Source organism: Pecten maximus, chromosome 6 (assembly GCF_902652985.1).
Source record: "Pecten maximus chromosome 6, xPecMax1.1, whole genome shotgun sequence".
NCBI classification, from domain to species: domain Eukaryota; kingdom Metazoa; phylum Mollusca; class Bivalvia; order Pectinida; family Pectinidae; genus Pecten; species Pecten maximus.
Window position 1 is genome coordinate 32,879,613 of NC_047020.1, and position 144,179 is coordinate 33,023,791.

The 144,179-nt window shown below is 34.2% G+C and overlaps 2 protein-coding genes across 10 annotated transcripts; one reads left to right on the top strand and one right to left on the bottom strand.

The window, feature by feature from the left end:
- Positions 1-1,844: 1,844 nt before the first annotated feature.
- On the bottom strand, positions 1,845-73,678 carry LOC117329569 (H(+)/Cl(-) exchange transporter 3-like). Of its 9 annotated transcripts, none has more exons than XM_033887568.1 (23): positions 73,553-73,678; positions 63,711-64,090; positions 39,977-40,195; positions 38,629-38,774; positions 37,017-37,184; positions 34,384-34,590; positions 33,842-33,922; positions 33,334-33,516; positions 32,711-32,800; positions 31,947-32,002; positions 30,933-31,001; positions 29,796-29,952; positions 29,177-29,262; positions 28,779-28,903; positions 27,312-27,426; positions 25,354-25,449; positions 21,808-21,891; positions 17,286-17,344; positions 16,691-16,798; positions 16,100-16,218; positions 15,467-15,561; positions 10,307-10,369; positions 1,845-7,443 (listed from the first exon to the last, which is right to left on the bottom strand). In XM_033887568.1, exons 2-23 carry the CDS (start codon positions 63,988-63,990, stop codon positions 7,353-7,355), a joined length of 2,697 nt encoding a protein of 898 aa, XP_033743459.1. In that variant the 5' UTR covers positions 63,991-64,090; positions 73,553-73,678; the 3' UTR covers positions 1,845-7,352. The 9 variants fall into 9 exon arrangements, with proteins under 9 accessions (XP_033743459.1, XP_033743462.1, XP_033743461.1 ...); XM_033887571.1 differs by lacking the exon at positions 21,808-21,891 and adding an exon at positions 23,549-23,572; XM_033887570.1 differs by lacking the exon at positions 21,808-21,891 and adding an exon at positions 24,891-24,917.
- On the top strand, positions 66,984-88,497 carry LOC117329571. The gene is made up of 4 exons (XM_033887577.1): positions 66,984-68,581; positions 86,825-87,330; positions 87,546-87,602; positions 87,752-88,497. Exons 1-4 carry the CDS (start codon positions 68,548-68,550, stop codon positions 88,073-88,075), a joined length of 921 nt encoding a protein of 306 aa, XP_033743468.1. The 5' UTR covers positions 66,984-68,547; the 3' UTR covers positions 88,076-88,497.
- Positions 88,498-144,179: the final 55,682 nt, after the last annotated feature.

Sequence of the window (144,179 nt, forward strand, 5' to 3'; positions counted from 1 at the left end):
GATCTACATCAATGTTATTTCATGAAATTTTTTTTCTGTATTTAAGATCGTTATTCATTTCAAGAATTCATGGGTAAAAAGAGGATTCTAGCTCTTGCAGACATGCAGTGATATATAAAAACATTTTTTTTCTGTATTGAAGATCGTTATTTATTTCAAGAATTCATGGGTAAAAAGAGGATTCTAGCTCTTGCACACATGCAGAGTTATAGAAAAATATTTTTTTTTCTGTATTTAAGATCGTTATTTATTTCAAGAATTCATGGGTAAAAAGAGGATTCTAGCTCTTGGAGACATGCAGTGTTATATGTTGAATGAAGTTTCTCATTGAGAATCTAGATTTGCCGCCCAACTGGATCACGGGTCTGCTGTCAGTTATATCAAATATAATACCTGTTATTAAACTTGAGCCCTGATGCAATTTTAGAAAATAATTCCACTTTTTAAACAATAAAGATACATCTTCTGCCAACAGTATTAAATGTTTACTAATAAGAGTGTAATAAATCCAGCATAATTATCTTTAGTTATCAAATCATAGATAGTATGAAGTTTAGCTGTAGAGTAATTACCCATAGGTTACAAATAGAGAGTGGATACACATCTGTTAATAGGATTCAGGACCTTTTATCACATTTCATTTCATAAGTTACAAATTAATTAAGTTTTATTTCGAATTTTTCCATTCAATAAATGATGTTATTATAATTAAGTTTTATTTCGAATTTTTCCATTCAATAAATGATGTTATTATTATAATAATTAAATTTTATTTAGAATTGTTTCTATTCAATAAATGATGTTATTAATGTTGGTACATACGTTTACATAGTAACATTGTGGACTAATACTAACACGTTTGTTGTACCAAATCCTTTTACATAATCTGGTCTTAACGGGTAAAGTGTGAAGTTGAATTCGTTCTGCTTTTAACAAGATAATTTCAGTTTATCTTTTCATATTATATTTTTTTATTTCAAATCATGAATATAAAATGATTTTAACGAATCAAGAAAATATAAGCAGTTGGTATATCTCTAAATGTAATTTATGCAAAAATTAAATGTGTCTGAAGGTAACATTAATATGGAAATCGTTGAGAAATCGGATCATAAATGTTTAGCCAAATTCCTTATGATTTGTGATAATTGATTCTGGTGTATGTTGGCAGACCACTCTGTGTAACAATTATCATGGTTTTGGTTAGACTTGTACACTGTATCATTAACGTTTCATTTTAAACACTCTTAACTAAATAAATCAATGACATTTTCAAATTAACTGTGTCTGTCTTATCGTTGGGTGATCCTATCTTTTCAGTTAAATGACTTGTCTTTTTGTTCAGTAATGCCATCTCTTCAAAGCAGCTGGATAACTGAACTTTAAAATGAAACCCAAGGCTAACTCGATTTGCACTCTTCTCGGAAGGGAAGCCTTCTCAGAAGATCCCATTCAGTTATATGTAAATCGGGTAAACTGGAAGAACATAACCCAAACCAAGTTTTTTAAGTTTTCTCAAACACTGTGACACAAACCTGTGCATGTATGTGCCATAAATCCTTCTCTAGTGAAACTCATCACTCGCACACTTAAACAGGGTCGCCAGAAGAGCTACAAATCAAGTGACGTAAGTTATATTCTAGAAAAGAGTGCAAATCAAGTTGGCCTCCGCCTTTCCGAAACTCCAGGTAAACAAAAATTGTAATCCATAAAAAAAAAAAATAAAAAAAAAAATGAACCTATGAGGATGTTGTCAATTTCAGGTGTTAGTAATTTAACATAGATTCCACTCAAAGTCAAGGACAATAGATTCCACTCAAAGTCAAGGACAACAAGAACCCAAATCATGTTCCAAATGGCTGCATTTATTGTTTCATCACGGCACAACATAAATTCATGATAAAATTTACATGTTACATCAATGTTATCACATTCTCAGTGTTTTACGCATCAGCTGACACCCCAAACCTGTCTACATAGTAGCCGACTTGGGCGGACACACACGAGCATCACTCTCCAGTTATATTGTACTAATAACATTACCTATGCACTTATTCCAGACGTCGCTGGAAAACGGCTCCTAAGTTTGAATGTACAGTCTATGTTAATTCTAAAATCAGACGATACACATACATCATGCCTAACAAGAATGACCTTAACCTATCATGCCACTGAGAAAAGGCTTTTTAACTTGGATTTTATTTACCATTAAGGGAATTAATTCTAAAATAAGCATGTATGATACATAACACTTTAAAAATATGTGATTTTAGGGACATGTTGTTTGGGACATTCTTTTAATTAACGAGGTTAAGCAGGAACTTTTTTGATAGAAGTGTGTATTATAGAGAGTGACAGTGGAGCTAATGCCTAGTATAGCTAGAAGAATACCTCATACACATGATCTCTCGTATCTCTCAGACAAAATCAAAACTCTACCGATACAGATATTCAATAAGATCATAAACCTCCAAAAACACAACCTATATCACATGATTAATGTCAGTGAAATTATCAGAAACATACGTTTGTCCACCTTTTGGACAAACTAAATGTGAATGTGGCAGTGTTTGGTACAGAACTCTTTGTCAAGAGACATTCCTGGTTAGTGGCACAAATGATTTTTGACAAGAAATTTTTAATGAAAGGATGTAAAACTTCTTATAAATGTAAAAGTTGGAAATGACTTATGAAGGAAATGTGTTGAGAATCATATTGAAGTTTAACTGAATTTAGATCTCTGTAAAAATGGTTGTTTGATTTGATCATTCTAGAGATTATAAGTGTATATCACAAGGGTTCATGCCATATCATTCCTGGTATAAATGATACAGATCCCTGCGTAGGTCATATAGAAAACAATACAGATCCCTGTGCTGTGAACACGTAATTGATGGAAAGAGAGAAGGAATGAGAGGAAGGATATCTGTCTTCATGTGAGTTGATGACGAAACCAGACTGACGAAAAACATCTGGATGAAAGTGGCGATAGGAACCCGTTTCTATTGGGAATACAAGTAAACAACAACAAAAGGAAGATAAGACAGGAAAAGGAATATAGGCCTGTGTTTTTCACAGCAGGAGTCAAATTTTTAAGTGGATAATTATTAATCAATGATTATCAATTAATTTTGCGCCATAATTGGTTCAAAGGTAAAATTGGCCGTTAAATGACAGATTACTATTTTAAAATTAACTCAAAATGATTCTAAATTAACTTTCTATAATTATTCAAAAGATTAAAATAGTAGAAAATTAAATCAACAGCCATCAAAATTTCTCCTCTGTACAAGCATCCATTATGAAATTCAATTAATGGTGATTTTAATGACATGGTTTTAATTGCATGTTAAGGACAGATTGTGAAATTGAGAAATTCAGATCTGGAGAAAATACACAGTAACAAAAAACCTTAGTTGAAATACACAAAAACAAAAACAATAACAACGGAGTCTCCGGAATGTTACGCCAGCTTTGAAATAGACATCCACTTGGTTTGTAAAACATTGCATGTATCAGCATGTTTAAGTCGAGTAACATATATTCAATATTCCCGCATTTAATTCTACTTTGAATTACCTCTCATACATTCAATAGAGAAGTCACTATTCAAAGTTGTAAATATATACTGGATAAATAGTTAACAACCATAAATAAGCCACCTTAAAGCTGTTTGAACTTCAGGAAACAAGTCTTGGACTAAGAACATATTAATATCATTCAAATAGACTTTGGCAAGTTTTAAATTTAACTTGTTGAGTCATTGACCAATGGAAATTTTGCTATGTCATAATTACAGTGACGACGTACAGAAAATATCTCATTTACTGGTTTCATGAAACGGGGTTGTAAATGTATAAGCTTGTGAATCACTCTGTTATTGGGCAATCTTTATCAGTATGAGTTTTTAAAAGAAAGCAAAATATTCTAGTTTTCAGAAATTTTTTCAAGTTTACAACAGTATAGTCAATGACATTCAAGTAACAAGTTGTCGTTCATGCATATATTTACAACATCATAACTTGCAACTTGATTATCTAAAAATTCAACTCATGAACAATTTCTAACAACCAATTATAATCTACAAGTAAATCTTAAATATATCACAGAAAAAAACTTAATAGCTGTACCATTAAGATACATAATCTTTCATTAAGTACAAAAATAAAACAAATTTAGAAATAATGATAAAATTGGTATAACATCCATCTTCACAGAAAGCTATCATCAGCTCTCGTTCTTTTACATCATACACAGTTATATTATACTATCAAACATTTCAGTCACCCGGATTCAAACAACTAAATCACTAGCACTTCATAACAAAAAGCGCATGTACACCCAACAGTTTCAGTCCTGGTTGGTTTCATACTTAAGACAGCCAAACATGAATTTACTGTATTTATCCTCAAATAACCCCCTATCCCAGGGTAAAAGATTAGTTTGGGGAGAGTTTATTCGAGAATCACTTTTAACTTACTATTTCAAATTGGTGATTCTGTAAAAATGAAGAAGGCTTTTTTGTGAGCAGGGGCTTATTTGTGGATGAATACAGTACTTTTGAACTCTTTGGCTCCATTCCATTATGGGGAGAATTCTCTACCTGGTTTTGATGTTACTTTCATCAGCGAAACAGCATAGCAATTTTCAAAAATACAAACAGGTACATTTTTCAATTGAGACCTACACTTGCTGACATAGACCTTTCCCCAAGCTCAGACAGCATTTTATAAACTGTCAGAAATATTTGTCTCTCCGTTCGTCTAAAAACATATAATAGAGGTCAAATTTTATTAGGAAAAAATGAAGAAATCAAATCATTTCAAAACCAGATCATATACACTAATTTGCCTTAGTTATGGTACGATTCAATATTTAACCCAATATTAGTCCCTTTGCCTACCATTAAGCTTGAAAAACAGTAAAAGGGCCTGATAATTAAATGTTGTCAAATTCATTGACAATGGTAAAAAACTGAAAGTTTTTGGGTTTTCTGTCTAATTGAAATTATTGCCTAATTGGTGTAATTTACAACATGTTACTCCTTTGGAAAAAAAAAGATGTTTTTGGAATACTATATTTTAAAACTATATACAATGTATTATGCTACATGTTCTTATGACAATGTTGTGTAGATGTATATGTGAAAATAACTATTGGTTTTTACACCTGGCTCAACTAATTTGATAAATTATTAAATTTTGTATTAATATATTAAGTATATACAATTAATTAATATGAAATATTCCTATAAGTCAATGTACATAGTACAGACATATATAAATATACATGTATATAGATAATGTTTATGTTATTGTTTCCAGCAAAGATGAAAGCGAAACCATTTCATTGAGCATGCAAACCCGTAGCTGATTATATAGCCGATTATATGCTTATAATAACAGTAGTCATTATTTAAATATCATTAATAAATTCACGACTTGCGTAAATATACAAAATTTTAATCCCCCTAAATTTCTTCCTCTTCTATATTAAAACTGACACTGAAGAATGAAACTCTTTCTTTGTTCGACTATTTAGTACAAAGATAATACCTGTAGTTGTAAATGGAAAATACCGATGGCTGCTGGGTAGTTAGATGATTAAGCATACAGTAGATTAAATTATTGTGATGGATTATCAATTAAAGCCAAGTTTATCAATCACACCTGTATCCTAATCATCAAAATCTTCTCACATGCTACACAGACTGCCATTTACTGGCAACGTTTCGCAAACTTCCCTTGCTTATCTCTAACAGATATAAAGGTAGCTCATTTTCAAAATAATATTGTTTTTCCATTAGATTCAAAAATTTGTACATGTGAAGTAAACATTAACATATTTACTGATGTTAAAAACTGTTGTTATGTCGCTGAGAACTTAATTTTGTTGGGCTGAAATTTCCCGGCCATAATTTCACAATTCCTAAAAGTGACATATATTGTAAGATTTACTTTTGCCATCAAAGTGTTTTCTTTATTAATGGAATGATCGTTAATTGTGCCATTTATTGAAAAATAATTTCTAACCGCATACTGAATGAAAACTTCATAAATTTTATGAAAATAAAATATTTTTATATATACATGTATTTTTTTTTATTATGTAACTATCATCCACACAAATTTTCATAAAGAACAAATCTGAACTTAAATTGTCTCCCTTTACTTTTGAATGAAAATTGAGGCTGTGACATGAATAACGAGCACCATTAACTATCACATGTCATTTTTTTTTGTTACTAAAAGTATCTTTCATTATATGCAGTCTTCACTTAGGTTGACCTAGTATGACAACATGATATGCATTCATTCAGTTGTAAGATGGCTTTTACAAATACTCGAAATGTATAGTTATGAAAATTATAACAAATAATATTAAAGTTTATTGCATCGTAACATAATCTAAATATAACTTTGTGTATGCCTTTCATTTCACATTCACTTTTCACACTTTTTTAAAACATAAAAACGTCAACACTTTGGCTAGTTTTAACATCGATCTCAACCTCGCAGTATCTTCCCTCTCAGTGAATCCCTAGTACAGAAATTTCTGTTAAGGTCTATTTTCATTCTCTACATAATACATTTTTCAGCTTTATTGAATGTGTGGTTTTACAAAAACTAGGTTGGTAGAAAACTGAACTGATTGAACCTCTGGTGAAGGATTTGATCCCAAACAGGGGCCGCAGTTAACGTTGTTTTACGGGAAGCCTGAGATCACGGCCGATCCTCTGCTGTTTATTTATGTCCTGGGGGAACATAATTTCAATTTCTCTAGAAATATGTCCACTGATTTGTCAGTTTTCATCTATGTAGTAGTCAGTCTCAAAATGACCCTGGTTGTTCACGGTCGGATAATCTTGTAAAAAAAAATCTTTTTGACCGAAAGTAAATGACTTGGCACTGTATAAGAATGGCCCATGATCTGTACTTTTGGCAGTAGCACTTTATGATACAGATCCTTCATTACTTACAGAACTGATCTGTACGAGTCCTTGAAGATCCTATGAAGATATATGTCTTTTCGGCTTTTTGCAGCATGTTCATAGCAACATTAGAAGGTATATACCTCATGATCCTAAATCCTTAAGTTGGATGTGGACTGTGGAGTATGAAATCGGCAGACGTAGAGGCTAAATCCACAAGTCAAAGACACACGACAAACCTCTACAGTAAAGTCACACATGTGCGGACGTCAGTATTTTACTCTTGGCTCACGGTGTCTAGTAACGAGTATACGTCATACAAATCTAACAACAAGTTTGTTATCTAAAAGATGATTGGCTAACGAAGATATGAATAATTTGATTGAGGAACACCACCATGTTGTTTGAGATAGACTTGGGTCTAATTGAACAAAATCGACTCTGGGTCTTGGTTCTGTAGCTGTGCAACATGACGAAGAACATCTTTTTTGGTGATAATTCCTAAGAGACGACTGTAAAACAAAAATAGTAAAAATTCATGAAAATAAGGAAAATATATCATCTATTAAATTTTTTTTGAGTAAATGAAATATTGATACAGGCAATACTGCACAGCTAATTTCATCAGACTTTGAATTTTATATCTATGAGGAATGATACACATTATTCATGCAGTGACAGATCTGTGGCTGAGAAAGTTATGTCTGAACAGTTATTTGTTTAGAATCATTAATTTTTTTAACCATTGCTAATTTGCTGCCAACTTGAATACTGTGAATGAACATATTTTAGTTATTTTCTGCAAAAAACATTCGTTAAATTATTGTCATTGTTTTTGACAGGTTCTGTCGTGTTTGCATCGATTCATCATCACGCTAAAATAAAAATTGATAGTGTCATCAATTTAGTTAAATTCGACCGAGAATCACAAGATATATTTCCCTTGTTACATTTATGACTTCAGGGCTATCTTTTTTTCCCCAGACATGACGATCCCAGATCCACAGTATTGACAGTGTTTACCTCCACATTGTACATGGTTTTTATCATCAACACATGCCATTACAATTAACCTTCTCAATACTTTCAAGGTCACATGCATCAACCCTATAAACAGCTTTATATTTGATAGTACAATCAGTTACCGAGGATTAGATTCACACACTGATCACGAGAAAATTTCTCCGGTGAAAGTATTAGTCAGGAAATCATCATCACACTGTTATATATCAAACTAGAGAAAAAATCGGTAAAGATAAAAAAAAAAGAAGGAATATCTGGTTATGAAAGGTTATGGTATAATAAATTTACCAGCCGAGGCCTTGTCAATGAGTAAAACACATTTATTAATGCAATGTTATGAGAAAAACATACATTTTCACCTAAATATATATTATATATATATACACACTATTTCAATGTGCTCTTCAAATTATGCTATCTCAATAAATGTTCTAAACTTCTTGCTTGACCACCCAATTTTGTTCGAGAGCAAGAAATCCTGTTAAATTTAGGACTGAATGTAACAGTCCCACAACTTAAGATGAGCAAAGATCAGTGTACACAAATACCCAGCCCATTTCTTGTTTTAGAATATATAATTATGGATCATTGCAAATTTCATCTTAACTTTAAAGTTGTCTGATGCAATAACCATGATCCAAATTTTATCTTAAGTTTAAAGTTGTCTTATGCAATAATGGTTATTGTACAATTAAAGAGACTGTCAATACCTGGTGCCTAGCGCCACTCTCGACTATCTATATATATATCTAGCACTAGTACTGAAGACTACCCCTTCACCTGATTCTATGACTTACAAATACAAATCAAGCGAACATATCACACAATAGATACATTGTCAATCTAATCTGTCCATCACACTTGTCATGTGGACTTCCATTCCGATAATTACAAATAAGTATTCTATACATCTTATCAAAAAAGTCAAAAAGTCATGTCCCAATTTTTCTAAAAACCCTGACTTTGCTCCACTAACTATAACAGAATATGTCAATATTTTTTTATCAACAATTCTTTTTTTAGTTATTTCCGCAAACCAAATCATCAAACTGTAATCATGTTAATTTTTCAGATTTTCAACTGATTTTTTTAATATATAAAATATTATAACATTTAGTTGTGTTTTACTGGGGTAACTTGGTAAGACAGGTACCCCTCATTAAAACTCAGACAGTTCAAAAATCTATTGGGTGACTGCTGAAATACGACTTATACTGACAAGTGAGATATATACAAAGTGGTACACGTTTTTAATTCACAACTAGCAAAACCACACGCCTGGGTCACAGCATTACTGCCTGATACAATATAGAGGGTTGAACTTCTCAATTGTGATATAAATTGTGATAAATGATCCTTAAAAATTGCTTTTATGAAAATATATAGGTATATTTTATTAACAAAAATTTTGAAAGAAGAGGAAAAAATCAAAATATATTAATGTTATTAATTATTAACACATAGGTAGAAAATAACAAAATAAACTAAATTCACAAAAAAATCTGCTTTCTGAATACTTGTAATGTTATTCCTTGAAAATATGGAAAGCAGGAAGCGGTGGTAGACTAACAATTATCTGGCAGGAAAGGTTATTAGTTTATTGATTCCAATGAATCTATCAATGTCCTTGTTTCCTGTGTATGTGTATGATGTTTTGTTACAGAACTCTAACTGTTTTTGGTATCTTTTAGGTTATCGCCCCCTTAATTGACCCCCCCCCCCCCCCCCCCCCCCCCCGAAAAAAAAAAAAATCACAAGGTGTCTTTCGATTATATAGGTGGGAGGTGAAGGCAAGTTGTCAATCGATTATAATCAAATCTTATAAATTAAAGTACCTTATTACGTCCATTATTCCAAATAAAATGAAAACATCAAAGATTTGATGATGCTAATTAATTTATGTGAATTTCAGAAAGTGATATGATGCAAATCCTCAGCCTATCATGTATAGCTCATCTAAATTACACATCAGTTCAACACTGACATGTCACTGACCTATCCTTCCTCTTTTACATATTAAGTTTTAACATTTCACAGTAAAATATTTAAAAGGTGATGACACAATGTTGACGAGACTGCATGCATTGATGACACTGAGAACAATATCAGTTAATCTGTTAAAAAGTGTATAAAGGGAGATAATTTAACACAATTTACTTGTCCAATGCATACAGTGAAGGTTGCATATAGCCTTAACCTTATGTCATTACAAAAATAATATCAATCGGAATTTTAGCTTCAACACAAAAAGTCAGGTGATTCAAATCAGTTAATTTTTTTTTATCGTTAATTTAAAAAAAAGCACACCATTTTAAATGCACACAATACATAATAGAAGCAATGATATGTTACCCGGGCAACTCATGCGTGGGTTGATCTGTATCCCTGTCACCTCTCTTAACTTTTTTCAACTGTCTGATGGATAATAATATACAGAATTGTTCATACAGGGACATACACAATCCTACAGGGGACAAACAATCAAACCAGGGAGAACACAATTATACAACAAAGAAACATCAAAGTAATTAATATCTGATATACCTGTAATTGTTTTGTACAGTTTTTTTTTCTGCTGCATATATAAAGTAATGTCTGACCTATTTCAGAAAATTCCTGTCTTACTGTAGAATGTTTTATGGTCTTAACTTCTGTAGTTTAACTTTAAATCATAATACATGTAAACAAATGGATATTTACAGTAAATAGCTTTCTGTATTAATTTACATGATATTTGTATGAAAGGGTAAGATTCTTAAAATACTGATTAACTAACTGTTTGCTTTCTTTTCTTTTTTTTTTAAATTCAGATATGCATAATTAGGGGATATTTTTACAGGACTACTAACAGTTTCTATATTTATTCATTGAAAACTGATAATTTTAACTCATGATAATAGCTAGGAACAGGAGCCCTTGAAAAAAACAACTGTACAGATTACAGCATTAATTCATGGTGGTTGTCAAATAGTTCTCATTAATGAAAATTGATAATTGTTTTTTCTGTTCAATACTGACATTTGACTTTCATAACAAGAGATCCCAGAGGGATCTTGGCACCCACCATTGAATGATCTTTATAGGTTCCATGTCAGATTGATCTTTTCTCTACTTTTCCCTTCCTCTAAGTCTTACTAATCTGTGTAAATTCAGAAACAGCCCTCTAGTACTTTTCAAACAAGGGGAACCTATATATAAAATTTAAGATTTAGCGATAATGGCTGTCTGTCGGCCATGTTGTTTTCGGATTGGTCCCAAAATGCAACACCAAGGACCAAGGGGAACCTACATATGAAATTTGAGAAAGATCCCTTCAGTACTTTCTGTAAAATAGCGATAACAAACTTCAATTGTCAAAATCCAAGATGGCTGCCTGTCAGCCAGGTTGTTTTCTGACTGGTCTCAAAATCCAATATGCATAACAACAGACCAAGGGGAACTTACAAAAAAGTTTGAGAAAGATCCCTTCATTGCTTTCTCAGAAATAGCGATAACAAACTTCAATTGTCAAAATCCAAGATGGCTGCCTGTCGGCCATGTTGTTTTGCTATTGGTCTCAAAATGCGATATGCATAACTAGGCACCAAGGGGAGCCTACATATGAAATTTGAGAAAGATCCCTTCGGCACTTTCTCAGAAATAGCGATAACAAACTTCAATTGTCAAAATCCAAGATGGCTGCCTGTCAGCCATGTTTGTTTTCCGATTGGTCTCAATATGTAATATGCATAACTAGGCATCGAGGGGAACCTACATATGAAATTTGAGAAAGATCCCTTCATTGTTTTCTCAGAAATAGCGATAACAAGCTACAATTGTCAAAATTCAAGATGGCTGCCTGTCGGCCATGTTGTTTTGCTATTGGTCTCAAAATGCTATATATGCATAACTAGGCACCAAGGGGAGCCTACATATGACATTTGAGAAAGATCCCTTCAGTACTTTCTGTGAAATAGCGATAACAAACTTCAATTGTCAAAATCCAAGATGGTTGCCTGTCGGCCATGTTGTTTTCAGATTGGTCTCAAAATGCGATATGCATAACAAGGCACCAAGGGGAACCTACATATGAAATTTGAGAAAGATCCCTTCAGTACTTTCTCAGAAATAGCGATAACAAACTTCAATGATCAAAATCCAAGATGGCTGCCTGTCGGCCATGTTGTTTTTCGATTGGTCCCAAAATGCAATATGCAAAACTAAGCACCAAGGGGAACCTACATATGAAATTTGAGAAAGATCCCTTCAGTACTTTCTCAGAAATAGCGATAACAAACTTCAATTGTCAAAATCCAAGATGGCTGCCTGTCAGCCATGTTTGTTTTCCGATTGGTCTCAATATGTAATATGCATAACTAGGCATCGAGGGGAACCTACATATGAAATTTGAGAAAGATCCCTTCAGTACTTTCTGTGAAATAGCGATAACAAACTTCAATTGTCAAAATCCAAGATGGCTGCCTGTCGGCCATGTTGTTTTCCGATAGGTCTCAAAATGCTTTGTGCATAACTAGGCACCAAGGGGAACCTATATATGAAATTTCAGAAAGATCCCTTCAGTACTTTCTGAGAAATAGCGATAACAAGAATTGTTTACGGACGGACAAACGGACGGACGGACCACGGACCACGGACGCAGGGCGATTTGAATAGCCCACCATCTGATGATGGTGGGCTAAAAATGTTTTTTATCCGTGTTTTAAAGTAAAATTTGGGATTATCACCATTGTAATGCAAGATATAATACTGATTCTGAATTTTACCAAATATTTGACTTTTTAAAACAAAGTCTTCTATCTGACTGAATTATTTTTGGTTTCTCTAAATAATAAAATTATATTTTTCTTATTGAAGATGCAACATTTTCCTCAAATTTCACAATAAAAAAGTTCCTGTGACTATTTCATTTCAGTAGTAGATTGCAATAACTTTAAATTTACAGATTTGTCTAATTGTAATTGAGACTTGGATTCTGGCAGAGAAGCCAACAAAGAAATCGGTTTTGAAGAAACTGAGACACAAAACTCAGAGCACCAGAAAAATTATAAGGTGTAATAATTCTTCAAGTGTAGAAAGTTGTGAACCACAACCAAGTCACCAAAATATCTGAGGGCAGACCATACCCACTGGGTTATCTCTGAGGGCAGACCATACCCACTGGCTTATCTGTGAGGGCAGACCATACCCACTGGGTTATCTCTGAGGGACAGACAATTCCCACTGGGTTATCTCTGAGGGCAGACCATACCCACTGGGTTATCTCTGAGGACAGACCATACCCACTGGGTTATCTCTGAGGACAGACCATACCCACTGGGTTATCTCTGAGGGCAGATAATTCCCACTGGGCTATCTGTGAGGGCCGACCATACCCACTGGGTTATCATTGAAGGCAGACCCTACCCACTGGGTTATCTCCGAGGGCAGACCCTATACCCACTGGGTTATCATTGAAGGCAGACCATACCCACTGGGTTATCTCTGAGGGCAGACCCTACCCACTGGGTTATCTGTGAGGGCAGACTTTACCCACTGGGTTATCTCTGAGGGCAGACAATTCCCACTGGGTTATCTGTGAGGGCAGACCATACCCACTGGGTTATCTCCGAGGACAGACCATACCACCTGGGTTATCTCTGAGGGCACACCATACCCACTTGGTTATCTGTGAGGACAGACCATACCCACTGGGTTATCCCCGAGGGCAGACCATACCCACTGGGTTATCTCCGAGGGCAGACCATACCCATTGGGTTATCTCCGAGGACAGACCATACCCACTGGGTTATCTGTGAGGGCAGACCATACCCACTGGGTTATCTCCGAGGACAGACCATACCCACTGGGTTATCTGTGAGGGCACACCATACCCACTGGGTTATCTGTGAGGGCACACCATACCCACTGGGTTATCTCTGAGGGCAGACCATACCCACTGGGTTATCTCCGAGGACAGACCATACCCACTGGGTTATCTGTGAGGGCACACCATACCCACTGGGTCATCTGTGAGGGCACACCATACCCACTGGGTTATCTCTGAGGGCACACCATACCCACTGGGTTATCTCTGAGGGCAGACCATACCCACTTGGTTATCCCTGAGGGCAGACCATACCCACTGGGTTATCTTTGAGGGTAGACCATACCCACTGGGTTATCTCTGAGGGCAGACTATACCCACTGGGTTAACTGATAGGGTTACACCCAAGCCCATAAACAAGTGACTAGGATCGACAGGCTGTGAATTTCCCCAGAACCCATACTTAAGCCTTGATAGGACACCCCTACCCCACTGACCCTGGAGTGTCTACCTCTCCCACAAGATGAAACTCCCAGGTTCATGGGTTGTCTAATCACTATAGCTGTCGGGATGTTGAACTGCACCAAATCAACCACAGGTTGTTTGGATAGCTTTGGTATGGCTCTCTGGAGGTATCCATGAAACCGAAGCCTAGGGAAAGAGCCTGTCTGGAGCTGTCTGGTTCTCTAGCCAAGCATTACCAAACATATGTGGAAACAGATCATGAAGGACTACCTGATTCAGATCGGGATTAGACCCAAGACTCCAGGCCAAATATCCTTAAATCTGTGAGGGATGGGAGGCAAGATTATTTCTTATGAGGACACAAAGATGGTTGCTGGAATTCGTAAAGTTATGGTTATGTATTACTGAAATGAAATGCAGGCTTTATTGAACTTTATATTGAGTAAGTTTTAGGGCAATTTTAATTTAGAAAATAATTCAAAGAGGTTCTAAAGGCGAACTGCATATTTGTACATTGTATACTTAAAACACTTAAGCACAATTTACATGTTAATTTCTATAGATTAAATCATATTTATCTTTTATTCCTCTATTCTTAAGACACCTGACTTTACCAACACATGACTTGATAAGCATCTCAAAGTAGCACTTTCAATTTTATACCGAAGTCTGGATTCTCGGGATCAATGTAATCTCACCAAATGATTCATTCCTCCATGATGCAAAGACAGGATTATTGACATGCTGCTACCTTGAAGTAGGTAAAGACAGGTTTAATATTGTCATGCCATCCTCTTGAGGTCGGTAAAGACAGGAATTAATATGGCCACAATGCCCTCTTGAGATAAGGAAAGGCAAGTTTAATATTGCCATACTACCCTCTTCAAGTCAGACAGGCTTTGATATTGCCATACTGCCCTCTTCAAGTCAGACAGGCTTTAATATTGCCATGCTACCCTCTTGAGGTCAGTAAATACAGGCTTTGATATTGCCATACTGCCCTCTTGAGGTAGGTACAGACAGTCTTTAATATTGCCATGCTGCCCTCTTGAGGTAGGTACAGACAGGCTTTAATATTGCCATGCTGCCCTCTTGAGGTAGGTACAGACAGTCTTTAATATTGCCATGCTGTCCTCTTGAGGTCAGTAAAGACAGGCTTTAATATTGCCATTCTGACCTACTGAGGTCGGTAAAGACAGGTTTCTCTATAGAGGAATACATGTGTTATTCTATATGATACTAACCCGTTATGTGTAACCAGAGTCTGTCGCAGGCCGAGTTTACGGAACATCTCCACGACTGTCTCCATCGGTGTCTGGTCTGTGATGGTTACAGGTGCCTATAAACACAGGGTAGAAAAGTCCATATGGGACATATACGGTAAATAATGGTTAAATACAGTCACAATGGCAGAAGTAACTACAGGTTGAATTAACATATTTATCCTACAATAAGCCCAGGGGACCAACACATTACCTTTGAGTCAATGCAGAAAGTGAGCTTACACCAGGACAATGGATTACATTCTGGAAGCTTTTATACTGAACTTCTTTAGACATCATTTGGATAATTACCACCAGTAAGCTTACCATTTTTCTTAAAAGTTGCTACAAACATAACAAGAATCATGGCATTTTATGTTTAAGGTGTAATATTCTTAGACACTAGTTACAATAATTAATATCTTTGTACTATAAATGCCCAGGATTTGATAGACTAATAGATGCCATCAATGAATTGAAAAGTATTTAATTGCTCATTACATATTGATGCCCAATATTTCAAGGACAGATAGACACCATTAATGTATTAAACTGATTTGTACTTATCAATGCCTGACAATTTCAGGACAGATATGTGCTAGATTGCTGTCTCACCATATCAAGGATTTTCCTTAGTTTGAGAGGGGCAGGATCATTTGGATTGCTAGGTACATGACTGGTGAAATAAACAATGGAGCTGGAGACAATTCCTTCCAGGTTCTTCCTGGAGTTCTCTGTAATCAAAAGAAAGGGAGATAATTAAACAAAATGGAGGTAATCACACAAAAAGGGAGATAATTATACACAAAGGGAGGTAATCACACAAAAGGGAGATAATTAAACAAAAGGGAGATAATCACACAAAAAGGGAGATAATTATATACAAAGGGAGGTAATTACACAAAAAGGGAGATAATTATACACAAAGAGAGGTATTCACATTAATTAACAAATCACAGAGGTATAATAAGCAAGATAATCATTCATAATAACAGAAAAGGTTCCATTTTTATATTATTGGACAACACAATGACTTTTTGTTGATAATTGTTACAGATTACTTTCAGATCAATCAACATTTGTTTTGAACTTTATTCAATGAGATCCTGCTGTTCTAGGCCTAAACTGTACAGATTAATCTCAATATTTTGACATTCATCTATTGATTCTATTTCATTATATGAAAGATTTAAAAACAAAATTTACCTATAGCCAGATTGACATCTCTGCGGAGGACGAACCCTACAAGGTACTGGGACTCTCGGGACACAACTACAGGGAATCCATTGTGGTCTGAGGATTTCAGCGTAGATTCTGGAACAGAATTTCACAAATGCATGTAATGTTTATAAATGATTTTCATTTTATTGTTTGGTGTAAATGAAACATTTAGAGAAAAAAAAGTAAAATCCAAAATTACTATGAAATTAAATGACATCAAATGGATTTTTACATTTAATGCATACTAAAGGTGCTTAAAACATAATGAAGATAACAGAGGTTTTATATTTGGGGTCAAATTTTTAATCTCAATATACTGTAAATATATATATTTCAGCAGTTATCTTATCTAGTGCTTTCTGTGCTGAAACATGCTAATATATAACTTTACTAATTAATTACGCTTTCTTTACATTGCTTTCCAAAACAAACATTTGGGTGTGCTAATTCACTATTACGATAATCTATATAAAGGTTATGTCCAAAAATTTGAGAATCCCAAAATGAATATGTTTACAGTATACATTTGATGGCGGGGCATAAAAATACCATTCCCAATAAATGACAGGGCAATACCAACCTAACTCCTCTAGTGTCATCGTGTCTTGCGTGATTACACATAAAGGAGGATCATTCCGCCTGCAACACAAAGCAAGCCATATACAATAAAAATAATACACATAATCAAAGTAACTTTAAACCTAAAATTTGTCACTGGACTATATCTGTATAACAAAATTATGAAATAAACTTAAAACTGATTCTATTTCAGCATTTAAAATGGTCACAAGGTATCATTTAATTAGAGTTCATTCAAAATGGTGGATAAATATTAAAAACTTTTTAATTATAGGATTACATTTTTGGTTGAAGAAATTCTTTCAGTTGCTATTATCTGGTCCTAAATTATGTTTTTAAGAAATTGTTTACAAAAATAGAAAATGCAGTTTACCCCTGACCAAAATTCTGTTACAGTTAAAGAATTTCTTTAAACAGAAATACATCTTGAACATATGTGAACATATTATGTTGGTATATATATTATACATTGTAAAATCTCTCCAGCTGAAATGTCAGAGTATTCCTGGTAAAATCGTTGAAGCATGACATGCATGTGGAAACAAAAAGATAACAATGGAAAAACATGTGTGGACGTTATGTAGAACTCATAACAAAGCAAATGTCAAAGCAACATTCAAATCTAATCATTTAGCAAAAAAGTAACACAGAGCTTCTCTTAGTCTCTAAATGTGTATGAGATCCCTCCTGCTGTTTTTTTAACATTCAGACTACATTCATCTGCGAAAAGACATCTTTTATTCATGTCTTTCAAAATATTTATGATACATTTTTTTATTGTACATAGTTTATCAAAAAAATTGAAATTAAAATTCTTTAACAAGGGGAAATTCAGATTTTATTTCTTGTGCTTTTTTCAGGGAATTTTATGTTATTTTTTTTATCAAGATGACCCTCCACTTAATCAAGGCTGAAAAGATGAAGGGGAGCATAGGTACATATTATCTGTTAAATGTAACATTGATTTATTTTTATTCAATTGGTCAAAAATTTTAAATGAAGACCTTATCAGCTCATTATAAACTGAATCAAGATTGTCACGGAATTCTAATAAACCCAAAACATAACATCTGATCAAGCTGTCAGATATATTTCAAATTAAATTAGAATTAAAAACAATAAAGATATCTTAGTCTAAGAGATACATGTAGCCATACTTTAATTTGAAATTACCATAAAAATTAAAATCATTATTAGAATTAAAGTATTAATTTCCAAAAATACTTTAAAAATCAGACATAAAAATCTAGATGAACAGTTGGTAACCTGACCGTGACCTTGACTTTGGCCTGAGAATCATGAAATAGTTCTGTGTAACAAACTGTCTAAGGGGGTACACAGTATGTGTGTAAAGTTTTGTTTAATGTTAAAGAAGTGAAGTCCGAGACAAAAAGTCACGTGTTGTTACTTGAACTCAACAAATGACCTTGACCCAAGACAGGGTCAAACAATTTAAACAAAGAGTAAACTTTTGCAAATAACTTTAAACAGAAACTGCATGCTGCTCAAAAACACATTCAAAGTTATGATATACGTGTAAGCATTTATAAACAAGAGGGCCAGAAGGGCCTGTATGGCTCACCTAATTCCTGCTGTCTTAATTAAATGTACTAAGGGGAGATACACTGGTCCATTAGATATCTCATTCGTAGTGTAATAGGTTACAGGGTGGACATCTAAATCATTCCCCAGAGTTAGTTGGACCTGTGTCACCATGGTTACAGGGTGGACATCTAAATCACCCCCAGAGTTACAGTTGGACCTGTGTCCCCATGGTTACAGGGTGGACATCTAAATCATCCCCCACAGTTACAGTTGGACCTGTGTCACCATGGTTACAGGGTGGACATCTAAATCACCCCCAGAGTTACAGTTGGACCTGTGTCCCCATGGTTACAGGGTGGACATCTAAAGCATCCCCCACAGTTACAGTTGGACCTGTGTCACCATGGTTACAGGGTGGACATCTAAATCACCCCCAGAGTTACAGTTGGACCTGTGTCACCATGGTTACAGGGTGGACATCTAAATCATTCCCCACAGTTACAGTTGGACCTGGGTCACCATGGTTACAGCGTGGACATCTGAATCATCCCACACAGTTATAGTTGGACCTGTGTACCCATGGTTACAGGGTGGACATCTAAATCACCCCCAGAGTTACAGTTGGACCTGTGTACCCATGGTTACAGGGTGGACATCTAAATCACCCCCACAGTTACAAAAGTTGGACCTGTGTCACCATGGTTACAGGGTGGACATCTAAATCACCCCCACAGTTACAGTTGGACCTGTGTCACCATGGTTACAGGGTGGACATCTAAATCATCCCACACAGTTACAGTTGGACCTGTGTCACCATGGTTACAGGGTGGACATCTAAATCATCCCCCACAGTTACAGTTGGACCTGTGTCACCATGGTTACAGGGTGGACATCTAAATCACCCCCAGAGTTACAGTTGGACCTGTGTCACCATGGTTACAGGGTGGACATCTAAATCATCCCACACAGTTACAGTTGGACCTGTGTCCCCATGGTTACAGGGTGGACATCTGAATCACCCCCAGAGTTACAGTAGGACCTGTGTCACCATGGTTACAGGGTGGACATCTGAATCACCCCCAGAGTTACAGTTAGACGTGTGTCCCCATGGTTACAGGGTGGACATCTAAATCACCCCCAGAGTTACAGTTGGACCAGAGTCCCCATGGTTACAGGGTGGACATCTGAATCATCCCCCAGAGTTCCAGAAGTGCAAAATTAATGCATATTTCTTGATGCTTGGATATTGCATATGCATGTACCTACATTGATATGCATTGAAAGCATGAGGTTATCAACTCCTTAAGTTCATCCAAGAAATTTACCATTTGGGAAGGGCTGGACCCTTGGGAGTTGATCCTGGTAGCTTATATATGTATTTGTGAGATCCCCTGGTTCCAATGATTGATCTTTGCAAATTTTTGTGAGATTCAATCAATGGTTCAGTGATTTTTTAACTAAATGATTGGCAGACAAAGGACGACTGATGTTGTGCCAAAGCATATAAACTTAACACTATCTTTGATATGATATATAAATGTATATATATATACATATGTGGTACATGTATATAAATGATTCGTGAAAACTGAGTATTAACTTAATGATCTTCAAAAACATTAAAGAATTTTTTATAAATCTATAAAAAGCTGCTTACATCATAACTTTATAAAACTCGTTGTTTTCCATCATTGTTACATACCAGTATTTCTATGATATATAAACATTTATTCACAGGAACCAATGAATACGTGGGATTAATATTAATTACCAGTTATTGTGGGCAACAATACAAACAAGTTCCTCAAAATAATGATATTTTAATATTAAGCTACAGAATACCAGGGAATGATACAATTATGCCATGTTCATTTGTTTGAGTTTAACTTTTTCATTTTTGTCATTTGTAATAAATATGAATTAATTAAAACATGAATTTATACAAATATTGAATAATAGTAAAAAAAGTCTTAGTATCTTAAATAGTACCGTGATCATGAAATGTGAATTGTGAAATTAACATGGGGCCAACATGCATATGGATTTTAACAGTGAAGTGTGAACAAAATTTAGTAATAATTCAAACTTATTTGAATTTAATGATCTAGGAACACAGAAGTTTGTTATTGGTTAGTGGGGTTCGGTAGCCTATCGTATACCCTATGAGATACTTTTACTTTCTGTATAAATCATATATACATGTAATATATTATATACTAATTTCTGTGACTTCGACCTAAGATTATGCCAATACTGGCCATTTTTCATAAATTCATCAGGAGATTGTGTACTTTACAATTTCAATGTAATTTTATGTACTTCTTTTGATTTGTTTAACTAAATAAATAGATTAAAACAAATATTTATATAAATATACACGTATTTTGAAGATAAGCTGCTTTTTGACAAGAATGAATGCTTTGAAAATATAAAAAGTGCAGAGACTTTAATTAAACAATCAGCTTCTCCTTCCGAAAAAAAAGAAATGGCAAGTATAGATTTTTTTTTCAGGTTTTGTCAGTCAAAAACACAAACTAAAACAAACTTGTTTACTGTTTAAAACATAAAACGTGTCAATAACTCAACAAAATGTTGGTTTTATATGTGGAAGATTCAAAATCACCACCGATATGTCTGAATATTAAATACAGCATTTTCTTTCTTGTGTTTCTGTTAAAAATTGATTAAGTAATTATAAAGTAATTTTTCTTATCAAAAATCTCATCAATTTAGTTCTTATCTAAATATGGCTCATGTATTAGAGAAAAGATGAAAATGGCAGACTTGATAACAAAACCTGAAAAAAACTTTTAAAATCATTTTAGGCCCTTCTTTGATAGTAATATAAAATATTTGATGTCTTTTACTTACATCACTGACACAGTGCATAACTGAACTTCCATTTTCTGACATTAAAAGCGGTATACAAAGCTAGAGGCATGTAACTGTATGAATAAGTGGGTGTGGCAGGAGTATACCTGCTAGTAGTCTGTAGCGGGTCACTGACAAGTCGAGTCTCCGCGTCACTCCTCTGCTTCCTGTTATACCTGGGACGTTGGTCCCTTTACATGCAAATAGGTATTTTTTACTCAATTCGTACTGACATGTGTATCGGTACAGAAATTTACTGAACTTTATGATACTAAGCATATTAAACAGTACAGCTTTATTATGATTAATTCAAAGAGTTATAATTCGTCCAATTAATAAATCTATACTTAGAGCTAGTGATTAATCATTAGATCGTAATTTTACTAAAATATGCTTGAATTATTGTCACCAATTGACGTAACTTACAAGTAGCTATTGTTTTCAAAGGTTGATATGTTTTCCAAATTTCTTAAGGTAAAAATTTTGAAAAAGACATGAACATCTGAAAAACATCTATGCATTTAAAGATCAACATCTAGGTATTTATAGAACAGCTTTGTATTTATAGAACAACAATGATGTATTTATAGATCAACAGCTAAGTATTTATGGAACAATTAAATAAATAGCTAGGTATTTATAGATCAACGTCTGGGTATTTATAGATCAACGGCTGGGTATTTATAGATCAACAGCTGGGTATTTATAGATCAACGGCTGGGTATTTATAGATCAACAGCTGGGTATTTATAGATCAACAGCTAGTCTTTTATATATCAACAGCTGTTTTTTTTATAGATCAACAGTTTAAGGTTTTTATAGATCAATATCTACATTCCTTTCTGATTGGATACTGGCTTGACTTAATTAGGAGATTAACCGGCTAGGAATCAGGTGCAATGATAACACAACAAACTTTTTTCACAAAATCTGAGGAATAAAGCAACACAAAAATACATATATCTCTATCTAATATTACTGAAAACGTGGCTAAATCAAGGAAAACAGTTACTAGTACTTAAACCACAGAAGCAATACTAACTATATATGATAGACTAATGTCTACACTTTGATCATGTACTCAACTGAATCACTGACGGAATGACCATGAGATCAGATCATAAAATTTGCTTTTATAGAAACTTGGTCTGGTGCAAGGGTGACAACTTAAGCTTAATCTGAGGACATTTTTATAAATTAATAAATAAATAAACAGAAAAATGAATTAGGCATCATAAGCTATACAACTTCCCTCGTGTGCCAAGTATACCAACCAAAATATCCTGTAATAAGCCCTGAGGTAAACTCCCTCACAGTATTCTTATACATGTACTTGACCAAAATATGAAGTTTCATTAAAATCAATTATTGAAGTGGCTTGCAGAACTGAGTTATGATAAAAGATTTTCTTTAATAGTACAAATAGATGTTATATCCCTTTCCAACTTCATTTCCATGGTATAATGATAAATACTATTGGAGAGGTTGGCAACCTACATATATACATTCGACATAATATTAGTAGCGATATGCAGACAGCATGTTGGTGTTCATTGCAAAAATGTGACTGGTAGTGGACGGACAGAACAAAAGAATACATAATACAGCTGTACTAGCTGAACACTGAACACACTGTTTGCTGAAACCCTAGCAGCTATAATACAGTAACTGCAGTCATTCTAATAATAATAAAAAAATAATCAAAAGACACAAATAATTCTGCAAACAACATTTCCATCAATCAAAACAAAATCAGTCAACAAGTTAATAATAAAAAGTGCATCACGGTAACACTAAAAATAACTGTAGAGTAGCGCATCACATCTGTCAATATACTGTGTAACTTACACTCCTATGCCATATCGCCAGTATCTTTTGTGGAACAGAAATAAAAGATACATGAAAACATACCTTACATATTAAATCACCTCTGTTAAAAACCTAAACTAACGGAGATAATTCTATCAATACTGTACACAAAGGGAAAATACTCTACAAATACAATATGCAAAGGGAGAATACTCTTTAGATACAATATACCTGGTATACAATCATTTGGATTAGTTTTAAAATATTTCATTTTTTTTAAATCGATTTTCATATGGCTCTTAGAATTTTTTTTTTTTTGCAAGTTTTTGAAGGCGATTTGAATGTGAAGGTCGAAATGTGTCTATACTGTTCTGAAGAGTTTGCGTTATCAGGACCTGTATTATATATACATGTATACGGTACATGGTATAGATTACATTTTCAATTTTAAGAAATAAAATTTTGGAAGTTTTAGTTCTATGTCCTATTTCATTTTGGTGATATTCTAAACACAAAATGCACTTTAATTTAAAGGTTTACATATAACCTCCACTATACATGTAATTCTACTTATAAATACAAAATATCCAATCCTACCATTTAGGAAATGTGTATTTTATACTAATTTCTTAATATTTTCTGTATCAACTAAATTAGATTCAGTCGGAGTTATAAAATGTAGATATTTGGTGGCGGTGACAAAATGATACTACACAACTAACATAGACCTGCATGGTTACATATATCAGGTAATGAATTAAACGCTCTGACATGAGATAGCGGTATAAATACATAATATCCGTCTATTTAGATAATTATTTATCTAAGATAATAATCTATTTAATGTACTAATTAGAGGATAGATGCCTATTAATATCAGTATCATAAATATAATAAGGGAGGCTTCCTAACATATAATTGTCTCTTTATAACATATTTATAAAATATGAAGAATATCAGCCGATAAGTTTTTTGATGCATTATTTCTATTCGAAAAGTCTTTCACCAGAGGAAATCCGTACACCAATACCTATAAATTCTCACATAATGGAAGGGCTAAAGTAGATAATTAAAGTAACAAAATGATGGAGAAGCCTTCAGACAAATGCATAATGATGAAATAGTGACAGAAATAGATAGAAAAGTCAGAAGAAGTCTAGTTATGGTTTAACTTAATATTAAGTGCATGTTTTGGTGGTTAATGAAATGCACTGTTAAAACAAATCTCAACCAAAGTTGGAATTTCATTCCCTATTACAATTGTGCCAAGCAAAACGATTATATTAATTCAACGAAACAACTGCAATCGGTATAATCTCAAACTATACACAATATTAACTCGCAACACTCAGAAATGAACCGTTAACACTGGATTACCTACCCAGAATCTCCGATCGAGGTCTGGGCTCTAGGAATTTAGATAATACATTGAGATGTAAGAAGTAACATCTAGATATGGTACAAGTTCAGAAATTATCATTCCACTCTTAACATAAATCGAACTTTTCACAAAAATTTGTAAAATTAAGTTTTCCTCCTTAAAAAAAACATTGATAAAAATCTTTATAGTGAAGTATGAGTAAATTCTTTGTCACTTTAAGTTGATTTTAAGTGTCTATGATTGATGTCCTTAGTTAAATACTTAAAAAAAAAATATTTTGGTATGGATTCATTTTTTAAATTAAAAATATCGATTTATCTACAAAACCTGGTACATACAAAAATGCTGTATGACAGATGTGTAATTGTAATCCAATATTTGACCCTACAGAAACATGTAAAAGAGACCAACTAGGGCTAGATACCAATACTACAAACAATAGAGATGTATTGAGTGTACATACCGAGGTCGCATCACATCAGCGGCGATGGTCGTGTGGGTGAACTCCTCTTTGCTATCCAGGTAGGGGTAGCCATTCAGATGTATATGGGCATCGTAACTGTATAGCTAAGGATACAATCTCACACAAAAGTGCATTGTTGTCTTGTTGATATTTATCATGATAAAAGTCTACACAAATAAACACTTTGCGATACGGAATTTTACATGGGTTTCCATTTCATACAAGATCTATGTATTGTTAATTACATTTTACCACAGAATCAAAAACTAATAAAAACTCCATTAAAATCCTCAAACCCCTTTTAAATTAAAACCCCATTAATTTTCATTTTAACGAGATGCTGGTTCAGATGAGTTTCATATATGAAAAGTCAACAAATTGAAGCTCATCGCATCACTACATATTTTTGCAAACGTTTGTTAAAACAGCATTTTATCAGACTGATATTAAACCTGAAGAGGTGATACTTTCACTCCATTTCTTTGATAATGTCCCACATCATGTGATGTTGAGAAGTTATGATGTTTGATGACAATAGAAACAATGGGAGCCTTAAACCAATCACAGCTATTTTAGATGTTATGATCACTGGCCAATCAGAACATTCTTAACATTTGTTGACCAATCAGGGCAGTTTAAGTACAGTCAAACTTCGATGTTTCGAAGTTCAAGGGACTAACAGAAAAACTTCGAAACAGCGGGACTTCGAATTATTCATGGTTGACAATAGATCGATGTTTTCTTGATAATGACCATATCTGTTAAGGTAACATGTCATCGGTGTCTTCGTGTTGATCGTCGCCTGTCAGGCTCACATCGAAAAGTTTAGTTAATTTATACCTCAAACACAACAAAATAAAAATACTTTTCATTAATTATACCTAAGCATTTTATTAATTAAACAAACTATGTATCGGTTACAAAACACTAATATCGCGTTTAACAGATAAAGCAAAAGAAGTACAATGCACACTTACGTATGTCGTTAGGTGTTTCTGCTAAAGACACGTGCGTTTACATTATATATGTTCATATATAAATACGGAATGCCGATCGGTTGGAGAATGCATGATGGAATGACAAATAATCGATTTACTTGGATATTTATGAATAAGTTTGAAACGTGACACTTTGAATATGAGTGAAGACATCACTAATTGTTTGTGTTTAAAATTGGTCCGCTTGTTTTACAGTTCCGTAAAATTTACTCGCCGACCGCTGATTTCAATCAGGTGGTGGAGTTTATCAGAGACGACTACCGGAATGTTTTACCGGAGTGATTAAATGTCATGGCTTCTAAATACACCTTTTATCTATCAATTTAGTCTGATTATTAATTAGCCCAATGATCGGGAATGACAACACACGCTATCGTTATCCCTATTGTCAGTCAGGGCATTTGGGGGAGAGCTGTGAAATCCTGCCGCGGGGGTCACGACAAACACCTGTCCAGTGGTCAGTACAGGTATATTTTTGTTCGAATCATGAGATGTCAATTACATATAACATCATAGTTAAAGGGCCATGAAAAAAGTTCGATACACCGAAAACTTCGATTTGTAAAAATTCGAATCATGCATAGGTTCGTTAGTAGCGTTATATAGTTAGGAAATTCGGGACCAAGCAAAAAGTTCGATACAGCGAGAAATTCGAATCAACGAAGTTCGAATCATCGAGGTTTGACTGTATTGTTATTACTGACCAATCAGACCATTCTTACCATTTGTTGACAAAACAGGTCAGTTTAAGAATTGTTATTACTGACCAATCAGAACCATTACATGTGAAAAATATGAAATAGATGCAGTTAAACAAGTCAAACTTAAGTCTAGGGTTGAATAAAAATAGTTATTGGCATGTTAGAGGTATCCTTAGTTATAGAATTTTACTAATCATTCATTCTGTAAAAGTAGAGTAGCAGATGAAACACCTTGTAGATCGCTAGTTATAAAAGATACATTCCTTCTCTCCCTAAGGAGTCGCCTACCCACTTACTGGTGAGGACAGCAGCCATCAGTGGCACAATATACTGTAACCCTCCGGTCAGCTCAAACATGATCACCACCAGGGACACTGAAATAACAATAAACAAAGGTTAATAGTGGTCAGTCAGGGAGCTGTAGTGGTGAGTTAGAGAACAGTATGGGATAGTCAGGGAACTGTATGGGATAGTCAGGGAACTGTATGGGATAGTCAGGGAACTGTATGGGATAGTCAGGGAACTGTAGTGGTGAGTTAGGGAACTGTATGGGATAGTTAGGGAACTATATGGGATAGTCAGGAACTGTAGTGGTGAGTTAGGGAACTGTATGGGATAGTTAGGGAACTGTATGGGATAGTCAGGGAACTGTATGGGATAGTCAGGGAACTGTAGTGGTGAGTTAGGGAACTGTATGGGATAGTTAGGGAACTGTATAGGATAGTCAGGGAACAATATGGGATAGTCAGGGAACTGTAGTGGTGAGTTAGGGAACTGTATGGGATAGTCAGGGAACTATATGGGATAGTCAGGGAACTGTAGTGGTGAGTTAGGGAACTGTATGGGATAGTTAGGGAACTGTATGGGATAGTCAGGGAACTGTATGGGATAGTCAGGGAACTGTAGTGGTGAGTTAGGGAACTGTATGGGATAGTTAGGGAACTGTATGTGATAGTCACGGAACTGTATGGGATAGTCAGAGGGAACAGTATGGGATGGTCAGGGAACTGTATGGGATAGTCAGGGAATTGTATGTAATATAGTCAGGGAATTGTATGGATAATGAGGGAACTGTATGGGATAGTCAGGGAAATGTATGGGTAGTGAGGGAACTGTATGGGATAGTCAGGGAACTGTATGGGATAGTCAGGGAATTGTATGGGATAGTCAGGGAACTGTATGGGATAGTCAGGGAACTGTATGGGATAGTCAGGGAACTGTAGTAGTGAGTTAGGGAACTGTATGGGATAGTCAGGGAACTGTATGGGATAGTCAGGGAACTGTACGGGATAGTCAGGGAACTGTAGTAGTGAGTTAGGGAACTGTATGGGATAGTTAGGGAACTGTATATGATAGACAACAATTCCACTGTATTTCATGTTGTCACACCCGTTCAAATAGTTTTTATCATGATATTTATCCAAGCATATGACAGAGAATGTTATTACCGTGATTAACTCGGTTAAGTCCTAGCCGTATGATGTAGAATGTTATTACTGTCACACATTAATTAACTAAGCTGAAGTCTAGCCGTACAACAGCAAATATTACTTCCGTAATTGACTAAGCTAAAGTCTAGCTGTACGACAGAAAATGTTATTTCCGTAATTGACTAAGCTAAAGTCTAGCCGTATGATGGAGACTGTTATTTCTGTGATTAATAAAGTGAAGGAGGTTTCAAAGGAGAATGATATTACCATAATTAGATAAGTGAAAAACTACAAACCTGTCATCCTGGTTACACCCCCAAGCACAGCCGCAGCCCCGACCATAGCGTACAATCCAGGAGTGATCGTACAGAAATTGTCAGACACACACATATTATGGAAAAATGGATTAGAATGATATCTCCTGGAAAAGAGAAGATATGTAGCTATAGAAAAAAGTACATAATGGAGATTTGTATAGGTCAGGTTCTTAATATAATCTTAAACATTATATTTCAAGTTTGAATTTTGTTTCATTCAAGCTTTAGGGTCAGCATATCCATTACTTGATCTTTTGTGTTGTTAAATTAATTATTCAGAAATATAATGTGTAAAAATCACCTGTCTGATTTTAAAGATGAATTTTTATTTCTTTTCCAAGAAAAAAGGACTTTTAAACAAATCTGCAACAACTCACACAACCAGTTGTTCCACTCCAATTCCTACGATTCGGCCAACAATAGCTCCAACTGCCATACTTGGAATGAACAGACCAGCAGGTATCTACAGTGAACACAGAACATGATTAGTTTGTAAGTATATACTCAATACAATAATATTATATTGTTCCAGTCGCATCTTTTTCAGTGAATATTTGTCGAATGTTATCAATATTTGTCCAATGTTATCAAATATTTTCATAATTTAGTTCTTCTTGTACAATATAATTTTTAATATTGAACAAATGTATACAATGTACAAGATCATGTTTCGTAATGATGATATAATTATGTAGTGTTTATTATGATTGACTATTGTTTACATGTTGTTATACTTGTATCATTATGAGACATAAGGCTTCAAGTGAAATAAGCATAAATAATCATTTATCCAATGTTATCAACCAATTCAAGCTAAGCATACTTAATGTAAGGCCATTTTATTATCGTTGAATGAAGTTTTAAGTCAAGCACTCTGACTATTGTGTACTCTGGTTTCCTCACACATAAAGACAAAGTAAGACAGCTTTCATCTGGGTCAACAAGAATTATTAAATAACATATCAAATTGTATATAAAATCAAACATTGTGCTGACCTTGATGCCAAATGTAAAGATGGTGATGATTCCTTTAAAAATGAGAGCAATGGATAACATCCATAAAGCCTTATACACTCCGTCTCCAGCCTCCGTACTCGAGGAGTAAAAGGTCGGAGATGCTGCATTCAATGATGAGTAATTTCTTTTGTAATCACTGAAAAAAAGATAATAAATATGCAAAAACTCAAACAAAATCACCTTTCAAATTAAAATAACATCCCTCGATACAAAAATGAATGGTAACAAAAAGATCAATTCTAAACTTATCAATTTCCTATTTATGTGTGGACCTAGGTGTATTTAAGGATGTTCCAAGGATGTGCATGTCATTTTCACAAGTGATGGGCAAAATTATTATAGTGAACTGAAACCAAATCGTGCAATATACATGTATACACAATTTCATATATGCATTTCTTTTTGTACTTGAGAGAGAATTGCCTGTTGTGAAAACATGGACTTTTAACTGAAATGTATTACAGTTTGTATTAAACAACCCATACATGAATTATTATAATGAAAATATTCAGTAGGAATTTAGACACAGCCTTTGTTACTTAAACAACTGGAGTAGGCAGGACAAGAGGACATAATAAGAAACTGGCAAAACCACACACAAGGCTAAGCATCAGAAAAAATTCATTCCCAGCCAGAGTTGTTGATGACTGGAACAGTTTACCATCGTCAGTTGTCAATTCATCATCAATCAACTCATTTAAAAGCGACCTCAACAAGCACTGGACTAACAAGGAGATCAAGTTCCACCCATCCTGCTACGTGTACTAGTTAAACAACGACCCGCCAAATATTCTGTATAACACCTACTACCTATACAGTCTATACATGTATATAAAGATAGTGACCCTAGATACAGATGGTGTGTTAATAGTCTAAATATGAAACTGAGCACCAATTCGTCTTTTATGAATGATATTTGATGACCGTATTGAGGAAATTTGAACTACCATATTTTAAATGAGGAATATACTATACTTGATACATGATTGAACATGCGTACTGTAAATAGAAAGATAAAAACAGGTGGTCAAGAAGCGGACACGCTTATATGAAGACCGATGACTGCTATTGCTATTGCTAAACACTGTTTGTCTCCAGCTGCTGAAGTGACCTTACCACAATTCTGTATTGTCCTCTGGCCCACACCTGCTGAACAACTGACGGATCAGTTCACTCGTGTTCTTTCTATCAAAAAATATAGATATTGCTTTTATTTAAAACTAAATACAATTTCAGTTTTTATAGTAAAATGAATTATAATTCTCATCTACCCAACTATTATTAAGCTAAAACTTAAGAGGTCCAGAGAAATCCCAATTTATATATATGCAGTACTGATAAAACGTTTTTCGAATTATTTCTGTTAGAGACTTCACTTACAGAATCTTTACCTCAACTTACAGGTAAGAGCGATAAGTGTTACTTATCTAGTATACATGTTAGGGTAAAATATCGCAGTTACATCTAAGGGAGATAACTGTGGCATACCTTTCATATTCATTAGGGAAACATATTTATTATAACAGAGATGAAGTAGGGAGATAATATTACTCAACTAGTGCATTGCAGTTAAGGGGAGATAATTTATATTCCCCTAGCATATTACAGGTGAGCGGAGATAATTTTACTTACCTAGCGTTTTACATGTAATGGGAGATAATTTTACTTGTCTAGTGTGTTACATATAAGGGGAGATAATTTTATTCATACACGAGCCCCACTCGATTTGCACTCTTCTCCTTCTAGAATATATCTTCCGGTCACTCGATTTGTAGCTCTTCTGCTTCTGGAAGATCTTCTACCTCTTCCGTCTCGAAGCTGGAAGATTCCTCTTCCAAGATGGCGGCGACCATGTTTTAAGTGTGCGAGTGATGAGTTTCACTAGAGAAGGATATATGACACATACATGCATGTGTTTGTATCATAGTGCTTGAGAAAACTTAAAAACTTGTTTATTTTGGGTTATTTTCTCCCGGTTTACTTGATTTACATCTAACGGAATGCGATCTTCTTAGAAAGCTTCTCTTCTGAGAAGAGTGCAAATCGAGTGGGGCTCTGGAATGTTACAGGAAAGGGGAGATAACTTTAATTGCTTACAGTGTTAAGGTAGAAGGAGATAAGTTTACTTACCTAGTATACTCATTAGGGTAACTCAGTAAAGCTGTGATAAAAGCAACACCAAGTACCTGTAAAATAAACATGACTATTATTTTTTCATTCAATTCCTAATTACCTCGGAGAAGACTGAGTTATCTTCCTTAGATAATGTGAAATATATCATAGAACAGTGTGGTAATGCATCTTATTTCAAAATCAAATATGACATTATGGTATTTAGTTTTTAAATCATATGTCAAACCCCTACTGGATGTATATAAATCATTCAGATATGTGATTTTTCATATGTATGTATATATGGAACAAGTGCATTCACACTTAGAAGAGATATATTTTCCCCAATTTCTGTATAAGATTCACAGGTACATTTAAGAACACCATACTTTTTATACTTGTCTTCATTCCTTATTTAGGAGATTCTTGATTATGGACTCTAAATTATCATTAAACAAACTTATCTGTAAACTTTATTTATTGTTGATGATTTTGTTTTAATCGAACAAGTAAAACAGAATAAGCTGGTAAAAACAAAATCATGCTGTAGTTTTATGATTTTAAAGTTTGTGAATATGAGGTCTGTATATTTCATTTTTTCTTCCCAATGGATATTCCAAGCAGCTAGCAAGCATGGAACATTATTATGTGTGACAACAGATGCCAAATGCACCACACAAATATGAGATCACAATGTTCAGTCCAGTTCCAGACTAGTACATATTTTACATACTTTACATACCATAATCAATCCATGAGGTATATACCATGATAACACTTACCTCCACAATGGGGTATTTTCCTAATATTGATGATTTCCTGAATTTACACCATCTTATATTCAACTTGATGAAAAAGCTCCCAAACACACCCTGGAAAATATATAATACACAATAAGATGTAACTGAGATAATACATTAATTTATAGATAATTTGTTCACTAATTGATGTTAGATATTATCCATATACAGTTGATGGTTGCATCTAATTTACTTATATCATATAGAAGAGAGGATATTCATATACTTTTGCGTTGATATTGTTTTACAATCAAAAGACAGATTTAAATTTTTTTGAGAACACTTGTAAATAAAGTCATTTTACAGTGTAAAACTTGTTTGTAACGAATCCAACAGGACCTGAGAAGAGAGTTTGTTATATTGCAAATTTGTTACAGGGTTTTAAAATATCTAACGATGAGCCAAATCAGGGATTTTGATTTTCTTTGTAAAAAGCAGAAATTCATATGAAGACTAATCATCTTCAGTAAATTTTACAGTACTGTATCTTCATTGACAAATAGCTGTAATGTCCCTATACAGGAAGATACCTACCCCTCCTACACCTAGAAACGCAAAGGGACACAGCACCTACCCTTAACATCCCTCTACAGGAAGATACGTACCCCTAGTGCCCCTAGAAAGATGAAGGGAATCAGCTCCTGAAGGTACCACGGTTCATTATATTCCACATAAAACATCACCAAATGGTCATTCCCAAATGGATTGATGGAACGAAGGACAAATGCAGCAGCCAGAGCGCAGAAGAACGAACGCCACAAGGTTTTCAATGGAAAATAGTAGCTCACCTAAAAAATTAGAAATAAGTTACAAATAATCTTAAATGGAAAAAGAGGAATCAAAGAAATACAAAATGAGTTTAAAAAGTCTTTTTGTCTTTAAGTTTAACTTTTTTAATGTGTAGCAACGTAACTGCTTTCTATATGTTTGGCTTCCGGATTCATTTTTTGGCAAATTTAAAATAAATCAGTCCATGAATGTATTGATAAATTACTGAGATCATTGATGGAGGGGATGCCATTTAAATATTGAATGTAATTTTGTATCCATGAAAAATGGTTTTACACACAATGGATCCCTAGGGAAAGGAAATAACATATAATAATTTCTTACCTCCTCCAGACTAAAAAGGACCCCTCCTATTGGAGCACCGAAGGCTACACTCACTCCAGCTGCTGATGCTGCAGACAGAATCTAAACAGACATTGATATTGTCAGCTTCTGAATCATCACTTTGTATAATTCAATTAAAACCATAAATGGAGCGCTTACACTAAGATGAAAATAATTCCGAAAAACATTCTGGTGTTTTAACATAAAGAAAATATCTGACGTTTTTTTTACAAGGTATTCATTCCTTATTTTTATCCTGCAATAAGCTCAGGCTGCTAAAACCTAACTCCTTGGTCTGACAGTCACAGGGTGGACTTATTACTGGACAATGAAACAGTATTAGTTAGTAAATCTCACAATACCAATAGATATGGAAGACATTATAAGACAGGGGCTTATTTTTAGGTAAGTACAAACATGCACTTATTTTAGATGAAAACAGCATTGATTCAAGAGTAAGCTAATCTGAGCTTAACATGTATTTATAGTGAAAATTTATCACTTTGAGAAGTAAACAAACAATTTAAAAATGAAAATCATACCTCTCTCTTTTTTGCCTCGTTGCTGCCATACTTGGGAAACAGATAGGAGAATATATTACCACAGCAGCAAGCTACATGGACAAAAGGTCCCTCCTTTCCGAGACTTAGACCTGCAGATACACCCAACATCATTCCGATGGACTTGGTGAGCAGGGTCCATTTTCCTAGGTATCCACGGATGATGAATCCACTCAGAATGGTCTTAATCTGAATCAGGCATTATAGATAATGTTATAGATACCAATAGTCTTAATCTGAATCTGAATCAGACAGATAATGTTATAGAGACTGGTAGTCTTAATCTGAGTCAGACATTATAGATAATGTTATAGAACGGATAGTCTTAATCTGAATCAGACATTATAGATAATGTTATAGAGAGGATAGTCTTAATCTGAATCAGACATTATAGATAATGTTATAGAGAGGATAGTCTTAATCTGAATTAGACATTATAGATAATGTTATAGAGAGGATAGTCTTAATCTGAATTAGACATTATAGATAATGTTATAGAGAGGATAGTCTTAATCTGAATTAGACATTATAGATAATGTTATAGAACGGATAGTCTTAATCTGAATCAGACATTATAGATAATGTCATAGAGAGGATAGTCTTAATCTGAATCAGACATTATAGATAATGTTATAGAGAGGATAGTCTTAATCTGAATTAGACATTATAGATAATGTTATAGAGAGGATAGTCTTAATCTGAATTAGACATTATAGATAATATTATAGAGAGGATAGTCTTAATCTGAATCAGACATTATAGATAATGTTATAGAACTGATAGTTTTAATCTGAATCAGACATTATAGATAATGTTATAGAGAGGATAGTCTTAATCTGAATCCGACATTGACATTAAAGATAATTGATCTTTCAAGAGATCGATAGTCACAGTAATAAAGCTATGTATTGATTCCTGTTCTTTATCAATATCTAGATCCCTTTAGCTTTGTATTCAACTTCAAATTTCAAAAAGTCACATGGTAAAAAGCATGCAGAAATAATTTTCACTTTGTGAACATTAGATTTAGTTTTTCAGTAGTAATTCTAAAACAAGAGATCCCAGAGGGATCTTGGCGCCCACCATTGAATGATCTTTATAGGTTCCATGTCAGATTGATCTTTTCTCTACTTTTCCCTTCCTCTAAGTCTTACTAATCTGTGTAAATTCAGAAACAGCCCTCTAGTACTTTTCAAACAAGGGAAACCTATATATAAAATTTAAGATTTAGCGATAATGGCTGTCTGTCGGCCATGTTGTTTTCGGATTGGTCCCAAAATGCAACACCAGGGACCAAGGGGAACCTACATATGAAATTTGAGAAAGATCCCTTCAGTACCTTCTGTAAAATAGCGATAACAAACTTCAATTGTCAAAATACAAGATGGCTGCCTGTCGGCCATGTTATTTTCTGTTTGGTCTCAAAATGCAATATGCATAACTAGGCACCAAGGGGAACCTATATATGAAATTTGAGAAAGATCTCTTCAGTACATTCTGAGAAATAGCGATAACAAACTTCAATTGTCAAAATCCAAGATGGCTGCCTGTCGGCCATGTTGTTTTCCAATAGGTCTCAAAATGCTTTATGCATAACTAGGCACCAAGGGAAACATACATATGAAATTTGAGAAAGATCTCTTCCGTACATTCTGAGAAATAGCGATAACAAACTTCAATTGTCAAAATCCAAGATGGCTGCCTGTCGGCCATGTTGTTTTCCGATTGGTCTCAAAATGCAACATGCATAACTTGGTACCAAGGGGAACCTACATATGAAATTTCAGAAAGATCCCTTCAGTACTTTCTGAGAAATAGCGATAACAAACTTCAATTGTCAAAATCCAAGATGGCTGCCTGTCGGCCATGTTGTTTTCCGATTGGTCTCAAAATGCAATATGCATAACTAGGCACCAAGGGGAACATACATATGAAATTTCAGAAACATCCCTTCAGTGCTTTCTGAGAAATAGCGATAACAAACTTCAATTGTCAAAATCCAAGATGGCTGCCTGTCGGCCATGTTGTTTTCCGATTGGTCTCAAAATGCAATATGCATAACTAGACACCAAGGGGAACCTACATATGAAATTTGAGAAAGATCCCTTCAGTACTTTCTGAGGATTAGCGATAACAAGAATTGTTTACGGACGGAGGGACGGACGGACGGAGGGACGGAGGGACGGACGGACGGACGGACGGACGACGGACCACGGACGCAGGGCGATTTGAATAGCCCACCATCTGATGATGGTGGGCTAATAAACTTTCTAATCAAAACAGTCACAGCAAAAATACATTTTTCCTATTTTGTAGGTACAACTCTATAACAAATTTCTGCATTAACTTAATTCAATCTATTTTCAAGGTATCCCATATCTTTTGTGATTTTTTCTATCCTCGAGAAAACAGCAACAAGTAAAACCTCTAGAAAATTACAGGCTTACAGTGACCATTTTTTTTAATGTGATATCTTTCTAAAGTCCAATATGTCTGCCAACACAATATGGCCTAAGTTATTCATTATAAGCCATGTTTAGGAATGCTTCTAATTCTAAGAATGTTTTGTTCATGCATGTACTACTGTAACAGATTGTGGTCTGACCAGAACCTACCTCTGGAATACCAGATCCACATGCGTAGGGGGCGAACATGCGTACAAACATCGCAGCAAGAAAGGCGAACAGAAGAGCCCACAGGATGTATACAATGTACTCAACAATGTAGTACCCTCCACTGTTGACATCCTTACCGGCTCCCAATAACTGTGACCAGGAATACCACTGAAAAAGAGAAACAGAATATTATACTGGTAATGAGAAACAGAATACTAACAATGGTAATTACACTGACAAAGAGAAACTTTAAATTATACTTTAGTCTAGTGATGAGAAACAGAATATTATACTGGTAATGAGAAACAGAATACTAACACTGGTAACGAGAAACAGAATATTTTACTGGTAATGAGAAACAGAATACTAACAATGGTAATTATACTGACAAAGAGAAACTTTAAATTATACTTTAGTCTAGTGATGAGAAACAGAATATTATACTGGTAATGAGAAACAGAATACTAACACTGGTAATGGAAAACAGAATATTATACTAATACTGGTAATGAGAAACAGAACATTATACATGTACTTGTATTATGGGTAACAAAATACAGAATAAATTTAATGAGAAATATTTATTAACATTATACTTTAGTCTGGTGATGAGAAACAGAAAATTATACTACAATGTAGTAATGAATAACACAACACTCATAATACTGGTAAGGAGAAACAAAATACTAAACTTTTAATCATAAGAACCAGAATATTTTATATGATAATGATTCATATGTAACAGCCAATTAAAATTAGGTATATAAGGTTTTTTTGTTTGTTTTTGTTTAACGTCCTTTTAACAGCCAGGGTCATTTAAGGACATGCCAGGTTTTGGAGGTAGAGGAAAGCCGGAGCACCCGGAGAAAAACTATCGGACTAAGGTCAGTACCTGGCAACTGTCCCAAGTAGGTTTCGAACTTGCAACCCAGAGGTGGATGGCTAGTGAAAAAGTGTCGGGACACCTTAACCACTCGACCACCTTGGCCCCTATTTGATAAGGAAGAATGTGCATGAACACAGTCTTAATTTAAGAAAATTTTGTGAAATATATTACTCAAATATATGTCTATAGAATTCTCTGATGTCTAGTATGATATGTGATCAATCACCTTCATCAGAAAGTGTCTTACAGAGAATGTTTATTTATTTGTTTGTTGGGTTTATCACCTCGTGAACAGCAAGGGTAATTTAGAGGCAGTGTCTTATTGTTGTAGCTGGTGGCTACCTCACTGAACAACATACGGATGACCCGCTACATGCCATCCTGAGCAATTAGGGTAATTTATCTTGCCTAAGGACACAACCATGACAGCACAGACATTCTAAGCTTCTCAAGAAATATAAAAACTGCCACACGTAGGATTATCAAACAGCGCACCTCGGATCTTCATCTGAGGTTATGTTGGCCAGTCCCCTGTTTACAGAGGAAGGTGACAGTTTACTACCTTTACTTGTCATTGAAACAATTACTGGATGACTGGATGACCATGTACACAAAAACAATACATTGAAGAAAATGTTGACCTTCTTTCATTTAAGCAAATGTCTCCTGAAGAACTTTCTTGATCCACATTTGAGATGTTGTCTAGCGTACAGAGACAGTTCCTACCTGTGAACATCCACTATTATTGAAAAAGGAGTTGTTTGCAGACCAGCAGCACTGTTCCTTAGGGAGCCAGAAGGCATCTCGGCACACCCCTTCTTTCAGATCAGACATCCATGTGGCCCCAATGTCAATCACCCCGGCACAAGCACCTGCCAGACAGACAGATTACAGACATAAGAGTCAGCAAGCAATGGCTTCCACAACATAAAACCGGTAATTGGTAGCTTGGCTATAGTGAATGAGGATGTGGTGAATGTAGGATAAGTCCAAGCCATTTATAATTATAAGAGAAATGGCTCATAAAATCTGTACATTATTTTCACATAATTCACCTAATATAGAATTTAGTCGTGTAACCTTAACTTTATGACTTCTCCATCAGATCAGATACATAGAGCTTCATCATTATTTTCTAAAAGTGTACCTACTGAACTATCAATAAGAATTAAGTGAACACAATGTAGCATTTCACTGCAGGCAACACTGTGACCTGGACATTAAACTTCTGACCTTCACTGCAGGCAACACTGCGACCTTAACATTCAGCTTCTGACCTTCACTGAAGGTGATACTGTGACCTTAACATTCCACTTCTGACCTCTAACAACTCTGCTAGTCGTTTATTAAAATTGTACCCATTACTCCTAATCCTATAACAAGGTTTCTGACCCTTGAACTTCACTATTTGAATATAATTTATTCCTTATGATTTCAATTTTATTTACATAACCAAAGATTTAATAATGATTTAAATTACTGAATCAAAATGACCATCACAACTTATCCTACTATTACAGACTAAAACTGGCAGAGGGATCCGATACATAATACATGATATAATATATATATACATGGTAATTCAAGATCGTGTACCATAGGAAGAGTATGATTTTAGATATGGTTCAGTTTTCTGCTGAGGAATATGATTTTCAGTGAGTGTGAGTTTCAAATTCAAAAATATTTAAATGGTGTCAAAAATAAATCTCAGGCTAAGCATTAACAGGACAATCCCTCTGACAAAAAGCACTATTAATGTCCGAAGCACAAAACTGCATGTAGTTTTTGGTAGTGATATATACCGAAATGAAACACACATGGGTAGCCTTATCACCGGATATATAAATTATCCTAACATGTCAGATATATAAATTATCCTAACATGTCAGATATATAAATTATCCTAACATGTCAGATATATAAATTATCCTAACATGTCAGATATATAAATTATCCTAACATGTCAGATATATAAATTATCCTAACATGTCAGATATATAAATTATCCTAACATGTCAGATATATAAATTATCCTAACATGTCAGATATATAAATTATATAACATGAATCCTACCTGCAGCCACTCCCACTAGTAACACACACACCCAGCCAGACCAGGCATCATGAGCACTCTTCAGTTTCTCCAGAAAGCCTTCCTGCTTTTTCTTCATGATATGACGGTGCCGCATGCGGTCCCTTGCGATGTCTCGTAGCCAGTCAATGGTGTGGAAGTCATCATACTGGCCGATACCTGGGGGCAAGTCTTCCAGCGTGTCCATAATATTAGAGGAGCCTAAAACACAAACACAAACATACAGTTTAAGCCACATCAATATATCCATGAACTTATAATGGGGAATCTATACTTTAAATGTATCAATATTTTCTGCAGGACCCAAAATTTAAGCTAAAAAAGACATTAAATATTATGACATCCTGTCAAATTTGAAATGGGCTTCAATTTACTTATAACTGATATAATAATTTGTGACCAAGAAGTTGTCGGTATCTGATTATAGAAAATATGCTGAATCCATGAAAACATTATCAGTGGATATTGTTGACAACACGATAATGATCATGATGATTAATGTACGATCTAAAGGCATTATTTTAGGTGTCCTTTTCATCAGATGTTCAGTTAAACTTAACAAAAATCATTCGACTGCATTCATATGCATCCATACTTTGATAACATTATTAACTCCCCTGATATAATGTTATTATCCCCCGATATTGTCATTATCTCCCGATATTATATTATTACATCCCCTGATATAATGGCATTACCTCCCCTGATATCATATTATTTACTCCCCCAACAATATGCTATTACTTCCCCTGATATTATGTTATTACCTCCCCCCGCTATCATATTATTACCTCCCCCCGCTATCATATTATTACCTCCCCTGATGTGATGTTATTATCTCCCCCGATATCATATTATTACCTCCCCTGATGTTATGTTATTATCTCCCCTGATATCATATTATTACCTCCCCTGATGCTATGTTATGAAATCTCCCCTGATATGTTATCACCTCCCTTGATGTAATGTTATTACCTCCCCTTGATATAATGCTTATACCTCCCCTGGTGCTATTGATTTTTTTAACTTGTTCTGCAACTATTGTAAAATAAAAAGTCTATAGCAATACTGTATTATATCATTGTCCAGACAACATTTCAGCCATTGCCTGAGGATAGCCACAAGGACTACTAATGCAATGCTTAACTGTTTAACTATGTCCTTATGACACTTTTTGTTTACATTTTTACTTATTACTTTCCTATTTTATATAAATTTTGAAATTGTATGTACCAGTATTCTGAAGTTTCTGACTCAGACATTTATAAGGTAAACACATGATTTAAAGAACCTAAAGACCAAATATGAAAAATTGAAATATTCAGACTGAAATTTTCCAGTTAAGTTAACTGAGATAAGACGTTGATGTACAATTGAACTATAGTTGTCATAGAACACAGTACTACAACCTAGCATTGTCAGCAGTGTGATTTTTTTATTCAGCTATGAGGCTGACCATACTTAAACAAGAACAGAAATATATGCTAGCGGTTGATTTTATGTGACAGTATTGTGTCCTAAACTTTGACGACTCCCATCCTGTTTCTCAGCATCCCTATTTTCTATCCAATCAGACTTGTCTTATAGGCTGTCCATATCATCAATGTTATATTCCCTCCAGAGGCTTGTTTAATGTAAAACTTTTGCTCAGACTGTCAACACAAAACAGTATGCAGCCTATGCATTTTTATTTTTTCCCCCCCAGAAATTTGCAAGGCAATTATTTTTGCTCTTTTGCATTTGATTTCCATCAATAACAGTATGAATCTTGTCTCTCATCAACCCCTTCATCCATATCCTCTAGACTTTTATTCAGTAAATCACCAAACAAACCTCTCATAGAATCACTGCCAGCAGATTCTCAAGCTGCCATCATTGCATGAAATGTAGGAAGTGACAAAATTTGAATTTTTGTTTAAGTAAGCTTTATAAGCAATATATTCTTCCTACTGTCTCCCTGACATTCTGACATTGTCTCCCCTTTTGCCTTTTGTTGAGCGGTCGCCCTTGCGAGGATTGAGGTTTTGGGTTATGTCCCCTGGCAGACACATACCAGAGTATACGAAAATGGTAGTTGCTACACCTGTGTAATACTCAGCACTAAAGCTGGTGGCCTTTCAGCAATAATAAATGGAAGACCATCCTTAAGTAACTGTTGACAGAACCTTAAGCGATATATATAAACTCAAACCAAACTTACTGTAAATGTATGTACAAATGTATTTGAATATGTTCCTTAATTACACTTGTATTGTGGGGAAGTTAGATTATCATTCTTGACATTGGAAATATCAGGTTTTTCTTTAGTTTAAGTCATGTGATTATTAGTACCAGGTGGAATTTTACGAATGAAAATCATCACATGTGGCCTGGACGATAAAGGAAAGTACTAACAGCTATAATGACTAATGTAATAGACTACCTGTCAGCTCCATTTGAATGTACTGAAGATAATTATCATGACAAAATCAACTTTATAACCCATTTACGCTCCATTTCACGACCATGGTTTTTAAGTGTGGTGCTGGACTCTCTTGGATCAGAGCCGTCACTCGATCAGAACCCAGTGTGTTCATTTCCTCCAACACCATAAACCCACTTACCCATTCTCGTAAATACATTGATTTTTTCATTATCAATACCTACAGTCGATGCCTTGTACAATTGTCACCAGTCTCAAAGAATTCGTACATTTTTTTTTCTTATCAGATGTTGATAGCATTTAAGATAAGCACGACATGGAGAAAAATGTGCTGCTCATACAATATCCGAAGAGGCTGGTGCAGACATGAACTTCCTTAAGAACAACTGGTATAAATAAAAGCTAATGATTCACAGCAGTTATTCTAGGGCCGCTGATTTGAGAATAAGAAACGAAATTAAGAATTCATTTGTCATGATTGAACGTGAGTTTCAGAACAATCTCAGCTCAGAGACAGAAACTTGATGTCAGGAATGGTGGAAGCTATCAGAATGGATTATAGGAAGACTTTTCATGAATGATCATCGATTAGAGTCAGAATATTCAAACATTGGTAAATCTGTTTGAAATTGGATTGAACTAATATAATACAAATACAGATCTTGGTTGAGGGCAATTCATGGTTTTAAGGACCTGACCTGGACAATATTCCCGGAGGCCGAGGGAGATATAGTTCGGGGAAAGTCTGTAAAACCATGGATTGCCCGAAACTAAAGTCTGCATTTACTTTATTATATGATTTACCGGGTATATTAATTTAAATAAAGAAAAGAAAAAAAAAAAAAGGAAAGAAAGTTCCTTTAAAATACCTCATCACATCACCAGGAGGTCAATATCACGTTTTGCCAGGTTCATAGAATGTTATAATGACCTGTGCTAAAAATACACATCAGCACACATGACATAATTTCTATTTTTAGCAGGAGTCAATATATATATAAGATATATTTCTTATCGTAGCATTATATTTCTTATCGTAGCATTACAAAATACTATGTTATGTGAGGTCCAAAAACAGGGAACAAGAGGACATGCTAAAAAGTAACAAGAGGATACTAATTAAAGAAAAAAGAAAGTTCCTTAAATATATACCTCATCACATCACCAGGAGGTCAATATAACATTTTGCCAGGTTCGTAGAACGTTATAATGACCTGTGCTAAAAATACACTTCAGCACACATGACATAATTTCTATTTTTAGCAGGAGTCAATATAAGATATATTTCTTATCGTGGCATTACAAAATACTATGTTATGTGAGGTCCAAAAACAGGGAACAAGAGGACATGCTAAAAAGTTATTTCCGCAGCATTATATCTATGACATATCTATATGGCAGAAAGCAGTTATGTCAAACATGAGGAATCGGTTTTCAATGCCATTAACATAATAGAAAGAAGTTGACAAGGAGCTAGCATGAGGAACAGAAATTTGTTTTGAATGCTCATTAAGATGATCAAAAGGATTGATTTTGAACAATTAGAGAATCGGCATTGTTATTTCCAGGGCGAGATGAAATTACAAGCAGATGGACTATAAGATATATATCTTATATTTTCAAGGTGACATAAAGTCCAGGCATGTAAAAAAAATGTACTGGAATGTAAAAATTCCTTCAGAGGGATGATCGGTCAACGAGATGACGCTAAATGGATTGTTAAATGCATTTACCATAAAATTCTACAATTATCTAAAGACTGAAACGATGAACAGATAACGAGATCAGGAAAGCTAGCTTCCTGAAAGACACCAATGACCTAGTATATCGTGGATTGATTAAATCTGTCCTTTAAGTAGAAACAAACTATGTAATCAAATGAGCAGAACCTTAATGTAAATGTCAATAACATTTGGAAAGGACCACTGTGTGGAATGAAACACTCATTGTCTGGGCCCAGTCGTTCAAAAGGTGATTAGTTTAATCGCTTGATTAGTGAAAATCTCATTTAATACTTCAAACCCTGGGTGTGTAGGAAGAGAGACTAATTCAGTGTTCAGATATAGTTTTACCAGAAATTATATCATCAGGATTTTAATATTGATACTTAAATTGTGATCACCTTCTGAACAACTGGACACTGATTAACAATTATTATTGTGAAGCTTTAAATATAAATTCTATAATCAAAGAAATGGAGCAAAATATAAAATCTATCCAAATAAATGGTGCCATGCATTTTCACAGTTTTCCCATAAAAAATCAGCTAAATTTACAACAAAATTGTTGCAAAGATATATCATGTTTAATCATAACTAAGACTGATTAGAGAAATGGAGCCAAATAAAAAGTCTAACCAACGATATGGGGCTATAAATACTAAAATCAAGAAAAAATAAATCAACAAAATTTACTAGGACAATCCCAAAGAAATGAAGCTCAAAACACTACAATTTAATTAATCAAACAGAGTTAAAATGTCATAAGTCAGATGGATAGACTGACAGTAAAAAAGACAAACATTTTGTTAACCTTTCCTGAATGACGTCCTATATGGTTTTAATATTGGACATTGTCAGATACAGGATTCTCAGTTATGGTTGGGGGTTGGTTGCCAAATTATGGGGGGTCCGGGGTTCCTGGGAATTTTAGCAGGTAAATGCAAAATCCTGCATTCTAGTATATTTCACAATAGATTCATAGAATTTTAGGGGGGCATGCGCCCCCCACACCCCCCCTTAAATCTGCTAGTGGTGAAAGCATATTATAATAGCATTTATATATATATAATATGTATATATCTATATGGATTGTAAACTTTTCTTTAGGTAGTAAATGTACTATATACTCTTGTACACAATTTACATAGAGTCAATACAAGTTACTGATAACGGCGAGATTACTGACCGTTAATGTTACACAAATTAGTCCTGTACCAGTCTATGAGCAGCTGACAGATTGCTAAATATGGAAAACAGACCCTTAATCTTGTAATAAATCAATAATTGATCCCTGTAATTACGCATAATAGGGAGCGTTCTAACTATATACATCAGCCTTATATTGAGCATTAGACAATCTGAGGAATAATTTCCCACATACATTTATAAAACAATCGACAAATTATACCACCGGTACATACAGAAATGGGCTTTTGCTGAAACTTGGGCACACATTATCATCTAGAAAGACATTTTATTGAGATGTTTTTCTTTCCAACATGCTCCTAAAAATCATGTTACTACAAAATTCCATTTCATGAAAGAACTTTTTTTTTCATCTTTATCCTAAATATAATAGATAACTATAATTTCCCATTAACAGAGTTTATATCACACTATATTATAGCGCTCCTTAACATGTATTGATTACTAGGAACAATTTCATGACATGTAACTTGATCAGTCCATCTCTGTATATCTACATTAATCCTATAAGTACACTAGCTGCCTGCCGTCAGACTTAAATGGTATGAATTTCTGCCTATTACAAAGTAAATCAAGGTCCTAAATTATTATCATTAATTTGAAACTTTTACAAAATGTATTAATATATATACCAAACCGTATAACGAATTTCAGATATGACGAAATATTTTCTCTGGTCCTGTGAAATTGATATGTTATCAGCATTTAATTACTTCTGAAACAACAGAATGCACATTGACGTTTGACATTTCTAAACTAAATATCTTTAAATATTTAAATCAGAGTACCATAATCCAGCTACACGTGCACTTAATCAATTTGCTGTGAACCAAATAAGTTTGAGTGAAAAATATACTATACCGGTCCTGATTTAAAGATTTTTTGAGAAATATGGAATTTAATCTAAATCCACAATCACTTTCTACTTAAATGATGGTAAACATCTCACATGAAGTACTGTAAATCAATATTGGCCGTTGTAACAACAGTATATATATACTCTACCTTCCCCGGGTGATTTGGGTCCATTCAGATCCTCGTAATTATCTACACATTTGTGGTACATTTCCTGGAGAGCGAACATGGCTCCATGTGACTTCTCCATTGCGAAACCTGACTCGCGTATACTAATATATATCACTAAAATATATTAAGGCTCCAAATTCCAATTTCCTGGATTGGAAATATCTTTTGTTTGACAAACACTTATCAAACATAAACACAATATATATCTGTAAGATATTTCATGCTCGTGGCAGTTTGACGGGTGACCACTAAATACCAACATCTCTCTGCTGAATTTCCTTTTTGAATAATCAGGAAACTTGCACACCAATTTCAAACACACCACAATCAAAGTGTTGACATCCTAAAATGCTGAGAATATGAACTTTCACAAGCTTTTATATGAAGGACTTTTTTTTTTAATTCGATCTGTAAAAATCAAAACGTCAATTCATCTTCCAATTTGTTTCTGCCAAATTGTGATGTTTTTAATCCAAACATTGTTGAAATATTCCTCGATCTTAATCACTTTCAAGCTTGAATCATTTCATGAATTTGTCACGACATTCCTTAGCATGTCATCCTGAACAGAATCTGGGTCAATAGGGATAAGCACGCTCCATCATTCTTTTCAATTTAATTTTGTAAATCAACGATTAAATATCTTAAGTTAAAATTGCTTCAATATATTATCAACAGGTTACACATTATTAAGGGACACACTTGGGAGAAAAATCTTCATCCTACAAGGAATAAGTCTCCTTTCACATTCACAAGTGGTAATACAACTGAAGCATATAGTGTACAAGCAATAGCAGTCTATCCTCTATTTCACAAGGAAGTGCTGGCATATGGCCGCAGTCATGAGGAAAACGATCGCCACTATCTACGGTCAATCAATAGGTCTAACTAGGGTACTGTCAACCGACCAATGTGGTGGACGTCACACAATTTGGACCGACTGTGATGGGAGTTATCTTAGTTCACTGTGACGAGGACTCACAATCAGGCCTTATCTCAGTGACTGACGTAATGGACAATCTGTGTGGGAATGTAACAATATTTCAAGGCAACCAAATACATACTATATTATGATGATGTTTGCCTACAAAACTGTGTCATTTATGATGCTATGAATTTCATATCTAGATGATTAAATGCTTAAAATACTTCCACAGAATTTTATGATGTACATAGAATAAACTTAAAATTAGCGCATCACTGACGAGTTCTTCATAAAAAGCATGTTATTATATTGTAACTGCAGTCTAATTTATTTTGGAGTCTAATACGTTTTCGAACTAAAAAGTGATAATCTAGTGTTAGATAGATTCCTTTAATAAAAAGGTGTGAATGGGATTGGAATTTATTAAACAAATTAAAGAACTTAATTGATATGTCATTTAATTACTATACAAATTATTTAGAAACGATAATTGAATACAGTCAATTTTACATAGAAACAAGTATGAGATTCTATTCATCATATACCAGGTACACACAATGAACATGAGATATAAGCGAAAAACTCTCAAACCAATTTCCCTACCTATGAGAAAGGCAGTTTTTGTCTCCAACAGGTTAATGTTGTACACTATACTGTGAAAACTAGGTGATATAATATATATATTAATGATTTAACAATAAAGAGTTATTACACAGGTGTCTTAGTGCAGGTAATTAAGATTAACATAGGCCAGTTGTGTAATATACCAGGTATCATTACTGATGTCCTATAAAATTCTGATCCCCATGAAATACCGACCCGGGCAGTATTTTATGGGGGTCAATATTTTATATGACACCGGGGTACATGTATTTTGTAAATGTGACATGTATTTCAGTGCTTTATTTTTGTACTTGGCAGCTTTACTTGTCAATATAGAGCTGAATTGTTTGTGTAAAGGTAATTCTCAAATTTGTAAGCCAAATGAAACCTGGGAAACATTGTATATTCCATTACACTGCATCCCTGACCAAGAGGATAGCTTTTGTTCCATCATATGTCAACCATAAACTGATCACAAGGGGCCACTTTCATAAAGTTTCCATAGGAGCATTACATAATTTAAGGTGGTTTAAAACTCACATTTTCCCCTTAAATTCTGTAATCAAGAATTTTTTGAGTTAAGGAATTTCCTTTCCTGTTGAAATTATTAAGTCAAGGAATTTATTTAAGTTGAAACCGAAGGGGCCAGATCAGTCCGTGGTTACACAATTGTACACAGCAGTACTAATCTGTTCGGTCTGTTGCTCCAGATGCATTTTGTCAATTCTCAATTGTTCCATAAATACATTCTTGCGTAATATTCTAAAGGGAAGAACTACAAATGAGTGCAAACTGAATAAATAGAAGCTACAAATATGCATACATATTTGTGTTTCTGTGAAATGGCAAAAACACCATAATGTCCTAATCTGATGACAATTATCCTCAAACAGGAATCTTTACAAAAGCATCACGGAGAGAAAAGGTCGTGTAGGTTGAAAGTGGTAGCAATATGTATGTAAATACGGCCAGACAACAACAGGGTCCCCTCCACTAGAAGCCATCTTTCTCATCCTAGTTCTGGTAAGCTTTTCGCCATGAAAATTCAAGAGGTATAATGAGATTGATCAAACAAAGCTATTAGTCATTCATGATCAACGAGAAGCTTGGAACAGGGAGATCAGATGTGCGGTGGACACATCAAATGTCCCCCTTCATTATGACAGATCAGAAAGTGGACAGTTTGGTCTGAATACCGAACGGTCATCTTTTTTTTGGTTAAGTATGGTGACTCCAACAGACGTGGCCGGATCCTTTCTGGCGATATACAATCTATATGTAAAACTAGGCTTTACTGTACACATGCAGGCACTTTTACATTATATGAATGCAGACATATAAATTGGAGTCTAGATGATACACATATGCTGTTTAAATAAAATACTAGATATTGAACTCTATGCATGCAAGCTACCGGTACATTAAAAGTGGGATTCACCTTAAACCAATGCATGCAAATAAGGATATTTTCTCAAAATTTTTTTCTTTAACTTTCTTGAATTAGATTATCATGTTCTCTCAAGATTATTTTAGAAAATTCATGACTTTTGCAGTGAATTAATTCAAATATACTCCAACAAAATTTCTTCGGGTTATTAAGAAAAAATAAATCTACAATTTCATACAAATTGTATCTGTTTACAAGCAATGCACAATTTAATTCTAGAAGCTGAAGAGTCAGCAACTCTGACAAACATTACAGAGGAGATGCCTTCTAACCTATAAATAGAAAGAAAAACAGCATTCATCAAGTATTGAAAGAAAACGGCTGAAGTAGAGAGGTTGATGATGCAATGAAACTTCCGCATGAAATGTTTTCTGCATTCATAGTGATTTGGCTTTCATTAACGTTTCTATGGTGCTTTAAATGCGGGAGAAAGCTGCGCTCAGCGAGAGGACGTGGCTGACGGCTAGATAGAGCTATAAGGATCACTTAACGTTGGGTGAACTTAACAAGGGTCTCTGGACCTGCCATTTTCTTGTAAACACCACCGCTGTCTTCTCAGGCTTAATCATCACACACAGGAGCACAGCAATAAAAGACTAAACCACTTAATTGTAAGCTTGATGATATCTACGCATACAAAATGTTCCTACATTCTGTTCTTCTATAGAATTAATTAATTTGATTAGTTTCTTCCAGCAGATTATGTAAAAAGAATTAATCCATTTTATTCAGCTGTGAAATAAGTGATATATAATATAAGTATGGTGTATGGTTTGGTTTTGTATTGTTTAAAGTCCATTTAACATCACCTAAGGTCATTTAAGGACAGCCTTCTCCTGTGTGGGAGTTTTGGGAGGCTGTGGTATAATGTCTGTGTTTGTCTCCCAGCTGTAATACCGCGAAACTGATGTTGACTTTACAGGGCTAGGGAACAGAACCTAAAGCCTTCCTCACAGGGACAAACGCTCAACTAAAGACCAAAAGTGAGGCAGTGTTAAGGGAGACATTTAAGGCAGAAGAAAGTTGTTTAGAAAGAGAAGACAACATCCCAAATTTAGTCGCCTTTAAGATCATTCAATATGCATGGGGTCATATGACACCACGAAACCTCAGCAGTTCCTGGGATTAGCTAGTTACATTGCATCGAGACACTCACTCCGGACACGATGGACATGGATAACACTATATGGCCCAAAATGTTGATATTTACCTGTTGTTGACTTGCAGTATGAAAATAACTTTGCAATCTGTTGCAAACCATAAACATTAAAGGACAGGTATGGTCCCTGAACAGGACAACTGCTAAACTAAACAGGTTATCCCTCAGTTCATAGTGGTCACCTATTGGCCATTAAAACACTTGGTCAAACACAGATAATGACATCTGATAATATTTTGTTTTATAATCATGGGTAAATCTAAACTGAGAGAAATAAAATGTAGTTTCACAAACCTGCATTCAGATAAAGCAGCTATTCAAAGGGTCACAATGTATAGAATTATAAGGCCTGCAGGAATCATTTTTACTGTCAGTTATCAAATTTGTGTATGTGTTTAGTAATTGATATTTTAGGCTATGTTTTAAATAAATATTTTGATTATTTTGGCTTACAAGAATTGAACTGAAACTTTAACTTCTGAAATATATATGATTCAAGTATCTGCTATATTTAGCAGGTCATGATAATTGTCCAATATCAGGATGACAGCAGACAAAATTGGGCTAGTTAATGACCATATTTAATTTGTGATGACCAAGCTTACAGACCATCAAAAAAAAAGAAGACAAATTACTAGTAATTGTGGTAAGAATAAGATAAGCAATGGTTACCTAAAACTTTATTTATTAAATTATATTTATAGTTTATCTGAGGTGAGTGAGAGATATATTTAAAGTTGAATTGGTATAAAAACCTTAAAACTAATGTAAATTACACATTTTAGAGGTTATCTTATTTTAACTGAGAGCATTAATTATGAAAACACTAATTACACTTTCCTTATATTTTTTGCTACAGTAAGTATTTTGGGTGTGTTATTTTATCATTCTGCTAATCTGTTTAAGTTCAGTTAAGCGCTAATATTTGCCTCAGCAATAATACCAAAAAAGTTTAAAGAATATAGTCTCATACAAGTTACAGGATTTTTGGTAATTACAGGATGTTTCAGTGCAGAAATATTGCATTACAGGCTAACGGCTAGGAAATAAGCAGCAATAGGACACTGGGCAACAGAATACTACAGGGATACAGGAACTGTAGGGTTACAGAAAATACAGGGTTACAGGAAATACAGGGTTACATAAAATACAGGGTCATAAGAAATACATGGTTACAGGAAATACAAAGTACATGGTTACAGGAAATACAGGGTTACAGAAAATACAGGGTTACAGGAAATACATGGTTACAGGAAATACAGGGTTACAGGAAATACATGATTACAGGAAATACATGTTTACAGGAAATACATGGTTACAGGAAATACATGGTTACAGGAAATACAGGAAATACATGTTTACAGGAAATACATGGTTACAGGAAATACATGGTTACAGGAAATACATGTTTACAGGAAATACATGGTTACAGGAACCACATGATTACAAGACCCACAGAGTAACAGGAACAACATGGTTACAGAAACTACATGATTACAGGAAGTACAGGGTTACAGGAAGTACAGGGTTACAGGAAGTACAGGGTTACAGGAAATACAGGGTTATAGGAAATACATAGTTACAGGAAATACATGGTTACAGGAAGACCAGGGTTACATGAAATACAGGATTATGGGGTTATAGGAAATACAGGGTTACAGGACCTACAGAGTTACAGGAAATACAGGATTATGGGGTTATAGGAAATACAGGGTTACAGGAACTACAGGATTACAGGACCTACAGAGTTACAGGAAATACAGGATTACAGAAAATACATGGTTACAGGAAATAAAGGGTTACAGGAAATACAGGCATTATATTCAGAGTAAAGTTTCCAAGAATACAGGCTGTTTTATGAAGATAAAAAGAGTCTTAGAAAATACAGTGTTTTTCAGATCCACGCCAAACAGCTATAGCTAGCTTCCACTCAGTTCCCATGTACATGATGATAATTAAAACAGATTGGATGAAGTAAACATTCGATTCTGAAATGTCCTGGTGAAAATTCACTATTGATTGGGACGACCATGAAACTTTACCAGCCATGTCATCAAAGGCCTAGATCTCATAACAGACAAAAGAGAAGGACATCCGTAATACCAATCCCCTCAGCAACGTTTGATATGCGACATTGGCGAACGTAAACTCTATATCTTAATTCCTATTTGGCCATATATAGCACTTAAAAATCAGTGGGTGATTTAAATATATATGCATATGTATTCATCAAAGAAAGATGTTTTATTGAATGCTACATTTAAATATTGTATTGATTCCATCATAAGGTAGGATCGGTCTTATTGCAAGACAATGAAAGAACATGTCAGCAAGTTTACTCAACTGCTATCATACGTGCTGAGCTTATTACCAGGAAATTCTGAATCAGCTTATTTCAGAATATTAATGAACAAAAATTTATAAAATCTTGATAAACAAAACCAGGACTAATATATTGTTATCATCAATGCCATTCTCTGTTATCTGTAGTAATATCACAATTTAAGTGCTATACATGTTAGTAAATCTGATACATCTATATACATATACATTGTATATACCTCTAGACAGGTAGGACTTGATGTACGATGCGATCGGGGTGTGTTCATCCAGCATGTTGTATTGAGCTGCACACCCATTACCATGAGATATCCATTTCTTTTTGTCATCCATGATGTCCACCTTAACTTAGGGTAATCAGTTCAACAGGTTGGTTACAGCTGATTCAATAAAATGCTCCTTTTTAAAAATCATTCGAAAGTCTAACACAGTGACAGTATAATACTGTTTTCCACACATTTTCTTCAAACTTAATTTGCATCCTGTCTGTTTCAAAGTCCTTGTGTCATCTAGCTAACATGGATGTTTATCTAATAATATTTCCTGAGTCATATTATGAAACTTCCTTGTTTTCATGTACTTTTTTATTAACAATTAATACAAAAAACAAAAGTAACTATATTCTGATGAGAATTTCAGTAATATATTATAATCCAGGAGAGTTCCAACTGTCGTCCAAATTAGGCCTGATCATTTTTGCGACTCTTGTATAGGCAACCTTGAAATTCTATCTTATAAATCTTAATATATTAAAACTGTTATATTTATTTTTTTATAAAGACAACCATCAATTCCATCCTCTTTAATGCTGTAAGTCTTGATCTCATAGAAACCACGATTTTCATCCTTTATAATTCATGGTCTTACTGGTAAATCTCTGGCCAGTCTGCAAACAACAATGACTTATAATTCCCTCCTCTATTATTCAAGTAGTCTTAGTTACTGTAAAAACCCCACATCTCTGGACAACCATGAATGTCATCCTCTGTATTTTAGCATCTAACTGTAACAATTTCGGATCTCCAGACAACCATGAATTCTGTCCTCTATACTTAATTGTTAAAACTCTGGATTTCCAGACAATCATGAATTCCATCGTCTATTTTAAATCTTCAGATCTCAGGACAAACATGAATTCCATCCTCTATTTTAAATCTTCAGATCTCAGGACAAACATGAATTCCATCCTCTATATTTTAGAGTCTTCACTGTTAAATCTTTGGATATCTTTAACAACCATGAATAAGGTCCTCTTTTAGTACATTGCGTTAAATCTCTGTCCTCTATATTTATGATTCTTCACTGTTAAATCTCTGAATCTCCATCAGACAAACCATGAATTCTGTCCTCTATATTTTAGAGTCTTCACTGTTAAATCTCTGAATCTCCACCGGACAACATTGAATTCTGTCCACTGTTATACATTCCTTATATATTGCTATATAACTGGACAATTGTAACTTTTATCCGTTATATAAATAGCCATAGTAATATCCTATGTACCAGATGTCCAGCTTCAGGCCCTAAGCCAGGTCATCAGGCTTTATCTATATAAGGTTTTAGCCATTTAATACTAATACTATATACCGGACCATAATCAGTTACACACCAATAGTTATAATCCACTTGTTACTGAAACAGCTGTTGTTGTACAGTATAACCATGCACCAGTATCAAAATTACTAATACTTTGAAATTTGACCTATCAGGCTTCCTACTGAAATGTACACCAACACACAGTGGAATAGCTCTAGCATTCAGATTATGACATTAACAACTTTATCTTGATGTAAACACCTGATTATTGTTTGACTAAATCATATTGTCTTTCGATTCACACACATTTATTATCCTTGCATGTCAGGGAGCTGATATGAGTATTTTCCCCCAATCTTTTTATGAAATAAAACTAATTATCATTTTCAAAACTACAACACAGTAGAAAATATCTGTAAGACATAAATGTCCCCGCTGCCACATGACACCCCGAAACACAGTTTTGTGAGGATTGCATCAGCAGTTCCTGAGATTAGCTGGTTTAACATTGCATCAGGACGTTAACGGGAATTAAGGGACCGGACTAGATGTGAAGCAACGCCTCAGGACAGGAAGGGACAGACATGGGTAACACTGTATGCCCCCCCCCCCCCCCCCCCCCCCCCCCCACCCAATTAATGGCGGGGGCTTAAACATTCACTGTGGAACTGTTTTCGGCACAATTAGAGAATGATATGCTAAATACACAAATAGGGTGTATTTTCTGGGATACACCTCTAAGTGGGATAAGGACTGAACTTTATCTTAACAAAGGGTTGAACATGTTTTAATAACAAGAGATCCCAGAGGGATCTTGGCGCCCACCATTGAATGATCTTTATAGGTTCTATGTCAGATTGATCTTTTCTCTACTTTTCCCTTCCTCTAAGTCTTACTAATCTGTGTAAATTCAGAAACAGCCCTCTAGTACTTTTCAAACAAGGGGAACCTATATATAAAATTTAAGATTTAGCGATAATGGCTGTCTGTTGTTTACGGATTGGTCCCAAAATGCAACACCAGGGACCAAGGGGAACCTACATATGAAATTTGAGAAAGATCCCTTCAGTACCTTCTGTAAAATAGCGATAACAAACTTCAATTGTCAAAATAAAAGATGGCTGCCTGTCGGGCAGGTTGTTTTCTGACTGGTCTCAAAATCCAATATGCATAACTAGGCACAGAGGGCAACCTACAAATGAAATTTCAGAAAGATCCCTTCAGTACCTTCTGTAAAATAGCGATAACAAACTTCAATTGTCAAAAAAAAAGATGGCTGCCTGTCGGGCAGGTTGTTTTCTGACTGGTCTCAAAATCCAATATGCATAACTAGGCACAGAGGGCAACCTACAAATGAAATTTCAGAAAGATCCCTTCAGCAATTTCTGATAAATAGCGATAACTTCAATTGTCAAAATCCAAGATGGCTGCCTGTCGGCCATGTTGTTTTCCTATTGGTCCCAAGATGCAATATGCAGAACTACAGACCAAGGGGAACTTACAAAAATGTTCGAGAAAGATCCCTTCAGTACTTTCTGAAAAATAGCGATAACTAACTTCAATTGTCAAAATCGAAGATGGCTGCCTGTCGGCCATGTTATTTTCCGATTGGTCTCAAAATGCAATATGCATAACTAGGCACCGAGGGGAACCTACATATGAAATTTGAGAAAGATCCCTTCAGCACTTTCTTAGAAATAGCAATAACAAGTTTCAACTGTCAAAATCTTAGATGGCTGCCTGTCGGCCATGTTGTTATACGATTAGTCTCAAAATGCAATATGCATAACTAGGCACCGAGGGGAACCTACATATGAAAATTTGAGAAAGATCCCTTCATTACTTTCTGAGAAATAGCGATAACAAACTTCAATTGTCAAAATCTAAGATGGCTGCCTGTCGGCCATGTTGTTTTCCGATAGGTCTCAAAATGTAATATGCATAACTAGGCACCAAGGGGAACCTATATATGAAATTTGAGAAAGATCCCTTCAGTACTTTCTGAGAAATAGCGATAACAAACTTCAATTGTCAAAATCCAAGATGGCTGCCTGTCGGCCATGTTGTTTTCTGATAGGTCTCAAAATGCAATATGCATAACTAGGCACCAAGGGGAGCCTACATATAAAATTTGAGAAAGATCCCTTCAATACTTTCTCAGAAATAGCGATAACAAACTTCAATTGTCAAAATCCAAGATGGCTGCCTGTCGGCCATGTTGTTTTCCGATTGGTCTCAAAATACAATATGCATAACTAGGCACCAAGGGGAACCTACATATAAAATTTGAGAAAGATCTCTTCAGTACTTTCTCAGAAATAGCGATAACAAACTTCAATTATCAAAATCCAAGATGGCTGCCTGTCGGCCATGTTGTTTTCCGATTGGTCTCAAAATGCAATATGCATAACTAGGCACCAAGGGGAGCCTACATATGAAATTTGAGAAAGATCCCTTCAGTACTTTCTCAGAAATAGCGATAACAATCTTCAATTATCAAAATTCAAGATGGCTGCCTGTCGGCCATGTTGTTTTCCGATTGGTCTCAAAATGCAATATGCATAACTAGGCACCAAGGGGAGCCAACATATGAAATTTGAGAAAGATCCCTTCAGTACTTTCTCAGAAATAGCGATAACAAACTTCAATTGTCAAAATCTAAGATGGCTGCCTGTCGGCCATGTTGTTTTCCGATAGGTCTCAAAACACAACATGCATAACTAGGCACCAAGGGGAACCTACATATGAAATTTCAGAAAGATCCCTTCAGTACTTTCTCAGAAATAGCGATAACAAACTTCAATTGTCAAAATCCAAGATGGCTGCCTGTCGGCCATGTTGTTTTCCAATTGGTCTCAAAATGCAATATGCATAACTAGGCACCAAGGGGAACTCACATATGAAATTTGAGAAAGATCCCTTCAGTACTTTCTGAGGATTAGCGATAACAAGAATTGTTTACGGACGGACGGAGGGACGGACGGACGGAGGGACGGACGGACGGACGGACGGACGACGGACCACGGACGCAGGGCGATTTGAATAGCCCACCATCTGATGATGGTGGGCTAATAAAAACAAATCTTGATGTCCCTGATCAGAAACTGTTTGACTAAATCTGCCTTATCAGAAACTGTTTGACTAAATCTGCCTTAACTGCTAGATTTTGTCTCTCCGTGATGTGAGCTTTATATATATACCCTGGGTCAGTATAATAACAATATACATGTACATTTCAGCTATTCAGTTCAAATGTTAATATCATCTTAATTATCATTATTGTATCAATTTATAACTTTGTCCTCTAATTACCTACAAACTGAAGATGTTGTTATATCCAAAAATAGTTTTATATCCATGTCAATAGCGCTCTACAAACTATTTTGAACATTTTTCAGATGTTGCTTGAGTTTTCCATTGCCCCATTTAATTGCCATCCTTTTTTCAGTTCTGTCAGTTAATTGATATAACATCATATTACACCAGTGCAGGTGGTCAAATTATATAACAAACTCATAAAAAATTCATTAATACAGCCTATACCAGGAATATGGTCAATTTGGTTTGTTTTTGTTTAACGTCCTATTAACAGCCAGGGTCATTTAGGGACATGCCACTGGCATGTCCCTAAATGACCCTGGCTTACTCTGGTTTTGGACATGGAGGAAAGCTGGAGTACCCGGAGAAAAACCACCGGCCTACGGTCAGTACCTGGCAACTGTCATGGCCCATATAGGTTTCAAACTCACAACCCAGAGGTGGAGGGCTTAGTGATAAAGTGTTGGGACACCTTAACCACTCAGCCACCGCGGCCCCTGAATATGGTCAAATTAGCACAAACATCCTGATCTTTTCCCAGGAAAAAAAGGGGGCCGGTGCACTTATAGGGGCAAGTGAACTTATAGGTTGAATATAGTAATACATTTTTACATCCACTTTAAACCTGTGAAGCAAAACGTTTTTACTTCAATTATGATTTCGGTCAAACCAAGATAATCAAAACAATTACTGTAGCAATTACAGGAACCAAAACATCTAAACTAAAATATAAGATGAATCACGTAAACAATTTTTATCGCCACCTTGATTTACAGGTTCTGGAGGCACCCATAGCTATATACTACAGTACAATCTTCTTATATCAGATTACACCTACAATCCCATCATCATGCCTATATGAACAACTGATGTCACCAAAGGTTCGGTGTTTAATACTGTATAAGAGTGTAGTAAGAATAATCGCAAACCAGCTGTTAACAGTAAACAGTTGTTCTTAGATGTGGTTTCTCCCTCAAACCATGTCGCTACACTTAGAGGCAATCAACATTTAAATGTCAACATTTAATCTGGGGCTGAAAGCCAGCTTTTAGTGGAGTCTATTAAAAACATTCTTACTTGCTTTAGATTATCCGAAATAGGGTTGATTATAAACAGCGTTCAAACTATCAGTAGGTAGAAATTTTTAGTTTTTAATTATTATTCCCTACCTGTCTCGCTTTGTCAGTACATTAAGTTTTAATCAAACTCCAAAATTCATGAAAACTTAAAGTATTTTTTCCCCCCAAAACCACCAAAAAAAAAATCTCCACAAAATAGTATGGTAGCACCCTGCAGTATACATTATAGACATTGTTGCAAAATCACTAATCCTCCAAAATTTACCTAAATATGTCAGTTTTACCCCAAAATCGCTCTTTCTGAAAAGAAAGAGTACAATTGTAGTAGATATCTGATTTATGATAGAATTAATTTGTAAATCAATTGGAGAAGCAATAAAGATTAATTATCAATTTATCAAAAGCTAAGGTTTATAGCCCAAAATTACAACAGAATTTTTTTTTTTTATGTAATCTGTAGGGTATGTTGTGATGTCCATACTACAATGCAACTATATACCAGGCTTGGTTGATATATCATTGTTATACAGAAAGTGCGTGAGAAACAAATCTAGCATTCGCAATATAATTTTTCGTCTTTCTTTTCCTCCTCTATCATTTCCTCCATGATCAAAAAATTTATAGTCCCATTCCTTAATTATAATCTAACATGGTCCTATATTATGAGGTTCACTCCCTTACGAGTCATTGAGTCATTTCAGTCAATATTTCCCTTTTCTGGTTTTGCACATCCAGTCCATGATCCATTTCTTTGATAAATACATACCTTTTTTCTATACAAAAAAAGCCATTCCTCTTATTAAAGTGATTTATTCTGGGTCTATCACAATTTAACTTTTTTTTTTTAAATTATTAAATATATATTCCTTCAATCAATTTCTAAATTTCTATATACAAAAAAATGTACATGTATAGCAACTTGATGTTAAGATGTACAGAGTTATCCCCCCTCTCAGTGGAGTACACTGTGAAGACAAAGTTGCTTCATGATCACTTGTAATACTATATTGTCTTCATGATAACGACACATATCATCCATCTTGATCAGGGTAACATTTCTTCATGAATTCAGGTGAATGTTTTTGCTAGTACAGAAGATATATTTGTGAAACACTGCTCCTGATTTGACAGAAATGGAGATAAATTGTCAATGCAAATTTGTTCGTAGTCAAATGATATCTGCCAAAAGCTATTTTTTTTTTATTTTATTTTCCAAAATTACTGTACTGCATTGCCATTTAATTTTGCCATAAAAGAATTGTTATACAAGAAATAATATGTATCCTATCACTTTAGAGGAGTGTATGATAAACTCAAATTAAAACATGTATATGTCGGTTATATTAATCTTTCGGCTGGATTATAGACAGCAGAAGCCTGTACAGATTAACTTCTTAATACTGATAAGCTATCCCAAGTCACAGTACAGCCTTTCCCAAACCAAGCTTATAAACAACTTCTATTTACATCACTCCGAGTGTAAATGTACATTTGAACGTAGATAATTATATGATTATTGATACCCAGTTAATCATGAGAGGTCAAGTCAATAATTACCCCACAAGGTCATGACCTCATCATATCAGGTCATGCACATTATACATGAATCCAATATCTAAAATCGGTCACATTTCTATTGAACTTTCAATTGCTATATATACACTTCAGCTAACATTATGCCATTTCAATTAGGGTATATGTGTTGGAACTTAATTTCAGTGATTGAAATTCCACTTTTAAAATGCAATATGTCATCAATGTTGGTTGGTGGTTGGACACCTAATATTTCGTCATCTATAGTTCTGGAATCAGGGGCTTGAGCAGTTTCTTGAGCATTGAGCTAAATAGTGAATGACTTCTTATGCTTAAAATGTATTACCTCCGGTACGCTCTCTCTGTATGCTTGATTGCTGAGGAACAATATGAGATATATACAATCACATGTATGAGTAGTGGGGAATCCAATGTATTTGGGGTAATATTCAAACTTATTTCCATTTCACTCTCTTATGACAAGAAGTCATATGGGTGAAAACAAAAGATAACGGTAAATTAATGGTTTGATGTTAAAGAAGAAATATATAACAACGGATGGAAAATCTAACAATTTGTGAAAAACAAAAAATACTATGGCGAAAAACACTTAATAAACTGTATACAGTCTACATGTCAGACACAGTATCATTGGACTTGACAGTGATAGTGTATATATATATGCTCCACATCTAATATTAGGATGAAACTTCAATTCATACCTTCATTCTGTACCCTAATTATAAACTGACTATTGAGTCTGTACATGTGTATAGGGAATCCCCTGACCCCACACTGTGAAGGTCACACCACACTTACTGTTTAGGAATGGGTCCTTCTCACCATCCCCTTCCTCACTGCCACTATCCATAAGATAATCTCCCGTATCACTGAAATAGTCCCGTACTTCCATTTTTACACTTTCTATGGAAGTTGAAGATATCAGTCTTTGAATTTTCGCCATTATGATAAAGATTCAATGTGTATGTATAGCACTAATTCTTCCTGATATTTGATATCCTTTTCTAAGTTGGAATTTAAAATCCAAAACATATACCAAAAGATTTTAAATTTAAATCTCTGTCATACTGAATCTTCAAGAAAGTCAAGCATTTGAAATTGTATATCCATATCTTCGAATTCCTCACTGGCAAAAAAATAATTGCACCAATTTAAAACCTTAGTAACGAAGAAATATAGTTTCAGGTTCTTCTACATGTATGTAGAATTGCACAGGTTTAAATATGTAAACGAATAGTACATGTACGTATATTGTACTGTTAATTTAAATATACACTGACATAGTCAGGCGGGTAAAATGTACGGGTCGTAGAACAAAAGGTTCCCATTCAATGGATTCAAATTAAATAGCCTTTTGTGTGGCTGCATAGACGTTGTATACATTTTGCAAGATTAAGTATACAATACGGGTCAGAATGTTTCAGAACGGTTTTTAAAAGATAAGCTTCTTGTAGATCTCAAGCTTTAGAAATCACAGCGCTGTACAGGTCACAGAAATCATAGACAGAAATTCTGACAAGGACTTTGGTATATATAATAGTGAGTATAGATAAAGCTGTCCACCTACGTATTTTAAGATCATTTAAACACAGCATGAGGTAAGATACTAAATTCATGTGTCCAACACCTAAAGGCAAGGAGTCAGCCGAAGTATGTACAGGTATGTTCATCAGTTTCCACTATGTCGATATACTTTATTATATTAAGCATATACATTGTGGTTTAAATTTCAGACAAATATTATTTGGATTAATCACCATTATGCACATTGTGTCCAAAAGATATTTCTTTTTTGGCTTAAAGTTTAAATATCTAAATTTTCAACTTCAACAGCACAAATGTTATTCTTTTATGCTTGCACAGGTTATGAACATTGACTATTTCATAAAAGTTATATTCGAGATTCTTAACTTCTTTTTAAGATTTATGCAGACTGTATACAATGTATATCAGAGTCAACATGAACTCTGTCTATTTTCATACTTTTTTTAGGGGTATGTAAATTTTCCTTATAACCATGTACTAGGGCTCCGTCTCAGACCACTGCGCAGTGAAGCCTCAGTAATACAAACAGGTCACCTTCTAAAAGTGTCTGTGACCAATGACCATACTGTATGGGCAATGCTGTATTTTTCAAATTTTAATTGAAATGTCCTAGCTCCAACGGGGTACGTATAAAGTAAACTCCACTGAGGGAAATTTGTCAAAATGGATACAACTGGTATATATGGTACCGGTATGTAAGTTTGGTAGAACTAAAAATACATCTTAATAATTAAAAAGACCCAGACTGCTTAATTTGTGTTTTGAACAAAATAGGTTTTTCAATTATATCAGTTGTGAACTCAACAGTGTCCAACGGTTTGTATATATATCCAGCTCAGATGGCAAAACATTAAAGAGGGTATTGTAACATGCAGATCAAAATATGCCAAGATTTGACAAAGGGTTGATAGAAATGCGAAAATAAAATCACCCTGTTTTAAGGAAACAACACCAAAATTTTCTGACACCAAAATATTTCAATGAAAGGTAGACCACATGGTAGACTGTTAACTTGAGTAAAAACATATATTGTAGGTATATTACACTTATTATTACACACTGGCTGCTATAATATTTATCATGTAAAACATATGATAAATCAACTTTAATGGATAAAAAACAAAATACATGATAAATCAATCTTAATTGAGATCCAAGGGCCTTAAAAAGTTTTAATATATTTAGGCAGATTTGATTCCCATGACCTTGAATTTGAGGTCAACGTTGTTCACCCTAGCATGCTTTAGGCCAAATATCAGGTATCTGGGCTTCTTAAGCTTGCTTAGTGTGAAGAAGTTGTTTATACAGATTTTAGTATATTTGACCCCTGTGACTTTGAATGTAGGTCAAGATTGTTCATTTTGCCTAATGAGAAGACGACTTGTTTGAAGATTTTAGCATATTTGACCCCTGTGACCTTAGATGGAGGTCAAAGTCATTAATTTCAACAATCTTGATAGATCTTAACCCCAGCATGCTAAAGGCCAAACATCAGGTCTCTGGGGATCTAGCTTAATGAGGATAAGTCATTTAAAGATTTTAGCATACATATTTAATTTGATCCCTGTGACCTTGATTGGCATTCAAGGCCATTCATTTGAACTTTATAGTCCTTCACCCCAGCATGCTTTGGACCCAATATCAGGTCTCTATAGGTCTCTAGGTCTCTTGGTTATTAAGAAGTCGAAAATGTAAATTGTTTATGAACTGTGGACAGAAGATGCATGACGCCGGACAAATGGCAAATAGAAAAGATCACATGAGACTTCATCTCTCAGGCGCACTTAAAATCTTCTGGATTTGATAAAAAAAAAAAAAAAAAAACAAGTACTTACTTGTTTGATACTTGCCCTCCTCTTCCTCATCATAGTCGGCATTCATGTAGCCGAGTGTTTCATAGCGGTCAGATCCCAAGCGATCTGGCCCCAAACGGTCAGTGCGTATGTCCAGCAGTTCATCATCTGTGCTGCTTACACTGCGCTGACCATGGTCCTGTCGCCCGTCCCTCCTCGAGTCTGCAGTGCCATTAGCTCCGCCACCTAGGAACTTTGCTCCGACATCCATGTGATTCTCTAAAAGGAGGAGATCATTCTCATTGAACGAGTCGACATCCATTTTACACAAGTTATCTCCCTTTTTTTTAGCATCATATGCTACCAATGTTCAAGCCCAGCGACCACCTAAGGCCCTATGTAGCTGTCATTCATAGAGGAGTCTGAAAAATTAAAAAAATATAATACATTTATTTACAAACAAATAAAAACTTTCATGTTAAAACATGTTAATTGGTATACTGTTTGTGGACTATATTGATTCTCAAATAAGCCCTTCTCTTAGTGCAAAAAATAAATAATATTGAAGTTTAGTGTTTTTCCTTCTGTATTGTTAAATGTCCTTTTAACAGCTACATATAATCATATGGTCATGCATGTGTTTGGAGAGTGTATGTATTTTGGGAGGCTGCGGTATGTATGTTCAAATTTGTGAACCAATTTTAGCTTAATTACTATCTTAATATTGATAAATATGGAATTCGAAGTTTGCTCTTATCTGTGACACAAAGACCTTGGGGCTGGTATATATACTAGTTTGTTATCATTACCAACATTTCCCCCATAAACTTTGGTTTAATAACTTCAAGTTTTTGGTATATTTTGTATTTAATACTCCAATGTCAACAGAATTATGTCATAATATACAGGACTATTTCTCAATAGTTTGGGAAGGGGTCTTTTTGTCTCATTTTGAGGAAATAATTGGTGAATTGGAAAATATTTTTTTCAGGAGTCAACTGCAAGTTTTGGTAATATGACTTAAATATGAAATAATTTCAATTGGGAATGGGGTCCATTAACAGCCCCAAGAAGCCCTCAAAAAAGCCCTGATGTATAATATCACCTTAACTTGAAAAACGAGGTTTCAGTTTTAAAATGTGTAACAGAATATAGCCATTTGTAATAAAAAATATTTAAAGAGCCCAAGCTATAATGATACTCAATAATGATACTCAATTAGTGAGTACCAAATTACCACATATCTTACACAATTCCATACAATGTATTACATGTATTTCAATTATATATTTTTTAATATGAGTTCTCAATATTTTCCCCTTTATTCTTCAACAAAAAGTCTTTTCTTATGTAGCATGGAATATATATCTCAGCATTTAAAATTATCCAAGTATTATCAGGGTAAGAATTTTTGTTTATCTTTGAAATAAATATGTCAGTTACGTATAACCATTTAACTGAACATTACAAACCAAGCATAACAAAACATGCTGAAATAGCCAGGCTTTTAATTCTGGAACTCTCTTGGAAATGATTAATGCATGTCTAAATAAGGTAAATAAACATGGGTAAATCAAAATCAAAATAACTGACACATTAATTACACAACAGATACAAAAAAATAAATAATACAAGTTCCTACAAAAAATAAATAGAAAAAAAAAGAAAAGAATAACAACAGAAGTTTTACATAATACATTACAGAATTCACACTAGATATATGTAACTGTGTTTCCTATATAAGACTGAAAAAACAGTATGTACAGTCACATCTTGTCACACCTCGGCAGATCCTCAGTATTTCTGGGTAAATCGTTCTATCAGCAGATTCTGTACCAATATCAATGATGGGTACTGCATGAAATCAGCCAATGTTAGGTGAACATGTTGTTCAGATATTGAAAACAGCAGACTTCCTGTTTTTAACTGTTCTTTAAAATATAACACATACCGGTATATAAAGAACAGGTGCAAAAACCAGGCCTTCGTAAACCACAAAAGGAGGAAATAAAATGATTTAGGAAAAAAAACTTCCTCATTAACATATGTTAATGTTATCAATATGTTTAGTTTATTTCATTTTCTTGGAAACAGACTTCCTGTCCTGTCACTATATATATGTGTATATAATGTGTGTATCACAGTTGTGAATATTTAATATAATATCTGGTTGATGTAAACAGTCATATTAAAAATGATATTTATATAATTGTAAAAAAAAAAATAATAAAAGAAGATAAAACAATGAGGTTCTTTGCTTGTGCGATAATTGATACTTAATTTATAAGGTACCAGTCTTTCAGTGTTTCATTCCTCACCAACGAGCTGTCAATGAATTCAAAAGGCCTCTAACCTATTTTGTATTGTGTATGATCATGACTTGTATATACATATACTATTTTGAAAGTATGCTTTTGACTCCCCAATATGAAATCTGACTCTTGGGATTGACGGGACACATGACTTTTTAAATATGTTTGGACACTTCAGATTAATGGTGCCTTGACGCCACATTATGAAATGATCATTTAATATAAAGATTATATTTTTTTCCCTAAACATATGACAAAACTCCATGTCAAATTAATTGAATACCATTAGAGGACAGTGCTTGACAATACATGTATACTGACAACAAAACATCACGGTAAATATACTTGATATATACATAATTATGGTCAACAAATTATCTCATTTATGACCATGTACTACAAACTATACTAGTGATACATTCATTGGAACAGATATGTGCTGAGGGATAAAGAAATGTGGAAGGATACAGGGAATTAAGGAGAAATATGCCTTCAATTTGTGCTGGTACTACCATGGTAAAATTTCAAAAATTAAACATGCTGATATGACAGCCAGTGGGTTAAGTGCACTTATGATTCAGAATTACAAATCTACAGGAATATTGGGGTTCATATCTCGGTCAGAATATCAATTTGCTTGTGTGGGTCAATAAAAAAAAATATGAAAAATAATTTGCAACCATCCAAAATGTTGCTGGCCTATAAATAAACTAAATTTGAATATGTTGATTTTATGATCATTAATTATAAATATTTTTGTTTCCTTCTGCAGGTAAAAACCATGGTCGCTAGAGAGCTGCAGTATACATATTGCTGTCCCTGGACATTTCATCTTGCAGTTGCCAATCAACTCTCTTAAGTACAGTCAACAACAAATCAAAAGGACAGGAGAATCAGTCAACCATAAAAATATTAACATACACCAATCATTAAATGAAAAACAATAGGAATTATTAATCATGTAGTTAAAAATCATATATTATAAGTTTATTAAATAAACAAGTGTTTCTTTTTTCACTTTATCAATATTCAATATTAACAGCTAGATTATGTCTGTCTTATAGAGGTTAAAATGGAAAATCTTAAGAAAGGCTGAAATTTATTTAGTAGAAATTATACACAGAATTAGACATTTTTTGGGAGCTAAAGAGGCTGAAATCAGCCAATCAGCTGAAGATTTTCATCTCTGCTTTTAAAAAATTAATACAAGAATCAGTGTATGTGCATTTAAAAAAATTATCACACAGCTCATCTACATTGTGCATATAACGATGGAAATAAAAAATATTTTGGGCAGTTATAAACATAACTACGTATACAATGCATATACAACATTCACAATTCAAAATGCATAAAATAAAGTTTTGATGCAACATAACAGGGATACTATATAATAGTCTTACCTGATCTGTGAACACTTTCTCTCGTCCATTGTGTTCAGACAGAATAAGAATCAGACAAAACAAACTTTTAATTCCAAGTCAAATCATGAATTACAAACATGTTTTGTTTCATCAAACTGTGATTTCAGTTTAGCCAAAAGAGACACATGGGACTACGATGGGGAACATGAAGATGATACTTTACTGGACTTGAAACACAGGAAAATTATACTAGTACCTGACAGGACCGGTACTTTGGTAATAATTTTATGTTGGTATGGTCTATCAAACTGGGCATTGTTCAGGATAGATACTACATTGTATCATTTAATCATTGATTAAGCACAAAATTGTCTTTTACATTTTGGATAAACATACAATTTTTTTTTTATTCAAATTATTTCCCCTGTATTAATGAAATGCTAACAGTTGTTCATAATCTTATGTAATTTAACAATCATAGGGGTTCACAATGAAAGATTATGATGATGATAACATTTCAAAATTTAGTCGAGATCAAATATAAACATATGCTATGTTGATCTCGACTCTATTTTGGATTTGAAAATATTTCATTACAAAGTAATAAACCCCTGTACTACAATAGCAGTATATATAGTGTACATGTATATCTAAGTCTGAGTTACAATTATACCTTTTCATATACAGTAGAAATCTATATCATAATTTGAAATTATAAAGGCTTAATTAAATCCGTGCTGGTATCTCTTGTGCAAATTTCTATATCTGTTTTTTAATATTAAGCTGAAAACAATAGAAATATTTCAGAGATCAAGCCATCTATATTAAATGCATTGTAATAAATTATTTGGTGTATTTTTAGTGATTCTAAAACAAACACAAGTCCTGTTCCACTCTAAGAGTTACTTCCCTTGACTTACCAATTTGGGCATCCGCAGATCTTGGAACTATTTCTCCTTCAAAATTAGCTCAATACTTTCAATATTTGATTTAGGACATTCTTTTCTACTAATTAAAGTGGCATAGTTTAATTAACCTAATAACATTCATTTTTGTTTTGGATCCTGGATAATTTTCAATATAAATCATGTATGATATTTAGAACTCCGAAATCTTATTATGATACGATACCTATCAGTGTTACTATGATCCGAGTTTATAGCGACCATATTGGAGAGTTTCCATTGATGTTTACATGCCGAAATGGAGCACTTTATTAGAGATTTTTACCATCCAAGTAAGTCTGAAGTTTTATATATTCTCTATCAAAATGGCTAGCCACAAAATCATATGCATTGCACCATCACAGACATTGGAAAGAACTGTCAATTAAGGTTCAACAAGCACTCGATCTAAAAAGGGTGTGGTGGGGGTGATCGGTGGTAGGGTAATCCTAAATGTTGGTCCCACAAAGTGCCGTTTAATATTTGTAGATATCTTTATTAATTATTGAAATTCAGTCAAATTCTTAATTCGATTTTGATACTTTGCTTCCAAAGTTTTGAATACTACAAAATTAAAATAACACCTGAAATAAATTTACACATATGTATACAGGATGTGTTAGTGTTTACATACATGTAGGTCACTTTATAGTCTAAAACCAAGAGGCAAGATGGCTAGGAAAACTAATATCATAGTAAAATTATCCAGAAATAATATATTTCACAATTTTCTCCGAACAATGAGAAATATATTAGACTAAAATGCCCCCAAACAAGATTGATGAACAATATTTAGATGTTTAAGATTAATGGCATATTTAGATATTTTAGATTGATGAACGATATTTAAATGTTTTAGATTGAAGAACGATATTTAGATGTTTTAAATTGAAGAACGATATTTAGATGTTTTAAATTGAAGAACGATATTAAATGTTTTAAATTAATTTGATGAACGATATTTAGATGTTTTAGATTGATGAACGATATTTAGATGTTTTAGATTGATGAATGATATTCAGATGTTTTTGTTTTATCACACTTTGTTACATGACGTGCCGAGGTGTGATGAATGCATGCATATGGCTTACCGGTATGCATGGAATAGCATTGTATAAAATGAAAAGGTTTTAAAATACAATGATTTTTTGGACACCGCCACCTAAGCCCAGGACACATATTAATTATTTTGCTTATTTTGAGAAGCCAGTCTTCGCAATGAACTCATCAGAAATTTGAAAATAATATGCAGAACTTGATAATTGAAGTCAAATGCCTGAGACCGAGCCGATCCATTCACTGGTCCAAAATCCTACAGAAATTACTGGATATACATTAATGATTAAATGTCATAGACTGATATTATAAAAATATGTTACTTATGTGGCCTATTCTGTTGAAATGTAAAATTAAACGAAATAATCTGAATCAAAGTGTTTGTCTGTTCATGATAAAACAAACATATTTAAACTGTTACAGAGAAATTAAGTGAATACAACATGTATACATAAATTACTTTTGGCACATTGAAATTATACAATTTATTTTTCTGAATCTCATGTTTGTACATTTTACGCATACATATCCATTCTTTGTTTAACAATCTAAACTCATTCAATGAATTAACTGCTTTTTGAAAAGTAACATACCCAAAATCATGTCCAAGTAATATTATCATAAAATTAATGAATTGTTAAACAAATCAAAGTTATGACAATGGTAGTGCATTATCCTTCGATGTTATGCAGGGCAAAACTGAATTTCAAATCAAAATTCATTTTAGACATGCATGTACCTGCATAGTCTTCAACACGGCAAAAGTAAATTATGAATCTGATTAATTATGAATCTAAACTTTTACGGGTCGTTGTAATGTCCCTTGACTTACAAGAATCGTCCCTATTTTTATTAATGTATGCTGATGACATGCTTCTGTTTTCTGAAAGTATAAATGGTTTACTGCCAATGCTTGACAAACTTGAAAATGCAGAAAAGTGGTTTCTGACAGTTAATGTCGCTAAAACTAAAGTTGTGGTTTAATTTTCCGTATGTCCGGTAGCTATATCTTTATAATATCACACAATGAAAATGGTATTTTTATGGTACCTAACTTGAAAATGTTGATAGTTTTGCTCTGTCGACTTTTTGTTAAAAACTATAATGGTAATCTTAATTTATCCTGATTACAAAAACAGCTAAAGTATTATATTATATTTGCATTAAAAAAGACTTGTGTATCCATGTTTTAAAATTTTTCCATATTATTGAGTCTCTTTGACACAGTTGTAGGAAGTTTGGCGGGTTATAGTGGTGAAGTATGGGGTTTTTGGTATAATTGGATATTTGTAAAAATATTCTTGAGAGTTAAACGATCAACACCAAATGTTATATGGTATACATTGAATAGGGGAAGTTTCCATTGTCCCTCTTATGCAAATTAAAAATACTTATAACACTGTTGTAAATTAACCTCTACCAAGATTGTATATTACGAAAATATGTACAATGATTGTGAGGCAAATCCCAATTGTAAAAACTTGGTTGCAAAAGTTTAAGGGTCATCTATATAGCAGAATAGTGTTGAATTTCAAACATGAATAAATACCTTAAGATTTGCACAGAAAATGTCATGTAATATACCAAAATGTTTGTTTGGACATGTAGCTATAAATTCTTACAATCACCAATAATATGCTGTAGATGCTACCAGTTTCTTCTGTAGAGTAACTTTGTGGTAAGATTTGGCATGGAATAATTCTAAGTCATGCAAATGATCAAACCTGAAAAATAGCTATGCTGTTATGTTCACAAGTGTCTATAGCACAGGGTAGGAGCATTTGTTTGATCGGATTTTACTGTATGTACGTATAAACACTTATTTTGTTTTGACCTTGAAATGCAAATGGCAGCTGAGAATAATATTACACAAATATGGTTTAAAGGAGGCATTTCAGTTAATAACAAAACTCCTATATCGTACTTTTAAGACATCTCATCATAGTAACATGAACATTTGAATGTCAATTTGTTAAAATGGTGAGTTTGCAGCCTTTTTCAGAAATAGGCATATTTTACCCCAAACTCAACGGGTGAACATTTTTTCATAAAAACAGTCTTCTTGCCACTTCAAGAATACTTTATATTGTCTAATAAGAGCATTTTTGATGTTTTAAATACCTCCTTATATGCCATATTTGTGTGATATCATTCACGACCGCCATTTGCAATTCAAGGTCAAAATAAAAACAGCGTTTATACATATAATAACGTCAAAGCTGGTCAAACCAATGCTCCTATTTTGTGTTTTAGACACTTGTGAGCAAAACGACATGGCAAGTTTGTGTAATATATGGGATACAAATGAGTTAATTATGTCCCCCTGAAACATGCCTTTTTCTTATGTTTTGTTGAAATTTACAAACAGCTTAACAAATACATGTCAACAGCAAGACCCAGGGTTTGCCATGAAACATACTAAAAGTTCATCATGTTACTTCTGTGACATTGCACCATAATAGGGATTTATAGGCCTGTAAAATATCAATGTTTTGACTGGATTTGCTGTTTAGATGCCCCTTAATATGAAATTTGGCTCATTAGGTATATATATATATATATATGAAGGGCATATATCGGAAGTAATTATATATCTATTGTAAGACGTTTGTTAAACAATTTCAAGCAAGAGTGTGAGATTTTTTTTTGTTTTGTCGCCTATGTGTTTTATACTGGCATGTTGTAGATTACTTAGCATATTTCAAACTTATCTTTTAAAATCAATTCCTGCTTATCATAAAAAGTAATTCTTAAGATTTATATTCACATTGTCTTCTCATCGAATCACCTGGCAGACAGAAATGTATGTATACATCAGGTCAGTTTCAAACCTGCCCTGTGTTTCTTACTGACATCAAATTCGAAGATGAACATCATTTCATTTTTAAATGCCCCTGATCACCAAATCATTTGAGAATAAAAAATATTAAGCCCTGTTATCGATTAAATCCCTCTGTCTTTGAATTAGTTACGTTTCTATTATCTGTTAATTACAAAAGAATTATGTAATTTAGGAAAATTTGTCCATCAAGCAAACATATTAAGAAGAAATTATTTAGAAGATAATTCAATGTTGCACGAATTACCATGGAAATATATATAGAAATATTTATTTGATGCCAATTTTGTATCTTTAAACTGTGTCAGTTTACAATTAATAAAGAATTACGATAGGGTATGTCAGAGTGCAAAATTTAATTTATTTCTTATACAATTTAGCCACTGAAACACTGCTGTTGATGTAGACATTAGCAGCATTACGCTACTGCCATTAGTCATGTGCACTTCTACATTGGCTTCATAATTAATAAAGGAATGCCTGCATTTGGTGGACAACAATTTGGATCTAAGTATCAAAATAATATTTTATGCAAAAACTTTCACATTCTACTGTCTAAAATAGCATTGGATTTTGATGTTCTATCGGAAACAATTATAAAATAAGATCAACCAACCCCCTTTTTTCAAATACCAGGGGTAGTTTTATATTTATTATAAATGAAAAAATTTACACAAAAAGAACGTCAATATTATTTATACAGTCTCCTGTGGAAACAGTAAGAGCAGTTCATATTTGATTGGTTCATGAAATTTGACCCTAAAATTTGAATGACGGTTCTAATCATCCGAATTTAGTTCTAATGACATTGTACACATATATACCACAGATATATATGCCTATTTATTAATACCAGAGACCTATATTAATTTAGTATATAGGTCTCTGTTAATACTAATGAAAATATTCAGAAATATCATATGACTCGTCATTTCTTGTACATTAAAATTGTAATTATATCCTACCTCTGTGATATGCAGATACAGCGTAGCTACGTACTGTTGTTGCGGAAAAATTAAACATTTCACATTTTGGAAACTAACAGTTATACAGTAGGCTAGTAGGCCCTATGATAATGGTAAAAAATGTCAAATGCTTTTCCGCTACGTATATACTGCTATGATATGCGCAGGGATCTGGGTCTTTATCTATCAAATAATATACTTATATTGCGGCTATTATAGCAGGGCCATATCTTTATTATACAGTAGTAACACATGTTGATATAGTATCGGTAGGCTACTTACACACTGTTACTGTGTACACAAAATTTGATTATTGTTTTGTCAACAGTGTGTCTATTGTACGCTTGAACGACAAAAATGACCATTCACGACCCTCTTGTATTCAGTTTTGGTGATCAGCTTACCTCTAAGATCTGTTATATGTATTATCGATAATTAAAGTCCGACTAATTCAGTCTCTGACAAGAAAATAAGATGCAAGTCATGTGAACATGACGGCCATTGATGTAAATATTTCCGGAAGTAGAATATACACCCTCTGGTGGACAATACGAGTTATCTCCCCTCAAACGTCCTCTCCTCTGGATCATGACACTTGTCTCCCCATAGACTATCTAAGTACGCCAGTATAAAATTTAATACTGCTGCATCACAAAAATATTCAATATCATCAAATATCATAACTGGGATGCTAAAAGAGTACACACTTATCATATTTACACCAACTACTTGATATCAATAAATGACTGGTGAAAAAAAAAATTGGATGGAAGTTTGAGAGATTTATTGCAAAGATGACTAGGCCTAGTGCACAGGAAACCGGCCGGGTCGTGTGTGTGAAGACACACCTGGAATAAGTCTACACGGGCTAGCTACACACATACCTATGTTTGGTTAACTTACACATCTTCTTTCTTGGTGTGTAATGAAACACAATGAATATTGTAATTTTGTATTTGTTTTAGGAAAGGGCGTTGATAAGTTGCAAAAACTGGTGCCCAATCCTTTTGTACGTTTTGACAATAAAGTAGTCTATGTTTGAATCAATGAAAAACAGAAGAATTCAGAGAGAATTTTGTGAAACTGTTAATTAAAACAATAATATCATTTTAAAAGTGTTTATCTATGTCGTGTCAGGAATAAAAAAAAAAATCCAAGCAAACAAACAAAAAATGTGAAAAGCTCAAATTAGACAGTTTATATGGTTTTACATGAATATATTATCAATACAACACTATTTTGATCATTTGAACAAAAGGAATTCTGGCACGACATAGATAAACAATAAAACAATTACTATAAGCAACTCCAAAGACCTACAGCAAGTACATTTTGTATCTAGAAAAATAGTCATCCCTTGGTATTTTATAGAGGACAGTGAAAGAAAAAGTGTTCTACATTTTCAACGACTCCGCAAATCTTACACAGCCTTTGATCTCTTGGTATATTTTAAGGCGCCCAACAGCTAATTCTAGTTTATGCCGACAAAGTCGAAAAGATGCAAACAGCATCATTAATTTTATTAATCAATTTACTGTTTCCAATTGTTAAGTATTTTCTTGAAGTGTATCGCCTTTTCAAATACATGTATTTATAGATATATATCAAGTTTACTTTTTTTTCATTCATGTTGTTTAGTTTATTTAAAAAAAACACAACATTTCTTTGAAATTTTTGGGTAATGTTTGACATATCCATGTTATGCATACTTGGCCCTTAAATTGGGTATCGTCCGAGGCCTTTCGAAAGAACTTATTCACCTGCTTTAGTCTTTCCCTACCTGTTAAATTATGTTTGACTAGGGCTGTGGGAGATTATTTATCAGAAACGTATAATACAACTTGTTGATTACATGAACATTTTGTAGCGATTCTTACGGTTCATGTTTAATAGCAATGCTTAATGACTCCACCCCAAGCGAGCAGACAGCCGTAACGGAACAGGCGGATGTGGCCGTATCAACCGCTCAATTGGTGTGGATCCACACAACTGAGATGTTAACGACAGTAGCTCATAACCGAGTGTCATTTCCTAGACCAAAGACTTTAAAGACTCAGGAGATGGGCTGTCAACCAAGACTTTATACACTCAGGAGATGGGCTGTCAACCAAGACTTTATACACTCAGGAGATGGGCTGTCAACCAAGACTTTAAAGACTCAGGAGATGGGCTGTCAACCAAGACTTTATACACTCAGGAGATGGGCTGTCAACCAAGACTTTAAACACTCAGGAGATGGGCTGTCAACCAAGACTTTAAACACTCAGGATATGGGCTGTCAACCAAGACTTTAAACACTCAGGAGATAGGCGGTCAACCAAGACTTTAAGAACTCAGGAGATAGGCGGTCAACCAAGACTTTAAGAACAGAGGAGATAGGCGGTCAACCAAGACTTTAAAGACTCAGGAGATGGGCTGTCAACCAAGACTTTATACACTCAGGAGATAGGCGGTCAACCAAGACTTTAAAGACTCAGGAGATGGGCTGTCAACCAAGACTTTAAGAACTCAGGAGATAGGCGGTCAACCAAGACTTTAAAGACTCAGGAGATGGGCTGTCAACCAAGACTTTAAGAACTCAGGAGATAGGCGGTCAACCAAGACTTTAAAGACTCAGGAGATGGGCTGTCAACCAAGACTTTAAAGACTCAGGAGATGGGCTGTCAACCAAGACTTTAAAGACTCAGGAGATGGGCTGTCAACCAAGACTTTAAAGACTAAGGAGATGGGCTGTCAACCAAGACTTTGAAGACTAAGGAGATGGGCTGACAACCAAGACTTTAAATACTCAGGAGATGGGCTGTCAACCAAGACTTTAAACACTCAGGAGATGGGCTGTCAACCAAGACTTTAAACACTCAGGAGATGGGCTGTCAACCAAGACTTTAAACACTCAGGAGATGGGCTGTCAACCAAGACTTTAAATACTCAGGAGATGGGCTGTCAACCAAGACTTTAAACACTCAGGAGATGGGCTGTCAACCAAGACTTTAAACACTCAGGAGATGGGCTGTCAACCAAGACTTTAAACACTCAGGAGATGGGCTGTCAACAAAGGCTTTAAAGACTCAGGAGATGGGCTGTCAACCAAGACTTTAAAGACTCAGGAGATGGGCTGTCAACCAAGACTTTAAAGACTCAGGAGATAGGCTGTCAACAAGACTTTAAATACTCAGGAGATGGGCTGTCAACCAAGACGTTAAATACTCAGGAGATGGGCTGTCAACAAGACTCTAAATACTCAGGAGATGGGCTGTCAACCAAGACTTTAAAGACTCAGGAGATGGGCTGTCAACCAAGACTTTAAAGACTAAGGAGATAGGCTGTCAACCAAGACTTTGAAGACTAAGGAGATGGGCTGACAACCAAGACTTTAAATACTCAGGTGATGGGCTGTCAACCAAGACTTTAAACACTCAGGAGATGGGCTGTAAACCAAGACTTTATGCACTCAGGAGATAGGCGGTCAACCAAGACTTTAAGAACTCAGGAGATGGGCTGTCAACCAAGACTTTAAAAACTCAGGAGATAGGCGGTCAACCAAGACTTTAAAGACTCAGGAGATGGGCTGTCAACCAAGACTTTATACACTCAGGAGATAGGCGGTCAACCAAGACTTTAAGAATTCAGGAGATAGGGCGGTCACCCAAGACTTTAAGAACCGAGGAGATAGGCGGTCAACCAAGACCGTTAAAAGATCGAACAAAGGAATTTGGCACGTACAAGACTAAACATCAAACAATTACTATACGCAACTCTAAAGCCGACAGCAAGTACATTTGTATCTAGAAAATGTCTCACCTTGGTATTTTATAGAGGACAGTTGAGAAGAAGTGTGTCAACATTTCAAACGACTCCGCAAATCTGTAACCAGCTTTGATCTCTTGGTATCTTTAAGGCAGCACACAGCGAATCTACGTTTATGCTCACAAAGTCGAGAAGAGTGCAACGCAATTACTTTAATAACAAATTACTGTTCCAATGATTAAGTATTTTCTTGAATGTATCCAGACTTTTCAAATGCTGTCAATTTATAGAATAATATAAAAGTTACTTTTTTTCATGATGTGTTTAGTTTATATAAAATAACCAACATTCTTTGAAATTTTGGGTATGGGTGACATTCCATGTTAGCATAGATTGGGCCCCTTAAATTGGGTAGTGTCGAGGCCTTTCGAAGAACTTTTCACCTGCTTTGAGTCTTTCCCTACCTGTTAAATTATGTTTGACTAGGGCTGTGGGAGATTATTTATCAGAAACGTATAATACAACTTGTTGATTACATGAACATTTTGTAGCGATTCTTACGGTTCATGTTTAATAGCAATGCTTAATGACTCCACCCCAAGCGAGCAGACAGCCGTAACGGAACAGGCGGATGTGGCCGTATCAACCGCTCAATTGGTGTGGATCCACACAACTGAGATGTTAACGACAGTAGCTCATAACCGAGTGTCATTTCCTAGACCAAAGACTTTAAAGACTCAGGAGATGGGCTGTCAACCAAGACTTTATACACTCAGGAGATGGGCTGTCAACCGAGACTTTATACACTCAGGAGATGGGCTGTCAACCAAGACTTTAAAGACTCAGGAGATTGGCTGTCAACCAAGACTTTATACACTCAGGAGATGGGCTGTCAACCAAGACTTTAAACACTCGGGAGATGGGCTGTCAACCAAGACTTTAAACACTCGGGAGATGGGCTGTCAACCAAGACTTTAAAGACTCAGGAGATGGGCTGTCAACCAAGACTTTATACACTCAGGAGATGGGCTGTCAACCAAGACTTTCAACACTCAGGAGATGGGCTGTCAACCAAGACTTTAAACACTCAGGAGATGGGCTGTCACCATGACTTTATAGACTCAGGAGATGGGCTGTCAACCAGGACTTTAAAGACTCAGGAGATGGGCTGTCAACCAAGACTTTAAAGACCCGGGAGATGGGCTGTCAACCAAGACTTTAAAGACCCAGGAGATGGGCTGTCAACCAAGACTTTAAAGACTCGGGAGATGGGCTGTCAACCAAGACTTTAAAGACTCAGGAGATGGGCTGTCAACAAGACTTTAAATACTCAGGAGATGGGCTGTCAACCAAGACTTTAAAGACTCGGGAGATTGGCTGTCAACCAAGACGTTAAAATACTCAGGAGATGGGCTGTCAACAAGATTTAAATACTCAGGAGATGGGCTGTCAACCAAGACTTTAAAGACTCAGGAGATGGGCTGTCAACCAAGACTTTAAAGACTAAGGAGATGGGCTGTCAACCAAGACTTTAAAGACCCAGGAGATGGGCTGTCAACCAAGACTTTAAAGACCCAGGAGATGGGCTGTCAACCAAGACTTTAAAGACTCGGGAGATGGGCTGTCAACCAAGACTTTAAAGACTCAGGAGATGGGCTGTCAACCAAGACGTTAAAGACTCAGGAGATGGGCTGTCAACAAGACTCTAAATACTCAGGAGATGGGCTGTCAACCAAGACTTTAAAGACTCAGGAGATGGGCTGTCAACCAAGACTTTAAAGACTAAGGAGATGGGCTGTCAACCAAGACTTTGAAGACTAAGGAGATGGGCTGACAACCAAGACTTTAAATACTCAGGAGATGGGCTGTCAACCAAGACTTTAAACACTCAGGAGATGGGCTGTCAACCAAGACTTTATGCACTCAGGAGATAGGCGGTCAACCAAGACTTTAAGAACTCAGCAGATAGGCGGTCAACCAAGACTTTAAAGACTCAGGAGATGGGCTGTCAACCAAGACTTTATACACTCAGGAGATAGGCGGTCAACCAAGACTTTAAGAACTCAGGAGATAGGCGGTCAACCAAGACTTTAAGAACACAGGAGATAGGCGGTCAACCAAGACTTTAAAGACTCAGGAGATGGGCTGTCAACCAAGACTTTATACACTCAGGAGATAGGCGGTCAACCAAGACTTTAAGAACTCAGGAGATAGGCGGTCAACCAAGACTTTAAAGACTCAGGAGATGGGCTGTCAACCAAGACTTTAAAGACTCAGGAGATGGGCTGTCAACCAAGACTTTGAAGACCCGGGAGATGGGCTGTCAACCAAGACTTTAAAGACTAAGGAGATGGGCTGACAACCAAGACTTTAAATACTCAGGAGATGGGCTGTCAACCAAGACTTTAAACACTCAGGAGATGGGCTGTCAACCAAGACTTTAAACACTCAGGAGATGGGCTGTCAACCAAGACTTTAAAGACTCAGGAGATGGGCTGTCAACCAAGACTTTAAACACTCAGGAGATGGGCTGTCAACCAAGGCTTTAAAGACTCAGGAGATGGGCTGTCAACCAAGACTTTAAAGACTCAGGAGATGGGCTGTCAACCAAGACTTTAAAGACTCAGTAGATGGGCTGTCAACCAAGACTTTAAAGACTCAGGAGATGGGCTGTCAACCAAGACTTTAAAGACTCCGGAGATGGGCTGCCAACCAAGACTTTAAGAACTCAGGAGATGGGCTGTCAACCAAGACTTTAAAGACTCAGGAGATGGGCGGTTAACCAAGACTTTAAAGACTCCGGAGATGGGCTGTCAACCAAGACTTTAAAGACTCAGGAGATGGGCTGTAAACCAAGACTTTAAAGACTCAGGAGATGGGCTGTCAACCAAGACTTTAAAAACTAAGGAGATGGGCTGTCAACCAAGACTTTAAGAACTCAGGAGATGGGCTGTCAACCAAGACTTTTAAGACTCCGGAGATGGGCTGCCAACCAAGACTTTAAGAACTCAGGAGATGGGCTGTCAACCAAGACTTTAAAGACTCAGGAGATGGGCGGTCAACCAAGACTTTAAAGACTCAGGTGATGGGCTGTCAACCAAGACTTTAAAGACTCAGGAGATGGGCTGTAAACCAAGATTTTAAAGACTCAGGAGATGGGCTGTCAACCAAGACTTTAAAGACTAAGGAGATGGACTGTCAACCAAGACTTTAAGAACTCAGGAGATGGGCTGTCAACCAAGACTTTAAAGACTCAGGAGATGGGCGGTCAACCAAGACTTTAAAGACTAAGGAGATGGGCTGTCAACCAAGACTTTAAAGACTCAGGAGATGGGCGGTCAACCAAGACTTTAAAGACTCAGGAGATGGGCTGTCAACCAAGACTTTAAAGACTCAGGAGATGGGCTGTAAACCAAGACTTTAAAGACTCAGGAGATGGGCTGACAACCAAGACTTTAAAGACTCAGTAGATGGGCTGTCAACCAAGACTTTAAAGACTCAGGAGATGGGCTGTCAACCAAGACTTTAAAGACTCCGGAGATGGGCTGCCAACCAAGACTTTAAGAACTCAGGAGATGGGCTGTCAACCAAGACTTTAAAGACTCAGGAGATGGGCGGTTAACCAAGACTTTAAAGACTCAGGAGATGGGCTGTCAACCAAGACTTTAAAGACTCAGGAGATGGGCTGTAAACCAAGACTTTAAAGACTCAGGAGATGGGCTGACAACCAAGACTTTAAGAACTCAGGAGATGGGCTGACAACCAAGACTTTGAAGACCCGGGAGATGGGCTGTCAACCAAGACTTTAAAGACTAAGGAGATGGGCTGACAACCAAGACTTTAAATACTCAGGAGATGGGCTGTCAACCAAGACTTTAAACACTCAGGAGATGGGCTGTCAACCAAGACTTTAAACACTCAGGAGATGGGCTGTCAACCAAGACTTTAAACACTCAGGAGATGGGCTGTCAACCAAGACTTTAAACACTCAGGAGATGGGCTGTCAACCAAGGCTTTAAAGACTCAGGAGATGGGCTGTCAACCAAGACTTTAAAGACTCAGGAGATGGGCTGTCAACCAAGACTTTAAAGACTCAGTAGATGGGCTGTCAACCAAGACTTTAAAGACTCAGGAGATGGGCTGTCAACCAAGACTTTAAAGACTCCGGAGATGGGCTGCCAACCAAGACTTTAAGAACTCAGGAGATGGGCTGTCAACCAAGACTTTAAAGACTCAGGAGATGGGCGGTTAACCAAGACTTTAAAGACTCAGGAGATGGGCTGTCAACCAAGACTTTAAAGACTCAGGAGATGGGCTGTAAACCAAGACTTTAAAGACTCAGGAGATGGGCTGTCAACCAAGACTTTAAAGACTAAGGAGATGGGCTGTCAACCAAGACTTTAAGAACTCAGGAGATGGGCTGTCAACCAAGACTTTTAAGACTCCGGAGATGGGCTGCCAACCAAGACTTTAAGAACTCAGGAGATGGGCTGTCAACCAAGACTTTAAAGACTCAGGAGATGGGCGGTCAACCAAGACTTTAAAGACTCAGGTGATGGGCTGTCAACCAAGACTTTAAAGACTCAGGAGATGGTCTGTAAACCAAGACTTTAAAGACTCAGGAGATGGGCTGTCAACCAAGACTTTAAAGACTAAGGAGATGGGCTGTCAACCAAGACTTTAAAGACTAAGGAGATGGGCTGACAACCAAGACTTTAAGAACACAGGAGATGGGCTGTCAACCAAGACTTTAAGAACTCAGGAGACGGGCTGTCAACCAAGACTTTAAAGACTCCGGAGATGGGCTGTCAACCAAGACTTTAAAGACTCGGGACATGGGCTGTTAACCAAGACTTTAAAGACTCGGGAGATGGGCTGTCAACCAAGACTTTAAAGACTCAGGAGATAGGTGGTCAACCAAGACTTTAAAGACTCAGGAGATGGGCTGTAAACCAAGACTTTAAAGACTCAGGAGATGGGCTGTCAACCAAGACTTTAAAGACTAAGGAGATGGGCTGTCAACCAAGACTTTAAGAACTCAGGAGATGGGCTGTCAACCAAGACTTTTAAGACTCCGGAGATGGGCTGCCAACCAAGACTTTAAGAACTCAGGAGATGGGCTGTCAACCAAGACTTTAAAGACTCAGGAGATGGGCGGTCAACCAAGACTTTAAAGACTCAGGTGATGGGCTGTCAACCAAGACTTTAAAGACTCAGGAGATGGGCTGTAAACCAAGACTTTAAAGACTCAGGAGATGGGCTGACAACCAAGACTTTAAAGACTAAGGAGATGGGCTGTCAACCAAGACTTTAAAGACTAAGGAGATGGGCTGACAACCAAGACTTTAAGAACACAGGAGATGGGCTGTCAACCAAGACTTTAAGAACTCAGGAGACGGGCTGTCAACCAAGACTTTAAAGACTCCGGAGATGGGCTGTCAACCAAGACTTTAAAGACTCGGGACATGGGCTGTCAACCAAGACTTTAAAGACTCGGGAGATGGGCTGTCAACCAAGACTTTAAAGACTCAGGAGATAGGTGGTCAACCAAGACTTTAAACACTCAGGAGATGGGCTGACAACCAAGACTTTAAAGACTCGGGAGATGGGCTGTCAACCAAGACCTTAAAGACTAAGGAGATGGGCTGTCAACCAAGACTTTAAAGACTCAGGAGATGGGCTGTCAACCAAGACTTTAAAGACTCAGGAGATGGGCTGACAACCAAGACTTTAAAGACTCAGGAGATGGGCTGTCAACCAAGACTTTAAAGACTCCGGAGATGGGCTGTCAACCAAGACTTTATACACTCAGGAGATGGGCTGTCAACCAAGACTTTAAAGACTCGGGAGAAGGGCTGTCAACCAAGACTTTAAAGACTCAGGAGATGGGCTGTCAACCAAGACTTTAAAGACTAAGGAGATGGGCTGTCAACCAAGACTTTAAACACTCAGGAGATGGGCTGTCAACCAAGACTTTAAAGACTCAGGAGATGGGCTGACAACCAAGACTTTAAAGACTCGGGACATGGGCTGTCAACCAAGACTTTAAAGACTCAGGAGATAGGCGGTCAACCAAGACTTTAAAGACTCAGGAGATGGGCTGTTAACCAAGACTTTAAACACTCAGGAGATGGGCTGACAACCAAGACTTTAAAGACTCGGGAGATGGGCTGTCAACCAAGACTTTAAAGACTAAGGAGATGGGCTGACAACCAAGACTTTAAGAACACAGGAGATGGGCTGTCAACCAAGACTTTAAGAACTCAGGAGACGGGCTGTCAACCAAGACTTTAAAGACTCCGGAGATGGGCTGTCAACCAAGACTTTAAACACTCAGGAGATGGGCTGTCAACCAAGACTTTAAAGACTCCGGAGACGGGCTGTCAACCAAGACTTTAAGAACTCAGGAGATGGGCTGTCAACCAAGACTTTATAGACTCAGGAGATGGACTGACAACCAAAATGACCTTTTCTTGATAACGGATATATTTGCCATAGTTGAAAATACCTAAAATATCTGGAAAACCTCATCAAACGGGGAAGCATTATATCTTCAATTTCTTAAGACTTTGCTGTTGGAACATTTTGCCGTACCCTTTTGTAATACTAAATACTCTTTGTAGTTTAAAACAATGTTAGATAATCATGAACATGCGTTAATCCTAAGCACGTTTATGTGGGAGAGGGAGACATTTTAACAGAAACACGAATGTTTCCATTCTACACTACATATAGAATATCTAATGCAAGGAGTACCTCTAACATACTAAATATCTGATTTGACGTACTTCTGTGTACTCCAAAGCTATCTTGACTCGTATTTGACCTTTCCTCCTGTGTGTCATCATCTACCACTTCATAATCGCAAACCACTATCAGTTAAAATGATTTCGAGTACTTCACTGATACGAGCGCCAAGTACTTTAGAATATTCTATCACTGTTGATTCATATCCCTTGCCCTCTCTGACTTTCAAAACAAATGTTTGACTCTCCGATTAGTCAACCAATTTCTACATGCCATTTGTTCAGAAAGACTCCGTTCGGTTTTACACATTTTGCCCTAGCGTCAAAGACGAGTCCCAGAAGGTCGAAAAAGAAAAAAAAAAAAAAAAAAAAAAAGAGTGAAGCAGTAGATTCAAAATAAAATTGTTGATCACAGGCATATGTTTATTGTTTCTGCGATCTCATTATCTTTTTTTGCTTATTTTTTGCGTATTCAAGATTTCCAAAACTATTTTTCTGGCAGTTTAATAAATGATTCAATGATTTTTCATAAGTGTTGTTTTCTGTATATTTCAAAGCCCCTTTTCATTTGCCTTTGCTTATGCAAGAATATTTCAAACGAATAAAGTAAAGTTTATGTATATAAGACAATATATCCTTCAATAACAAACTTTGATTTTAAAGAGAAAACACCAAAACTCCAGATTCATTAGAAACGGAAGTTCTCAATTAAAGTGACATGGAAATTGATCAGACGCACTCCTAACACTACTAGTAGTGGAATATTATGGAAAGGCATACATATGCTGAGTTGAAGTGGAATACTTTAAATCAAAAATACTTTCCATAATAGACGTTTTATTGTAAATGTAAACTTTATATATTTACAACAATTGCGAAACAAGTTATATCAACTTGATATCAATGAGGGGTCTTATTGTGGGGAAAAACTGGATAACCCGGGGGAAACCCACGTGGTCGGGCAGGTGACCCATACTTTTTCATGTCCGATCGGGGATTTGCACCCCGACCGCTTTGGTAAAATGCAAGTGTGTCACCACTGTGTCACCCGACCACCCAAAAGACGTTTTATTCAGAAATATATCTTATTATATATTATTGATCTCGGGAAGAGACACTAATGTGTGGACTACCACCGACATTTCCCCTATGTTTCTAATAGAAGGGAACTTCACATACTATTTTCTTATGACATTTCTTTATTTTCTTTATAATTTGTAATGATGTATCGACATGGAAATCCAAAAGCGATTAATTTTGTAATCTCATTAAGTTTGACTTGCGCGAGACTAAACAGGAAGGGGAAGGGGGGGGGGGGGGGGGGGGGGGGGGGGGGGGGATATTGCTTAAAGGATTATTGTTTTTTGTCTTCAATAATATCTATAATTCTGCTTTTTACAAAGACAAAATGTGATATAAACTTTGAAAATTTGATTATTTCTCACTGAATGCTGTATATGAATTGTATTGTAATGGGATAGTGGAGTATTCAATGCAAATATATTTTACTCAGTTCGCTGTCTAAAATAGCGATTGTGTGGCATTTAAAGAGTTAACGAGAAAGTTATTTCATTAACCGAAAGAATAGCATATAAAATATGAAAATAAATTCATTTCATTACAGTTACGTATGAAGCGTTCATGTTATTTGTAAAGCGTTTAACGACTTTTTTTGAGCATACAAACAATCTTCGATATACAGAAAAATAATTTAGTCTTGTGAACTCAGTCGTAAAAATGATGTCGCTGTTTTCCGGGTCACTTTAGACTGGCCGATACAGCGGAAGAAGAATTTTGGAAATTTCTGAGAGGAAAAAGTTCATAATTGAATTGATTTTCTCACGGATAATGTAGAATAGATTTAAAATATATCATTTAATGGAATATATCTTTATGTGATGGAGCAATAACACAGAACAAAGTGTGTATTTTCATCAAAGAAATGAAAAGTATCAAACATATATTCAAGTTGTGCTTTGATAATTATGTCTTCTTTATCCAATACTATCTTAGCGAAAAAAATAAATGTAGCAGAAACTGACATATCATTTGTGTAGAAAAAGCAAAGATATATATTTCTCATTTACTTCTCAGGTATTAATAAAAATGTCAACGTAATATTTTATGAAACTAGGAAATTATGATTAGTGAAACGGATATATCGTGTAGTGACGAATTTGAAAAACACTGTTATAAACAATGGCTCATCCTCATCATGCTGCGATCTTTTGAGTGACAGAAAACAAGCAAACATAGTCAGTCAATAATGGGCATATGAACACTTATCCTACTACTTATCATATTGGTATCTGGCACCCCTCCAACACGTCTGATTAGAAGGATGTACACTGTCACACAGGTAATATAATGATTATAGTGATTTCTGGTTAAACCCTGGACATCATCAAACAATAGGAAAACGAAACAATCTATTACCGATTAATCTAAAATTAACATATCAAATCATGTGGGAATTTGCATTATCAAATGAATTTCTACAAGTATAAAATGCCGTGAAATTCATAACCAAATTAAATAATCGGTCTTCTGGCGAAACTACAAGAACAGAAATATGCAAGGTAAATGATGTTCAGCATACGTTTCATAACAAATGTTTTTAATATATTCGGTAAATCAATCTATTAAAGTTTGAAGTTAATTTCAGTCATAGTGCTATTAATTATGAAATTCATGGTCATAGTACACATTTTGACATGCAATTTAAGTTTAACACAATTTCACGTAAATCAATCGAATTTTCGGAATGTATCTCTTCATTGTATACCATTATTAGTGTCGATTTTTTTCTATTGCTTACCATGTCTTGCAACTATAATATTGTTAGAGTAATGTAGATTATAGGATAAATTTATGATGTTTTGAGATAAAAATACATTTGCTTTCAATTGTAATGTTGAATTTCTTGATATTTTCTATGAACACAGGAAACAAATAGATATATAGTAGAAATGCCAAAAATCTTTAATAATACTTATGGAAATATTTTGCGTTTATAATTGTAGAATATCTTCATACTAATACAAACATTGTCGCTTCAACAAAGATGTTTCATGGAATGGCACTTAAACCTAATGTACATGTAACGACTTGTACTGTCCCTTCATTCCCGACGGGGATAATGTAATGATTAAATGATATCTTATGGTTTTTGTTTCATTTCAGGAGTCTATCGTATCCAGGTTTGCCTGCTGGTGATATGCGCATGCTACGGTATTCCGGTCATAAGAAACGACATCATGAATTACCCATCGAATGGAACAGAAGATTCCACAACTGAAATCCTCTCGACCCTCTCTTACACATCTGAGAGTCTAACAAAGATCCATATATTGGATGATACGACAAAAATGTCCACAACATCTCTGGACTTGCAGGATTCGAATAACATTATCACTGATAGTCAACTAGGAAGTCGTGGACAACGTCCAAAAGAAGGCAGAGGAGAACAGATTTCATCAAACAACATAAAGCACAATCTCTCAGAATCAGAACCCACAAGGGAGTTGTCAACTTTTGCTTCTGTGGATGTTGACGTTCAAACTATGAATATAACCACAAGAAAGGGACAACATAGAACCAGGGGTCTCTGCCTAGGCCTAAATCATGAGGACCTCTGCCGTCAAGCCGTTTTGGCAGTTTCCAAGCTGGATGAACTGTACCTTGCAGTGGTAGGTGTCTATACTATTTTTCCTGAATCCTTTTTAACTATCACCAAGCCAGCGTTATTTATTTACATACATATCAATTAGGATATATACAATGCATTACATCCGAACATAAGATATCCATTCTTCCACTTGAATGAGTTAACCGCTACGTTCAAATAACTGTTGGTGGTTAACTTTCTGACAATAAAACTAATATAATCTAATTTCTTTTTCAGAAGAGATTATTTACCAGAAAACAGTTTTCTATAATAGAACCAACTCAACCGCTCCAGGTAAGCATGACGAAACATTAGACCAAAGATAAATTGAAAACAAATTACAATGTACATGTTTTTTCATCATATCACATTTTTACAGAAATAAAAATTACCTACTGATGATGATGAAGATATTGTAAAAATCTATCCATTTTCAATAACAGATTGATGGCAATTGTACCGTGAACGTTTCCCAGTTGACCTCTGACCTGAGGACAGTAGTCACGGCTGTGTGCCTCGTTGAGAACGTAACGGATGTGAATCAGTCTGTTGGTGGATGTTGTCTTGAGAACAGTCTTGTTAAGGAGGAGTTTCAGAGATTTATTGCCTTTCTGCAGATCAACGTCTTCCGTAAACGTGTCGCTGTTGACCAGATCTGCTTAGGAAGGAACGTTAATGCCATGTGGCTTGTGAATCATGTTATGAGTACATTGCAAAACACCAAGAAGGTGCTATTGGGAATCGAATCTGGTCGATGTCAAATATAATTTTCGTTTAAACGGAGGTTTACATCTACTGGTTATAATTGTATATTTTTCAAATAACAAGTTAGTGAATAGTTTATTATCTATAAAAAGAAAATACAAAATGTTGATTTATTTGCGTATGTATTTGATTTTATTTCCACTTTTTTATTTTCAAAGATATATTTTACTGATGTATATAACATATATCAATGTGTATTTACAACAGGAATATTAGTATACGGGTAATTCGTCAGTGAATTGGATTGTTAAGTGAACTTCTTAGGAACTTTTCTGATAGATAATCATGCACACAATGTTTGAAATCAGGAGGCATCCATGTTTTTAGCAATTTATTTTGATATTGTTTTATAAGATTTTAACTTTGTGTTTTATTCATGTATTTGCGCATTATTGCTTTTTTGGAAATAAATATTATCATTTTTCTTTTTGTCTTGCATTTGATTCTTTGTTGGTTTTTTAAACATTTTATATTTCAAAGATGTGATTTGAACGAGTGTTTAAGTTAGCAGACCGTTAAATCAAAGAGAAAGAAAGAATGAGAATACCCAAGAAGGTTGGGCTTAAGATGGATATAAGAGAAAAACATATGAAAAGTATGAAAAGACACAATTTTAAAGTACACAAACGATGGGACCAGTGACATCCCGTTCATCGATATTAAAATCTAGGCCATGTTCTCCCTTCTCCCTTTTCAACATAGGCCATGGTTGTCGCCAGGGTGACCCGATTTAATCCCATTGATTCCTGTTTGTTGAAACTATAGAGAGCTAATAAACCACGTGTAAAGAATACAAACCAATACACTATACAGATGACATCAACATTTTCTTAAACGGCACCGAAAAGTCTCTTAATAGCATTAGACTTTCTTGACTAATTTTCATAATATTCAGAGCTCACAACACACTTTTATAAAACTAAAGCAGCTTGGACTTTCAATTTTAAAATAAAATCATTGGTACAAGATAATATTTGCGTAAATGAAAAAAGGTAAAAGAACAATTTTTAAATTTCTTCTGATCAAAAATTTGACTTAATTTATGATCACGTGACGTTCAAATCACATCTTGCTTCATAATACTATTGTCTTTGATAACAAATCACATTGTTCTCTAGAGCAACTTGGCGGATATGTTTCTGAAAAATACAATTAGTTCAAATTACGCTACGTCACAGAACACTCGCACGAGGGTGCAGTACGATTATTACTGTCGCAGAGTGCAATTCGATGTTAAAGGAATAACACGTGATCGGAAAAATGATAAATCAGCATCTGATACAAAACTAAATACTCTCTGCAATAATATACATGATCAGATATATACAATACGACAACTAATAAGTTTGGTGTCATCTTTATAGGAAAATAGTGTTGAATTGTTACTAACGATCACATATCCACAACATTGCAATATACCAAAATGTCTGTCTGAATGGCATTTCTTTTAGATTATTAATAATTTGAGTTTCATCTGTAGAGTTGTAATGTGGTAAGATGCATCAGCGAACAATTATGAGTCGCACACATAATCAGACCTAAAAATAGTAATACCGTTACGCTCACACGTGTCAATATCACACAATAGGGACATTTGTTTGACCGGACTCAACTTTATATAGTATCAACACTGATTCTATTTTGACATTGATCACAAATAGGCGTTGTGAATATCTTTACACCAATATAGCATAAAGGAATGCATTTCAATCCATGAAGATCATCCCATCGGGTGTTATATCTGTCATAGTAATAAGGATGTTTTTAACGATAAATAGTAAATCCGCGGTGTTCCCCCCCCCCCCCCCCCCCCCCCCCCCCCCCCCCAAGAAATATGCATCTTTTTTTCTCAAAAAGTGCAGTAGAGTTTTTAAAAGTGTTTAATAAGAACATTTTTGATGTTGCCATATTTGTGCGATATTATTCACATCAACCACCCATTCTATTTCCAAGTCAAAATTAATATATTTGAACGTATACAGCACATTTTCGGAAGACGCTGAACGTCTGAAATACGGAAGGAAGTATATGACCTGTCTAGGATCCTGGAAATGACAGTTTCAGTTAATCACTGTGTACACAGTGGTGACCGTAATATATACTACGGTAATCAAAGATGGATGCCGGCGAAATCGGTGAGTTTCGGTTTTTTACCGAATTTGCTAGTTTACGATAACATGGAAAAGTTTCTGAGGCGAGCCGTAGGAAGATTTTAACATGCTATTTGGGAATATCATATAATATTTACATTCTGTGTTGCATTTGTCTATATGTCGTTAGTAAACCAAATTGTATTCATGAGACTGTATACTACAATTTACAGTGATTCGGTCAGTGGAGGAATACAGTTCCAGGTGTTGTAGGTTTAACAATGGCCGCCAGTTACTTTCGGCCTAGAGAGCTTTCGAATGCTAGCATTTATTAACAGAAGCCACAACAAAAAATAAAGCAATGTCACAAGTTATGAGAGTATAATTTTATAATACTAAAAATGTAGTCAACACGAAATTACTATAAGCGCAATTCTTGATCTATACGAAATTATCAAATTGTCAATGTCGTCACACTCACAGGGGCTCGTTTCCAAATTTTCAGAAATGAAAGACACGACAACATTGAAAGTCAAGTATTTATAAAAAAAAAATCTTGTAAAAAAATCGGGAGTATCGACATAGTTTCCGGTTGTGTATGTTTATGCCTACTGGATTTTAGTTTTGTGATTATTCACTGATAACAAAGGCCTACCTTACAATATCGAGCCCCTGTGAAGTTGAAAATCGTCTGCTAAGTTAGCGACACTGATATGACCGGTTAGACTGGAATCTGTTTCGAACGAAATATCCTTGGAATCGTTTTCACTTACTATCAAGACAACTTTCATTAAGAATTAAGAGCTGTTATTCTTCTGAAAATAACGTAAATCCAGTCAATACCAGAAACATAAGTGTTTCCGAGGAATCGAGTCTGTCGTGTGCAATGCCCGTTCAACGCCGCATCACTTCTAAATGTTAATCGTACATCATTGCGCATAAAAACGGTTTCGATTTTAAACAATCAGAAATTATGTAATTATGAACAATTTGACGATACCTACACACGTATATGAAATATAAAATAAAGCCAAATTTGTGCAAAAACCACTTTATGTGTTTGCTATTAATAACGTCATGAGGGACTATATCATTTCTTCTGGAAATTTCGCTGTTCCGGTATTTGAACATGACGACGTCAGTGATAGGGTAAGCGGCAAATTTAAACGCGTCATAACCTACAGTAAATAAAAAATCTTTATGAATGTAAATATAAGCATTGAACTGTTACCAAATGGTAGTATACAGTCGATATGAACGGGCGACATTCTATTTATCTGTCACCCAAATTGTATTCATATCGACTGTATACTACCATTTGGTAACAGTTCAATGCTTAAATATATTCTTGACAATAACCCATTTTAACGTAAGAAGCGTTGGGAAAATATCTCCGAGATGACCGTAATATACAACGTGTTTTGAAAACGGCTGACCGTAATATGTTTCGTGGATGACCATAGTACAGAGGAAGAGTTTTGTTACTGAAGTATGAAATCGTGGTCAGTCATTCATACTCACTTTTTATATTTAAGTCATTACATTTTCTGTTCTTATAGCAAATATGGCCGCCACATCAGACTTGCTTAGTATCATTTCAGGTCACCTTTTCATGCATTTCAAACCTTATGAAATAGAAACAATGTACATGATAATGATGAGATATTAACCTTCCGTTATTATTTCAGTTTACAACGTGCAACATTTTGTTCATTTACTATGATTTAAGTGCTAATAGAATATTTTACATGTAGGCGAACCACAGCGACATGAACGCAGGTAAACATTGAAGCTTTTATTCGTTCATGTTTATATTTCTCTGAATCATTGATCAGATTACAGTTTCGTGTTATTTCGAATTTTGTATTTTGTGTGTTTGTTTATTCATACTTGAAAATTACCATTTGGTATTGTTGCGTACGTTTGCAGTTAGCAAATGATACATACATCTATTGTATGTGTGACATTTAGTATAGATATATATCTCCTCTTATTTATGCACAGTAGTGAAATTATACTATACATTAAAATATAAAGGCTATTCGGCATGTATAATAAAGAAAAGATTACAATGACAACATTTTACCAGACATTTTAGTTATTTGATTCTATGTGTATAGTGCATATAAATCTAGTCCCGAGTTCCTCTGGCCCTTACACCAGACTAAGACATTCTTAGATATCAATGTTTTGCTGTAATCCGAGTTTCATCTGACCCGAACACCGAACCTCAACATTCCTTCGGATAATTGTCTGCAGTTGACCTAGCTTGGTCCGCCTCTGACACCACCTGTTAGACATAAGGATATATTTGTGGTGTAAGTCCAAGTCCTGGAGCCTAAACAGGCATCCATCCGTTAGGATACCCAATTCTTATGTCAGGGTCTTTCTGATACATGTAGTTTACTCATCGTGGTTAATAAAACTCATTATGACGTCACTCATATCAATTGGTTATTATTTATATTGTTTCTTTTTATTGTTTTGGAATGTTTAGGTTTGATTGTGCAACAGTGAACCAATAACAAATATGCCAGTATTATGACTTGCTTATTCATGAGATTACTTACCTGGAACAAATGAGTAAATTATTGATTTTGTTTTCTGTTGTAATTTTAGAGTGTAAACTGTTTACTGAATGAATATACTGCAAGTGTGCCTTTCTATATTGTTTCATTTATATTAATACGTACTTGTATCTTCTTATGTTACGTAAATTGGGTAGTCTTCAGCTACTATGATATTATTAATTTTCAATATTTGATAGTGTCTTATTACATAGCCGAAGTGTCAATTATAAATTCAACGAATCAAACAACAATCGGTGTCCAACATAAACGAAGGTATTGTATGTATATGTTCATCAATTTACAGAAATACACAGAATTGAAGGTTCTTTCTTGGCATATTACGGTCATCCTTACGGTCATCCATTTCAAATACTACGGTCATCATAGTTTGATATTACGGTCATCTCGGAGATATTTTCCAACGCTTCTTGCGTTAAAATGGTTATTGTCAAGAATATATTATATGATATTTCGAAACAGCATTTTAAAATCTTCCTACGGCTCGCCTCAGAAACTTTCAATGTTATCGTAAGCTAGCAAATTCGGTAAAAAACCAAAGCTCACCGATTTCGCCGGCACCATCTTTGATGATCGTAGTATATATTACGGTCACCACTGTGTACACAGTGGTTAATTTGGTTTCTGTTTTGTTTCTGATACATATTGATATAATGTTCGCAACTTGATTCTGGATCTTTTTCCATTGCTTGTAATAAGTAAACCATTTCATATTGCAACTTTATGAAGCAAAATACGATTTATAATAATAGACACTTTTGATATTCTAAAATAATAAAAGAAATTTAAATTATGTGCAAATTGATATTAGCTTATGTAAATAACCGGAAATGACGTTAAATGAAATCTGTTATGTCCATTATATATTCATTATTATTAAGTTATTGCAATGTTGAAAAGTTACTGATAATCCTCAAAAAATAACTTATGTGAAATAAATGCACGAATAAGAATGACTGGATTCAATGCAATATCAAAGAATATTGTTTTTGTGTGGTCCATTTATAAAGTACAAATTTATTTTCTTTTGATGTTACATCCAATGTCTTTTATAGATATAATATAAATAAATGAACCTCTTTGATCTTATAACATAAAATTGTTGATAAATATAAGAGGAAAACAAATATTCAAAATTTAAAAACAGTCTTTACACTGTAATAATGACCTTTTTTCATGTTTACATTTTTTGTATTTGATACGATGTCAAAAGAGGTACCAGAGCTAGTGAGGACGAAATGGGAGCATGAAAACACAATAATCAGTGCTGGTTTATATTTTCTATTTGTATACTATTTTGTAGAAATGTAATACTGATATAATTCTTAGTTTGATAAAACTTGAATTAGTAAAAAGTTATTTAAATGTTTCCCGACTGCTTTTCATTGGTTAGTGATTTTTAAATGAGGATTTCAATTGTTATATCCGTATTTAAAGTTTATTTAAGATGCATGTATCTGATGTGTTGTTTACCTTTTTGAATAAAAGTGATACCTAAATAAAACAACAACTAATCTATCAAAGTTCAGTGTATATCACCTACACACACGTAGATGCCATGTAGCTATCATAGTTTTGATAAAACAAAGGGCATCCATTGGTCAATTTTCTGTGTTTACTAAAACAAAACCAAGGGGCGTGGACTTGCACTTTGATATGGACAGTCAGGGATTTTGCTATACATATTAAGCTGATATTAAACAGTATACTTGAAATAAAATCTGACATATGCCAGTAAACAGCATGCGAGATATCGTAATGTATATAATGCGTTCCTGTATTGGAGTAGATGTATCCGGCTGTTGATATAAGATAAAGAAGGTATCATTTTCTTATATAAATTATTTCTGGTATGAAGATTTTGTATTATTTTCATGGAAATAACTAACATAGGAACCCTTCTTTTCAAGGATTTATAACATGTTTTCAGGCATTTTTCATATTCTGACTGCAAAATATTATTGACAAAAACAAAAACAAAAATAAACCTCGACACAAAACAAAATTACACTTTTGTTGATATGAGAAGTCACATTGGTTAAAATTGAATATATATATATAAGATATTTATGAGGAGCCACTTCAATTTAAATGGAATATATATAGATAGGAAATTTCAGATGAAGACATTGAATGCACTTCAAAATAAGAACTGATCTAGTAAGAACGAATCCAGTTGGTACAAAGACACATTAATGGAGAATCATCCATTTTTATTTGTGCTGGAAAATGGAAATTGTTGACATAAGAGCACGAACAATTTATCTGATCATTTCAAGGGACATACATAGTATCCCCTTCTGAACAACTTTCCTCTTTCTAATGTCTCCCTTGACAATGCCTCACTTTTTGCTTTTGTTTGAGCGTTTACCCCTGTGAGGATAGCTTTGGGTTCTGTCCCTGGCCGAAACACATTAGAGTCTTTACAAATGGTAGTTGCTACTCCTGCTAAGCGCTCAGCACTTAGAACGGGTGGGATGTCCTGCTGGGTGTCCTCGGCAGTATGCTTCAGTGAGGTAGCACTATAAATCGGCAAAAGTTCCGGACTATCAAAGCAGACTTTACATGAACATACCGCAGCCCCCCAAAACAAACATTTGCATTCACCACATGCATGCATGTCGCAGGCACGAGAGGCCGTCCATAAATGACATTAGCTGTTGATAGGAAGTTAAACAATAATAAACCAAACCAAACATACGTAGTACCTCCCTGTCATTTCTAATAGGATTTGACTACTCTAGGTAAAGAAGAATACTGACGAGAACATAGATCTATCTGTTAATTCATGGACATAATAATTGGCGTAAAACATGTCGTTGTATATATACTTTTAAGGTAATCATTTCTTTGATGTCTCCCTCAGATATAAAACAAATGAAAATGCCTGATGTCGCAAATGATGTATGGTATAAACGATCTTAGCACAAGACCCTCGCACCTAGATCATCTGTCCAGATAATGTCTAATGTAGCTGTGCGAATGAATAGCACTAGTAACAACTTGTAACTATTATATTTACTTTACCTACCTTATTATATGTTACTACAGCTCTCCATTTGTATAAAACTCTCAAGTAAAAGGAACAAAATATCGAAAATATTCTATTAAATGTGGGAGGCCTTGATACAAATCCATCCGAAAACGTTGGTTACACAGCAGATATGTTCACATCAGGGCTGTCTCGAGATTCCGCGAAGTTTATCACTGATAATGATAGACTACATAGAAGTCGTGGACAACGTCCAAACTATACTGCACACTGCATATCCTTATGCATACGACCGAAAAGATCATACAATTATGTAATTATAATTCATTATGGAGCAACGTCTGCCAACCAGGTCACCTGTTGACCGCCCCACAATGATGATGCATTCATATGCTGATAACATCTATTGATGAAGGCGTAGTACAAATTGTTGGTATTGTAACCAACATAATGTTCATGTAGGAAAGTTAATTGTTTTACACGACTGCATTACATACACCTGTATATTAGATTATTTAAGTTAATACTTTCCATTGTTTAGCAACATCAAGATACCACATCGATTTCTTGAATATTTAGACTTTCTGAATACACGTTTAGGCTTTAGAGTATTATTTCAGCATTTTAACATGCTACATAAGTTTCTCGTTCCCATCGCTGTTCTTGATGTAATAGTGTTGTTACATCCATGCGATGTGATTTACCAAAAGTCACCTAAGAACGGGACAAAGAATACAGGTTTTATATCAGACTGACAAAATCACATGTTCTTCAATGTTTTCAAATTAGCTGATAAACATAATCTTAAACTCGATTTCATTTCTTACGAAATGTGTTTAGCACGTTACGAATATTTCATTTAACACTGTCGAATGCTTGTTAAAATTCTCATATGACTCTTGTGAAATCTGTTATCCTGTAATTAAACCGTTGTTCTATGTAATAATTGTTATGCCCATGTTGTAATCATTATAAGAATATCCTGTTACAATATTCTAGTGATGTCATAAAAATGATGAAAGATTTTTCGCTTAATGTTTGAATTGCGGAAGGAAATCTTTGACCTGTCTATGATACAGATAATGAATGTTTCAGTTGTTTTTATTTCCGCTTTCTTTAGAGTGTTATCTAAGCTTGTTTTGACAGATTGCATTTTTAATATATGAGTAAATATATATTAATATATTTTGTGCAACTTTTTACTTAATCTTTTTCTTCCAATGCTTGAAATGGTTAAAGCATTTCATATAGGTTGTTAAAAATAAAACACGGTTTATTCAAATACATTGTTGGGATATTTTAAAATAATTTTTTTTTTTTTTATAACTTTTGTATAAATCTGTACAAGCACATTTAAATCAAAATGATAAGACATAATGAAATGTGATATATTCAGATGCACATTTATTGTAATATTACATGTTATGATAATCTCCTAAATACGTGAAAGTAAATTAAGTATTTGATTAAAAATGACATTCTTGCACATCCTTGCGACGCTGTTTTTGTTCTCAATACAAAATAAAACAAACCTAAAAAATAAAGACATATAAGGAAACATAAGAACAATTCTAGAATATCGTTACTATAGACACGGAAAGGATAAGTCATTATAAGAGAAAGATTTCTTTTCTAATCACGCGTTTGCTTTTGTTGAATTTAATCTCTTCAAAAATATAAATCCTATATCAGGAACTGTCTAGTTGGCATATTGTCTATGACTCAATCATATTTGTACGGTATAATGAGTGTTTTTGTAGTTTTTCTAGTCTTGAGATTTTTTTCTGATGGAATGATATTATCGGTATTTTGTTTTGTTATACGAAATAAAGTTCAGATATAATCAAAGAATCTTGAAGTTTGTGATCCGTTTATAATGTAGAACTTCTTCCATAAGTAAGTTTAAGATCGCATTAACAGCAGATAATCCTATAGTTTGTTTCTTCAAACAAAATGTCCTATATTTTTCGATCTTATCAAGGGAATTATTTACACTAATCGAATGAAATACAAAATCATAAGTTCTTAAATCAGTGCATATATAGTTATTTTAAAAATTCACCTCAGTGAAATTAATTTGAAAATCTAAATTATGTTTAGACTCCACAATACAAGTAAAAGTTTTTATGTATTTCAGTTTGAAATTTGTACACCATTTGGTAGAGCTGTATGCTGTATACCGCTATTTGTTTCAGGAAACTTGTAGGGATAAAAATTACTTTTTGTTTTCCTGGAAAGTACTGTTCAAGAAATGATTTAAAATTGAATTCCTTATATGTAGGTTTGTTTCCTATATGAAATACATTGTATGTATATATGATAATAATTATCATTAGCAAACACTACTAAATTATCAGTGTGTAAAGACGGACACACATTTAGATAGTATGTAGTTATCGTGTTTTTGATTAAACCAGTCAAATATCTGTGTTTACTATAATCACACCAAAGCCCGTGGATTTGTACTATGAGATAGACAGTCAGGGATTTCGCTATACAAACATAATCAGTACATATTTTACTATGCTTAATTCAGAGTTGATGTATCCCGGCAATTTTCCTATTGTGTAGGCTACGGTCTCGTGTCTGCTTTTTGTTAATATCTTCAGTTTCTAAATGATCTTTTCCCATCGCATTCAGCACAACAGTCCTTCTACTTTAAGCTATATCTCTCTTTTCCTACATCTTTCATTTTCCGATTTCGAAATGTGTTGGTAATATCAGTCTGTTTTGAATAAAACTGAACAATTGTGCCGTCATCAAGACCTGCTTTGATTTAAACCGACATTAAGATGTATAAAACCACTGTATAAGTTAATCGTCAGTTGTACCATCAGAATACCGAAGAAAAAAAGGGAAAATGAAACTAAAATTGATCAAGTTCGACACATTATGAAATATTTACAGGGAGAAACGTCAACATACATGGTTAATGAAAGCTGATGTTACATTACTATTCTAATGACAAAATGAATGAAAGCTGATGTTGTATTCATCATGAAACATTCATATTTTAATGACAAAATGAATGAAAGCTAATGTTGTACGCATCATGAAACATTCATACCATTATTAATGATTTCTAATAATACTGCCACAGCTCTCAGGATTAATCGTTATTTAACGGAAATAGATATATCAGACAATAATAAGTTATCGTAATTTATCAAGCTATATATGATAGACCATAACACATCCTCAAAATGCTGTAGTGTTTTGAGTTATACGATCAGATAAAGTTCAGATCTTTCAATAGTGTACATACTAACACTTACATGGATGAGAGTTACTATTGTAAAACCCCCATACCTGTACGACCTAACTAAACCCAACATCCCGACTAATACTACCCACCCAAGACCCTAAATACCCTACGTTACGTTAGTACTAGCGAGAAAGACGTGAAAGCACACAGGAAATTAATCCATCGGACTGCCCAGTATACGAAACACCACCCTGAATTTATCCCACTTTTTAACAATACAAAACTATAAGGACCAATCACGACAGAGTATACACAGGCACGACAGACACTGACGAAAAAGCAAGCGACTACGAACAATGCACGACAAAAACATCGACCAGAGACAGCACACGTGAACAGAGGACTAGCAAAGGTCAACGTGACACAGGTGCACATAGTACAGACACAACATATAGGCATGGCATATGGTTATCGTAAAGCTTAACCCTGTCAGCTTAACCTGTCAGTACATATACGATAACACCCCCCGCTACATGCGCATGCTACGGTATTCCGGTCATAAGAAACGACATCATGAATTACCCGTTGAATGGAACAGAATATTCCACAACTGAAATTCTTTCCACCCTTCCCCACACATCTGAGAGTCTACCAAAGATCCATATATCCGACGATACGACAAAAATGTCCACAACATCTCTGGACTTGCAGGATTCAAATAACATTAAAACCGATAGTTTACTCGGAAATCGTGGAAAACGTCCAAGCGAAGGCAGAAGAGAGCAGGTTTTGTATAACCTAAAACACTAACTGTCAGCAGAAAACATAATACTTTCCGAATCAGAGAACAGTATCACTGATAGTCAACTAGGAAGTCGTGGACAACGTCCAAAAGAAGGCAGAGGAGAACAGATTTCAAACAACCTAAAGCACAATCTCTCAGAATCAGAATCCACAAAGGAAATGTCAACTTTTGCTACTTTGGATGTTGACGTTCAAGCTATGAATATAACCACAAGAAAGGGACAACATAGAACCAGAGGTCTCTGCCTAGGCCTAAATCATGAGGACCTCTGCCGTCACGCCGTTTTGGCAGCTTCCAAGCTTGATGAACTGTACCTTGCAGTGGTAGTTGTCTATTATATTTTTCCTGAATCCTTTTTAACTATCAACAAGCCAGTGTAATTTATTCACAAAGCTATCAATTAGTAGATATACAATACATTACATCCGAACATAAAATTTCTCTGCTTCCCCTTGTATACGTTTACCGCTACATTCACAGAACTGTTGAAGAAGTTCTACATTATAAACGGATCACAAACTTTCTGACAATAAAACTAATATAATTTAATTTCTTTTTTTTTTCAGAAGAGATTATTTACCAGAAAACATATTCCTACGATGGAATTAACTCAACAGCACCAGGTAAGCATGGAGAAACATTAGACCAAAGATAAATTGAATACAACTTACAATGTACATGTACTTATATAATATAACATTTTACTGAAATAAAAATTGCCTAGTAATGATGATGCTGCTGCTGCTGCTGCTGATGATGATGATGATGCACATTATCCATATTTAATACCAGGTTGATGACGATTGTACCGTGAACGTTTCCCAGTTGATGTCTGACCTTAGGACAATAGTCACTACTGTGTGCCTCGTTGAGAACGTAACGGATGTGAATCAGTCTGTTGGTGGATGTTGTCTTGAGAACAGTCTTATCAAGGAGGAGTTGCAGAAATGTATTGCCTCTCTGCAAATCAACGTCTTCCGCAAACGTGACGCTGTTGACCCAATCTGTTAGAAAAGAACGTTAATGCCATGTGGCTTGTGAATCATGTTATGAGTACATTACAAAAAACCAAGAAGTTGCTATTGGAAATCGAATCTGGTCGATGTCAAATATAATTTTCGTTTAAACGGAAGTTAGATATATATATATATATATATATATTTCAGTATTGCATTACACATCTACTGGTTATAATTGTATATTTGTTTTTGAAATAACAAGTTAATGAATAGTTTATTATTTCAAAAAATACAAAATGTTGATTTATTTGCCTATGTACTTGATTTTATTTCCATTTTTTTATTTTCAAGGATATATTTTACTTATGTAATATTACATATATCAATTTGTAGAATTACTAGTATACGGGTAATGCGTCAGTGAATTGGATTGTTAAGTGAACTTCTCAGGAACTTTTCTGATTAATAATTATGCACACTATGTCAGGAGGCATCCATGTTTTTAACATTTTATTTTGATACTGTTTAATTAGATACTTTGTGTTTAATTCGTGTACTTGAGTATTATTGCATTTTAGAAATAAATATTATTATCTTTTCTTTTTGTCTTGCATTTGATTCTTTGTTGGCTTTTTAAACATTTTATATTTCAAAGATGAGATGTGAACGAATGTTTATGTTAGTGAACTGTTTAATCAAAGGGAAAGAAAGAATGAGAATACACAAGAAGGTTGGCTTAAGATGGATATAAGATAAAGGCATATGAAAAGTATTAAAAGACGCATTTTCAAATATAGAATAACAGATTTTAAATCTCTACTGATCCAAAATTTAACTTACCTGTTTTTGAGTCTACCTGAACCAAACGACGAAATAGTGGATATAGAGAGTATTTTGAAAAAAAAATGAATTCATCAGGAATATCAGAGATAGAATTGGTAGAAATAAGATTGTAGAAATACTCGTATACTTTTCTTCAATAAAGCATTAATGGTGGATATCGAATATTTTAATCACATATACTCAATCGAAATCAGTAATATACAATATCATGTGACGTTCAAATCGCATCTTGTTCCAAAGTAATATTGTCTTTGATAAAAGTCACATTGTACCCTTGCGCAACTTGGCGGACATGCTTACGACAAATACAATTGGTTCAAATTACGCCACGTCACAGAACACTCGCACGAGCGAGCAGTACGATTTTGTATTACTATTACTATCGCAGAGCGCAATTCGATGTAAGTGGAATAACACGTGATAGGAAATTGACCAATCAGCATCTGATACAAAACTTACTACTCTCTGCAATAATATACATTATCAGATGAATACAATATGACAACTGATAAGTTTGGGGTTATCTAGTCTGAATGTGCATTTCTTTTAGATTATTGATAATTTGAGTTTCATCTGTAGAGTTGTTACGCATGTGGGTTAATGTTGCGTCCCGTTTTGTTGCTCATTAGTGTATTCATGTAAAATATACATTGTTGTACATTGTTGCAACTTGTACATTCCAATGACGTCACATTGTTTACAGATCCCGTGTTGTGTCTGCACTGCCTGACACGAAGGCTTCATTCTGTGTTTTTAGTGTTTTTGTTAGTTTTCTGATAATTCAATTGATCAGGTATGATTAAACAACCACAATCAATATGAGGTGTGAATGTAATTTTAAGTTTAAACCGCATGTTGCAAAAAATACTTCAACTTTCACTTTGTCAGTGCATTCGTGATCGCAGCTTCGATCGGCTGTCATGGCAACGACGAGGACGGTGGTTTCATCACAGTGACGAATTTACAAACTTGCATGTGTACAGCCGAAAACTTCTAACTATACCTTATGTCTTTGGAAATCATCTGTAAATAATTAATTGAATTAATTACGATCCATTGCATTCGTTTATTAACGTTTGTTCGTTTCTATATGCCGATTTCGATACTTAAAACACTGAAGAGTTCCAATATTGGAGAATGAACATTAACACTTGCTCTATGAATCGTCCTAGAGCACCCGACTACCCTAAATCAATACTTATGAAACAGGTAAGATCGTGAAGGTAATTGAATGAGAACAACGAAAAGTGCTGTACATTCTTACGAAAATGACAAACATCGTCAAAATTACTTAAAAAGTAGTCAATTAATCGGCACTTCTTCAATTAATACCAGTATATAACGCCGTTATGTAACCATACTTGAATAAATAGAAGAATGTACAGCACTTTTTCTCGGTTTCTTAGCACGATGAATAAGTGTATCATATTTGTTTGTACGACAAAATACGTTGGTCGGGTGCTCTGGCCATATTTACCGACCAAGTGTTAATGTAGTCCTTCGTGCCGGTCACGTGACCACGCGAGAACACGAGGAACGACGAAAACATCCCGATAAAGACGTTGGACACCTAACATTAAAATCCGATCAAGAAAACAAACAGAACTAACCGGGAAATCATTAAATATTGAATTTATGTTAAAACATGACGTTTTTTGTTCTTTTTAATCATAAATGCAACATTAACCCACATGCGTATGTGGTAAGATGCATCAGCGAACAATTATGAGTCGCACACATAATCAGACCTAAAAATAGTAATATCGTTACGCTCACACGTGTCAATACCACACAATAGGGACATTTGTTTGACCGGACTCAATTTTATATACGTATAAACACTGATTCTATTTTAACATTGATCACAAATGGTCGTTGTGAATATTTTTACACCAATATGGCATAAAGGGATGTATTTCAATCCATAAAGATTCTCCTATCGGGTGTAATTATATCTTATCATCGTAAGAAGGATGTTTTTAACGATAAATAGTAAATCTGCGGAGTTTTACCCAATGAAATATGCATCTTTTTTCTTAAACACAGCAGTAGAGTTCTTAAAAGTGTTTAATAAGAGCATTTCCGATGTTCCTAACATGCCATATATGTGTGATATTATTCCCAATCGCCAATTCCATTTGAAAGACAAAATTAAAGATGTTTATATTATGTATGTTAAGCCAAATCTAGTAAAACAACCCCCCCCCCCCCCCCCCCCACCCACCCACACACACCCACACTAACTCTCACACGTTTTGTGCTATACAAAATCGTGAACATAACGGCATATCTATGTTGTAAAAAAATACATGTTGCACACATGAACTAAGTCTGATCCTATGAAGCATGCAGTTTTCGCATGCGTTATCTAGCTAAATAAATTACACGACAACAGTGAAGTCCTTGTTTAGCAATGATACATAAAAACAAATGATCAAATTACTTCAGCTAAAAAACACCATAATAGTGATTTATACTCTTGTAAAACATCCCTGGATTCGCTATATAGATGATCCTATATTATGCTTTGTTACAATCATCTTTATTTCAAAACATATTTTGGAAGAATATGCTACAAAACGTGTCGTTAAAGCACCAGAACTTCTTAGACTGACATTATGGGTGAATACAAAAGAAATGATTTTACTAAAAGTTGAAATTACTTTTCCTAACTCCTAAAAAGATTTGTGCAGGGTCTATGATTCTCTACAACATTTTACATTAGTTCACGTACCGATAGTGCCTAAGTAGCTTCCCGACACTCAAAAATATATAAAGATAACTATCTACAGCCTCTGAAACCAGCATGGAGTGTATAGGGACATCTTCATTCTGACACATTGCTACTGGTCAAAATCATTCTGCATTATCATTTCCTTCATCTCAGTAAAATACACAAGAAAGGGTCAAACAACAATGCACGAGATTATATCTATTTTCTGTAATTCAATCTGAAAATAACAAGAACAATATATATCAACCAACATCTGAACTGTTAAACATAATACGTACATTAGCAAGTTCGACAGTGAGAAATGTATAAAATATAATTGGCATTGTACCTAGCTATTCCAATAATAAAAAGATTCTTAAGCGGATTATTACACTAGGAATGAAATTGACATGACGAGTTTCAATGGCGGTAATGAGCTGTTTGATGTTCTGCAAAGTATTTGTGATCTGACCATCTATCCAGAAAATATTTTCACCACTGTGCCACTCACCACCCAATAAACGTTTTATTCAGAAATATATCTTATTAAATATTATTGATCTAGGGAAGAGACACTAATGTGTTGACTGTCACCGACGTTTCATATACCTTCAGTATTTTAAAGCCATTGAACAGAGACAAATATTTCTAATAGAAGGGAACTTTACTAGACTTGCGCGAGCTAAATAGGGAGATCAATATTTGCTTGATATGATAATTAAATATTCAAATAAACTGTATATTCAATTGTTTGTTCTAGGGTAATAAAATAGGATAATGAACTCAAATTGTTACCATCACCACTTACTGAAAGACAGTCATAAGTCTTTCGCTTATTAGCGTCTCATTTGAGGAAGAAAAAATAGAAAAAAAAACTCCTTCCATTGCTTTTTGTCTTCAATAATATCTATAGCCCTGCTGTCGCACTTTTTACAAAGGTAAACATGTTTTATAAACTTTGAAAATTTGATTATTTCTCGCTGATTGCTGTCTATGAATTGTATTGTAATGGTATAATAGAGTGAGTATTCAATGTAAGTATATTTCAGCCAGTTCGTTGTCTGCAATAGCGAGTTTGTGGCATTTAACGACAAATCATGTGTTAGTTATTTCATCAACCGGAAGAACAGCATATAGAATATGAAAACAAATGAATTTCATAACAGTTACTTATGAAGCGTTCATATTATTTGTAAAGCGTTTAGCGATATGTTTTTTTTTAAATGATAAAATCATTCTTCGATATACAGAAAAATAATGTAGTCTTGGAAACTTAGTCGTAAAAGAAAATGACGGCGCTGTTTTCAGCGTCACTTTTGACTGACCAATACAGTGGAACAATAATTTTCAAGGGAAATTTCTGAGAGGAAAAAGTTCATAATTGTATTTATTTATCTGATTTTATCAGTGATAATGCAGAGGAAATTAAATAAGATATATAATTTAGTTGAATATATCTTTACTTTTTGGAGCTATAATACAGAAAAAATAGAGTGTAATCTCATCAAAGAAATGAAAAGTATTAAAAATATATTCAAGTTGTTCTTTGATAAATTATGTCTTCTTTATCCAATACTTTCTTGCCGAAAGGAAACTAATTGTAGTTGAAACTGACATATTTTTTTTTGTGTAGAAAAGGCAAAAATGTCAACGTAATATTTTATGAAACTAGGAAATTATGATTAGTAAAACGGATATATCGAGAAGTGACGAATTTGAAAAACACTGTTATAAACAATGGCTCATCCTCATCATGCTGCGATCTTTTGAGTAACAGAAAACAAGCAAACATAGTCAGTCAATAATGGGCATATCGTATCATATTGGTATCTGGCACCCCTCCAACACGTCTGATTAGAAGGATGTACACTGTCACACAGGTAATGCAATGATTATAGTGATTTCTGGTTAAACCCCGGACATCATCAAACAATAGGAAAACGAAACAATCTATTACTGATTAATCTAAAATTTACATATCAAATCATGTGGGAATTTGCATTATAAATGAATTTCTACAGGTATAAAATGCCGTGAAATTCATAACCAAATTAAATAATCGGTCTTCTGGCGAAACTACAAGAACAGAAATATGCAAGGTAAATGATGTTCAGCACACATTTCAAAACAGATATTTTTACTATATTCGGTGTATCAATCTCTTAAAGTTTGAAGTTAATTTCAGTCATAGTGTTATTAATTATGAAATTCATGGTCATAGTACACATTTTGACATGCAATTTAAGTTTAACACAATTTCACGTAGATCAATCGAATTTTCGGAATGTATATCTTCATAGTATACCATTATTAGTGTCGATTTTTTTCTATTGCTTACCATGTCTTGCAACTATAATATTGTTAGAGCAATATAGATTAAAGGATAAATTTATGATGTTTTGAGATAAAAATACATTTGCTTTCAATTGTAATGTTGAATTTCTTGATATTTTCTATGAACACAGGAAACAAATAGATATATAGTAGAAATGCCAAAAATCTTTAATAATACTTTATGGAAATATTTTGCGTTTATAATTGTAGAATATCTTCATACTAATACAAACATAAGAACTATCCATAGATACGTTATAGTAAATTTGCATTTTTTAGGACAAATAATGTATAATATTCACGTAGTTTACATAGTTTTTGTTGTCGCTTCAACATAGATGTTTCATGGAATGGCACTTTTAACTAATGTAACAACTTGTACTGTCCCTACGGGGATAATGTAATGATTAAATTATATCTTATGGTTTTTGTTTCATTTCAGGAGTCTATCGTATCCAGGTTTGCCTGCTGGTGATATGCGCATGCTACGGTATTCCGGTCATAAGAAACGACATCATGAATTACCCATCGAATGGAACAGAAGATTCCACAACTGAAATTCTCTCGACCCTCTCTCACACATCTGAGAGTCTAACAAAGATCCATATATTGGACGATACGACAAAAATGTCCACAACATCTCTGGACTTGCAGGATTCGAATAACATTATCACTGATAGTCAACTAGGAAGTCGTGGACAACGTCGAAAAGAAAGCAGAGGAGAACAGATTTCAAACAACCTAAATCACAATCTCTCAGAATCAGAATCCACAAAGGAAATGTCAACTTATGCTACTTTGGATGTTGACGTTCAAACTATGAATATAACCACAAGAAAGGGACAACATAGAACCAGGGGTCTCTGCTTAGGCCTAAATCATGAGGACCTCTGCCGTCACGCCGTTTTGGCAGATTCCCAGCTTGATGAACTGTACCTTGCAGTGGTAGGTGTCTATTCTACTTTTCCTGAATCCTTTTTAACTATCACCAAGCCAGCGTAATTTATTTACATACATATCAATAAGGATATATACAATGCATTACATCCGAACATAAGATATCCATTCTTCCACTTGAATGAGTTTACCGCTACGTTCAAAGAACTGTTGGTGGTTAACTTTCTGACAATAGAATTTATATAATTCAATTTCTTTTTCAGAAGAGATTATTTACCAGAAAACAGTTTTCTATAATAGAACGAACTCAACAGCTCCAGGTAAGCATGACGAAACATTAGACCAAAGATAAATTGAAAACAAATTACAATGTACATGTACTTTCATCATATCACATTTTACAGAAATAAAAATTACCTAATGATGATGATGATGATGATGATGATGATGATGATGACGTGAAAAAATGTAAAACTTTATCCATATTTAATACCAGGTTGATGACGATTGTACCGTGAACGTTTCCCAGTTGACCTCTGACCTGAGGACAGCAGTCACTACTGTGTGCCTCGTTGAGAACGTAACGGACGTGAATCAGTCTGTTGGTGGATGTTGTCTTGAGAACAGTCTTATCAAGGAGGAGTTTCAGAGATTTATTGCCTCTCTGCAGATCAACGTCTTCCGTAAACGTGTCGCTGTTGACCCAATCTGTTTAGGAAAGAACGTTAATGCCATATGGCTTGTGAATCATGTTATGAGTACATTGCATAACACCAATAATGTGCTATTGGGCATCGAATCTGGTCGATGTCAAATATGATTTTCGTTTAAACTGAAGTAATATATATTTTGTTTAATATTGAGTTACACATATACTGGTTATAATTTTATCTCATTTTGAAATCACGAGTTGATGAATAGTTTATTATTTAAAAAAAAAAAAATGTTGATTTATTTGCATATGTATTTGATTTTATTTTCAATTGTTTATTTTCAAAGATATATTTTACTTATGTATATAACATATATCAATGTGTATTTACAACAGAAATACTAGTATACGGGTTATTCGTCAGTGAATTGGATTTTGAGTTTTTCTGATAGATAATTATGCACAGAATGTTTGCAATCAGGAGACATCCATGTTTTTAACAATTTATTTTGATACTGTTTTATTAAATACTTTGTGTTTTATTCGTGTACTTGAGCATTATTGCTTTTTACAAATAAATATTATTAACTTTTTCTGTTTGTCTTGCATTTCATTCTTTGTTGGCTTTTTAAACATTTTATATTTCAAAGATGAGATATGAACGAATGTTTACGTTTGTGGACTGTTTAATCAAAGGGAAAGAAACAAATGAGAATACCCAAGAAGGCTGGGCTTAAGTTGGATATAAGAGAAAAGCATATGAAAAGTATTAAAAGACACATTTTTAAAGTACACAGACGACATCTCGTTCATCGATATTAAAATCTAAGTCATGTTCTTCCTTCTCCCTTGTCAACATAGGCCATGGTTGTCGACAGGGCGATCCGATTTAATCCCATTGATTCCTGTTTGTTGTAAGGAACCTAATAAGATCTAATCAACATATTCAAACCACGTGTAAAGAATATAAACCAGATGACGTCAAAATTTTCTTTAACGACACCGAAAGTCTCTTCAAAGCATTTGACTTTCTTGACCAATTTTCACAATATTCAGAGCTAACAGCCCAATTTGATCAAACGAAAGCAAGTTGGATTTTCTCTGCTAAAATTTCTGACTTAAAATTTCAAAATATAATCATTGGTTCAAGATAATATTAATGTAAAGTAAAAATATGGTAAAATAACAGATTGTGAATCTCTACTAATCCAAAATTTGACTCACCTGTTTTTGAGTCTACCTTAACCAAACGACGATATAGTGGATATAGAGAGTATTTTGAAAAAAAAACAACATCAGTAATAGCATAGAGTTAGAATTGGTAGAAATAAGATTGTAGAAATACTCGTTTACTTCTCTTCAATAAGCATTAATGGTGGATATGGAATATTGTAATCACATATACTGAATCGAAATAATACAATATTAGCACTTCGTTGCGACCCATAAGATTCTTTTATGAGCTCATATAACCAAATATCGACCGATTCCAGACTGCATTTCGGTTGAAAATCAGAACACGGAATGCTTATGTTATGATCACGTGATGTTCAAATCATATCTTGCTCCATAATACTATCGTCTTTGATAAAAAATCATATTGTACTCTTGCGCAACTTGGCGGATATGTTGCCGACAAATACAATTGGTTCAAATTATGACACGTCACAGAACACTCGCACGAGCGAGCAGTATGATTTTGTATTATTGTCGCAGAGTGCAATTCGATGTTAAAGGAATAACACGTGATCGGAAAATGATCAATCAGCATCTGATACAAAACTTAATACTCTCTGCAATAATATACATTATCAGATGTCTACAATACGACAACTAAAAAGTTGAGGGTCATCTATATAGGAAAATAGTGTTGAATTTTAAAAACAAACAAATATCCACAAATTTGTCCAAAACTAGTCATGTTTAATACCAAAATGTTGTCCGAACGTGCATTTTTTTTAAATCATCAATAATTTGCTGAGTTTCATCTGAAGAGTTGCTATGTGGTAAGATGCATTAGCGACCAATTATGAGTCACACACATAATCAGACCTAAAAATAGTAATACCGTTATGCTCACGCGTGTCAATACAACACCTTAGGGACATTTGTTTGACCGGACTGACGGACTCAACTTTATATACGTATAGACACTGATTTAATTTTGACATTGATCACAAATGGTCGTTGTGAATATTTTTACACCAATATGGCATAACGGGATGCATTTCAATCAATAAAGATTCTTCTATCGGATGTGATTATGATATCTGATCATAGTAAGAAGGATGTTTTAACGATAAATAGTTAATCTGCGGAGTTTTCCCCCAACAAATATGCATCTTTTTCTCAAACACAGCAGTAGAGTTCTTAAAAGTGTTTAACAATCGCCATTAACAATCGCCAATTTCATTTCCAAGTCAAAATTAAAGATGTGTTTATATTATGTATCTATAGGCAAATATAGTAATCCCCCCGCACCACACACACCAACTCTCACACTGTTTGTGCTATAAAAACTCGATAGTGAGCATAACGGCATAGCTATGATCTAATTCTGATCTTATGAAGCATGCTGTTTCCGCATGCGTTGTCGAGCTAAACTAATAACACGGCAACAGCGAAGCCCATGGTTAGCAATGTTACGTAAAAAGAAATGATCAAATTACTTTAGCTAAAAACACACCATAATAGTAATTTATAGTCTTGTAAAACATCACTGAATCGCCTATATAGATGATCCTATATCATGCTTTGTGACAAACTTTATTTCAAAACATATTTTGAAAGAATATGCTACAAAACGTGTCGTTAAAGCCCCAGAACTTCTTAGACTGCCATTATGCGTGAATACAAAATAAATGATTTTACTGTATGTTAAAATTATTTTTCCAAGCTCCTGAAAAACGATTTGTGAAGGGTCTATGATTCTCCATAATATTATACATTAGTTTACGTAGCGGTAGTGCCTAAGTAGCTTTCCGACACTCATCAATATATAAAGAGAAATATTTACAGCCTCTGAAACCAGCACGGAGTGTTACCGGACATGTTCGACATTTAAAGGTAAAAAAATGATCCTACAACCAAATATATTCAAGAGTTGGATTATTCTGTTTGTTTTATCTAGGGATATTTCAGTATGGTATCGATATTTGGAATGGCCATGTGAAGTGTGTTGGTTAAAACAATGTGGATTGAACTACGGTGATACCTGCCTCGAGATTTCCATTTATGTTTGAGGGAAATTTGGTATGGGTCAAGCCACTCTTAACTACATCCAGATTGTTGAACCTGTTTTATCGGATTGCAAGTTGGATTATCGGTATCGTTATCTCATGTTCGAAAGGTATATTTCAATGTGGTGAGTAAGGCTTTCTGTACATATCGATAGATGGGTGTGAACGAGAATGTTTGATTTATGAGTTTCGGAATAAAGGCTCTGCTTCCCAAAGGAGAATCTGACGACGTCCCTTTAAGTGTTAACCAACTATATTACGGTGGACAATTCGATACCGACCCCACTGAAGTAATTGTATTCCATTCGTCCCTGAAAATATTATAGAAACGACTAACGTGTATTAGATTAAATTACAACCAATCATTTATCCATTATATGAGCTCAAATGTTTCTCACACAAACATGGCATGGAGTTTGAAATCGTACATGGAAGATAGTGTGTTATTTCAGATCATAAATTACCAAATGTAAGAGCATTCAACAATAGTATTTTCAAACAGTTCGAAAATGTTGAGTTGGTAAGCATTGAATATGAGAAACACGTGGATTGACAGGGGTCGGTTTTTCCTTAAATGTCAACGCGGATTATGTGGAACATCTTACAGATGCTTCGTTTCTATGCTTGGCCATGAAGATGATTTGTCGAATTTCTTATTTCTTGTATGGAGGAAGCCCCTAAGTAGTGTGTACCGACGATGTGTGTGTTCCTGCTTCATTAGTTATATACTTATTTGTATACATATACATTTTATTTTTAAGTATCGCTATCTATTCCCTATTATTAAAAATTAACAAATAAACTTGTCTTGCTCTAAGTTGATATATTTCTATATTAGTTTGGTAACACACCTTTCAAAGCTTTTAGCTGACATATGAACCTTACCCATTGCTACTGTTCAAAATTGTTCTGCATTATCATTCCCTTCATCTTAGAAAAATGCACAAGAATGGGTCAAAGAACAATACACGAGATTGGATTTATTTTTGGTAATTCAGTCAGAAAATAACAAGAACAATATACATCAACCAATATCTATTTAACATAGTATGTACATCAACAAGATCGTCAGGGAAACTATAACAAGAGATCCAAGAGGGATCTTGAGGCCCACCATTGAATGATCTTTATAGGTTCAGTGCCAGATTGATATTCTGTCTATTTTAGATTTAAAATTTGAGATTTACAAATAATGACTATTTGTCGGCCATGCTGTTTTGAGATTGGTCCCAAAATGCAATATGAGGGACCAAGGGGAACCTATATATGAAATTTGAGAAAGTTTCCTTCAGTATCTTGTGTAAAATAGCGATAACAAACTTCAATTGTCAAAATCCAAGATGGTTGCCTGTCGGCCATGTTGTTTTCTGACTGGTCCAAAAATGAAATATGCATAACTAGTGACCAAGGGAAACCTACATATGACATTTGAGAAATATCCTTTCAGTACTTTCTGAGAAATAGCGATAACAAATTTCAATTGCCAAATCCAAGATGGCGACCAGTCGGCCATATTGTTTTTTGACTGGTCCCAAAATGAAATTTGCATTAACTAGGGACCTAGAGGAACATTCATATGAAATTTGAGAAAGAGTCCTTCAGTACTTTCTGAGGAATAGCGATAACAAGAATGTTTACGGAGGGACGGACGGGCTATGGACCACGGACGCAGGGCGATTTGAATTTGTAAAATATAATTGGCATTGTACCTATCTATTCCAACAATATAAAGAGTCTTAGGCGGATAATTACACTAGGAATGTAATTAACATTGATGAGATTCAGTATTTGTGCTCTTACCAACAATCCAGAAAATAGTGTCACCACTGTGCCACCCAATCACCCAATAGACGTTTTATTCAGAAATATATCGTATTTCATATTATTGATCTGGGGAAGAGACATTAATGCATGGACTGCTACGGACTTTTCCTATATCTTCAGTATTCCAAAGCAATTGAAAAGAAACAAATATTTCTGATAAAAGGGAACTTCACTTCTATTGCTTTTTGTCTCCAATAACAACTATAGCCCTGCTGTCGCACATTTTACAAAGACAAAAATGTGATATCAACTTTGAAAATTGGATTATTTCTCGCTGAATGCTGTACATATGAATTGTACAGTAATGGCATAATAGAGTGAGTATTCAATGGAAGTATATTTCATCCAGTTCGCTGTCTGAAATAGCGATTTTGTGGCATTTAACGACAAATCACGTGTTAATTATTTCATCAACCGAAAGAACAGCATATAAAATATGAAAACAATTGATTTTCATAACAGTTACTCATGAAGGGTTCATATTATTTGTAAAGCGTTTAGCGACTTTTTTTATTAAAATTATAAAACATTCTTCGAGTTACAGTAAAATAGTTTAGTCTTTGCTATAAAAATGACGTCGCTGTTTTCATCGTCACTTTTGAATGGCCAATTCAGCGGAACAATCATTTCCAAGGGAAATTTCTGAGATAAAAAAGTTCACAATTGAATTGATTTTCTCTGGGATAATGTAGAGTAGATTTACTCAAATATATTATTTGATTAATAATATAATTTTATGTTATGGAGCCATAACACAGAAAAAACAAAAACAAAAACAAAAACACAGTGTACTCTCATCGAAGAAATGAAAAGTATCAAAAACCTATTCAACTGAACCTTTGATAAATTATTTAATTTGTCAACACCATCTTAGCGAAAGGAAAATAATTGTAGCAGAATTGTAGCAAAAACTGACACATCATTTGTGTAGAAAAAACAAATAAACATATATCTCATTTACTTCCTTCAGGTATTAATGAAAAATGTCAACTAAATTGGAAAATAATAATTGAGGGAAACGGATATATCGAGTAGTGACTAATTTGGAAAATACTGTTATAAACAATGGCTCATCCTCATCATGCTGCGATCTTTTGAGTAACAGAAAAATAAGTAAATATAGTCCGTCAATAATGGGCATATGAACACTTATCCTACTACTTATCATATTGGTATCAGACACCCCTCCAACACGTCTGATTAGAAGGATGTACACTGTCACACAGGTAATATAATGATTATAGTGATTTCTGGTTAAACCCCGGACATCATCAAACAATAGGAAAACGAAACAATCTATTACTGATTAATCTAAAATTTACATATCAAATCATGTGGGAATCTGTATTAAATTTCTACAAGTATAAAATGCCGTGAAATTCATAACCAAATTAAATAATCGGTCTTCTGGCGAAACTACAGGAACAGAAATATGCAAGGTAAATGATGTTCAGCATACATTTCATAACAAATGTTTTTAATATATTCGGTAAATCAATCTATTGAAATTTGTTAATTTCAGTCTAAGTGGTATTAAGTTTACGAATTTATGATATTCATTGTCATAGTAGACATTTTGACATGCAATTTAAGTTCAACTCAATTTTACGTAGATCAATCGAATTTTCGGAATGTAAATCTTCATAGTACACTGTATATCATTATTAGAGTCGATTTATTTCTATTACTTACCATGTCTTGCAATTATGATATTGTTAAAGCAATGTTACTTTCTGGAGAAGATTATAGGTAAATTCATGATATTTTGAGATGAATATACAGATTGTTTTCGATTGTAATGTTGAATTTCATGATATTTCTTATGAACACAGGAACAATATAGTAAATAGTAGAAATGACTAAAATCTTTAATAACACTATATAGTAATATTTTGTGTCTATAATTGTAGAATATTTTCATGCGAATTCAAACATAAGAACTATCCATCATCATGCATTATAGTAAATTTGCATTATTTATGGTAAATAATGTATATTATTCATGTAGTTTACATAATTTTCGTAGTCGCTTCAACATAGATGTTTCATGGAATGGCACTTTTAACTAATGTAACAACTTGTACTGTCCCTTCATTCCCTACGGGGATAATGTAATGATTAAATGATATCTTATGGTTTTTGTTTCATTTCAGGAGTCTATCGTATCCATGTTTGCCTGATGGTGATATGCGCATGCTACGGCATTCCGGTCATAAGAAACGACATCATAAATTACCCTTTGAATGGAACAGAAGATTCCATAACTGATATTCTCTCCACCCTTCCCCACACATCTGAGAGTCTAACAAAGATCCATTTATCTGACGATACGACAAAAATGTCCACAACATCTCTGGACTTGCAGGATTCGAATGACATTATCACTAAAAGTTTACTCGGAAATCGTGGACAACGTCCAAGCGAAGGCAGAGGAGAGCAGGTTTTGTATAACCTAAAACACAAACTGTCAGAAAACAAAATACTTTCAGAATCAGAATCCACAAAGGAATTGTCAACTTCTGCTACTCTTAAGGACGTTGACGTTCAAACTATGAAAATAACCACAAGACATGGGCAACATAGAACCAGGGGCCTCTGCTTAGGCCTAAATCATGAGGACCTCTGCCATCCCGCCGTTTTGGCAGTTTCCAAGCTGGATGAACTGTACCTTGCAGTGGTAGGTGTCTATTCTAATTTTCCTGAATCTTTTTTAACTATCAAGAAGCCAGTGTAATTTATTTACATAGCTTTTAATTATAAAGATATACAATGCATTACATCCGAACCTAAAATATCTATTCTTCCACTTGAATGAGTTTACCGCTACGTTCAAAGAACTGTTGGTGGTTAACTTTCTGACAATAAAACTAATATAATTTAATTTCTTTTTCAGAAGAGATTATTTACCAGAAAACAGTTTTCTATAATAGAACCAACTCAACAGCTCCAGGTAAGCATGACGAAATATTAGACCAAACATAAATTGAATACAACTTACAATGTACATGTACTTTCATCATATAACATGTTACAGAGATAAAAATAACCTACTGATGATGATGATGATGATGATGTGAAAAAAAATGTAAAACTTTATCCATATTTAATACAAGGTTGATGACGATTGTACCGTGAACGTTTCCCAGTTGACCTCTGACCTGAGGACAGTAGTCACGGCTGTGTGCCTCGTTGAGAACGTAACGGATGTGAATCAGTCTGTTGGTGGATGTTGTCTTGAGAACAGTCTTATTAAGGAGGAGTTTCAGAGATTTATTGCCTTCCTGCAGATCAACGTCTTCCGTAAACGTGACGCTGTTGACCCAATCTGCTTAGGAAGTAACGTTAATGCCATGTGGCTTGTGAATCATGTTATGAGTACATTGCAAAACACCAAGAAGGTGCTATTGGGAATCGAATCTGGTCGATGTCAAATATAATTTTCGTTTAAACGGAGGTTAGATATATATATATATATTTCAGTATTGCGTTACACATCTACTGGTTATAATTGTATATTTTTTCAAATAACAAGTTAGTGAATAGTTTATTATCTAAAAAAAGAAAATACAAAAGGTTGATTTATTTGCGTATGTATTTGATTTTACTTCCATTTTTTTTATTTTCAAGAATATATTTTACTTATGTATATAACATATATCAATGTGTATTTACAACAGGAATATTAGTATACGGGTAATTCGTCAGTGTATTGGATTGTTAAGTGAACTTCTTAGGAACTTTTCTGATAGATAATCATGCACACAATGTTTGCAATCAGGAGGCATCCATGTTTTTAACAATTTATTTTGATATTGTTTTATAAGATTTTAACTTTGTGTTTTATTCATGTATTTGCGCATTATTGCTTTTTGGAAATAAATATTATAATTTTTTCTTTTTGTCTTGCATTTGATTCTTTGTTGGCTTTTAAAACATTTTATATTTCAAAGATGAGATTTGAACGGATTTTTAGTTATCAGAACGTTTAATCAAAAGGAAAGAAAGAATGATAATACCAAAGAAGGTTGGGCTTAAGATGGATATAAGAGAAAAACATATGAAATGTATTAAAAGACACATTTTAAAGTACACAGACGATGGGACCAGTGACATTTCGTTCATCGATATTTAATCTAGGTCATGTTCTCCCTTCCTCCTTTTCAACATAGGCCATGATTGTCGATAGGGTGACCCGATTTAATCCCATTAATTGATTCCTGTTTGTTGAAACTATAGAGAGCTAATAAACATATGAAAACCACGTGTAAAGAATGCAAACCAATACACTATACAGATCAACATTTTCTTAAACTGCACCGAAAAGTCTCTTAATAGCATTTGACTTTCTTGACTAATTTTCATAATATTCAGAGCTCACAACACACTTTTATAAAACTAAAGCAACTTGGACTTTCAATTTTAAAATAAAATCATTGGTACAAGATAATATTTACGTAAATAAAAAAAGGTAAAATAACAATTTTTAAATCTCTACTGATCCAAAATTTGACTCACCTGTTTTTGAGTCTACCTTAACCAAACGACGAAATAATGGATTTGGATGCATTTGAAAAAAAAAATTCATCAGGAATACGAGAGATAGAATTGGTAGAAATAAGATTGCAGAAATACTCGTATCCTACTTCTCTGCAAGAAATCGTTAATGGTGGATATGGAATATTGTAATCACATATACTGAATCGAAATAAATAATATACAATATTATCACTTCGTTTCGATCGATAAGATTATTTTTAGAGCTCAGATAACCAAATATCGACCTATGCCGAACTGTTTTACTACATTTCGGTTGAAAATCAGAACATGGAATGCTTAAGTTATGATCACGTGACGTTCAAATCACATCTTGCTTCATAATACTATTGTCTTTGATAAAAAATCATATTGTACTCTAGCGCAACTTGGCGGATATGTTTCCGACAAATACAATTGGTTCAAATTACGCAACGTCACAGAACAATCGCACGAGCGAGCAGTATGATTTTGTATTACTGTCGCAGAGTGCAATTCGATGTTAAAGGAATAACACGTGATCGGATGATGACCAATCAGCATCTGATAAAAAAACTTAAGACACTCTGCAATAATATACATTATCAGATGTATAAAATACGACAACTAATAAGTTTAAGGTCATCTTTATAGGAAAATAGTGTTGAATTTTAAAAATGAACAAATATCCACAAATTTGCACAAAACTAGTCATGTAATATACCAAAATGTTTGTATGAACGTGCATTTTATAAAATCATTAATAATTTGCCGAGTTTCATCTATAGAGTTGCTAGTTGGTCAGATGCGTCAGCGCACAATTATGAGTCACACACATAATCAGACCTAAAAATAGTAATACCGTTACGCTCACACGTGTCAATACCACACAATAGGGACATTTCTTTGACCTGATTCAACTTCATATACGTATAAACACTTATTCTATTTTGACATTGATCACAAATGGCTGTTGTAAATATTTTTACACCAATATGGCATAAATGGATGCATTTCAATCAACAAAGATTCTACTTTCGGATGTTATTATATCTGATCATAGTAAGAAGGATGTTTTTAACGATTAATAGTAAATCTGCGGGGTTTTTCCCTATGAACTATACATCTTTTTTCTCAAACACAGCAGTAGATTTCTTAAAAGTGTTTAATAAGAGCATTTTTGATTTTGCCATATTTGTGCGATATTATTCACATCAACCGCGAATTCTATTTCCAAGTCAAAATTAATATGTTTTAACGTATACAGCACATTTTCGGAAGATGTTACGCTGAACGTCTGAAATACAGAAGGAAATATATGACCTGTCTATCCTCCTGCAAATGGCAGTTTCAGTTAAATTGGTTTCTGTGTTGTTTCGGATACATATTGATATAATGTTCGCAACTTGATTCTGGATCTTTTTCCATGGCTTGTAATAATCAAACCATTTCATATTGCAACTTCATGAAGCAAAATACGGTTTATAATAATAGACACTTTTGATATTCTAAAATAATTAAAGAAATTTAAATTCTGTGCAATTGGTACTAGCTTATGTAAATAAACCGGAAATGACGTTAAATGAAATCTGCTATGTTCATTATATATTCATTATTATTAAGTTATTGCAATGTTGCAACGTTACTGATAATCCTCAAAAAATAACTTATGTGAAATAAATACACGAATAAGAATGACTGGATTCAATGCAATATTAAAGAATATTTTTTTGTGTGGTCCATTTATTTCGTTTTTATGTTACATCAAATGTCTTATATAGATATAATATAAATAAATGAACCTCTTTGACCTTATAACAGACAATTGTTGACAAATATAACAGGTAAACAAATATTCAAAATTAGAAAAAAGACTTAACACTTTAATAATGACCTTTTTTCATGTTTACACTTTTTTGTATTTGATACGATGTCAAAAGAGGTACCAGAGCTAGTCAGGACGAAATGGGAGAATGAAAACACAATAATCATTGCTGGTTTATGTTTTCTATTTTTACACTATTTTGTAGAAATGTAATACTTATATAATTCTTAGTTTGATAAAACTTGAATTAGTAAAAAGTTATTTAAATGTTTCCCGACTGCTTTTCATTGGTTAGTAAATTTTAAGTGAGGATTTCAATTGTTATATCCGTATTTTAAAGTTTATTTCAGATACATGTATGTGATGTGTTGTTTACCTTTTTGAATAATAAGTGATACCTAAATAAAACAACAACTGTAATCTATCAAAGTTCAGTGTATATCACCTACACACACGTAGATACCATGTAGCTATCATAGCTTTGATAAAACAAAGGGCATTCATTGGTCAATTTTCTGTGTTTACTAAAACAAAACCAAGGGGCGTAGACTTGTATTGATATGGACAGTCAGTGATTTTGCTATGCATATTAAACTGATATTAAACAGTATACTTGAAATAAAATCTAACATACTCCAGTAAACAGCATGCGAGATATCGTAATGTATATAATGCGTTCCTGTATTGGAGTAGATGTATCCGGCTGTTGATATAAGAAAAATAGAGTATCATTTTCTTACATAAATTATTTCTGGTATGAAGATTTTGTATTATTTTCATTGAAATAACTAATATAGGAACCCTTCTTTTCAAGGATTTATAACATGTTTTCAGGCAATTTTCATATTCTGACTGCAAAATATTATTGACAAAAAAACCCACAAAAAAACAACAACTCAATACATAGAACCTTCCTGTCATTTCTAATAGGATTTGACTACTCTAGGTAAAGAAGAATACTGACGAGAACGTAAATCTATCTGTTAATTCATGGACATAGTAATTGGCGTAAAACATGTCGTTGTATATACACTTTTAGGTAATCATTTCTTTGATGTCTCCATCAGATATAAAACAAATGAAAATGCCTGATGTCGTAACTGATGTATGATATACAAGATCTTAGCAACAAGACTCTCCCACCTAGATCATCCGCCAGGATAATGTCTAATGTAGCTGTAAGAATTAATAGCACGTTTTAAGTTAACATTAGTAAATGTCAATTACATATCGTTTTTCCAAAACATAATGTAGAAAAGAAAAAACATTGATTTTAGGAGGCCAAGTCCAGTGGTATGACTGTGCGTTACGTTACCGAATGGTTGCTTGTTCGAGTCCCGGCTCGGGCGCTGTGTTGTATACTTGAATTTTACTCCGTTGTGTCGTGTGTAAACTGTAAGCGCCGAAATGACAGCTCCGTCGGCATCCTTCTTATAGAGGAAAGGCATTGGCTGGTCACTAGAGATCAAATAACCATGGATGTTAATTTATAGACCGCTTTCAGATAGCTCTGTGGATGTGATATCGCGGTATATAACACTTTAATTAACAAAGTAACAACTTGTAAATATTATATTTACTTTACCTACCTAATTATATGTTACCACAACTCTCCATTTGTATAAAACTCCCAAATAAAAGGAACAAAATATCGAAAATATTCTATTAAATATGAGAGGCCTTGATACAAATCCATCCGTAAACGTTTGTTACACAGCAGATATGTTCACATGTATAACACCACTGTATCAGTTTATCGTCAGTTATACCATCAGAATACCAAAGAAAAAGGGAAAATGAAACTAAAATTGATCAAGTTCGACACTTTATGAAATATTTACAGGGAGAAACGTCAACATACATGGATAATTAAAGCTAATGTTACATTACTATTTTAATAACAAAATGAATGAAAGCTGATGTTGTACTCATCATGAAACATTCATATTTTAATGACAAAATGAATGAAAGCTGATGTTGTATTCATCATGAAACATTCATATTTTAATGACAAAATGAATGAAAACTAATGTTGTACGCATCCTGAAACATTCATACCATTATTAATAATTTTTTAATATTACTGCCACAGCTCTCAGGATTAATCGTTATTTAACAGAAATACATTAGATGTATGAGACAATAATAAGCTATCGTAATTTATCAAGCTATATATGATAGACAATAACACATCCTCATCTGTAATGTTTTGAGGTATACGATCAGATAAAATTCAGATCTTTCAATAGTGTACATACTAACACTTACATGGATGAGAGTTACTATTGTAATACTTATCATGTTATTATCTGACACCCATTGAACACTTCCGATTAGAAGGATATATCCTGCTGTACGCACAGTGTTTTAATTATATCTCTGGTGAAACCCCGGATATAATCCTCTATCGGGAAAACAATGTATGACCGAACAATCTAAAATTTACATTTGAAATAATTTGGGAATTTGTATTATAAATACATTTCTACAAGTATAAAAGCCATGAAATTCATTAGTAAACTAAATGATCAGTCCTTTGTGACGAAACAACAAGAACAGAAAGATGAAAGGTGAATGATGTTCAGTATACATTTCAACACATGTTTTTACTATATTTGGAATATCAATCTATTGAAGTTAATTTCAGTCATAATTGTATCAATTTTACGAATTTATGGAATTCATGTGCATAGTACACAACTTATCTAATACATTTTCACAATCTGATTGAAATTATATTTGATCTGCTCTATCGTTTCATAAAGTCAGCGAGCAGATCATGATATGATTTTAATCAAATTGTAATTACACGAAATTGAAATATCTCGTGGCTGCCTGTATTACATCAGAAAATACTTTGAGCCAGTCGTTTAAGTTATCATAAGGTTATAATAAAGATGTTTCATGGAATAGTAGTTCAAACTAATGTAACGACTTGTACTGTCCCTTCATTACCTACGGGGGTAATGTAATGATTAAATGATATCTTATGGTTTTTGTTTCATTTCAGGAGTCTATCGTATCCAGGTTTGCCTGCAGGTGATATGCGCATGCTACGGTATTCCGGTCATAAGAAACGACATCATGAATTACCCATCGAATGGAACAGAAGATTCCACAACTGAAATTCTCTTGACCCTCTCACAGACATCTGAGAGTCTAACAAAGATCCATATATTGAACGATACGACAAAAATGTCCACAACATCTCTGGACTTGCAGGATTCGAATAACATTATCACTGATAGTCAACTAGGAAGTCGTGGACAACGTCCAAAAGAAAGCAGAGGAGAACAGATTTCAAACAACCTAAATCACAATCTCTCAGAATCAGAATCCACAAAGGAAATGTCAACTTTTGCTACTTTGGATGTTGACGTTCAAACTATGAATATAACCACAAGAAAGGGACAACATAGAACCAGGGGTCTCTGCTTAGGCCTAAATCATGAGTACATCTGCCGTCAAGCCGTTCTGGCAGTTTCCAAGCTGGATGAACTGTACCTTGCAGTGGTAGGTGTCTATTCTATTTTTCCTGAATCCTTTTTAACTATCACCAAGCCAGCGTAATTTATTTACATACATATCAATTAGGATATATATAATGCAATACATCCGAACATAAGATATCCATTCTTCCACTTGAATGAGTTTACCGCTACGTTCAAATAACTGTTGGTGGTTAACTTTCTGACAATAAAACTAATATAATTCAATTTCTTTTTCAGAAGAGATTATTTACCAGAAAACAGTTTTCTATAATAGAACCAACTCAACAGCTCCAGGTAAGCATGACGAAACATTAGACCAAAGATAAATTGAAAACATATTACAATGTACATGTACTTTCATCATATCACATTTTACAGAAATAAAAATTACCTTAATGATGATGATGATGATGATGACGTGAAAAAATGTAAAGCTTTATCCATATTTAATACCAGGTTGATGACGATTGTACCGTGAACGTTTCCCAGTTGACCTCTGACCTGAGGACAGTAGCCACGGCTGTATGCCTCGTTGAGAACGTAACGGATGTGAATCAGTCTGTTGGTGGATGTTGTCTTGAGAACAGTCTTATCAAGGTGAAGTTTCAGAGATTTATTGCCTCTCTGCAGATCAACGTCTTCCGTAAACGTGTAGCTGTTGACCCAATCTGTTTAGGAAAGAACGTTAATGCCATATGGCTTGTGAATCATGTTATGAGTACATTGCAAAACACCAAGAATGTGCTATTGGGCATCGAATCTGGTCGATGTGAAATATAATTTTCGTTTAAACTGAAGTAATATATATGTTTTTAATATTGAGTTACACATCTACTGGTTATAATTTTATCTCATTTTGAAATCACGAGTTGATGAATAGTTTATTATTTAAAAAAAAAGAAAATGTTGATTTATTTGCATATGTATTTGATTTTATTTTCAATTGTTTATTTTCAAAGATATATTTTACTTATGTATATAACATATATCAATGTGTATTTACAACAGAAATACTAGTATACGGGTAATTCGTCAGTGAATTGGATTTTGAGTTTTTCTGATAACATAGTTATGCACAGAATGTTTGCAATCAGGAGACATCCATGTTTTTAACAATTTATTTTGATACTGTTTTATTAGATACTTTGTGTTTTATTCGTGTACTTGAGCATTATTGCTTTTTACAAATAAATATTATTAACTTTTTCTGTTTGTCTTTGTTGGCTTTTTAAACATTTTATATTTCAAAGATGAGATATGAACGAATGTTTACGTTTGTGGACTGTTTAATCAAAGGGAAAGAAACAAATGAGAATACCCAAGAAGGCTGGGCTTAAGTTGGATATAAGAGAAAAGCATATGAAAAGTATTAAAAGACACAATTTTAAAGTACACAGACGACATCTCGTTCATCGATATTAAAATCCTAGTCATGTTCTTCCTTCTCCCTTGTCAACATAGGCCATGGTTGTCGACAGGGCGATCCGATTTAATCCCATTGATTCCTGTTTGTTGTAAGGAACCTAATAAGATTTAATCAACATATTCATACCACGTGTAAAGAATATAAACCAGATGACGTCATTTGACTTTCTTGACCAATTTTAACAATATTCAGAGCTAACAGCACAATTTGATCAAACGAAAGCAAGTTGGATTTTCTCTGCTAAAATTTCTGTCTTAAAATTTCAAAATAAAATCATTGGTTCAAGATAATATTAATGTAAAGTAAAAATATGGTAAAATAACAGATTTTGAATCTCTACTAATCCAAAATTTGACTCACGTGTTTTTGAGTGTACCTTAACCAAACGACGATATAGTGGATATAGAGAGTATTTTGAAAAAAAAAACAACATCAGTAATAGCAGAGATAGAATTGGTAGAAATAAGATTTTAGAAATACTCGTTTACTTCTCTTCAATAAGCATTAATGGTGGATATGGAATATTGTAATCACATATACTGAATCGAAATAATACAATATTAGCACTTCGTTGCGACCCATAAGATTCTTTTAAGAGCTCATATAACCAAATATCGACCGATTCCAGACTGCATTTCGGTTGAAAATCAGAACACGGAATGCTTATGTTATGATCACGTGATGTTCAAATCATATCTTGCTCCATAATACTATTGTCTTTGATAAAAAATCATATTGTACTCTTGCGCAACTTGGCGGATATGTTGCCGACAAATACAATTGGTTCAAATTATGACACGTCACAGAACACTCGCACGAGCGAGCAGTATGATTTTGTATTATTGTCGCAGAGTGCAATTCGATGTTAAAGGAATAACACGTGATCGGAAAATGATCAATCAGCATCTGATACAAAACTTAATACTCTCTGCAATAATATACATTATCAGATGTCTACAATACGACAACTAAAAAGTTGAGGGTCATCTATATAGGAAAGTAGTGTTGAATTTTAAAAACAAACAAATATCCACAAATTTGTCCAAAACTAGTCATTTTTGATACCAAAATGTTGTCCGAACGTGCATTTTTTTTAAATCATCAATAATTTGCTGAGTTTCATCTGAAGAGTTGTTATGTGGTAAGATGCATTAGCGACCAATTATGAGTCACACACATAATCAGACCTAAAAATAGTAATACCGCTATGCTCACGCGTGTCAATACAACACCTTAGGGACATTTGTTTGACCGGACTGACGGACTCAACTTTATATACGTATAGACACTGATTTAATTTTGACATTGATCACAAATGGTCGTTGTGAATATTTTTACACCAATATGGCATAACGGGATGCATTTCAATCAATAAAGATTCTTCTATCGGATGTGATTATGATATCTGATCATAGTAAGAAGGATGTTTTTAACGATAAATAGTAAATCTGCGGAGTTTTCCCCCAACAAATATGCATCTTTTTCTCAAACACAGCAGTAGAGTTCTTAAAAGTGTTTAACAATCGCCAATTTCATTTCCAAGTCAAAATTAAAGATGTGTTTATATTATGTACCTATAGGCAAATATAGTAATCCCCCCGCACCACACACACCAACTCTCACACTGTTTGTGCTATAAAAACTCGATAATGAGCATAACGGCATAGCTATTTTGTCAAATACATGTTGTACACATGATCTAATTATGATCTTATGAAGCATGCTGTTTCCGCATGCGTTGTCGAGCTAAACTAATAACACGGCAACAGCGAAGCCCATGGTTAGCAATGTTACGTAAAAACAAATGATCAAATCACTTTAGCTAAAAACACACCATAATAGTAATTTATAGTCTTGTAAAACATCACTGGATCTCCTATATAGATGATCCTATATCATGCTTTGTGAAAAACTTTATTTCAAAACATATTTTGAAAGAATATGCTACAAAACGTGTCGTTAAAGCCCAGAACTTCTTAGACTGCCATTATGGGTGAATACAAAATAAATGATTTTACTGTATGTTAAAATTATTTTTCCAAGCTCCTAAAAACGACTTGTGAAGGGTCTATGATTCTCTACAATATTATACATTAGTTTACGTAGCGGTAGTGCCTAAGTAGCTTTCCGACACTCATCAATATATAAAGAGAAATATCTACAGCCTCTGAAACCAGCATGGAGTGTTACGGGACATGTTTGACATTTAAAGGTAAAAAAATGATCCCTACAACCAAATATATTCAAGAGTTGGATTATTCTGTTTGTTTTATCTAGGGATATTTCAGTATGGTATCGATATTTGGAATGGCCATGTGAAAGTGTGTTGGTTAAAACAATGTGGATTGAACTGTTCTACGGTGATACCTGCCTCGAGATTTCCATTTATTTCTGAGGGAAATTTGGTATGGGTCAAGCCACTCTTAACTACATCCAGATTGTTGAACCTGTTTTATCGGATTGCAAGTTGGATTATCGGTATCGTTATCTCATGTTCGAAAGGTATATATCAATGTGGTGAGTAAGGCTTTCTGTACATATCGATAGATGGGTGTGAACGAGAATGTTTGATTTATGAGTTTCGGAATAAAGGCTCTGCTTCCCAAAGGAGAATCTGACGACGTCCCTTTAAGTGTTAACCAACTATATTGCGGTGGACAATTCGATACCGACCCCACTGAAGTAATTGTATTCCATTCGTCCCTGAAAATATTATAGAAATGACTAACGTGTAGTAGATTAAATTACAACCAATCATTTATCCATTATATGATGCTCAAATGTTTCTCACACAAACATGGCATGGAGTTTGAAATCGTACATGGAAGATAGTGTGTTATTTCAGATCATAAATTACCAAATGTAAGAGCATTGAACAATAGTATTTTCAAACAGTTCGAAAATGTTGAGTTGGTAAGCATTGAATATGAGAAACACGTGGATTGACAGGGGTCGGTTTTTCCTTAAATGTCAACGCGGATTATGTGGAACATCTTACAGATGCTTCGTTTCTATGCTTGGCCATGAAGATAATTTGTCGAATTTCTTATTTCTTGTATGGAGGAAGCCCCTAAGTAGTGTGTACCGACGATGTGTGTGTTCCTGCTTCATTAGTTATATACTTATTTGTATACATATACATTTTATTTTTAAGTATCGCTATCTATTCCCTATTATTAAAAATTAACAAATAAACTTGTCTTGCTCTAAGTTGATATATTTCTATATTAGTTTGGTAACACACCTTTCAAAGCTTTTAGCTGAAATATGAACCTTACACATTGCTACTGTTCAAAATTGTTCTGCATTATCATTCCCTTCATCTTAGAAAAATGCACAAGAATGGGTCAAAGAACAATACACGAGATTGGATTTATTTTTGGTAATTCAGTCAGAAAATAACAAGAACAATATACATCAACCAATATCTATTTAACATAGTATGTACATCAACAATATCGTCAGGGAAACTATAACAAGAGATCCAAGAGGGATCTTGAGGCCCACCATTGAATGATCTTTATAGGTTCCGTGCCAGATTGATCTTCTGTCTATTTTTCCCTTCCCCTTACTTATCTGTATAAATTGAGAAAGATCCCTCCAGTACTTTTTAAAACAAGGGGAACCTAGATATAAAATTTGAGATTTACAAATAATGACTGTTTGTCGGCCATGTTGTTTTGAGATTGGTCCCAAAATGCAATATGAGGGACCAAGGGGAACCTATATATGAAATTTGAGAAAGTTTCCTTCAGTATCTTGTGTAAAATAGCGATAACAAACTTCAATTGTTAAAATCCAAGATGGTTGCCTGTCGGCCATTTTATTTTCTGACTGGTCCAAAAAGGAAATATGCATAACTAGTGACCAAGGGAAACCTACATATGACATTTGAGAAATATCCTTTCAGTACTTTCTGAGAAATAGCGATAACAAATTTCAATTGGCAAATCCAAGATGGCTGTCTGTCGGCCATATTGTTTTTTGACTGGTCCAAAAATAAAATATGCATAACTAGCGACCAAGGGGAAGCTACATATGAAATTTGAGAAATATCATTTCAGTACTTTCTGAGAAATAGCGATAACAAATTTCAATTGCCAAATCCCAGATGGCTGCCTGTCGGCCATACTGTTTTCCGACTGGTCCCAAAATGAAATTTGCATTAACTAGGGACCTAGAGGAACATTCATATGAAATTTGAGAAAGAGTCCTCCAGTACTTTCTGAGGAATGGCGATAACAAGAATGTTTACGGAGGGACGGACGGACCATGGACCACGGACGCAGGGCGATTTGAATTCGTAAAATATAATTGGCATTGTACCTATCTATTCCAACAATATAAAGAGTCTTCGGCGGATAATTACACTAGGAATGTAATTAACATTGATGAGATTCAGTAATTGTGCTCGTTCCAACAATCCAGAAAATAGTGTCACCACTGTGCCACCCAATCACCCAATAGACGTTTTATTCAGAAATATATCGTATTTCATATTATTGATCTGGGGAAGAGACATTAATGCATGGACTGCTACGGACTTTTCCTATATCTTCAGTATTCCAAAGCAATTGAAAAGAAACAAATATTTCTGATAAAAGGGAACTTCACTTCTATTGCTTTTTGTCTCCAATAACAACTATAGCCCTGCTGTCGCACATTTTACAAAGACAAAAATGTGATATCAACTTTGAAAATTGGATTATTTCTCGCTGAATGCTGTACATATGAATTGTACAGTAATGGCATAATAGAGTGAGTATTCAATGGAAGTATATTTCATCCAGTTCGCTGTCTGAAATAGCGATTTTGTGGCATTTAACGACAAATCACGTGTTAATTATTTCATCAACCGAAAGAACAGCATATAAAATATGAAAACAATTGATTTTCATAACATTTACTCATGAAGGGTTCATATTATTTGTAAAGCGTTTAGCGACTTTTTTTAAAATTATAAAACATTCTTCGAGTTACAGTAAAATAGTTTAGTCTTTGCTATAAAAATGACGTCGCTGTTTTCATCGTCACTTTTGAATGGCCAATTCAGCGGAACAATAATTTCCAAGGGAAATTTCTGAGATAAAAAAGTTCAAAATTAAATTGATTTTCTCTGGGATAATGTAGAGTAGATTTACTCAAATATATTATTTGATTAATAATATAATTTTATGTTATGGAGCCATAACACAGAAAAAAACAAAAACAAAAACAAAAAACAGTGTACTCTCATCGAAGAAATGAAAAGTATCAAAAACCTATTCAACTGAACCTTTGATAAATTATTTAATTTGTCAATACCATCTTAGCGAAAGGAAAATAATTGTAGCAGAATTGTAGCAGAAACTGACACATCATTTGTGTAGAAAAAACAAATAAACATATATCTCATTTACTTCCTTCAGGTATTAATGAAAAATGTCAACGTACTATTTCATTAAATTGGAAAATAATAATTGAGGGAAACGGATATATCGAGTAGTGACTAATTTGGAAAATACTGTTATAAACAATGGCTCATCCTCATCATGCTGCGATCTTTTGAGTAACAGAAAAATAAGTAAATATAGTCCGTCAATAATGGGCATATGAACACTTATCCTACTACTTATCATATTGGTATCAGACACCCCTCCAACACGTCTGATTAGAAGGATGTACACTGTCACACAGGTAATATAATGATTATAGTGATTTCTGGTTAAACCCCGGACATCATCAAACGATAGGAAAACGAAACAATCTATTACTGATTAATCTAAAATTTACATATCAAATCATGTGTGAATCTGTATTATAAATAAATTTCTACAAGTATAAAATGCCGTGTAATTCATAACCAAATTAAATAATCGGTCTTCTGGCGAAACTACAGGAACAGAAATATGCAAGGTAAATGATGTTCAGCATACATTTCATAACACATGTTTTTAATATATTCGGTAAATCAATCTATTGAAATTTGTTAATTTTAGTCTAAGTGGTATTAAGTATACGAATGTGTGATATTCATTGTCATAGTAGACATTTTGACATGCAATTTAAGTTCAACTCAATTTTACGTAGATCAATCGAATTTTCGGAATGTAAATCTTCATAGTACACTGTATATCATTATTAGAGTCGATTTATTTCTATTACTTACCATGTCTTGCAATTATAATATTGTTAAAGCAATGTAACTTTCTGGAGAAGATTATAGGTAAATTCATGATATTTTGAGATGAATATACAGATTGTTTTCGATTGTAATGTTGAATTTCATGATATTTCTTATGAACACAGGAACAATATAGTAAATAGTAGAAATGACTAAAATCTTTAATAACACTATATAGTAATATTTTGTGTCTATAAATGTAGAATATTTTCATGCGAATTCAAACATAAGAACTATCCATAGATGCATTATAGTAAATTTGCATTATTTATGGTAAATAATGTATATTATTCATGTAGTTTACATAATTTTCGTAGTCGCTTCAACATAGATGTTTCATGGAATGGCACTTTTAACTCATGTAACGACTTGTACGGTCCCTTCATTCCCTACGGGGATAATGTAATGATTAAATGATATCTTATGGTGTTTGTTTCATTTCAGGAGTCTATCGTATCCAGGTTTGCCTGATGGTGATAAGTGCATGCTACGGTATTCCGGTCATAAGAAACGACATCATAAATTACCCTTTGAATGGAACAGAAGATTCCATAACTGATATTCTCTCCACTCTTCACCACACATCTGAGAGTCTAACAAAGATCCATTTATCTGACGATACGACAAAAATGTCCACAACATCTCTGGACTTGCAGGATTCGAATGACATTATCACTGAAAGTTTACTCGGAAATCGTGGACAACGTCCAAGCGAAGGCAGAGGAGAGCAGGTTTTGTATAACCTAAAACACAAACTGTCAGAAAACAAAATACTTTCAGAATCAGAATCCACAAAGGAATTGTCAACTTCTGCTACTCTTAAGGACGTTGACGTTCAAACTATGAAAATAACCACAAGACATGGGCAACATAGAACCAGGGGCCTCTGCTTAGGCCTAAATCATGAGGACCTCTGCCATCCCGCCGTTTTGGCAGTTTCCAAGCTGGATGAACTGTACCTTGCAGTGGTAGGTGTCTATTCTATTTTTCCTGAATCCTTTTTAACTATCAAGAAGCCAGTGTAATTTATTTACATAGCTTTTAATTATAAAGATATACAATGCATTACATCCGAACCTAAAATATCTATTCTTCCACTTGAATGAGTTTACCGCTACGTTCAAAGAACTGTTGGTGGTTAACTTTCTGACAATAAAACTAATATAATTCAATTTCTTTTTTCAGAAGAGATTATTTACCAGAAAACAGTTTTCTATAATAGAACCAACTCAACAGCTCCAGGTAAGCATGACGAAACATTAGACCAAACATAAATTGAATACAACTTACAATGTACATGTACTTTCATCATATAACATGTTACAGAGATAAAAATAACCTACTGATGATGATGATGATGATGTGAAAAAAATGTAAAAATCTATACATATTTAATAACAGGTTGATGACGATTGTACCGTGAACGTTTCCCAGTTGACCTCTGACCTGAGGACAGTAGTCACGGCTGTGTGCCTCGTTGAGAACGTAACGGATGTGAATCAGTCTGTTGGTGGATGTTGTCTTGAGAACAGTCTTATCAAGGAGGAGTTTCAGAGATTTATTGCCTTCCTGCAGATCAACGTCTTCCGTAAACGTGAAGCTGTTGACCCAATCTGCTTAGGAAAAAACGTTAATGCCATGTGGCTTGTGAATCATGTTATGAGTACATTGCAAAACACCAAGAATGTGCTATTGGGAATCGAATCTGGTCGATGTCAAATATAATAATCGTTTTTAACGTTCGTTAAAAATTATATATATGAATTTTAATATAGAGTTACACATCTACTGGTTATAATTGTTTATTTGTTTTTGAAATAACAAGTTAATGAATAGTTTATTATTAAAAAAAAGTTTGATTTATTTGCCTATGTATTTGATTTTATTTCCAATTTTTATTTTTAAAGATATATTTAACTTATGTTTATAACATATATCAATGTGTATTTACAATAGAAGTACAAGTATACGGGTAATGCGTCAGTGAATTGGATTGTTAAGTGAACTTCTTATGAACTTTTCTGATAGATAATTATGCACACAATATTTGCAATCAGGAGGCATCCATGTTTTTGAAAATTTATTTTGATACTGTTTTATTAGATACTTTGTGTTTTATTCATGTACTTTTGCATTATTGCTTTTTAGAAATAAATTTTATGATTTTTTTTTGTCTTGCATTTGATTCTTTGTCTTTGGCTTTTTAAACATTTCATATTTCAAAGATGAGATATGGACGAATGTTTACGTTAGTGGACCGTTTAATCAAAGGGAAAGAAAGAATGAGAATACACAAGAAGATTGGGCTTAAGATGGATACATGAGAAAAGTATATGAAAATTATGAAAGTATGTAGATCTTTATAAGAGCTAATCAACATATTAAAACAACGTGTAAAGTATACCAACCAGAAGACATCCGTATTTTCTTAAACGGTACCGAAAAGTCTCTTAAAATTTTGCATTTGACTTTCTTGACCAATTTTCAGAGCTAACAGCACAATTTGATGAAACGAAAGCAAGTTAGATTTGCTCTGCTAAAAACTCTTACTTTCAATTTTAAAATAAAATCATTGGTACTAGATAATATTAACGTAAAGTAGAAATAAGATAAAATAACAGTTTTTAAATTTCTACTGGTCCAAAATTTGACTCACCTGTTTTTGAGTCTACTTTAACCAAACGTCGATATAATGGATATAGAGAGCATTTTGAAAAATAAATTCATCAGGAATAGCAGTCATAGGATTGGTAGAAATAAAATTGTAGAAATACTCGTATACTTCTCTTCAATAAATCAGTAATGGTGGATATGGAATATTGTAATCGCATATACTGAATCGAATTCAATAATATACAATATTAGGAATGCTTAAGTTATGATCACGTGACGTTCAAATCACATCTTGCTCCAAAATACTATTGTCTTTGATAAGAAATCATATTGTACTCTTGCGCAACTTGGCGGACATGTTTACGACAAATACGATTGGTTCAAATTACGCCACGTTATAGAACACACGCACGAGCGAGCAGTACGATTTTGTATTACTGTCGCAGAGTGCAATTCGATGTTAAAGTAATAACACGTGATCGGAAAATGATAAATCAGCATATGATACAAAACTTACTACTCTCTGCAATAATATACATTATCAGATGTATACAATACGACAACTAATAAGTTTAGGGACATCTATATAGGAAAATAGTGTTGAATTTAAAAAACTAACAAATATTCACAAATATGACCAAAACTAGTCATGTAATGTACCAAAATGTTTGTCTGAACGTGAATTTTTTTCAAAATCATTAATAATAATTTCATCTGCTCACACGTGTAAATATCACACAATAGGGACATTTGTTTGACATGACTCAACTTTATATACGTATAAACACTGATTATATTTTGACATTGATCACAAATGGGCCTTGTGAATATTTTACACCAATATGGCATAAAGGGATGCATTTCAATCAATAAACATTCTCCTATCGGATGATCATAGTTAGAAGGATGTTTTCAACGATTAATAGTAAATCTGCGGAATTTTCCCCCCAAGATATATACATCTTTTTCTCAAACAGAGCAGTAAAGTTTTTAAAAGTGTTTAATAAGATCATTTTTGATGTTGCCATATTTGTGCGATATTATTCACATCAACCGCCAATTTTATTTCCAAGTCAAAATTAATATATTTTAACGTATACAGCACATTTTTGGAAGATGTTACGCTGAACGTCTGAAATACGGAAGGAAGTATATGACCTGTCTATGATCCTGGAAATGACAGTTTCAGTTAATTTGGTTTCTGTTTCGTTTCGGATACATATTGATATAATGTTCGCAACTTGATTCTGGATCTGTTTCCATTGCTTGTTATAAGTAAACCATTTTATATTGCAACTTCATGAAGCAAAATACGGTTTATAATGGACACCTTTGATGTAAATGAAATAATAAAAGAAATTTAAATACTGTACAAATTGGTACTAGCTTATATAGATAAACTGGAAATGACGTTAAATGAAATCTTCTATGTCCATTATATAGTCATTATTATTAAGTTATTGCAATGTTGAAAAGTTACTGATAATCCTCAAAAATAACTTATGTGAAATAAATACACGGATAAGAATGACTGGATTCAATGCAATGTTAAAGAATATTGTTTTTTTTTTCGTGGTCCATTTATGAGAGTAAAAATATATTTCCTTTTTATATTATCCCAATGTCTTACTATAGATATAATATGAATAAATAAGCCTCTTTGACCTTATAACAGACAATTGTTGACAAATAAATAGGAAAACAAATATTCAAAATTAAGCAATGATTTTACACTGTAATAATGACCTTTTTATTTTACATTTTTGTTTCTTTGTATTTAATACGATGTCAAAAGAGGTACCGGAGGACGAAGCTGTCGTGAACAATAACATAAAACAAAATACAATAATTAGTGCTGGTTTATGTTTGTTTTCAATTTGTACACTATTTCGTAGAAATATAATACTGATATCATTCTTTGTTTGATAAAACTTGAATTAGTAAAAAGTTATTTAAATGTTTCCCGCATGCTTTTCGTTGGTTAGAGATTTTCAAGTGAGGATTTCAATTGTTAATTCTGTATTTTTAAGTTTATTTCAGATACATGTATGTGGTGTGTTGTTTACCTTTTTAAATAATAATTGTTTACCTTTTTAAATAATAAGTGATACCTAAACAAAACAAAAAACAAATTATCTATCAAAGTTCAGTGTATATCACCTACACACACGTAGATACCATGTAGCTATCATAGCTTTGATAAAACAAAGGGCATTCATTGGTCAATTTTCTGTGTTTACTAAAACAAAACCAAGGGGCGTGGACTTGTACTTTGATATGGACAGTCAGGGATTTTGCTTTACTTATGAAGTTGATATAAAACAGTATACATGGAATAAAATCTAACATACTCCAGTAAACAGCATGTCAGATATCATGTATATAATGCGTTCCTGTATTGGAGTAGATGTACCCGGCTGTTGACATAAGAAAAAGAGAGTATTATTTTCTTCTATTTATTATATCTGGCATGACGATTTGGTATTATTTCGTACAAATAATTAATATAGGAGCCCTTCTTTTCAAGGATTTCGGATATTTTTCATATTCTAACCACCCACACTATGTTGATATGAGTCACTTTGATTTAAATTGAATATGTATATAGAATATTCCAGATGAAGACATAAAACTACAACATATTTCAAATATCAAGGGAATACCGGCCACCAAACAAAACTGAATGCATCTCAAAATAAGAACTGACTTAGTAGCAACGAATCCAGAACGTACAAAGACACAATAATGGATATATACCCATTTTTATTTGTGCTGAAACAGGAAGTTGTTGACATAAGAGCACGAAAAATTCATGTGATCATTTCGAGGGATATACCTAGTATCCCCTGCAGGTGGGGCGTAAGAATTGTACCTGCTGGCCCCATCCATGATCGTAAGAGGCGACTTAATTTGGGATCTTATCTTTTTTCTTCTTTCTGAACAACTTTCTTCTTCCTAATGTCTCCCTTGACAATGCCTCACTTTTGGCCTTCAGTTGAGCGTACGCTACGCAAGGAAGGCTTTGGGTTCTGTTCCCTGGCCGAAACATAACAGAGTCTTTAAAAATGGTAGTTGCTACTCTTGCTAAGCGCTTAGGGGGTGAGACGACTGGTTTGCCCGTTGTCAGCAAGAGTGACCGGGTGGGGTATCCTGCTGATTTTCGGCAGTATGCTTCAATGAGGTAGCACTATAAATCGGCAAAAGTTCGGACTATCAAAGAAGACTACATGAACATACCGCAGCCTCGCAAAACACACATTTTGCACTCACTACATTTGTGCACGTTGCAAGCACGGGAGGCCATCCTTAAATGACCTTAGCTGTTGATAGGACGTTAAACAATAATAAACGAAACCAAACCAAACACGCATAGTACCCCCTGTCATATGTAACAAGATTTGACTACTCTAGGTAAAGAAGAATACAGAAAAGAACATAAATTGATCTATTAATTCACGGACATCATGCTAATTGGCGAAGGCTACGTCGTTGTATATATGCTTGTAGGTAATCATTTCTTTGATGTCTCCCTCAGATATAAAACAAATGAAAATGACTGATGTCGTAACTGATGTATGATATACAAGATCTTAGCAATAAGACTTTCCCACGTAGATCATCCGTCCAGATGATGTCTAATGTAGCTGTGCAATTGAACAGCACGTTTTAAGTTGGCATTAGTAAATGTCAATTTAAAAAAAATACATAATCATATTTTATGATGCTGATGAATAGACAATCCACATAATCGGTGCGAATATCATATGCTTTGATAGGGCGAGTGGTATACATATCTTATCTTTCTTACAATATATTATGAAGATGTTTTCTAAAAGAAAAACATTTTAGGAGGCATGGTTCAGTGGTATGACAGAGGGTTACGTGACCCAATGGTTGCTGGTTCGAGTCCCGGCTCGGGGGCTGTGTTGTATCCTTGAAGTTTACTCCGTTGTGTCATGTGTAAGCTGTTAGCGCCGAAATGGCATATCCGTCTGTATGCTTTCTGGTTACTAGAGACCCAATAACCACGGATGTTAGTTTATGGACCGATTTGAGACAGCTATGTTGATGTGATATCGCGGTATATAACAATTTAATTAACAAAGTAACATTGACTTTACCTACCTCATTATGTTACCACAGCTCTCCACTTGTATTAGAATTCCAAATAAAATGAACAAAGTATCGAGAATATTCCATTAAATGTGGGAGGCCTTTGATATTAATACATCCGAAAACGTTGGTTACACAGCAGATATGTTCACATCAAGGCTGTCGCGGGATTCCGCGAAGTTTATCACTGATTATGATAGACTACATAGAAGTCGTAGACAATGTCCAAACTATACAACACATTTTATATCCTGATACAAAGATTGTGTACGACCAAAAAGATCATACAATTATGTAATTATACTCCATTATCGAGCAATGTCTGCCAACCAGGTCCCCTGCTAACCGCCCACAACGATGATGCATTCATATGTTTATAACATGAAGGTGTAGGACAAAATGTTGGTATTGTAACCAAGATAAATTTCATGGAGGAAAGTTAATTGTTTTCCGTGACTGCATTACATGAACCTGTATATTAGATTATTTAAGTTAATAGTTTCCATTGTTTAGCATCATCAAGATACCACATCGTTGTCTTGAATATTAAAATTTCTGAACATCCGTTTAAGCTTTAGAGTTCAGCATTATAATATTCTACATTAGCTTTCACATCGCTGTTCTTGTTTAAATATTTTTGTTACAACCATGCGACGTGATTTACTAAAATTCAACAAAGAACGGGACAAGGAATATAGGTTTCATATCCGTTCGGCAAAATCATATGTTCATGAATGTTTTCAGCTGATAATCATTATCTTAAAATCGATTTCATTTCTTGCGAAATGTGTTCAGCACGTTACGAATATTTTCATTTAACGCTGTCAGATGATTGTTAAAATGAAAGAAAGGTTTATCATTCTCATATGACTCTTGTGGAATCCTTTATCACGTAATTAACTGGTTCGGCTATGTAATATTCCCATGTTCTAATTAGCATAAGATATCTTGTTACAATATTATTGTGACGTCATACAAAATGCTGGAAGATGTTTCGCTTAATGTTTGAATTTGCGGAAGGAAATCTATGACCTGTCTATGATACAGATAATGTATGTTTCAGTTGTTTTTATTTCCGTTTGCTTTAGGATGTTATCTTAGCTTATTTTGACAGATTACATTCTTAATAAATGAGTAAATATATATATCAATATAATTTGTGCAACTTTTTTTCCCAATGCTTGAAATGATTAAAGCATTTTATATTGCAACTTTTGAAATAAAACACGGTTTATTTAGATACACTGTTGGGATATTTTAAAAACTAATATTTTATTTATAACTTCTGTTTAAATCTGTACAAGCACATGTAAAATGATAAGACATCAAATGAAATGTGATATGTTCAGATGCAAATTTATTGTAATGTTAAATGTTGTGATAATCTCCTAAATACGTGAAAGTAAATTAAGTATTTGATTAAAAATGACATCATTGTGAAGCTGTTTTTGTTCTCAAAACAAAATAAAACAAACCTAAAAAAATAAAGACATGTTAGGAAACAGAAGAAGTATTCTATAATATCTTTACTATAGACACGGAATGGATAAGTCATTATTTAAATAGATTTCATTTATAATCACGCGTTTGCTTTTGTTGAACTTAATCTCTTCAAAAATATAAATCCTTATCAGGAACTGTCTAGCCAGCATATTGACTATGACTCAATCATTTTTGTACCGTATAAAGAGTGATTTTCTTGTTTCACTTGACTTTAGATTTTTTCCTGATGGAATGATATTATCGGTAATCTTGTTTTGTTATATGAAATATAATTAATAGAATATCATGGAATTTTTAGTCTGTGATCCATTTTTAATGTGGAACAAAAAGTAAGTTTAAGATCGCACGAACAGCAGATATATCCTAAAGTTTGTTTCCTCAAACATAATGACCTATATTGTTAGATCTTATCAAAGAGAATCATTGACACCGATCAAACGGAATACAAAATAATTCGTTCTTACTTCTTAAATTTAAAATGATTGAAAACTGTAATAATGACATTTTCCCCACACATTTGATATTTTTTATGTATTTTACATCGAAAAAATAGAATAAAACAAATTGAAGGCATGAAAAGACAACAGTCAGTGCATATATATTTATTTTAACAATTCACCTGAGTGAAATTAAATTGAAAATCTAAATTATGTCTGGACTTTGGCTTGTTTGTACTTATTTAGACTCAACAATACAAGTAAATGTGATATGTGTATGTCTGTTTTGATTTTGTACACCGTTTGGTAGAAATGTATTATGTATACCGCTATTTGTTTCAGGAAACTTGTATGGATAAAAAAAAAGATTTAAATGTTTCCTGGGAAGTACTGTTCAATCAATGATTTAAATTTGAATTCCTTATATGTAGGTTTGTTTCCTATATGAAATATGTATATATGATAATAATTATCATTAGCAAACATTACTAAATTATCAGTGTGTAAAGACAGACACACATTTAGATAGCATGTAGTTATCGTGTCTTGGAATAAACCAGTCAAATATCTGTGTTTACACCAGGGGCCGTGGATTTGTACTCTTGAGATGAATGCTAAATTTAACAAGAATTTTTTTCTGTTCAGAATTGATGTATCCCGGCAATTTTCCTATTGTGTAGGATACGGTCTCGTGTCTGCTTTTTGTTAATATGTTCAGTTTCTAAATTATCTTTTTCCATGGCATTCAGCACAACAGTCCTTCTACTTTAAGCTTTATCTCTCTTTTCCTACATCTTTCATTTTCCGATTTCGAAATGTGTTGGTAATATCAGTCTGTTTTGAATAAAACTGAACAATTCTGCCGTCATCAAGACCTGCTTTGATTTAAACCGAAATTAAGATGTATAACACCACTGAATCAGTTAATCGTCAGTTATACCATCAGAACACCGAAGGAAAAAGGGAAAATGAAACTAAAATTGATCAAGTTCGACACATTATGAAATATTTACAGGGAGAAACGTCAACCTATATGGATAATGAAAGCTAATGTTACATTACTATTTTAATGACAAAATGAATGAAAGCTGATGTTGTACGCATCATGAAACATTCATATTTTAATGACAAAATGAATGAGGCTAATGTTGTACGCATCATGAAACATTCATACCATTATTAATAACTTTTAATAATACTGCCACAGCTCTCAGGATTAATCGTTATTTAACAGAAATACATTAGATGCATCAGACAATAATAAGCTATCGTAATTTATCAAGCTATATATGATAGACAATAACACATCCTCATCATGCTGTAATGTTTTGAGGTATACGATCAGATAAAGTTCAGATCTTTCAATATTGTACATACTAACACTTACATGGATGAGAGTTACTATTGTAAAACTTATCATGTTATTATCTTATGCCTATTGAACACTTCCGATTAGAAGGATATATCCTGCTGTACGGACAGTGTTTTAATCATATCTCTGGTGAAACCCCGGATATCATCCTATATCAGGAAAACAATGTATGACCGAACAATCTAAAATTTGCATTTGTAACAATTTGGGAATTTGTATTATAAATACATTTCTACAAGTATAAAATGCCGTGAAATTAATTAGTAAACTAAATGATCAGTCCTTTCTGACGAAAGTACAAGAACAGAAAGATGAAAGGTGAATGATGTTCAGTATAGATTCCAACACATGTTTTTACTATATTTGGGATATCAATCTATTGAGGTTAATTTCAGTCATAATTGTATCAATTTTACGAATCTATGAAACTCATGTACATAGTACACAACTTATCTAATACATTTTCACAATCTGATTAAAATCATATTTGATCTGCTCTCTCGTTTCATAAAGTCAGCGAGCAGAACATGATATGATTTTAATCAAATTGTAATTACACGAAATTGAAATATCTCGTGGCTTCCTGTATCACATCAAAACATACTTTGAGGCAGTCGTTTAAGTTATCATAAAGTTATAATAAAGATGTTTCATGGAATAGTAGTGCAAACTAATGTAACGACTTGTATTGTCCCTTCATTCCCTACGGGGATAATGTAATGATTAAATGATATCTTATGTTTTTTGTTTCATTTCAGGAGTCTATCGTATCCAGGTTTGCCTGCTGGTGATATGCGCATGCTACGGTATTCCGGTCATAAGAAACGACATCATGAATTATCCGTTGAATGGAAGAGAAGATTCCACAACTGAAATTCTCTCCACCCTCTCTTACACATCTGAGAGTCTAACAAAGATCCATATATCCGACGATACGACAAAAATGCCCATAACATCTCTGGACTTGCAGGATTCGAATAACATTAGCACCGATAGTTTATTCGGAAATCGTGGACAACGTCCAAGCGAAGACAGAGGAGAGCAGGTTTTGTATAACCTAAAACACAAACTGTCAGAAAACACAACACTTTCAGATTCAGAATCAACAAAGGAGTTGTCAACTTCTGCTACTGCTAAGGATATTGACGTTCAAACTATGAATATAACCACAGGAAAAGGACAACATAGAACCGGGGGCCTCTGCTTTGGCTTAAATCATGAGGACCTCTGCCGTCACGCCGTTTCGGCAGTTTCCAAGCTTGATGAACTGTACATGACAGTGGTAGGTGTCTAGTATATATTTCCTTTATTTTTTTTAGCTATCAACAACCCAGTGTAATTTAGGTATCAATTAGGAGATATACAATGCATTACATCCGAACATAAAATATCTATTCTTCCACTTGAATACGTTTACCGCTACATTCCCAGAACTGTTGGTGGTTAACTTTCTGACAATAGAAAATATATAATTCAATTTCTTTTTCAGAAGAGATTATTTACTAGAAAACATTTTTCTACGATGGAACCAGCTCAACAGCACCAGGTAAGCATAAGGAAACATTAGACCAAATATAGATTGAATACAACTAACAATGTACATGTACTTTCATAATATAACATTTTACAGAAATAAAAATTACTAATGATGATGATGATGATGATGATGATAATGATGATGATATGTGAAAACATGTAAAACTTTATCCATATTTAATACCAGGTTGATGACGATTGTACCGTGAACGTTTCCAAGTTGACCTCTGACCTGAGGACAGTAGTCACGGCTGTGTGCCTCGTTGAGAACGTAACGGATGTGAATCAGTCTGTTGGTGGATGTTGTCTTGAGAACAGTCTTATCAAGGAGGAGTTTCAGAGATTTATTGCCTTTCTGCAGATCAACGTCTTCCGTAAACGTGTCGCTGTTGACCCAATCTGTTTAGGAAAGAACGTTAATGCCATGTGGCTTGTGAATCATGTTATGAGTACATTGCAAAATACCAAGAATGTGCTATTGGGCATCGAATCTGGTCGATGTCAAATATGATTTTCGTTTAAACTGAAGTAATATGTATGTTTTTAATATTGAGTTACACATCTACTGGTTATAATTTTATCTCATTTTGAAATCACGAGTTGATGAATAGTTTATTATTTAAAAAAAAAAATGTTGATTTATTTGCATATGTATTTAATTTTATTTTCAATTGTTTATTTTCAAAGATATATTTTAATTATGTATATAACATATATCAATGTGTATTTACAACAGAAATACTAGTATACGGGTAATTCGTCAGTGAATTGGATTTTGAGTTTTTCTGATAACATAGTTATGCACAGAATGTTTGCAATCAGGAGACATCCATGTTTTTAACAATTTATTTTGATACTGTTTTATTAGATACTTTGTGTTTTATTCGTGTACTTGAGCATTATTGCTTTTTACAAATAAATATTATTAACTTTTTCTTTTTGTCTTGCATTTGATTTTATGTTGGCTTTTTAAAGATTTTATATTTGAAAGATGAGATATGAACGAATGTTTACGTTTGTGGACTGTTTAATCAAAGGGAAAGAAACAAATGAGAATACCCAAGAAGGTTGGGCTTAAGTTGGATGTAAGGGAAAAGCATATGAAAAGTATTAAAAGTCACATTTTTAAAGTACACAGACGACATCTCGTTCATCGATATTAAAATCTAAGTCATGTTCTCCCTTCTCCCTTGTCAACATAGGCCATGGTTGTCGACAGGGCGATCCGATTTAATCCCATTGATTCCTGTTTGTTGTAAGTATCAATTTTCACAATATTCAGAGCTAACAGCACAATTTGATCAAACGAAAGCAAGTTGGATTTTCTCTACTAAAAATTCTGACTTAAAATTTCAAAATAAAATCATTGGTTCAAGATAATATTAATGTAAAGTAAAAATAAGATAAACTAACAGATTTTAAATCCCTATTGATCCAAAATTTGACTCACGTGTTTTTGAGTGTACCTTAACCAAACGACGATATAGTGGATATAGAGAGTATTTGGGAAAAAAACCCATCAGTAATAGCAGAGATAGAATTGGTAGAAATAAGATTGTAGAAATACTCGTTTACTTCTCTTCAATAAAGCCTTAATGATCGATATGGAATATTGTAATCACATATACTGAATCACGGAATGCTTAAGTGATGATCACGTGATGTTCAAATCATATCTTGCTCCATAATACTATTGTCTTTGATAAAAAATCATATTGTACTCTGGCGCAACTTGGCGGACATGTTGCCGACAAATACAATTGGTTCAAATTATGACACGTCACAAGCGAGCAGTACGAGTTTGTATTACTGTCGAGTGTAATTCGATGTTAAAGGACTAACACGTGATCGGAAAATGATCAATCAGCATCTGATACAAAACTTAACACTCACTGCAATAATATACATTATCAGATGTCTACAATACGACAACTAAAAAGTTGAGGGTCATCTATATATAGGAAAATAGTGTTG

Excerpts from the sequence above, each read along its gene's own strand:
- LOC117329569 (XM_033887568.1), bottom strand. The coding sequence starts at position 63,990 with ATGGATGTCGACTCGTTCAATGAGAATGATCTCCTCCTTTTAGAGAAT. Across the intron at positions 32,801-33,333 it reads TCTTTCTAGGGGCACTAGGG|GGTGTGTTTGGGAGCTTTTT; the intron begins GTACGTATCTTC and ends TATATTTTCCAG. Across the intron at positions 15,562-16,099 it reads TAAGGAAAATCCTTGATATG|GCACCTGTAACCATCACAGA; the intron begins GTGAGACAGCAA and ends CTGTGTTTATAG.
- LOC117329571 (XM_033887577.1), top strand. The coding sequence starts at position 68,548 with ATGGAGCACTTTATTAGAGATTTTTACCATCCAA. Across the intron at positions 68,582-86,824 it reads TAGAGATTTTTACCATCCAA|GAGTCTATCGTATCCAGGTT; the intron begins GTAAGTCTGAAG and ends GTTTCATTTCAG. Across the intron at positions 87,603-87,751 it reads AACCAACTCAACCGCTCCAG|ATTGATGGCAATTGTACCGT; the intron begins GTAAGCATGACG and ends TTTCAATAACAG.